Raw genomic sequence first — 144179 nt, 5'->3', positions numbered from 1 at the left:
CAGACCGCAAGTGCTTCGTCCATAAACTTAAAACTCATGGACAACGTCGTGTCAGCGAGCATTTAAAGCTTCAAGTTACCTTCCATACAGCTATACGCATGTATTACACGAATGCGTGCCTTTGATATTGTTTCTAATTTAACAGAATACGCGAAAAAAACAGGCGATCGGCCGCGAACGAAGCGAGAATACTTACACGTGAAAAGTGATCCCAGGCGTCTTCTTGATGCGATTTACGCAACCATAAGCGACGCACGACGTCACCATGGCCTTGTAAAGTCTTTAACTGCTTTACAAAATCATGTCACAGTCTCCAAAGGCCACTGCGAGGGCGGAGCTACGAAGCGCACTTTGTCGTCTGCTTCGAGTCTTTCCTTTTCCAATATGGCGGTGACCGGCGTCACTTATCGGGGCGCACCTCCACTCCAGAAGACATAGTACAGAACCTCCTTGTACTTTTCTAATACACTGAACAAGTTAGATGACCAGCCACTGTCAGAAGAAAGTATACTCTGCCATCGTCATGACTCATCATCACAGAAGGCCGTGCAAGCGCTATCTGGGCTTCTTGCAAACTACTGGCCTGTCGGAACACCTCTAAGTGGACGTATTTTGTGTGTGCATGTGTGTCCGTGTTTTCCTCTTATTTATTTTTTAACTCTCTCTTTGAGCCTCCTATTTCCCAACCCCAGTGTAGGGTAGCATACCGGATATTGGCATCTGGTTAACCTCCCTGCTTTCCTTTCCCCTATACTTTCCTTGGCATTATTGTCTGATAGATCTTCATAATATTGTGTTGATCGCGGAAAAAAGAGCCCTTAAGTATTATCTTCTGTCCATATATATTTATTTTTATTTATTTGATAGTGTCCACCCCATGCCTGGGGTCATTACAGGGAGGGTGTCACAAAGTACGTAACGTTCGCACAAAAAAGAAAAATTCAAAGGCACATATAAATACGAAATATTTAATTACAACAGAAAAGTAGGAAACAAACAACAATGACTATACACATAAAAATCAGCAAATAAATGCTCACAACAGAATTTAGCACGCATCACTACAAAGAAAACTGTCTAATGCATTTTGAAAATATACTGATGTTGTTTGTTGTACAACCGCATTGGGTAAACTATTCCGAATATCTATTGTGTCTGGGAAAAAGGAGTGGCGGAAAGCATTCGTGCGTGTGAAATAAGGCTGAATTGCTCTACTATTATTAAGACGATCACATTGCCTTTCAGTGGCTGAAGATATAGATCCTTATTTATTTTTGTTTGCCTGCTTACCATCTTAAAAAGAAATTTGAGGTGATGTTTGCGCCTGCGATATTCCAAAGACTCAAGCTCACAGGATTTTAAGAAAGCTGTGACTGAGTGTGTGCGTCGGTATCTACCGCATTTGAAACGGACTGCTAATTTTTGTATTCTTTCAATTTTTGTCCACAACACCTTCTGGTGAGGTGACCACACAATACTAGCGTACTCTAAGACTGGACGTAAGAATGTTTTGTAAGCTGTTAGTTTTACATCCGGTGTGGCGTGTTCCAATTTTTTCTTTAAGAAATACAGTTTTTTTGTTTGCCTTAGAACACACGTTACCGATATGCGAGTGCCATTTCAATGTGTGCATAATACTAACTCCTAGGTATTTGAAACAAGCGGCATTATTTAAAGGGTGACTTCCAATGTGATACATGAATGACGATTCCCGCCCACTAGAGTGAATATGCGTAAATGCCGTCTCGCTATAGTTTATTTTCATGTCCCATATTATACACGGCTGACCTTATGCCTGTAAGCACCTGTTCAGATTAATTTAGTCACCTTCGCAAGCAACTAGGGAATAAATCAAGCAGTCATCTGCAAAAAGTTTCATTTTAATAGGAGCCTCATCTATTGAACATAGATTATTAACAAACATAAGAAAAAGAATTGGTCCTAAATCAGATCCTTGGGGAACGCTCGAGTACACAGTCAGTGGTCTTGAAGTGTAATTTTCAATTTTTACAGCCTGTTGACGAGCGGATAAATAGGCCTCTATCCATTTTAATACTTCCTCGCTTATTACTAATCTTTCAAGCTTGAAAATTAAGTAGTTTACGATGGGAGACCTTATCAAAGGCTTTCCTAAAATCGACTCAAGTTACATCAGTCTGCAGAAGGGCATCGCTCTTTGTATTGAAATCATGAAGTGTTTCAGCTAATTGTATCACAGTAGAAAGACCATGCCGAAGCCCATGTTGGCTTGCGCAAAGTAACTGGTTACAATCAAGAAAACTAAAAATATGTTTGGCTATTATATGTTCCAGAACTTTACAGCAAACCAACGTCAAGGATACGGGCCGGTAATGATTTACTAACGAACGGTTAGCGTTCTGAAAATTCGGAATTACAACTGCATTGCGCCAGTCTTGTGGAAGTGATCGCATCTCAACCGATTTCACAAATATTATTTCTAAATAAAACGAGACCCACTCTGCGTATCTCTTGAGAAACTCTGTTGGTAGGTTAGCCAGACCACTTCCTTTCTTCGCATCTAGGTCAAGCAGTAACTGAAAAACACCTTCGCGTTTGATAATAACAGATTCCGTTGCGGTTGTTGCATTGTTACTGATGAATGCCCCTATCTTATCGCCCTGGTCTTTCGAAAAAACGGACTGAAAGAAGCGATTAAAAGTATCGGCTAAGTCTTCAACTTTTTTAAGGATACAACTCTCGTGTTTGATCTGCTCAATTCTTTTCTTTCTGTCACTGAAGTAACGCCAGAATTTGGATCGTGAACTTCTAAGGAAGTTCACAAGCGTTTGGCCAAATAACTTCTGTTTTTTTTGAAGGGGGGGGGGGGGATTCACAAGCTCTTTTTTCAACTTGATTTTTATAGCTGCAACTTCCGTCGCTCTTTTTTTCTTTACTTTTTCTTAATCTCTTAATTCGCCATTTCATATCTGCGTGTTATCTAAGGATTTCGTTTACGTGTTTTCTTAATACGAGTAGGGACAAAACGATCAATGCAAGTTACTACGTTGGCCCTAAATCTCTTCCACAATTGCTCCACAGATTCAAAATGTGATGCTTGCTCGAAATCATTAAAGTGGGGCTCGAGAAATTTGTGATGGAAGTGTTATCTGCCTTTTTAAAGTCCTTTACATTTACCGGAAGGAACGATTTCTCTAAACGGCATGCACTAGTTTTAACGACTAAAGACAACATTTTGTGGTCGGATATGCCATCTAAAATATTTGAAACATAGTCTGTTATGTTTTGGGACAAGAACACGAGATCTAATAATGACTTCGACGAACCTGTAACCTTCGTTGGTTCATGCGCAATTTGTTCAGGCCATGGCAGAATTGAGTTTCCAAAAGTTTTTCGAAGCTAATTGTTTCAGTCTCACCAGGCAGTCTCACCGGGCAAAACATTTTGCCAGTCAATGTGTGGCAAGTTGAAGTCTCCGGCCATTATCAAATTCGTATTCCTGTTAACATGGTCACACAAAAAATCACTTAACAAATCCAGAAACTGAGGCTCACACGCAGGTGGTCTGTATACTGAGCCAATAATGTACACTTATTGTCGTATGTAATCTTACACCATATAGTTTCGTGAACATCACATTGTATCATGCAAGTTGGGATGGAACTTGTAACGATGATAGCAGCACCGTCACCTCGTGAATCTTTGCCCCATCTGAAAAGCTTGTACCCTGGAGGAACAATGCAATCATTGGGTATTTCATCGCGTAGCCATGTTTCTGTTAATAATACAACACCGCACTGGGGACTATGCGCCGATAAAATATATTCTAATTCTGTAACATTATTTACAATGCTACGAGCATTTCGGACAAGAATTCGTAGCTATGATTGGGATTGATTTTTTAAACTACCAGCAGAGCTGTCCGGGTCAAAAGATTCATGTCGGTCATGCGCACTCAATACTGGCGTCGATTTAACTCTGCTATCGTTCTTATCACTCCGGTATTGAAAAAGACGGCGTTCATTTTTTTGATCATCCCAGACAACCATGCGCCCGTTTATCTTCAGTTTATCATGCACCATTGAGACCATCGCTCGCTTAGCTTGGTCTGGCGCTGAACTTTTCCATAGTCTTTTGCTTAGTTCGACTGTTTTTTTTTTTGAGTAATCAATACTTATATTAAAATAAGTACCCTTTAGTTTCTTACAATTACGCATCACCTTCTCCTTCTCACGGTAATCCATGAATTTCATAATTACTGGTCTTGCTTTGCCCAATCGTCTTCGTTTACCTAATCGATGAATTCTTTCTACCGATTTACCGTCTACCCCTAGCTTGCTTCAGAAAATGTTATCAACAACAGCATCGCGCAAATCTGCCTCGGAATCATTTATGGCCTCGAGAAGCCCGAAAACGAGTAGTTCTTCGACTTCTGTTTTCATAATCCACTAGTCGTTCTGCTTGTTGTGGGACTATATTTTCTAACCTTTCGCTTTTCTTTTCCATATCCTGCATGACATTAAGATGGGCGTTCTTCTTTGTGACTTTTCATTACGTTCGGCAACTTCTTTTCTAATCGCGTTGATCTTCTCATCAGATTCTTTCTAGTTATCTAAAATTTGTTGCAACAATTCAGCAGTCTTAGGACCCAAATTTTATTCCACATCCCCCGAAGCTAATAAAAGTAGTAATGTCAACCAACACTCCACCGCAATGGACCAACATTGCTGAGGGCACGGCACAACAATCATGAATCTATTGTCACTTTTGCAACAAGCTGCACAAGGCTGTACACCAACCAACCTGCAAAGGTAGCAGCGGCTGTTTAGCCACCCTGCCCGCTTGGCATGTGCCGAGCCCTCTGATGCAGCCGACGTTGTGTCCGTTCTTAAGTACGGCAGCGATCGCTGACGTCACAGTTGTCGACCAAAGATTGTCCAATACTTAGGTAGCAGCAGCGGTGTAGCCATCCTGCCCGCTTGACATGTGCCATGCCCTCTCCTATGTATGTATATATATATATATTGTGGAGATAGGTTTGCACTAGGCTTACCTAGTAAGCGCAACCGTGTAGGGATGCGACGTCCTCCACTGCCGCTGCGTGCGATGACGCTGCGGCCGGGTTCGTCGTTTTCTCCGACATAGTGCAGAAACCACGCACGAGGCAGGAAAACAAGAACAACGGGATTAATAACCCAAGATGCAGCACAGTGCGACACTCACGGGTTCGCAGGCCCTATAGGGAACTCCGCAAGACCGAGCAAGTACGCTTGCCTAGGGCGCGACGACTCCCGTACAAGGGCCGAAGTCGAACGCACGAACGAGAAGCCGCCTGCTGAGCAACGCGTCAACCTCTCGTGGAGGCCTGAGAGCATGTGCCGCGACGTGTGAATCATCGGGCGCAACATAGCTCATAGGAGAGGAGGATGTCACGCGCACCCAAAGGGAAATGGCGCTGCATTGTGATGTGCAGCGTAGCGTGCCCGGACATGCCAGCGCGGGACAGAGCCGAAGCTTGACTCGCCCAGACCAAGAGGCGCCCTGGCAGCCATCTTGGCGAATGCCGGTGATTATACGCGCCCGGGCTACGTGGTCGGCGCGCGCGCGGCAGCTAGGGAACGAGGCGCCTGGTAGGGGGGGCGCTCTCGATTCTCACATCCCCCCCTCCTTAGACCGAGGCCGCCCTAAGACGCCGTAATAAAAGCATCCATTGACACCGAAAAAACAGGTCCAGCTCAGTGCCGTCCCCGAGATCGTCGGGCGCCCCGGTGTCTTCGTTTGGCGGCATCTCAGCAGGAACCTGGGGCCCCGGGAGGGTGGTGGACACCGTAGCAGCGATGTCCGACTTGAATTAAGAGTCCGTGACGAGCTTCGGCACGACCGCTTGATCGGAGTCGGTTGACTGGGCGGGTCGAAGGCCCGGGCCAGGCGGCACCGCCGGAGTGGACAGGACCACAGGGGCACCGCCGGACTTCTCTCGGTGAACCCGCGAACGGAGGTGGGTAGCCTCATGCACCAGCAGGACACCGCAAGCGTCACAGTAGGAGGCCTCAGGAACAGGCGGTATCCAGGCACCTCCGGAAGCGTCGAGCAGGTCCGAAAGGGTGCGTCCGCGGAAAGGACGCGGGATGGACTCGGGGTCTAACACCCCCCAGACTTTGCGTTGTTTGGACCAGCGACGAGTCGACCCAAAGGCGACTGGGGCCTCAGTGCCTTGTTGGAATGTCTACGTAGCGACTTTACGATGAGGCGGTGTCTTGTTGGCCGGGGCCGGGGGAGCATTCGACAAAGGAGGCATGGACGCGGCCGGTGCCTGCGGAACGACCGAGCGCGTGGCTGGTCTCCCGGGCTTTTTCTTGTAGGAACCGGCCACCGAGAAGGACATCACGATTGCTGGGGGGTCGGTAAAAGCCGAAACGCAACTGAAAGTGTGGCCCGGAGGCGCGACAGGCTAGCCCAATAAAGAGAGCCTACTCCGTCGGATTGAACGTTGCGCGAGCCAATAGGGCGCACGCTTCCTTTCTCCCGCCGACTACGCGGAAGATACCCAGTGAGAGAGTGAGCCACTGGAGAAAGGGCTTTTTTCTCTCGAGCAGCCGGGAGCGCTGGGAACCAGGTGGATATTCCGCGCGCAGCGCGTGTAGTGGTGTTCCCAGGAAGAAAGCTCACCAGGTAGCCGTTACTGTTGCTGCTGGTGGGTTCTCGCACAGCAGCTATAATCTCCGCTCCCTTACATGGAGGAGATAACGTCCCGCTACATGCCTGGGGCGAAAATCTGCCTAAGTGCGTTTTCGCAGGTTGTACCGGTGGCGTGGTTTGGAACCAGCCTTATCCCGGTTTCCCTGCGGTTCGGTGACCGCCTCCCCCTCCCCGAAGTCGTTGCTGCAGGCAACGAAAGCTTTGAGGTCGGAGACGTTAACTGGACCACCGACTGGTCTTCCTTGGGAGTCAGCCAGCTTGTATACCAGGGGCGACACCTTGGTCTGCACTCAGTATGGGCCCAACCACTTGGCCGAAAGGGAGGCCGAGATGCCTTTGGCGGCGTCACTCAAGACGTGATTGCGCCTGACGAGATCGCCGACATCGTAACGGACATCCCGATGCGACCGGTCGTATTGAGCCTTCTGACTAGCTCGCGCTTTTGCCAGGTTGGAACGCGCCAAGTCGAGGGCCACGTCCATCTGTGAGCGCAGTTCCGCCGCGTAGCCAGACGGGCTGACCTTCGCGGCACTTGCCCCGCCGCCACCCCGTAGGACGCGGTCCATGGGGTTAGGCAGCTCTCTCCCAAAGTTGAGGAAGGCGGGCGTGTACCCTGTCGAGCGATTGACCTTAGACCGCAAGGAGAAGCCGATCTCGTTAAGACAGGCATTCCAATCCCTGTGTTGCTGCGCAAAGGCTGTCAGCAAGGGCTTGAGGTTCCGGTTGATTCGCTCGGTCGGGTTGGCCTGTGGGTGATACGTAGTTGTTTTATGGTGCTTAATGCCAAAGGCAGCACACGCATCCACAAACACCTTGGCCGTGAAATAGGACGCATTGTCCGTGATCAACTCCGCCGGAAAGCCAAAGCAGGTAAAGACCTTGGTCAAGTTGTCCCAGATTGCGCGTGCCGTTAGCTTACGAAGGGGAAACAGTTCGACCTACTTTGTGAAGTGATCTGTGACAGCAAGGAGAAAAACATGGCCTCTCCGGCTTCTTGAAAAAGGTCCCATAATGTCATAGGCCGAGACTTGCCAAGGTTGTTGGCTGTCGATCGGCTGCATGAGCCCGGGAGGCTTGCCCCCGTGAGGCTTCACGCAATGGCACACGCGGCATGAGCGGGCGTAGTGAAGGGCGTCACGCTTCATGCCAAGCCAGGTAGCGGCACAACTTTTGAAAAGTCTTAAGGCCACTCACGTGTCCGGCCAACCGCGAGTCGTGGAAATAACCTAGGGTGGCTTTCCTTAAGTTGCGGGGTATCACCACCTTGAAAGACTCCTGGGGAGATTCTTCAGATGGGACATAGCGCAGGAGAACGCCGTCGGCATCAAGAAGGCACGAGTCCAACGTGCCCGCAGCAATACCAGCTTGCGTACGGCACTCGGCGCCGACAGCAATATCAGCTGTCTGTTCGTGCCCGGCGGCTAGACCGCCACGCTCTGCTTGGGGGCTCAGCTCTTGGAGCTCGTCAGCGATGTGTTGACAAAACGGATCGTCCTGCTGTGCCTTAAGCAGCTCCTCTCTGCTAAAGACGATACCAGCGGACGTGACAGGGTCTACCAGGTATGCGTCCTCACCCGAGGCTGTCGACTAGAAAGTGACTTCGCTATCGGGGTTCACGCCTTTCGAACCTTTGGAGCCAGAGGGCCCGGGGTCTACTTGATGCGACTGCTCTCGGGAGCGAGGGACACAAAAGCCGGACGCCAAAATGGGGGCACGCGACAAGGCGTCAGCCACGACGTTCAAACTCCCTTTTCGCTAGCGCACAACAAAGTTGTACCGCTGCAAGGTCAACGCCCAGCACGCAAGGCAGCCCGAGGGCTCGCGCAAGCGCTTAATTAAGCCAGGTGAGTGCCATGTGGTCCGTCTCCACCAAGAATGGCACGCCGTCGACATAGCAGTTGGACTTCCGGAGAGAAAAAACTATAGCGAGACATTCCCTTTCTGTGACGCTATAGTTACGCTCGGCGGCGTTAGGTGACCGGCTCGCAAAGGCGACTGGCCGGAGGACGCCGCCGTGCTCCTGAAGCAGTACCGCGCAGAGACCCAGGTTGCTCGCGTCCGCTTGGACAACGAACTCCCTGTTCAGGTCGGGTAGCTTTCACTCAGCTGTGGCCACTAGAGCTTCGGGGAGTCACCGGCATAGCCGAGACCTCGTTCACCGCGGCAGCATTATGCTCGAGAGAAAGCTGTACGCACGGACCATTTTCCGCCGCGCCGGCCAAAGGACCAGCCTTGGCGTCGGAGGGGGAGACGCGGGCCGCGGGGGCAACACTTGATCTCCTTTCCTCCTTCTTCCTCGTGGCGACCGGCGACTTACTGGCAGCCGAGTCCACGGGAGGTGCAGCGAAAGGCCATAGAGCGCCGGAAGGGCCATCCCTGTAGCCTCCGCTTGCGTCGTCAATCACGATATCTGTGCGCGCGAGCAAGTCGCGACCGAGAATCACAGGCACGGAAAGACCGGGAGATGCACAAAGCGCTGTCGGCGTGCGCGATTCTCCCAACGCACAACCAACCGCGCAGCGCCGCACGAGGTGGCGGTACCACTGGCGAGGTGGAAGACAGTGTCGCAAGCTCGAATGCGGACAGAGCGGTTGCGCAAATGAGCCCTAACCTTTTCGCCGAACAGCGAGATCGAAGCCCCGCTATCCAGCAACGCCGCAAACTCTCGACCAGCGATCGTAAGGGCGATGAACGGTGCCGGCGTGGCTGGAATGTCATGTCCAGTGCGACACGCCATCGGTGCCAGAGGTTGTGTTACCCTCCCGTGCTCTCTTACTGCTGCAGCCGCGGGCAAGGGATAGCTCACCGACGGCTCACCCCGTTTCCATACGGGCGAGCAGGCCGTTGTGTCGGTTGGGGCGCGTAGCACTCACGCGCGGTGTGACCACGCTCACGGCAACGAAAGCAGACAACGCCTTTTCCTCCAACAGGGGGGAGGGGATTTTGGCGATCCTTCAGAGCTACGAGGTTGATTGATTTGTGGGGTTTAACGTCCCAAAACCACGATATGATTATGAGAGACGCCGTAGTGGAGGGCTCCGGAAATTTTGACCACCTGGGGTTCTTTAACGTGCACCCAAATCTGAGCACACGGGCCTACAACATTTCCGCCTCCATCGAAAATGCAGCCGCCGCAGCCGGGATTCGAACCCGCGCCCTGCGGGTCATCAGCCGAGTACCTTAGCCACTAGACCACCGCGGCGGGGCTCAGAGCTACGAGGTGTCCGTTCACTAGCCGCAGTGGGGTCTCCACGATCGGATATCCCCTCGTGCACTGAAGCACGGGGTTTCCGTTCTTGTTCACGCTGCCGGGCAACTGTGGCCGCCCCGGTGTACGAGTACGGCTGCAGAGCGCGGTCTGACACGTCGAGCGCGTCTCGGTCTCTCGCGGCAGAGGCCGCCTCATGGTTCTGGAAACCCCAGTGTGACGAGTCACGACCAGCCCACGCGCAACGAGGCTCGAGAGACGCGGATGGTGGTGGCGGCGGGCGATAGGCTCGCGCCGCCAGAATGTCACCCTGCATACGCTTCGCGTCGGATGCCAGCTTGTTTAGGTCACGATCACGGGCGCTCTGAAGGTAAGCGGTGAAGGTTGGATGAGCCTGACGTATGGCTCGCTCCACCTTCTCGGCGTCTGATGCCGTAGGATTGGCAAGAAGGTAGAGCTCCTGCAAAGCCCGAACGTACTCGAGAAGAGATTCGTCGGGATGCGGTGTGCGAAGCTCTTACTCGCGACGCATGCGGCGCTCGTATTCAGGAGGAAGGAATTCGCTACGAAAGAGCGCCCTAAATTTCTCCATCGAGCGAGCTTGGTGGCCGACGAGCTGGTACCACCTTGCCGCTTGGGCTGTCAGCGACACGGGCAAAACAGAGCCTAGCATAACGCTGTCGCTCAGCCACATAGCCTGCTGATAGCGGTGCAGCGCCTCGAGGTACTCTGTGGCACTGATGCGATACGTATACCGCTGTACTCATGCAAAGGTACCTTTAAGCTACTCGGAACGCTTGGCTGAGGGAACTCGGGGTCTCCCTTTAAAGCACAAGGCTGCGAACGCACCACTTCCAACAGAACGTTTAGGAGCTACGCCGCAGTTGCGTGCAGCGTTGATTCCTCCGAGGTGGGTGTGGCCATAACAGGTGCACGCACCTGTTCCCCAACATGCGCGTCCGACCAAAAAGGACCAGTACACGGCATGGAGGAGGTAGGGTTTGCGCCTCGACTGGTGCTTGAGGCCTCACGCGACTGGCAAACGGGTCGACAGCGGAGCACGGTGGCCAGCGTCCGTCGAAAGCGTCGTCTACGCGAGTCTCAGGCCAGCGAGCGTCGGTGAACGCGGCGACGTTGTCGGTTAAGCGAGCGGGCTCGCGAACGACATCGTCAAACCTTTGCGCTCGCGACCACGACGGGTCAGTAAGCACGTTCCCGCCAACACCTGAGTGCCCCCGGTAGGAAGGACTGGGTGCGGCGATTTGAGCTGTCAACCGTGCTGCTGATGGGGACAGGCCAGCGAGCGGAGACTGCGCCGGGGACGGGCGCGTAAGTGCGTGAGTCTCGAACAGCTGATACACCCCGTTACTGGCTTGGCTAGGACTCTGGTCCTCGTTCAAGCGACTCGCATCACTGTAGAAGGCTCCGAAAAAGGGATCTCTCCCGGTGAACGAAAGCAGAGGGTCGCCGAGAGGGCCGTACCCTGTTCTGTTGCAGCCATCCGCCTCGAACAAGATCAAGTCCGTCGTCACAGGATCGAACAGGAACGAGCGCTTCGAAGGGATCTGCTCTGAAGCCATGCCGAAACCACGTTGGGCGCCAGTTATGTGGAGATAGGTTTGCACTAGGCTTACCTACTAAGCGCAACCGTGTAGGGATGCGACGTCCTCCACTGCCGCTGCGTGCGACGACGCTGCGGCCGGGTTCGTCGTTTTCTCCGACACAGCGCAGAAAGCACGCACGAGGCAGGAAAACAAGAACAACGGGTTTATTAACCCAAGATGCAGCACAGTGCGACACTCACGGGCTTGCAGGCCGTATAGGAAACTCCGCAAGAACGAGCAAGTACGCTTGCCTAGGGCGCGACGGCTCCCGCACAAGGGCCGAAGTCGAACACACGAACGAGAAGCCGCCTGCTGAGCAGCGCGTCAACCCCTCGTGGAGGTCTAAGAGCATCTGCCGCCACAGAACACCTGTCTGCCGCGACTAGCGAATCTTCGGGCGCAACATAGCTTGAATTGAAGGGGCAGGGGCAAGTGGTGCGCTGGCCCCTCCCACTGAGAATAGTGAGGTCATTGTCGGCTGCACTCTGAGCAACGAACTGAGGGAAAATTTTCATTCACGGGAGCAGTCACGTAATTATATATAATGAGATTTCGTAACATATCTTTCGTAGTTTTTTGGTGAGAAAGCTTTTTTTTTTCGTGTGTCGTGACCATGCACTGTAGGCTTTCTGCATTGCGGGCCATTTATGCAACGCGTTCGCGCCTTGCACTCGGACACTGAAGAGCAAGCTTCCACTCTGCAGGTGCTCTAGACCATAACAGCACTCTGCCATGCTTAAGCACTCTGTCATGCATGTTTGCTTGACCTGAAATTTACACCACAGCTGACGCAGGTGCAGGCGGGAACCAAATAAGAAACACCTCATGGAACGATCGCGTGCTGTTCCCGCCTTAAAAAGCCATTGTTTTTCTTTTGTTTTTGTCTGCCCATGGTGCGCTCGCAGGTTTAGCTTCAGATATACCAAATTTGGTATTACTTGGCATGTATGGATGACGAAAGTAGATGACACGTCCAAACATGGTAATCATGGCATGCGTGTGATGTAGGAACATGACTATATGCCACGCTCGTGATGCACTTGCGGTTGTTTCGCTGGCTTCACATATACCAAATTTGATATTACTTGGCGTGTATGGATGACGAAGGCGGATGACACGTCCAAACATGGTAATCATGACATGCATGGTGTGTAAAAACTCGACTAAATGCCACGCTTATGACATGCTCGCGGTCGTGTCACTAGCTCCACATATACCAAATTTGGTATTACGTTGCACGTATGGATGACGAAGGTAGATGACACGTCCAAACATGGTAATCATGACATGCATGTTACTTAAGAGAATGACAACATGCTACGCTCATGATGCGTTCGCGGTCGTTTCGCTAGCTTCACATAAACCAAATCTGGTAATACGTGTCGTGAAGGGATGACGAAGGTGAATGAGACGTCACAACATGATAATCATGACATGCGTGTCATCTAAGAACATGTCTACATGCGACGCTTATGCTGCGATCACGGTCATTTAGCTAGCTTCACATAAATCAAATTTTGTAATACGTGACGCCAATGAATGACGAAGGTGAATAACACGTCAAATCATGATAATAATGACACGCATGCTATATAAGAACATGGCTCAAGCCACGCTCATGATGCACTCGGGGTTGTTTCGCTGGCTTCACATGTACCAAATTTGATATTACTTGGCGTGTATGGTTGACGAAGGTGATTGATTGATTGATTTATGGGGTTTAACGTCCCAAAGCCACCATATGATTATGAGAGACGCCGTAGTGGAGGGCTCCGGAAATTTTGACCACCTGGGGTTTTTTAACGTGCACCCAAATCTGAGCACACGGACCTACGACATTTCCGCCTCCATCGGAAATGCAGCCGCCGCAGCCGGGATTTGAACCCGCGACCTGCGGGTCAGCAGCCGAGTACCTTAGCCACTAGACCACCGCGGCGGGGCTTGACGAAGATGAATGGCATGTCCAAACATGGTAATCATGATATGCATGGTATGCAAACTCGACTACATGCCACGCTCATGATGCGCTTGTGGTCGTTTCGCTAGCTTCACATATACCAAACTTGGTAAAACGAGACGTGAATGGATGACGAAGGTGAATGACATGTCCAAACATGATAATCATGACATGAATGTTATGTAAGAACATGGCTACATGCCACGCTCATGATACACTCGCAGTCGTTTCGCCAGCTTCACATATATCAAATCTGGTATTACGTGACGTGAATGGATGACGAAGGTATAGGACTAGTGCAAACATAATAATCATGATATACGTTTCATATAAGAACATGAGTACATACCACGATCATGCCGTGATGCTCCGTACTACGCCACAGAACTCCCATTCAGAGACATGAACATTCTCTAATTTGAGGATTTTCCTCTGCAAACGTCGATGAAATTGCCAGAATATTTTCCGACACAACAGTACTAATTTCCACTCCATTCACGCACACACATACTATAATTACACGTGTCTCACGTAGTGGCGACTTTTGAACTCATAACTGGCCCCTCCACTGCCACACAAGAGAAGCATGACTTTATTATTCATATAGTGTTACTTTACTGTACATTGTGGGCTTCAAGTCTAACACCAATGGTGAACTATAAATCACTGCGCGTGAATATCAGGCACAAATCTTAAAGGCTACGCTTCCGTGGTGAATGCGCCAGAACCGATTACAGCAGGTGAAGGCGCACTGTGACCACTAATTATCGGTCGTTATAGGAGAATTTAACCATTCCTGAAATTTCCTGCATTATCTCGATAGTGATGAGCAACCTTTATTTTATTAGCAGAAGGATCCTCCCACCATTTTAGGCGACGGAGGGGAAGGACCAAACCTAGACGACGGCCATGATCCCAAGGGCCTTGGCGTCATCTTCGGCCCGCCGTATTAGGCGGGCTTATAATTTAGAGTCAGAGCTGAGGAGCGCGGTATTCCATCCACTCCCGTCTGGGAATTCGCCTCTTATGGGGGCCTGCAGGCATTCCCATAAAATGTGGCTCAAGTCCGCCCTGTTGTTGCAAAATTTACTCTTATCCGAATGAAGTTCCGCCACGCAGTGGTTCATTTTTACCGGACTAGGGAACGTATTGGTCCGAAGTAGGCGTCAGCCACCGCCTGTCCTTTGTACAATGATGAGTGTGCGGGAGGATAAGTTTTTCTGCATAGTCTGTAACAGTGCGTAATATATCTGGAAGTAGTAAATGGAATGAAAAAAAAACTTTATATCAAACCTACAGGACGCGCTCAGCTCGTAGCGGGCGTCTCCCACGTAGGGACCGACAAGGAGTACCTGGCGGCCACTTCGTCTGCTGGACAGCCCATTGCTGGTCGGCGAGAAGTGAGCTCCTGAGGGACCTCTACCACTTGTTTGAGGTAGAGTCGGGAGGAGTTTTTCCACACTCCCAGAGCATGTGTGCGAGTGTCGCCATGTGTTCACATGATGGGCATGTGTCACTGGGGTATGCATCAGGATAATAAACGTGAAGCGTGGCAAGGTTTGGGTACTTGTGTGTCTGTAATAGGCATAGGGTTAATGCCTGCGGTCTGTTAAGTTTCAGATGTGGGTGTAGAAAAATGCGGCGTTGAAGGTGAAAGTGCTTTGTTATGTCATTGTACGTAATGGGTGCATCCCGATTGGTCTCTTAACTCAATAAGATGGGGTTGCCCTGTGGCGGTGTGGTCGGTAAGTGCGCGCGCTGCATCATGAGCGATCTCGTTGAGGTTCATCCGCTCAAATCACGCACCATCCACCTCGCTCGACCAGGGCAATCCAGAGGCTCGATCTGTGAGTCCTCGAGCTATCTGGTGTGCAGCCTGTTTGCCGGGTAAGGAGCAGTGAGGGGGTCCCAGACTATATCTATTGTTCGTTGGTCTGCATACACGCGACGATATATCTATGCATGATAGGACAAGAGCTAAATCCTGTCTGCAACTTGTGTAACACGCCAGAAACTATTAATCACATCCTGTGTGTGTGCCCTTTATACGCAGTTGAAAGGCAATTTCTCAAGTGCCTCACAGATGGCCTAGACTGCGGACCCCTTTAAGAGGAGAAACTTGTGGGTACTTGGGAACGTGTGGATCACGCTCAACGCAGTTTAATGAGCCTGCTCGCATTTCTAACCAAGACATGTTTAGAATCCCGTTTTTAGAGAATCTGATAATGTAGAAACTTTTGTGCGTGTACTACACCAAACGAGACATTGTGTGCAGTGACTCATTGTGCTGTACCACAATCACCCCTCATCACACCCTCCATTTTCTTTTTTTTCTTCGTTGGTATTTGTGTCCAGCAAATATTCTTAAAGCTATTTTGGATATTCGCCCTCATGCAAGGTTTCGCACAGCCGTCTGGGAGTCGCTAACAATAAGTGAAGTCGAGGTGGATGCCATGGCTATTGCAATAGCTGCTTCCTCTGCCTTTTCTGCAAAGCTCGTTCTCACCGTACCGCTGACCTTATAATTTCCTTTGCATTCTACTACTGCTATAGTGACGCTGTCATTTCCTTTGTATTTGGCCGCGTCTACGTATGTTGTTTCCGGTAAATCTTTTACGTTGTTACGTATAGTTTTCGCTCTTTCAGCTCTCCTTGCCTTATGATGGACGGGTCATGTTTTTTTTTGGTATCGGTAAGATTGCTAGACATTTCCTGATCTCATACAGGATATCCTTTTTGGCACCATATTGACTTGCGTAGTTCATATCCAGTTTTTCTAGGGTGGCTCTACCTGTTTTACTATGCACTAGCCATTCATATTGTGGAATTCTTTGAGCTTCTGTGAGCTATTTCGATGTGTTGTGAAGCCCTAATTGAAGTAATTTCTCATTAGAGGTCGTTATTGGAAGTCCGATGTGCTGTTTGAAAACTCGTCTGATGATTCAGTCAATCCTTCTTCTCTCGCCCACTTGCAGTCTAAGGTACGGAATCACATATAAAATACGACTTATGACAAAAGCCTGTACTAGTCTAATCATTTTCTTTTCCTTCATATCAGTGTCGGTTTGCGATTCGTTTGAGTAGGCACATAGTTTGCTGCGCACTGGTTTCAAGTAATCTAATCGCCTTTCCGTTATGCCCGCTCGAGCTAATTTGGAGTCCCAGAATTCTTATGCTTTCGACCGTAGGTATTTGCGTTTTTCCAACAAAGACTTTAATGTTAGGTTTTCCTCGATACTTTTCCGACCCTTACATGTAGGGGTTGTAGAAAAGGAGTTCAGTTTTTTTCTGGTGAGCATTGTAATCTTGTATGGGTGGCATATTTTTCTGCATTATTCACAGCGGTTTGCAAAGCTTCCTCTATGTATCTGTCACTACCCTCGTCTACCCATAAGGTAATGTAATCTGCTATGGTTGAGTCCTGGAATTTCCTTCAGTAGACTTGTCATGGCCACGTTAAAAAGAAAGGGGGATAAGACTGAGCCTCGCGGCGTTCTTCTGCTGCCAAGACTAAACTCTTGAGATTCTGCTTCACCTAATATTAGTCTTGCAGTCCGGCCAGTTAAAAAGTCTTTTATATAATCATATACTCTTTTTCCTACCTCTAACGCTTGAAGAGTAGCAAGTATAGCTTTATGCGATGTATTATCGAAGGCCTTTTTAAGATCTAAGCCAACTATGACCTTTTTATCGTGTTTATTGAGACCCGAATAAACTATTTGATGTTTAATCTTAAGCATAATGTCTTGTGTGGACAGTTTTGCCCTGAAGCCTACCATCGTATTAGGAAAAAGCTCATTGTCTTCAATATAGTTCGATTGGCGAGTGAGGAGAACATGTTCAAATAACTTTCCTATACAGGATGTCAGGGAAATAGGCCTATGGTTATCAAAATCCAATTTCTCGCCTGGCTTGGGAATCATTATGATCGTTGCCGTTTTTCATTGTTTGGGTCTCCTACCTTTTTCCCAACACTTGTTCACATATTCAGTGAGGGCTGTGATAGATTTGTCGTCTAAATTCCTGAGCGTCTTATTCGTGGTGCCATCGAGGCCCGGAGTGGATGTTGTGTTCAGTTTCATTAGTTCCTATCGTACCTCGGCCTCTAATATGAGTCGGTAGAGGGAATCATTTGCCTCTGTATGAGCTTAATTGCTCTTTGGTCGTATCCCCATTGTATCTCTGATTTCTTCAAGCCGTTCTTCCTCCGTATCTTTGTATTTATATACAAGTCTAATAAAGTTTTGTCATGTGCTGTCTTCCTCGCTTCCGAGTCTATCAGACATCTCGTCAGGTCCCATTTTCTGGAGAAACTTATTTGTTTTTTCATCGCATCCCATTTTCCCTCCCATTGTTGTCTGCAGAGTTGCTCCACGTACTTGTCAATATCTTTACTGAGGGTGGCTATTTTTCTTAAGGCGTTTGTTGTGTTTTTACGTTTTCCACCACTTTTCTAAGCTTTCTTTTCTGCCTCCCACATATGTAGGATCTTACTGTGTGAACTTAGTTGCCATTTAAATATTTTGCTAAATGTTTCCTAGACATTCATTTAAGTCTTCGATGACATCACATGCTTCCTTCTCTCTGATTTTTCTAAAAGTATGCCATTCTATCATCTTTAATTTTCTGCCTCCTCGTTTACATGGACCCGCTTTAAAGGTGGTCTCAATTATGTAGTCATCACTGCTGTCACAAACGAGCGCTCCGAAAAAGCGCGCGCCGCCGAATTCTAGCAACAGTAGCGATACCAAGTGCAGAGAGGCGCCTCAAGGTCAACGATAAAGAAAACAAACATCCAAAGGCTCCCCGGGCGTGCAGTCTCTCCCCCTTCGGAAGCGTGGTTTCGCCGACCATCGTCCTTACATGGGTGGCTGAGCAAGCCCTGGAAGGTTCTTCGAGGGACAGGGGCGAGGTGATGCAGAGTTGCTTCACGAGTCGCGGACGGCCCTCGAAACGTCTCAGGCTTTCCCCAGCCTTGGCTGTCCATCGCGCTGACGAAACGATGAGAATTTTCGGGAATATAGCCCGAAAGGTATTTAAGTGAGCAGCGGAGAAAAGAGATCAGGAGAAAAAGGAATGTTGCGCTAGTGTGCGTAGGTTTTTTCCGCCGTGTGGGCGAAGCCTTTTGTCCCCAGTGACAAAGGAGGTAATGAAGAGGATTTTCACCTGAGGGGTGAAGACTCGTGCTACAAGCAGAAGAATGTGAGACTACCAACAGAGAGCGAAGACGCGTGCTGCGATCGCAACGCGTGGGAAGCCGACGTGTTACCGGCGAAGTATGGTGCTTGGAGGGCGGCCAATTGAAGACGCGAGGTTTCCTGGAAGAGAAACTTTGGGGGCAGCGGAACGACAACAATGCTGGACTTTGAGTGAGTGATTCTCGGAAGAGTCTCATTCAGACTTTTGTTCCAAGGACTTTGGACTGAATAAGTTGTCTAACTCTTTAGTCTTTAAGTGTCTTGGTTGTTCGATGCATGCGACTGCATTGTAGTGCATATTGTTGTTTGTGTCCATTGTTTCGAGTGTGGCTGATTGTACTGTGTAGTACGTTGTTTGATTGGTGGCATATCATATTCAACTATTGTCGAGTGTGCATATTTTTGTATTGATTTGATCTGCCATAATTGGGAATATAATTTTGTTTTGCTTATCAAATCTCGGCTCTGACTTGTTCTTTGGGCCACAGCCGGCGTCCGCTGGCGCGCCAAATAGGACCATTTCTAATTTGTCCACGCTTTCGTGGTGCAGTTCGGGGGGCTGATACTTCGGCCCTTGGAATTATCCCGGCGATCGCCTCCCTAATTAACGGGACCTGTGACAACTGCCCATATTTTATTGTGCGTTGAGTCGAAAAGCTTCAATTCTTAGTAAACGTGAGGTCAGGAGACGTGTCTTTGGATACGCTGTTTCTAATCCTAGTTGGGAAAAGGGGGTCGGCTATTAACGTAAGGCCGTCCTGTTGGGCGTCAATCCAGAGATTTCTACCTTTGATATTTTCTTTGTCATAACCCCACGCCGCATGCGATGCATTGAAATCTTCTACAATAACAAGTGCTCGGTTGTTTGCAATGCTGATCGTTTTCCTTAAAAGCGACCTAAATTTGGTCTTTTGTCTAGCGCTGCTGTAGACGTTTAATATGAATAGACTGTCACCACTCTCCTGCGATGGAACTAACTCAACAAGAACATGATCAACATCGCAGATTTTTGTGTCTTGTTCTCTCACTGCGAGATTTCTTCACACAAGGGTTGTTACGGACGTTTTTTTTTCGTCAGGGGTACCATAAGATTTGTAGTTTGATAATTTAGCAATTCCTCCAGTTTCCTGTAAGGCGATGACGTCTGGCGCTTCCTTTTTGTTGAGGAACTGTTACGAGTTTCCCAGCTTCCGGCGATACCCACGACAGTTCCACTGCCAAATTTTATACTGATTACGTCGTGTCATGTTTAGGAACGGTCGCTTCCCCCGCGACCTTGATTACGTTGGTCGTAGTCAGCCGGTTGTATAGGGTTTATTAGTAGTTTTAACCAGACCTGCTCCTATAGACCTCAAGTCTGTTTGCATTTTCTCCACCACAGTTAGTCAATTTTTCTATGCTATCGACTCTTCGTTTCATTTCTCCGAGCTGCAATTGCAATGCTGTGAATTGTTGTTGCATTACCTTAGTTCTGCGAGCATACTCTCGACTTTCTTTTCTAGGGGTTTTGTGGGGTCTTCATTTTCTAAAGTAGATATTTCCTCTCCTCTTCATTTTGCTGCATGCGCTACTGACTTTTGTGCAGGAACAGGAGTTAAAATTCGACTAGACGATGCTATGGGGCTAGTTGACTCACGCAGCTGATTTTGCCTGAGCTTAGCGTTCTCTTCCTTAATTTGTTTGATTTCGTACTTTTGTATCGCATTCTCGCGGGTGAGTTGCTCTAGCATTTTTCTTAATATGGTTTAGCTTTTGACCTAGGGCAGAACCTTCTGCCACTGCCTCAGGCGAACTCCCAGACGGGAAGGACTCCCCGGATACCTTGCCCGCCCAGCTCACCATTTGTCGGCTGCTCCGACCACCGTCAGGACCCTCGTGGGACTCTCCTCGAAGCGACGTCGTTGCCTTTGTCTTGGATTTGGCCAATGGTTTGGATCTGTGCTGACGTGTGGACCTTGATCTGGATGTACATCGGGGTTTGTGTTGGGTCCTTTTTCTTTCCTTTTCGGCGATTCGCGGGAAGGAGCTGGAACGACCTCTGCGTCGTCTTCCTCTGTCCTGGGTGGCGTTGGCATTTTCCTCCGTTTGATTTCCAGATGTGTGCTGTTCACATCATGTCTGTGTTGCACTAATATTCGACAAAGACTTCATTTCTTGTTGTTCATCGCCTTGTCATTGTTGTTTCTTCCACCATATTTTCTTCAAAAGATATGGGGTCCTAAACCGTTCTTTGCATTTTTTTGTCTCTTGTAAGATTACCTATCCCGCAAAGACTACACCTTGGGTCGCACTGGTGGTTTTCAGTTGGACGGAGCACCCCACAACCACGAAATTTCTTGCTGTCAGGCTGTGGGCAAACATCCGCCCGATGTCCAATTCGTCCACAAGTAGTGCACGTTTCATATTGCTTCTTGTAGAGGTAGCACCTATATTCGGAACCGCGGCAGTACACAAAGTACGGCACAAAAGACCTTTCGAAAACAATGACCAGCGAGTCTGTAAGTCCCATACGTCATGCATGTAGAATCGTCGGGTTCCATTGATTGACCAAGATTTTCTCTATGTCTTCTTGATTATCACACGTCGGTATTCTGTGGATAACCCCTTTGGAGGTATTTGCTGGTGCTGTTATATAGGTGGCCGTAGCATAGCTCTTATTATGGATCTGAATTTCCTTAATGTTGCTGTAGTCCTTCGCATTCGCCAGACTAGGTGTGCTCATGATCATGGTATTTTGTCGCATGTTGATTCTGAGAGTATCTTCCCCAGCAATGTCAGGCTGTACTTTTGCCGCCCGTAGAACACCGTCTTTAATGAGCGCTGGACTCTGTCGCGTCAAGTCTAGACAGCCTCCTGGGCGTATTCCTATACCCTGTAATCCTCTTCCGGACGTTGCGGTTTTCCCGGCACTGGCCGGCGGTGCAGAAAATCTTTCAGTCTCCGAGACGCCTCCTTGGATGCACCTCCCGCGTTCGTGGCTGGTACCACGTTTGTCTTGTCTGTTGCCTTTCTTCGTAGTTCATAGACCACAACCCATCATTGAGTGTCGTTGTACTCTTCGGGAGACAGCGTTTCTCCCTCAATTATCACATCAGCCATTTTGTAGGCTTCGAACAAGCCGGGGGCATGGCTTGTCACCTAGTTGCCAGCGCGTCGACGACCCTGCGATGGCGTACCTATAGGGCGACGCCGTAGTTGTGGAAACTTGAAAGAAGTGTCGCTGCCCGAGAAAGTATGCCCACCTGGTGTATTCTGGCGTCTGATGAGTCGGCCGACCATGTGGCAACAGCTGTGATGGTCTTGAATCCCGTGCTTGTCCTTATTCAGCCGCAAAAATTAAAAACTGTCAGAGCCCATACGAGAGGTGTCCGAGTGGCTCGGCCCCCTAGCGGCTCCCCGCATTATCTCGAAGATTTCCTTTTTTCCTTAGGCTCAAAATGACAGGCGGTATTACCCGAAAAAGGAAAAAAAATCCTTGAACGGGAACATCACTGCGCTCATTGTGCGCTCGTGGCCGTTTCGTCATCTCCACATATACGCAATTTCATACTACGTGACGTGATTGGATGACGAAGGTATATGACTGGTGCAAACATGACATTCATCATAGACGTGTCATGTCGGAATATGACTACATGCCACGCTCATGATTCGCTCGCACTCGTTTTGCTGGCTTCAAATATATCAAATTTGGTATTGCGTGACGCGAACGGACGACGAAAGTAAATGACATGTCCTGCCCCGCCGCGGTGGTCTAGTGGCTAAGGTACTCGGCTGCTGACCCGCAGGGCGCGGGTTCGAATCCCGGCTGCGGCGGCTGCATTTCCGATGGAGGCGGAAATGTTGTAGGCCCGTGTGCTCAGATTTGGGTGCACGTTAAAGAACCCCAGGTGGTCTAAACTTCCGGAGCCCTCCACTACGGCGTCTCTCATAATCATAGAGTGGTTTGGGACGTTAAACCCCACATATCAATCAAATGACGTGTCCAAAGATGAAAATCATGACATGCGTGTCATGTAAAACATGGCTACATATGCTACGCTGATAGCGCACTTGCGGCCGTTTCGCTAGCTTCACTTATACAAGATTTAGAATTACGTGACGTTAATGAACGATGAGCACAAATGGCAGGCGGAACCATGATAATTTGGGCACTGGAAACCATGTACGGCATACATTACGGTCGTCTTGTAGAGTTGTGCTGACTTCAATGTGGCAATTGAACCTTCCTAATTTGTGCATCGCATATTATCAATTCCCACAGTATTTGGGATCTACCAATTTTTTCAAGTTTTCTTCAAGCGACGCTCGTATAGCATCATGAGTATCTTTAGCATTAAATATTGACCATGGCAAATCCGGTGGCCGCGAGCACAATAAAATGAAGTTCTTCAAGGTGGGCTGGTCACATGCGTATTGTTTTTTGATAATTGATGCTCTTTTCATCATGGGCTTGTGATTTTTCATAAGGCGATCCGATCTTTCTTCGAGGTTATCGAGGTGAGGTCGTTTCACGTTGGCGCATTTCATAGTTGCCCGGACGTTAACACAGAACCAACCCTGTTGTCTATATCAACTGAAGTGCGGCGTTGCTAAGCATGCGCATGAGGGTCTCATTCCCGGCGTGGAGGAAGGAAAGCTGCTGGAATTATTGTAATGTAATACAAAAAAAGAAAGAAGGAGGAGTAGTACGTTAGTGTGGCACACTTCAAGATTTGTTTCCTCCTATTTTCCCGATAAGAAAAAGGCTTCTCAAGCTTTTAAGGGCCACTCACCACCCTCGTTTGAAGACAAAACGGGTGATTTTCTCCTCTCGTTTATACAACGATGCATCCTCCTCGCCTCTTAGTTCTTGAATTGACGTGAACAATATCAACACTAAGCACTAGAGCCTATCAGGATTTCGCGCTCCTCGGCTGCACGCTGTTATCGCCGCTTGCGCAGTTGTATACACAAAAAAGAATTTTGATCGGTTGATTGTGGACAATATTCATGCGAGAAAAACAACAACGCATGGGCGGCTACATGGCAAAGCAGTGCAGGAGACAATTCACATGTGATATTTCACGTATATCAACGAATCAAGGGCATGTACGCCCTAGACGTCACAGTAGTGTGCGAAGAAGGACGAAAAACATCGGGAAAGAATATTGCGCTATTTTTTGTATTTTTAAAGCCTGGTAAGTGGCCCTTTTATGTGCAGCGTACTTCGCTTGTAGAGATTTCTGCAAGTTCACAGTGTTTCTTGCATGCTTCTTTATGTGTGTGTACTTATCGACCGGTTGCAAAAAAGTACGTTATACCTAGTCTCGTAATGACACTTCCACCCATCTACTGTCGAACGTCCAATTTTCATTGGCCTCTGGCACCTCTCAGGGACAATTTCAGCTGAAAAAAAAGAAAAATCAAGATTGTAATTTTATTACCATGCAAGACATACTATGTGCATGTGGCTTAATGATACAAATATTGAAAGCTTGCAAGAAAGACTGTACAACCTCATTGTGTCAGTCTCACGGTAAGTCTGCAAATACCCGTCATAGAGTGTCAGTAATAGGATATTATCGGCAGAAGACGTGTTGGCGCTAGATGTAGTGTCATTGAAATATTTCATGTATAAGCATCGCGCCAAATGCCATTCATCGCAGCGATATAGTTACCAATATAACGATGCGTACTTCTTGGAGGGTGAATTCGACTGTTCCACTAATTATAGAAAAAAGGCGGCAACTGATACACCATTCAAAATAAATTTGGGCGTGCTACATTGTTGAAATAGAATTGCTCACATAGCATGGTATCAAGAATTTCACTGTAACATATGCTGATGCATGCTATGAAACACTATATACGTCATCACGAAACACACTGCTCAGGCTCATTGAAAGTTTTAGTTTTGGAAAAAGTTGTCTTGGAGGTCCCGTTGTTATATGATACTGAGGGGAAAACGGCGCCGAAACGGCATGAAGTAAGCGCCTGTGTTGTGCAGCCATTCTTATTTCGTTTCGTCCCGTTTTTGCCCTGTTTCCCTTTCAGAAGACTTTCGAAAGGCTTCCAGCAGGTATTGCAGGGGCGTAACCAGAATTTTTTTTGGAGGAGAGGCTTGAGGCGTGTATATATACACCAGTGAATTTAAAAATTGCGGAAGCGTCTGAATTCCACCTTCGTCCCCCTTGGCCACGCCCCTGATGTACCACGCATAAAGAGCCTGTTTAAATGCACGCATTTACAAAAAAATCACTGAGAGGATTGCTTTGCTTCTCTAAAAGGACATTGCGAAGGATATTGTGTTTCACGCTTCTGGCACACATTATTTATTCTAGCCAAGCAAGAGCTGCCACGTCCCCCCTTACTCCTGACAACATGCACGCACGCCTATCATGATGCTTGAAATTTGTCGTTAGATTTAAGCGCCCTCGTTGACCAGACCACATATAGAGAGCCGAGTCCGCGCCACTGATCATTAATAGTGACACATTTTTTTGCATTGCTTCGACACATTTACAAACTCATTTCATGCGTAAGGCAATTCAAAACCATGACCCATGGTTTGGGAACTGTGCTATGGGCTCAATTGGTCAAGTGCAAGGCGACGTTTTTTGACGCTGTAGCTGCTACTGATGATGATGATCATTATGATAAGTTATGGGTGAGACCTTTGTAATGAATCTGCACTTTTAAGGCACCCACAGGTCATACAATTCACTCAACGTGATACCAGATAAAATATAATGATTCGGCTGTGGAAGTACGCAACTATGTTTATACAAACATGACTGTTCGTGCTAAAGTTCTGTTGTTGATGCAAATGTTTCTGCAGCCGCTGACGAATAAATATCTATGGTACTTGCCACGCGAGGGCAAACTTCCTGTAATCCTGGGAAACATCGGTGAACCTACATGTGAATAGTATAATGGAAGTACCATGAGTTTAGTTACGGCTTAGACGCCGAACTGAAGCCCGCATGAATGAACGAACAGGAAAGTACTCGGAAAAGGAAGGGCAAACAGGACGAGCCCTGCCGCTCCTTGAATTTCTCTGAAAGTGTCAATATGAGGTTGAGGTTTCTAGCAGCTATGTAAATTCAATCTTTGGTTAGTAAATTATGTTGATATACCATCAGAATGCGGCACTGTATGCAACCTCATGTTTATATCTATATATAAGCACGTTCTTGTTTGCCGAAAAATGATACTTTTTTTTCGTTCTCAGTCTGTTGGGGTTGACTGAAGTTCCTAAAATATCGGTTCTTACTATGCTATGTGCTCCGTGCAAGCCTTCTTTTGTTTTGTTTCGGTTTGGATTGACAGCTCTCTGAAAGCTAGCTATAGTTTCGATTTTCCCCCCCAGATGGATGTGGCTGGTGCGAGCTTTCGAAATACATCAATTCAAATATATAACCAATAAACTCAGAATTCATATTTCGCCTACTTTCCGTGAATAAGGCTCACGTTTTAGGAAAACAATTTTTACTATAGTACGATTGCAAAATGTGAACCAGTCGGTCATGAAAAAGAAATATAATATTCACAACAAGCAACAGCGAGTTCGAAATTTGAGCTGTGTCAATTAGTCAAAGGTGTGATTCTAATATGGTCATGGTTTTAATCCTGTATTTGCTCATTAGGAGGACATCCTCTTTGCTGACAACGGTGGTCGTTTGTGCGTACAGGGGTTTGTCAAGTGTTCTGTATGTGTTCACCGTTTATCATCACGCAAGATCATGCCTTTCCGCACCAATTATTCATAAAAAGCCCTACACCTACTCATAAGTGTCGGCAGAATTTCGTATTGTGGCTACAAAGCGGGTTGAATCTCATCTTGGTGAGGGGGGTTTTCAGTGCTAGTTTAGTTTGGCTGGGGGACAGTGCTAGTGTCGCTTCAGGAGAGCCAATACCTCTTTTGCACGTCCCTGCTGATGCCCATGCACCAGCACTCGTTCCCCAGCTCCTTACTCGTTCTTCCCTGGATTTAACGCCTAATTAGCGATTTCCTAACCTGTTATATATGTGCTTACGTAGGATACTTCCAGTAAGCCGTATAATTGAGAAAGTGAGAAAGAGAATAAGAAAGGGGATTTGAAGCCAGCACGCTGGCCACCATGCACCTAATTGCTCTTTTGGTAAACAGGTTCTTGCCGCTCTTCGAGTAGCGTTGGAATTCGCACCATCGGCGAAGGCGCAGTGATCCCTTCGTTTCCAAAGGCACTTGCGCAGACGCCATTGTGTCATTTGGCTGCAAGGACCACCTCAGCGAACCACGAAGCATCTTCAATGGCAAGAACGCCAGTGATAGCACCCGTCTCAAAACTAATACGACAAAGACTTTCTAGCATCAAGGACCACGTGACCATGTGCATCCATACTTAAGCACATGTCTACATGCATTTGTGGTATGTGGAGCCGGCACGCTGGCCGACATGCAGCTCATTCCTCTGTTGGTATTACAGGTTAGAGAACACTGCCCTTTTCATGTACGTAGAAAATTGTATGTGTTGCCGGCTCCTCCCACGACGACTTGCTCTGGCTGTTGTAGAAAACGCGTGAAAGAACAAGCTCGCCATAAGAAGCTTCGTTTATTTGCTAATCGGTTACTGTATTTGATCCTACTATTGCTTCTCTCCGGTGATTTGGAGATCAATCCTGGCCCCCATAATGAATGTGAACTAGAATTACTCAAGAATTTGCAGTAAGGTTAAAATAGCATGATGAAGAAGCTGGATGCTCTCCAGGAAAAACTAACAAGACATGAAGCAATGCTGTCTGAAATAAACAATAAATTGGGTAAAGCTCAAGGTCAGATTGAAATCCATAACGAGACAGTAGAACGACATGAAACTGCGGTCGGACAGCTAGAAAGGAAAGCTCAGGAGTGGCGAACGAAAAATACCGACCTGGAAGATAGAAGTCGAAGGGCCAACCTGATCTTTTACGGGATTAAAGACGATAAGGCAGAAACGTGGGCTTAGTCTGAAGAAATGATTAAGAATATCTGTTTAACTCGTGTTGTAGTTCAGGTGACGTCAGTGCAAAGAGCGCACCTCATTGGTCAATTTAACAAAAAGTACAACCAGCCAATTATTGTTGATTTTGCCTCGTAAAAACGCTAAAAAATTTAAAGAGTCTGATTACAAGGTAGATCAGGACTATGCACCAAAACACGAGAGATTCGAAAACTACTGTGGAACTGTGCTAAAACAGAACTAGCCGACTACAGCAGCAGTAAGGTTAAGCTAGGTTTTGACAACCTTATTGTGGATGGTAAGATATTTATGTACGACAAAATCAGATGAAAGGTAGTTCCAGCTCAGAAGACGTGACACCGTCCTTGTAAGACTGTCTCATCTTCACGTAACCTAACAGGTGTTGTTGTAAATTGTAGAAGTCTTGTGAATGAAATAGGGGAATTCGCTGGTCTCATTGAATCGACGAAGACGGATATATTGTTTGAGACAGAGTCGTGGCTAATACTGTCAATCAGCGATTGTGAGGTGTTTCCTGGCCACTTCAACGTTTACCGAAATGATAGGGCAAGAATAGGCGGAGGGTGTTACTGTTGGTTCACTCTTCTTTACGTTCATCTGAACTTGATATCGGGCATGATGAAGTAAAATCTGTCTGGTGCATGGTGACCCTTGCCGGCAATACAAAAGTTTATTGCCGGAACATTTTATCGACCACCGAATTCTGATGCAGCCGTGTGGCAGCATTTGTACAACACAACTTCGAAGACATCATCTCAGCTTATTCTTGCCGGTGATTTTATTCTACCCAATTTGACATTGTCTACTGGAACATGTATTACCTTGACAACCTCCCTGCCTTTCCTTGCATCTTTATCTCCTCTCTCTTGACTGGTTGTAGCGAAAACATGCAAAACATTGTTGACACGTTCGGCATTACTCAATAGGTTAGCACGGCCACAAGAAACAACAAAATTTTGGATTTGCTTTCTTTTGCAATTCGCCAAACATAGTAGAGTCTGTTACATGCATTCCCGGTATTAGCGATCATCTCAATGTTGTAGCAACAATCAAACATAAGATCAAAAGACCAAAGTCTCGCCAATTTAGAAAGGTTTATTTCTATGACAAGGGTGGTTACTCTGCTATTTCACAGGAATTATTTGCTAATTTGTCTGTTTATATTTGTCATTGTGAGAACATCAATGTTTTACAGCTTTGGTCTCTTTTTAAAGCAAAAACTACGGAACTAACGGAGAAGTATGTACCAATGCGGCTAAATTCAAAAAAGTGCAAATAGCCACGGGTGTCACTAGCTATTTTTTGGAATAATAAGGAGAAGACGAGGAGTACACTAGACATTTAAAAGAACCGAAAGTATTTATCAGTACAATAGGTTAGGGACGTAACTAATGCGTATAAATATAAAGAACGTATTGCAAAGGATCAGTTGTTCAGTCGGCTGAATAAAAGCATAAAAACTAACCCCGAGCTTTTTTGGAGATACGTAACGAAGTGTGGTGCTGACCAAACTGGAGTGACAATATGATCTTGTCCAGTAACATTGATAAAGCAGCATGTCTCAATGATTTCTTTCATTCCGTATTTTAACCTGTAAAGGATACCGTGAAACTATTCGCGCTGGTTGAGCCCCCTTCAGCAACTAAATCATGAATGCTACCTGTTGAATTTTGTGTCAGTGGTATCAAATCCCAGTTAAAAAACATAGATGAAACTAAGGCACCTGACCCAGATGGTGTTTTTCCCCGCGTATCGAAGCGATGTGCCTGGCCGATTGCATCTGGCGGAGCTAACACGGGAAAGATCCAGCCCTGACAGCGTTCAGTTTTCGAACTGATTTTTTTTTATTATCGCGCTGCACCCGCCGCGCGGCCCAAATGCCAACTTCTTCTTCCTTGACGAGCAGCGCATCAAGGCGCTACACATCTTATCTTTATCTGTTTTAGAAAAAAATATCTCGTTACTGTAATTCTGCATGAAGACTGCAAAATGGCCCATGTGGTTCCTACTCACAAAGGTGGTTCCAAGAAAAAGGCAAACAACTATAGCCCCATTCCTTTAACATCTATTCCCTGCAAGATATTGGAGCATATACTGTATAAAGACAATGAAACCCCTACCCCAACACAAATTCTAAGTGGATGTTCAGCATGGTTTCCGCAAGGGCCTGTCTTGCACAACGCAATCGATCAAATTTTACCACGATTTAATGACTGAGATGGACGATAATAGACGAAAAGACCGCATTTTTTTAGATTTCAGAAAAGCATTTGATACCATGCCCCACCCCTTGTTTCTTCACAAACTTGAAATGGCTCATATTGCCAAAAAATGTGCTAAAGTGAATTGCCAGTTATCTGTCACAGCGTCGACAATGCGTTGTTATGATTGGTATAACTTCGTCCTTGGTAGAAGTAACATCGGGTGTCCCTCAGGGGTCTGTTTCAGGACCGCTAATGTTTTTATTTTACATTATGATATTCCTCACGGGATGTTCTGAAGTACGTTTATTTGCCGACGACTGTGTCGTATACAGAAAAATTTAAAAAAATGAACAGGACCACTTTGTATTGCAGGCTGTCTTTGCCAGAAATATGAAATGATGCGAGAAGTGGGAAATGCAACTTGACGTTAAAAAATGTGTTCATGTGTATTTTACTAAAAAAAGAAAACAAATGAAACGCGTTATTTTCTGAACGGTGACGTCATTCATCAGCAACCAACGTGTGAATACATATGAGTGTAACCTTTGCGAGTGACTGTTCTTGAAATGCGCATGTGCATGCTGTGGTTGCGAAAGCCACCAAAGCACTAAATTTCATTCAGCGTAACCTGAGACCCTAACCTGCTGCTTTAAAAACACGGCCTATATTTCGTTCGTCCACCCGATTTCGGAATAGGAGTGTTGTGTGTGGGATCCAAAACAAAAGTTTTTGATTGGTATCATTGAGAGAATACAGAACCGAGCGGCAAGGTTCGTTCTATGGTGGTACAAACGAGACCACAGCTGTACTGAAATGAAAGACGTGCTGGGATGAGAAGCACTGAACTCTCGCAGGACAAAATTGCGCGTCCAAATGTTATTTCAGATGTACCACAAAAAGACTGGCATTAAGAAAGACAAGTACCTCAAGCCTCCGCATCACGTGTCCAAAAGATGCGATCATTGATTTAAAATTTACGAATACTAGTGTAGAACGAACCTATATACTAATTCTTTTTTTTTGTTCACACTGTAGTAGAGTGGAATCGTTCGTTTTGTGACCAAGTGTGCTGCAAAAACGCAGTTTTTTTTTGCAAACTGTAACCTCTCTGCTTACACGCCTTTTGGTACAGCAGGCTATTTCTGAATAAATAAATAAATAAATAAATAAATAAATAAACAAGCAAACTCACTTGTGTTGCACATGAAGAGGCAGTAACGCAGTGCGGGAAAATAGTTATCACCTTTGGAGACAATGCCCATTCTGCATTCTTTTCTCTTACTGTCATAGTAAAAGCGTGTGATTTTGGCGTCGTTCTTTGAAGCTTCATAAGGGGTTGTACAGTTGAAACGTGCAAGATTTCTTTCCTTCAAGCGCTGCAAGTCTGAAAATGTTGTATAAAAAATGTCTCGTATTAGCTAAGAAGGCCACTCTAGCTATATCAATCAATACGTAACACTCATTGAAAAACACTTGCCGTTTTCACACTGGTGCGCAGGGTCAGTGAAGTATACCCAGGCCACGCCGCCACAAAAATATAGGGATTCTAAGGGGAACTTTCGACTGACGCTGTGCATTACCTCTGCTACTATTCACAACGGTAGAAAGTGTAAGTAAACTTTCTTGCTGTGCCCCTGTGGCGCACTCAACTGTATACTTCATAAGGTTGGTTGATATGACGTATCTATCACAGACCTTTCGAATATTCTAGCCTACAAGGGAACTGGTGAAATGATTCTTACTTCTACGCTGCGGGTATTATAAAACATGTAAAAAAAAGAATGCAATCTAGAATTCGCCTCAGTTTAGAGGGCACGTCTGTTCTCCGTCATTGTCATATATACTGCGTATCATATATACTGAGTATCAAGCAAGACTGCAGCATGTGTTTTTTTTTCATGTTTAACAAAACTTTTACATAACGTTCGTGTCCCGCCCCGCGCAACGACCAGATTCAATGAATGGATATACGGGTCCCCCGAAATGCATGACGAAAACATAAACGACCTAGAGTAGATGGCATCGTTTTCCAGCGAACAGCAGTTGTGATCCAAATTATCAAAAGACCAATTCAGGGCCAGTGAACAGAACACGAAGGATGTTGTTGGCTGAAGCAATTAGACACATTGCATTTGAATGCGCACTTCGCTGAATAGAGCACACGTATTATCACAGCGGTTAGTAAAATTTGCCTGCGGCTCAGCTCGGCTACGCCCGGTCACAGCCGCGGCTCGGTTATGCAAACCAATAGTAGTAACCTTAGGTCGTGCTAGTTTACTTTTGTAGCCGAAGCACAGTTTGCTAACCGATAAGGCTAGTCGAACATGTGGTAGTGAAAATACTCAGTAGATTTCTATATGGCAAATTCCATTGAGACAGCAGAAGCACTTAAAAGCACGCTGAAAGGGCTCTCTTCAGAGCCGGCATGTTTCAGTGGTCGAACATGTGCAGGAGCACTGTCATTCATTGGTAGAGCGAGAGTGCTTTTGCTGTTCCGAGAGCAGCCAGGAGCAGTTTGTAAGGATCTCGCCTCAAAAGTGGAGTAGGCGGAGTACCACTAGTCACGTGGACCTTGAACGTCACAGTTTCCGAATTTTTTTTTTCAGCCGGCAAGCGCAGTGGCAATGATAGCAACCATGTGTAGTTTGACACCACTGTTAATGTAGCCACCATACCGCTATTTAGTACGGATGGCTACGATGACAGTTGGACGTCTGCCGAATGGGTCATTGCACAAACATACTAGGTATTAGGATAATGAAGAACACGTGGTTCACCGATCCCATGCGTATTTTGCTGCTGCCCCACAAAAAATATGCCGGGGCTTGGAATGTTTCAGTCACATGGTCTCGTCATCTTCTCACCTGCCCTGCGGGAGCGCGGTGCATTCCAGTGGCAGGTTGAGTGGCTCTGCTCTCAGTGCTTTGTCCCCCACTCCCCATGCCCTGCCCCTATACTCCTGTTATCTCAATGGAATTCACCATTAGTTGAGCGTCGCTTACGCTGAGCTCCTCACAGATGCAGCATTCCCAGAGACTTGTGAAAACAGCACATATTTCGCATTTTGACAACTTCGTATTGCCGACACCTGGTCAGGTTGGGTGCTTAAGGACAGCGAAAAAAATTTTAACGCCCTTCACCCGTCACGCTTCACTCAGTTGACTTCATCACACACCAGAGCGAAGAGTCTACTACAGAAATAGTTACTGACTCGCAAGAAGCGTGTCGATGGTACCGCAGTGGACGCATATCCAGTGCTGCCATCCGCATACTCAAGGGAAGAAAAATCAACTTCTCGAGCTGCTCCATTACGTGGACACCAGGCCATAAAACTGTGACTGGGAAGCAGCGTGCCGACGCCATTGCCCCAGAATACGCCGTCCGGGTGCGCACAACGACGAGGAACCAGCCACAGTTACTAGATGCTATGGAGCAAGTTTAGAACACCAGAGAGCCCTGAGGAGGATATACCACCCTCCCCACAAAGACCTCAGCAGAGAGCAGTCGGTTGCCTAGAGACAGCTGCAGACTAATACGTACCCCAATCTCAGTATTCTGAGTAAAATCTATCCGGGAATATACGCCAACAAATGCCCGCTATGCAGAGAATACCCCACATTCTACCACAAGACATGGGCCTGCCAACACACCCAGGAAGTGCCAAGAAACTGTACACTAACACCGAAGCAGTGGGAGGCTGCGCTGTCCTGCTCTAAGCCTGAAAAACAGCTCAAGCTGATCGACAGAGCTTGCAGGTTGGCAAAGGCCACAGGGGCCCTGGACTGAGGGCTCCACCTTCACCTGAAAAAAATATTTGTAATAAAGTTTTCCATCCATTCATTCATTCATTCATTCATTCATTCATTCATTCATTCATTCATTCATTCATTCATTTATTGGACTTCATAAGCATAGCGAGTGTCCAGCTGCTCGCACAAGCATTCTATGCATGCGCACCACAGTTTTTTCTTTACGTTCGTGTGTTAATCGATTACGCAAATATGACCAAACACATTGTAAACACTCAGGTAAAAGTGTCGTTTCTTCTGTTTCCGAAGCCGAAGACGAACGCGAGGTGTCCATTACCACCCCCAAAGCTCGTCTCTGTCGTCTTTCTGCATGCTTCTCGTGACGTTCAGCTCGCCGAAGCTCCTGTTCATCACTCGTTTCAGCTTGTCATTTTGAGCACTGGTTTCTATTTTAGCTCACCAGCAAGCCGAGCAACATACGCAAGATGGTCCGACGCATTTTGCCAGAAACATTGCAGGCAGTGGCTTGTTGTCTTTAAGTGCACCATATTATTGTAGCGTAAACTGAAATGAATTTAAGTAGGCAAAAACAATTGCCTGCCTGTTGGTCGTTGCCATCCGAACTCACATAATGCGGATAAGTTTAAATCCCAACCACAACAAATATATATATATATATATTGTTGCGGTTAAAGTCGAAGGGTGTTTATTAGCAGGGCGAGGTTGATGGTTCGGTAGTACTGGCATCGGTCTCTGCGCCAGTTCACGTCTTCCTCTTCTTGTCCTCTGTCGGCTCATACCCGTTGCATTTCCCGGCTCCCACACGAAGCGCGCTGGGTGGGTATGAATCATTCTGAATGTTGAGGGTGAAACCGTTTAAGGCGGGCGACATGTACCAGCTGGGTCCGGTTTGACCGACGGCCAGCTGATGTCAGCTGTGCTACCAGGTATGTGAAATCGCTCAAGCAATCAGCAATGACGAATGAGCCACTGTACTGAGGTAAAAACTTTTCGCATGGGCCCCGTTTACGTAGTGGCATCCACAACCACACAAAGTCTCCTTTGCAGTATGCTACAGACTGATGGCGGCTGTCATAGCTTTCCTTTCATCGGTATTGCGAAGCCACAGTACAAAGACGAGCAATACGCCGGGCTTCTTCGGCTAGGCAGAGTGTCTTGGAGACAGAGTATAGTCGCTATGGAAGTCAAACGGTAAAATAGTATCGATGCAGCTTAACGGTGAACGTGCGTAAAGGAGGTAAAAAGGACTGTAATTGGTTGTTTCATATTTGGCCGTATTATACGCATAAGTGAAGGGGAGAACGTCATCCGAGTCCTTGTGGTCAGACGATACGTACGTGGCCAACATGTTAGTCAGAGTTCTGTTCGTACGTTCTACCACGGCCGCTGGATCAAAGCGCACACCCTGTGCGCTTTGATCCAGCGGCCGTGGTTCTACTAGCCCATTCGTCTGAGGGTGATACTGGGATGAATGGCGGAACTGCGAATTGCACAGACGAACCACATCTTCGACGGCGTCCGCAACAAACTGATGACCTCGATCACTAATGATCACTCAAGGAAGGCCATGCCGAAGAATGATGAATCTAAGCGAAAACATGGCCACGCACGCCGCTGTCGAGGATGATATAGCTGCAGTTTCTGCGTAACGAGTCAGATGGTCGACGCACACTATCACCCGTTGATTGTTGATAGACGAGCGTGGAAATGAGCCCAAAAGGTTGATACCAACTTGATCAAATGGTAGATGAGGAGGTGGCAGCGAATGGAGAAGACCTGGCGGAGGAGTCGTAGGCCGCTTGTAGCGTTGGCATTGTTCGCAACTTGTGACATAGTGCTTGACTGCGTCCCGCATTCTGAGCCAGTAAAAGCTCTCTTGTGTACTATTCAAACTTCTGATGAACCCCAAATGACCAGCTGTCGCATCGTCATGCATGGCCTTCAGTATGTGAAATGTTAGACTCTGTGGCACGATTAGAATGAAGCGTGTGCCTTTAGCCGAATAATTTCTCTTGTATAGAAGGCCGTCACGGACACAAAAGCGGCCGTTGGCTTGAGGACGCGATGCCACGGCAAGTAATGGGCTCCAAGATAATATTAGCCTCTTGTTCTTGAAAGTATTTAAGTCTGAGAATGTGGAAGAAATTGAGGCAAAACAGCCATCAAAACTGTCTTCTTGACACTCAGTCGTCTTCAGGCGAAGGCGAGAGAGACAGAGAGGGGTGTTGGGCACTTTAAATTTACCTAAAAGAACAGAAAGTGTTAAGCCCTGCCTGCTGCACCGAAGTATCGAGGGCTGCCAAATTTAAAATTAAAAAAAATATAGAAAGTTTTTAATAAAATGAAAGAACAGAATAAAAGAAAGGGATGACTACCACCAGGAAAACGACAGCCAAGGCAGCGGACCGGGAAATCAGGGAATTTATTTTGTAGTTACCATAAACTAATTTACATTCTATGTGTAATCTTCGTCTTGACTGACAATGATTCTTCTTTTGTCTCCAGGTGTAAACTAATTTACATACTATTTTTGTCTTGTTTGATCTTGACCAACAATTATTCTTCTGTTGTCTTCTTGTTATATAGGCTTCTTGTACCACTTTGTAGTCTTTGCTTGATGTCTTTGGCGAGAGAGACAGTCGGCATCTGCGTGGCGGCGTCCAGACTTGAACGAGATGACGACGTCGTACTCCTGAAGTCGAAGAGCCCAACGTGCCAGTCCACCAGTCGGGTCACGAAGATTCACCAGCCAGCATAAAGCGTGATGGTCGGTAACAATAGTGAACGGACGTCCATAGTGTAAGGTCGAAATTTGTGTACTGCGAAAACAGCTGCCAAGTATTCTTGTTCTGTTACGGTATAGTTTCGTTCAGCTTTAATAAAAGAGCGACTGGCATAAGCCACTACGTGCTCAGCTCCATGGTGACGCTGCACAAGTACAGCACTGATGCCGATGCTACTAGCATCAGCATGCACTTCCGTAGGCAAGGACGCATCGAAGTGACGCAGTATGGGCCTCGACTTTAGCTGGCGGAACGCATCGTCACATTATATATATATATATATATATATATATATATATATATATATATATATATATATATGTATATGTATATATATATATATATATATATATATATATATATATATACATATATATATATATATATATATATATATATATATATATATATATATATATATATATATATATATATATATATATATATATATATATAATAAATAAATAAATATATATATATATATATATATATATATATATATATATATGCAATGCGTATATATATATATATATATATATATATATACGCATTGTGTTGCATTGGGATAGAGCAGACAAGTAGGATATAAAAGAGAAAATGGAGATGATGTGGCCGATGGTAGAAAAACGTATCACCAGTTATGGCTAGGTAATGCGTTCGTGCGACCACCTGGCACACGTAATATTCAGTCAGAAAATAGGTCGAAGTACTTACATATGTGATCGTAACTTGTCATGTTTCTCCTGAAAAATAAAAGAATAAACAGAGAGGCAGTGTTCCAGTTAGCTTTCTGAGCAGCGAAATACGGCGAATGTAAACAAATCTCGATGCTGCAAAAAATTACTGCACATTCATGAATTAAATACTGACGATGGAGCGAAGCTAAGTTTTAAGGCCTGTAATGTGTGCGTTGAAGTCACTTGCTAGTATAAAGGACAGAAAGATGGGCGGACGAAGAGATGCATGGGGAAAGTAAGGTGTATTTATGTGTGAAACACTTCAGGGTCAAGATTTGTCTGTTTTCCGTTGTTCGGTACAGCACATGCAAGGTACCCACTATAAGGCCACCATAACTTTCATGATGTAGGTATGCCCCCACTATGTCATTATGCCACTCGCCGTCGTTCTGCTAACAAGCGAGGTACCCGCTGCACACCTGTAAGACATAATGTGCACATTACATGTGCTGTGGATTATCACAGTGAAAAATAGGTGCGTTCTAGACCACACGTTCTCTTTTTGCCATGGTTGCAAACAAACGTGAACATGCTTGCCCGCGATAGGCAAAGCTGGCGCAGACAACAAGCTACACTAGAGACGAGAACTCAGAAAGCAGCGATTGATCGCTCCGCAGCTCCAGTTCAAGAGCATCAGGCGTTTAACGCACAGCAATTGGCAATACAGATTCAAAGGCTAAGGGCTGAACGTCCGGACAGATGTACAGAAAGCGGCGCAATACCTTCCTATATATAAAAACACCTGACAACGCAGTCATCAACGTGCACATAAAGCGAAACCTGAAAAGCAAGCCCTCGTACAAGCACGGCCTAGTCAAGAAAGAAAACATTAACGCGTGGTTGAAGGTCCTAGAATGCTCACCACTCTACAAATTCCTAAATATAAACAAAACATACATAGAGTTCGTCTTTGCCAACTTCAAGCTAGATCTCATCGAAGAACCCATCGAAGCCTTCGAATGGCGGCATGCGAACGCGTGTCTATTTCTTATTTTCTGTGAGTTTTGGTTGTTCTAAATAAACAATCAGATGGATTTAGGACAAAGATAAATGCTCTATTTTGGGGTTATTTGCGGCGACGTAAAACATAGGCTCAATATTTTATCGATTTGAGCAACAATAAAAATTGTGTAAGTCAATGTGTAAGTCATCAATGTGTAAGTCATCGGATGGATGTCTGCTCAAACCCCAAAGGCCGTGTGCGTAGAGGCTATGGAGCTTCGAATCCAAACCACAATCACAAATGCACGCTGACGTGTCGCCTCTATGGGGGAGCACATCCCACTGCGCACAAGGCCTGCAAGGCTTGATTCAAGACACCATGTCAAAAAGCAATGCGGTGACCGACGAAGGGCCCCAGCGCAGTCTGCCCTCGAGCTGCAGCAGCACAACTACGGCGAATAGTCCGCACCGCATTCCCGTTCCAGCTCCCGCTCTCGAAGCCGTGCGTGGTTAATGGGCCCTGGATTGGGCCAGCAAAGCCAGTCTCAGATCCAGTCACGGAACAGAACTCCCGGACTGAGCCATGGCCGTTCCAGGTAACGGCGTTTGATGCAATCCAGTCACCCGGACCCGAATCTACCTGACAAGGTGAGCTTCGGTGATGTGGATAAGAGCACGCGGAGACGCAAAGCTCAAAGATCTACTTTCTTAGAAGCTAACCATAAGAGGAACCCTAAAGATGCGACATTACAAGCAGTACAGTGCAAAAACGCGAACTTATGCACGCTAGTGCAGCAGTAAACACAAGGAATTCGCCTAATTAAGCAGTCGATGGCGCAGTCACCTGTACTTCTGTTCCGAACGTCAACGATGGTGAAGCGCCGCCCGCAAAGAGACGAGCGGCAACCGATTCCGAATGTGAATGGCAGGACAAGCTCGAATCCACAGCAAGACATTGGCGCATAGAAAAAGCCACAGTATGTGAAGGGGGGAATGGCGGAAAGAACAAGAAGAAATGAGGATATGGGTAAACTGCTGACTGACATTAAAAGTTTGATCGGCAACATCGACGTTGTGGTCAATAACCTCACAGCCCGCACAGACAAGGTAGAATCTCACATTGACAGAATCGAGACTCACATAAGCCTTCGCCACGTCAATGATGCCTGCTATGGACGCTACCGTCACTCACAATAGCCCCATATCTGACAGCGCACAAGCACAGCACCATGGTGGCCAGCCCCAATAACGAGCTGGTGTTGTGGCAGTGGAACTATCGGGGCTTCACTAAGATGCAACCACTGCTGCAACACGTACAAGACGCGCAACCCAATCCTCACGTAATGATGATACAGGAAAGAGTAGGAACCACACGAAAGCTTCCAGCTTTTAATGCATACGCCTCACCGATTGATCGTGGAATCAAAGTTTTAACGTGGAAAGACACCGTAATTCAAGAACACACCTCACGTGGTACATATGCTCGTAGAGATACTGCCAAACAGGACACGCAAGCACAGTGTATATCTTCTTAACGTATACACCAACTCCGACTCACTCATGGAGCCGTTTCCCTTTCTTGTTTTGGGGGCTTATAACCTTGGCGGGTGCACACTCGTTTATGGGAGGGGGGATTTTAACGCCCCAAACGAAGCCTGCGGTTATGGCTACATTGCAGACAAAGGCGGACGCCTTTGGCAGGACTTGCATGATACAGAGCTAACGCTTATTAGGCACCTTTAGATGACCGTATTTCGCCTCCTGCTCCGCTCAGTCTTGCGGTGGTTGTGCCACTGCGCATGCGCTAGACGGTCAGGTGCTGAGCGTGTGAGTGGACTGTATTAGCGAATGAAGGATCACGCGACGTGAGGAGAAACGACCAAAACGGCAGCCTCTTTTGCCGAAATTCCGCACTGCTCGGGAAACGCAGTGGTTGTTCGGCAAACACGCAGGCACTGATGACACTCCAGGACATACCAGCATTTGTACCTCCTCCGAGAAGTCGTCACCACCAATCCCTTCGAGAATCCATGCATGTGCGGTGAAGTTCCACGAAACAATCTAGAGGTGACACTTCTGACCATAATGGAGCGTGTCGAGATGCTTCTTTGGTACTTCCGTCGAAGGGACTTCGTGAATCTTCGACAGTAAGCGATTTTATGTAACAATAGTTACAATTTAGTTTTACAGTAACCATTCTTCCACCTATTCGGAAAAACTCTTTAGTTTTGTTTGCCACAAGGCAACGCGGTGGACGCGCAGCCTCAGGGCAGGGCGTTTGAAACGCGTTTCGACTGCCTTAAAGGCTTCAATTGTAGCAGTTCCAAGTAAAGGTGACAAAAATAATAAAAAAAACATGCTCATGTGTCAAACAGTAAATGAATTCACACTCTTTGAAAACAGAATATTTTTATCTAGCTGCAAGATAAAAGCAAATTTTATTTTCTTTACAATAACTTTCATGCACTGGTGGCGTCGCTATGGCGTTGACCAAACGACGCTTGGATAAAACTAAAAACGCGCGTTGCGCTTTGGAAACGTTGAGCGTTTGAGCGAAACGGGGAATGAAGCGCAAAATCGGTCAGCTAAATGTCCCTATTACCGAACTACGGTGCTCACCTGCACGGGCACGTGAACAGTACGGGATACAACGCTGGAACTGACGGTGGTCCGCAACGTCCCTCAAGCAAAGTGACGGAATGCTTTTGAAAATCTCGGTAGTGACCATCTGATTAAAAAATACAAATTCCTCAGGCGGGTACCCCTCATTCTCAAAAGCTACTCTAATGGACGGACTGGGACAAATTCCGGAAGCAGCGAGCCGAACGTGGAGATGAGAAGGTCATCGATGGCATCGAGGCATCTATAGAAACCTTCAATTGCGACGTGAACAGAGTGACACAGACGCTCGCACCTGAAGTCCAGGTTCAGAAGATTTAAAGCCGACCAGCCCACCTTGGAAAGCCAAGACAAGGTGTCTTTCACCTGCTAGGTGAAAGATGCAACAGCACCATCGAAGTCTTTGTCAGAAGATCGCACAGCTCAATCGTCAGCCTGAAGAGCATTGCCTGAGTTGAAGCCTGCCGCAGTGGTATGGCATCTGTAATGCAGTCGACAGGCAGCTGCACAATGGAAGAACGTGGCGTCTCCTCCGTCTCCTCTTGGGGGAAACGCAGAGCAAGTCGGCCCAGCATGCCAACTTGCAGTGGCTTCTGCACAGAGAACGGATTACTGTGACTGATCAGCAGACGGTAACACGCCTGCCAGACAAGTTTGTTCTTCGACGACCCAAGGTTCAACACGGCGATTACTCTGGCGAGTTAAATGCGACGCTCTATGAAAATTTCAATGTATCAGATATCTGCGCTGCGCTCTACCATGAAACCTAACGAAAAATCGGCATCTGGTCCCGACAAGGTTACAAGCAAGGCTTTACGAAACCTTGACGATGTCTAGATCACCGCTCTTGCAACATACACCAACACATGCTGACAAGAGGGTCCCATTCCAGAGGCGTGAAAACGCTCTGAGGCAGTTCTTCCAGGAAAGCCGTCTAGTCTCGATCACCTGAGACCAACTTAACTCACATGTTGCGTTGGCAAAATGATGGAGCACGCGTTTCTTACTCGTATCAACAACAACCAAGAGGACACGGCAGCCGACCCGCCCACTACGGTAGGCTTTCCACACCTCTCCACACAAGATATCTTGCTCCAGCTCTACCACCAAATTATCAGAGACCCAACTGGTGGCACCTGGGCTATCCTCGGCCTGGATCAAGAAAAATCGTTTGGCAATGTAGAACATGCAGCAATCCTGAGCCGAATTAACAAGGTCAACGTGGACGAGTGAAGCTACAACTATATCAGAGACTTCGTGTTGTGCTACACAGTCACCCTCACAGTCGACAGCATAATATCAGACAAATGTGCTTCCTACAGTATACTGTAGAAAGCAGCGGCGCTCCCAAAAGGTCGATAATATCCGCGCTTTTTTTCAACTTAGAGGATGGGTCTCCCGATCTGCCTTGGCGAGATTGAAGGCCTCCACCACCCCTAGTATGCAGACGACATCAACATATGAGTGGACAAGGGAAGCGACGGGAACATATAATGTACCTTACAAGCAGCACTATCTGCAATAAAGACCTTTCTCTGAGACACGTGCCTCCAAACACAAAATACTTCTTTAATGAAGGAATGATGACAACAAAAGGGAACAGCAAGCATCATCGCAGAGTAGGGCACCACGAGATCGGCGCTCGAGCTCCTCCATCTTCCTCGTCCTGTCGCTATCTCCAATCTCCCACCTGCCCGTTTGGTTCGGCCAATAAACCTCTTTACATTTGGTGGATCGTGCTGGGTAACCACATCGCCTACAACCTGGAACTCCGATCCAGCACCCTGCCGTCGACCATGCAAGTTGACACTGCCCAACAAAATATACCTCTCGCGGCCGCTACTTGCCCCGGCCCGGTTCATCAGCGAGACCCCCCGATCTTTGCCGGCACCGAAGACCAGGACGTCGAGGACTGGCTGTCGTCATACGAGAAAGTCAGTGGACCCAACAGGTGGGATGACGCTGCTAAGTTAGGCACTGTCAATTTTTATCTCACCGACGTGGCCAAGCTGTGGTATACGAACCACGAAACCGAGTTCGCGAATTGGTCCGCCTTCAAGGAGGCAATATGTGCCGTTTTTGTTGGTCGTCCTGCCTTACGAAAGCTACGCGCCGAACAACGTCTGCGCTCACAGGCACAGAAGTCAGGTGATACTTTCACATCATATATAGAAGATGTGATCGATCTCTGCCAGCGCGTCGATGCTTCCATGAGCGAGAGTGCGAAGATACAGCACATTATGAAGGGCGTCGACGATGACGTTTTCCAGATGCTTCTCGCGAAGTCTCCTAGCACTGTGGCAGAAGTAGTGACTTTGTGCCAAAGCTATGATGAATTGCGGAGGCAACGATCTCAGACGCGACGCTCATTCCAGACAATCCGACCAGTGACCGCACTGGACGCTATGACTGACCAGACAAACCTTCTCGCACAAATGAAAGACTTCGTGCGAGAGGAAGTGGCTCGGCAGCTTTTTCTGCTGCCTTTTGCTCAACGCCAGGAGCTCTCGCACTAACAGCCACTGCGACACCCACCACCATTGGCTCCCATGCTCCGACATGTGGTCCAGGAGCAGATTTCCGAGGCTATGCCGGTGCCCTTGCAGCAGCCCCCCGTCACCGCGCCTCTTACTTACGCTGAGGCACTAAAGCGGCAGCAGCGACACCACCCACTGCCGTTCCAGGGACTGCCGTATACCTCAGCCCCGACTCAGCCGTCCACCGCCTGGTTTCCTCCCATTGCCACCACAGCCTCGACTCACCCGTCTGCCGCAGGGACTGGTCCCCTCGTCGCCAATACTTGGAGAACGCGCGATAACCGGCCCATCTGTTTTGCGTGCGGCGGCCCTGGCCATATCGCCCGTTACTGCCGTCGTCGCGTGCCGGGATACACAGACTCCCGGACACAGAACAGCTTCATGGACCTTTCTCCATCCCGTCTGGAAAATTCTGACCCTCAGTCAAGCTCGTCTTCACGGGAATGTCCGCGTACTATGTCTGGTCGCTCACCTTCACCCCGTCGTCACTCCCTGTCACCCATGCGTCGTCGGCCAGCTCCTGAACACGAGGGAAACTAACCGCCGCAGTTCAGGAGGCAAGAACTGCGCTGTCGAAATGCTCAAGTCCTCGGACATTGCCGTCGAATATTGTCGAAGTTTTGTAGAAGGTACTCGAGCATATGCTCTAGTGAATACTGGTGCTGCCGTTTCCGTGATAGACGCTAAACTTTGCCGCAAGCTCCGAAAAGTGACGACGCCTCTTAATATGATGTCCTTGCAAACAGCGAATGGGGACCCGGTTCAGCCTGTAGCCGCCTGTACTGTCCGACTGATGATCGCGAAGGACCACTACACTGTTGAGTTTATTGTCCTTTCGTCATGCTCACACGACATCATACTTGGATGGGATTTTTTATCGCGTAACCATGCCGTTATTGATTGTGCAAGATCGGAGCTTGAACTTTTCCCGTTTTACGACCAACCAACCAGCCGCATTCAGCCCGCCGTACACAAACTCGTCGTCAGAGAAGGCATTGAAATTCCTCCGACAGCAGCTGTGTTGCTCCCCGTGTTCTGTGACGGCGTTAGGAACGAAGCTGCATTCTTTGAGCCATCAAGCCTCTTCCTTAGTCGAAGATCGCTTCTTCTGCCTTATTCAACCCTCTCTATTTCTGAAGGAAACAGTGCTCTTTGCCTCATCAATCCCCTTCCGTATCCCGTCGAACTGTTTCAAGGTGAATCTCTTGGACACGTGCATGCCATTGATAAAGAACAAATTTTTACCATGCTGCCAGATTGTTCCGGTGACTACGACGCCATCAGTGCCCTCAACCCTTCCAATATACCACCTTGCGAGCTTTTCGATTCATCGATTGCTGACGGACTATCGCCATCTGAACGCTCTGAGCTCCTTCAGCTGCTCTACCAGTTTCGTGAATCCTTTGACGTTGCTCAACCTACCCTTGGCCGAACTTCCAGTTTTTTCCACCGCATCGACACAGGTTCCAACGCGCCAGTACGACAGCGACCATACCGTGTTTCCGCCACGGAACGTCAGGTTATCACCGAACACGTTGACGATATGCTCAAGCGCGACGTTATCCGACCTTCCCAAAGTTCATGGGCATCACCTGTCGTTCTTGTTAAGAAGAAGGATGGTACAATTCGCTTCTGCGTTGATTACAGGTGCTTAAATAAGATCACTCGCAAAGACGTATACCCTTTGCCCAGGATTGATGACGCCCTTGATTGCTTACAAGGTGCCGAGTTTTTTTCGTCGTTATATTTGCGTTCGGGGTATTGGCAGGTGCCCTTAGCAGATGATGATCGTCCAAAAAGAGCATTCGTGACACCGGACGGACTATATGAGTTCAATGTCATGCCCTTCGGCCTCTGCAATGCGCCGGCCACATTCGAGCGCATGATGGACTCGGTTCTGCGGGGTTTGAAATGGAACATATGCCTCTGCTACCTCGACGATATCGTCGTCTTTGCACCCGATTTCGCAACACACCTTGTACGCCTGAAACATGTCCTCACGTGTCTGAAGAATGCGCAGCTCCGACTGAATCTCAAGAAATGCCACTTCGCTGCTCGGACGCCCACCATTCTCGGTCACGTCGTATCAAAGGATGGTGTTCTTCCCGACCCGGCTAAACTGCGCGCTGTTGCTGAATTCCCCAAACCAACAACTGTAAAACAGTTACGCAGCTTCGTAGCATTGTGCTCCTACTTTCGTCGGTTTGTGCGCAACTTTGCCTCCATAATTGCCCCTTTGACCCAACTTTTAAGCAGTGCCGACGACATCTCATCATGGTCTTCCGAATGTGATCACGCATTTACCACTCTTCGCCGTCTCCTGACATCACCGCCTATATTGCGCCACTATGATCCCACGGCTGCAACTGAAATCCATACAGACGCCAGCGGTGTTGGTCTCGGTGCAGTTCTCGCTCAACGCAAGCCTGGATCCCCTGAGTATGTCGTCGCCTACGCCAGCAGAACGCTCAACAAAGCTGAGGTAAACTACAGTGTTACCGAAAAAGAGTGCTTAGCCATACCTTGGGCAATTGTGAAATTTCGCCCATACTTATATGGCCGCACCTTTGCTGTAGTTACCGACCATCATGCCTTATGTTGGTTGTCGTCGCTGAAGGATCCATCAGGTCGCCTTGCTCGTTGGGCTCTGCGACTTCAAGAGTATGACATCCGCGTCGTGTACCGCTCCGGCCGCCAACATGCCGATGCTGATGCGCTCTCGCGATCGCCACTGTCGACTGAGGCTGCCTCTATATCTTCTATGGAACACGCGCTGTCCGCTCTTGACATCGACACAGTGACCTCTGCACAGCGCGACGATCCATGGATAACTTCGCTTCTGGACGTCTTATCTGGGGTACCGACACTTCCCATCACTCGAGCAATGCGACGCCAGGCTTCGCACTTCACCATTCGAGGTGGCCTCTTGTACCGGCGCAATTACTCACCAGACGGCAGGAAGTGGCTGCTCGTTATTCCCCGAAAGCTGCGCTCTACAATCTGTGCATCATTTCACTCCGACCCGCAATGCGCTCACGCCGGTGTCTTCAAGAGCAACGAGCGTTTAAGGAAGCGGTACTACTGGCGTGGGATGTTTACTTTTGTTCGACAGTTTATTCGCAGCTGCCACGAGCGTCAGCGACGAAAACAGCCACCGAATGCAGGAGCAGCTCCACTACAGCCGCTTGCGTGCCCTGACCGCCCATTCGATCGTGTCGGAATCGACCTTTATGGACCACTGCCATTGACCACAGCAGGTAACCGGTGGGCTATCGTAGCTGTAGATCACCTGACACGGTACGCCGAAACCACTGCTCTTCCTACGGCGACCACTCAGGACGTCGCATCTTTCATCCTCCATCGGTTTGTGTTGCGTCACGGCCCTCCTCGCGAGCTCTTCAGTGACCGGGGCCGTGTATTTCTATCCGACGTAATCCAAGCACTTCTCCGTCAGTGCCATATTGTACACCGGATGAGTACTGCTTACCACCCTCAGACGAATGGCCTGACTGAGCGGTTTAATCGGACCCTGGGTGACATGCTCGCGACGCATGTGGCATCTGACCAAACGAACTGGGACCTGGTTCTTCCGTTTGCGACCTACGCGTACAACACCGCTACCCAAGTCACCACCGGCTTTTCTCTATTCTACCTTCTATACGGACGTCAACCATCGCACACAATTGACAGTTTGCTGCCATACGCACCAGATGTATCTGAGTGCACGACCGTGTCTGAAGCCGCCCGTCACGCCGAAGAATGCCGCCAACTAGCGAAGCAGTTTACTACGGCTGACCAGCAACGCCAGAAAAAGGCCCGCGATGACGACCACCCTCCTGCCGCCAAGTTCGCCCCTGGAACCCTTGTATGGCTGTTTGTACCACCCTGTGCACCTGGTTTGTCTACCAAGCTACTTTCAAATTACCATGGCCCATACCGCGTGGTAGAGCACACATCGCCCGTCAATTACGCCATTGAACCGCTGACGCCACCCGGTGACCGTCGTCGGCGTGGACACGATAATGTTCACGTGGACCGCTTGAAGCCGTACTTCGACCCGCTCGTTCCCACTTGTTAGATCGCCAGGATGGCTTGATCTTTCTCGACGGGGGCAATTATAATGAAGGAATGATGACAACAAAAGGGAACAGCAAGCATCATCGCAGAGTAAGGCACCACGAGATCGGCGCTCGAGCTCCTCCATCTTCCTCGTCCTGTCGCTATCTCCAATCTCCCACCTGCCCGTTTGGTTCGCCCAATAAACCTATTTACACTTCTAACACCATGCCTCCCAATCTCTGCGTTCAAATCAGAGCTTCTAATGTACCACCCACACAGCAGGTGCAAGCCAATCGGTGAACCACACCATTGTGAAAACATGCAGTATACACAAGACGGCTCCTACATTCTGCGAGTTGCACGTTAAAGAAACCCAGGTAGTCGAAATTTCCGGAGCCCTCCCCTACGGCGTCTCTCATAACCATATGGTGGTTTTAGGACGTTAAACCCCACATATCAATCGATCAATACATTTTTCGAGTTTCAAACATACGCATCATCGATGTGCACATAGCTTCCAACTGATCAAATTACAAAATTATCCGAAAGACCGGAGGCAAGGTTACAGCAGCTATACCTGCCTTTTTGTAACGAATTTCAAACAAGCACACGTGAATAGAGAAGGACAGCGTCATGTGCCTTATACACTCGTTTGCAATCAGTCACATAAGTTATGCGGCTGCCTTCCAAAGCTGTGCTGTCACTGAAAGGGAGAATTTCAACACCTTTACGCAAGACCTACAAGATCACTCTTGGCCTTCCGGAATCCGGCAGCACCACTCGTCTGCTACACTGGGGGTGTAAAATACCCTTGAATAAACAGTGGATTCGCAAAGAGTACTGCAACTCGAACGTATGTCCCTGACAGCCACGGGTCGGTACATCCTGCGGAAACTCGACCTGAATTATCACATCAAACACGGTCAGAAAAAGGACATTTAACTCGACAATGGTGCTACGCTGATAGTGTCCTCTATCTTAAATATATGCATCCCGAACATAACGGGGGCCGACGCCAGGCTTATGCTAAGGCACTGCTGCGCTCCTTCGGTGGGGAGAGGATTGTGCGTTTTGTGAACGCGGCAGAATACACACAGAAACACCGGTTCATGGCGGTAGTCGCAGTTTTCATCTACCGGCTTACCCACGCGTGTAGTGTTAGTACAAAGTATCGAGGCCTCGCGGAAGAGGCTGCGATTGCGCTTACCAACCCCATCTGCCTGGCAGTTCTTAGCACCTCACAATACGCATTTCGTAAGTATACGCACGGGAATGCATTTCTTCCGAAGCTCTACAGATTCTGAGGAAGGATGGTCAGAAGCAGCTCAATAGCACCGCGATTCCGTGGTTCCCAGCACATGTCACCACCCCGCCGACGAAGGTCCCCTTAATTGCAACGAGGGGGCAGAAATGACCCGCCGCGCAGAGTCTGAGGTCGCCTCGTCGAGTTTGAACCTCTTGGTTCAAAAAGTGGGATGCATACCCTGAGTTCACACTGAAGCATCCGTTTTCTACAGCCAGCGAAATTTTCCTGCCGTTGAAAGGTAGTGTTGTTCGCTCTGGACACGCCCCGCGCCGCCGCATTTGCCATCTACCACGGAGCTAACGCGGGATGGATGCACTGTCACCCGGTTGCTGTCACGGCTCGCAAGCGCCATTGCACTATTCGGTAGTCCAGACTTGAATAATTCTCTTACGCATGAAGGAAGAAAAAGTAGTACTGTTTACTTTGCTGGTAAGTCACGGTCTTGTAATGTATGAAGAGCAGAAAAAACTGCCGACGCAAGTGGTGTTGATGGTTCGTCTTGCTCTGTGAGACCGCAGGAAGCTTGGTCATGCGAACGACAAGCTCGGTCGCTTCTTCTATGAAGAGACGTGAAGTAGGCACACAGTGGATAAAACTCCCGTGGGTTACAACGTTCTGTTACGTGCACTGCGACATGACAAGTGAGTACGGCTTGGCCGCCATTTTTCAAAATTTCTTGACTAGTGCTCGTATCGGTATGCGGTGACCAATTCAGCAGCAGACGCTGCAAAAATTGGTCCGAGAGTGATTGGTGTAGAGAGGGCCCTTTCGGCGCAACTCCCCGCCGACGAATCGGATTCGGCGCACTTTCGGCGGCTAGAATGGTCAGTGGGAACGCGTCCTTAGAGAGCTATAACGGCATTACCAAGCACTACCAGTTTAGGCCGGTGGATATCGCTCCCACCTCACCCTAAGCTGAAACGATGCCGGGCAGTCGTCTGACGACAGCTGCAGACAGACATCTTCTTCAGTCCGGTGCGATTGGGTACATTTTCCCCACGCAATACCCAGGTGCTACTTGCAAATTATGTCAAGCAACTCGAGAAACACTCTCGCGTATGTTGTGGGAGCGCTCTGTTACAGCAGCTCAAATGGCAGTAGCTCGGGATGCTCTTGCGTCGAAGTGGGCAGCCGCCCTGCGGAGCTCTGTCTGTCTGTCTGTCTGTCTGTCTGTCGATCCCCTCCTTTAACCATCAACTAAAAGAGCACCCTACCCCCATCTAGTGAACACAATTTTACCTATACACACACAACGTCATATATTGAGCGATTCATAAACTAGAACGGGTACATACTATGTACTATTCACGGAAGAGAGAACAACCCACACTCTAAGGAGAGCCTAGCAGACCTCGGTGCTAGCAGACGATAAAAAGCAAGTGGCCCTGGTTGCGGCCCGCCAGAGCTGCTCCCCGCGCTGCTATCGAAGACGCACGAAGGCAAACTGTTATAGGCCTCACCTTTCGCGCGCCACTCCTCCTCGCCCCCAGCGTGGCCTCGCCTTGGTTACGCATGAATGAACGCTATTAGCGACCCCTTTATGACGGGGTGATGACATGTGTGCCACCAGGCTCGCAAAAAAGTAAAGAATTTTTTTATATTGGCCTACAGCCTTATCTACTTCTATTAAATCAATATCAATATACCAAAGAAGCATCATTTATTGTGTACCTTTATATAATTTTTCCTTATTATTTCTTTTGTGTGACCTCATTGTGTACCTTTCTTATGTACGAAAGCGATGATGCATACCTGGCGAATTACTGTGCTCATGTGTTTACGAAATATTCCTTTTTGTTTGTATACCTTGGCCTGTCATTTACTTTGTCTTCTGCTTGAATGGTTTCCTGCTCCATAATATTTGTTTTTCTTTTTCATTCTTATTGTATTTAGTTTTCACCCTGTCATTGCTGACGTAGGGTGGACGGTGCTTAGTCAAGCTGCAATGACTGCAGCTTTTTTGCCGTCTCCCCACTTTTCTCCATTGTATTTGTTTTGGTGAAAAGAAAAACTTCGGAAAAAAGAAGAAGAAAGAAGAATCCAAACTTATGTTCCATCTCTCCCCCTCTTCAGGCAGAATGACCCTATTTTCTCACTAATTCTGTCCTTTATTTCTACTTTTCTGCTACCAATTATCTAAGCATTTCTTACTTGCCTCTATCGCGGGCGTGTTCAGCTTTCCATGTTCATCCCTAAAACCCAAACCCTCAAGTAAGCTGGTACCCACACGTATAACTAGATGGATATCACCGCAGCATTCAATCATAACATGTTCCATCATTTTCTTAGCTCCCTCACAGCATGTACAATGTTCCTCTTATTTATTGAATCTCGTTTTACGACTACGCGTTCTAAGGCAACCCGACTTCGCTTTGCACAGTAACGTGCTTCCCCTTGAATTATCATAAAACCTCTCACACCTAATTTCGTTCTTGCCTCTTCAGTATTTACTGAAAGCCGGCTTCTTTTACATCGCTGTCATCCAATGAATCCTCTCCGCCTCACTGACTTTTCGCTTAATGCTCCTTGTTACCATATCGCCCACATGGTCAACCTTATAATAAATTCATTGGTGAGCCTCCTAGTTCTTCTCCACTTTGTGTCCACGCTCTTTCTATGCAAATACCTGAACACTTTCTCAGCCCATATACTCTCCTTAATTTTCCTAAGACTCTTTTCAAATATAATTTTGCTCTGGGCTTCCTTTTTTTCCAAGCCTGTTCATCCCATATTCCCCTTTACAGCCATATTCGTCGTCTTCTCGTGAGCACCCAAGGCAAGGCGCCCCACAGCCCTTTGATTTACATCCTTTCTTGATTGCACTTAGGACTTCATGTACACCACTGAGTTCCCAAATGCAAGCCCTAAAACCATTACGGCTTTTCACAAACCTCGAAGCACTTTGTACCTAATTGTATCCCCATAACGCCTTCGCTCCATTATTGCAGCAGTCCTCTTTCTCTTTGCTGCCGATGTTTTTTTCGTGTACCTCCATACACCTATCTCTCTCATTTACCTATACCCCGAGGTACTTGTACTCTCCTACCCTCGGTATTTCTTGGCCCTGTATTGAGACCACCTGGCCTTCGTGATCATCGAATACGATCAATCTACATTTTGTTGCATTAAATCCTAGTCCTAGAGCCTCACCTTCCCTTCCACATAAATCTACCAGCCACCATTTATCGTCTTGACTGTCTGGAAATAGCACAATATCGTCTGCATAAAATAGACCTGGAAGCCTCTCTAGACAGCGCCATCTATGAATACCATTGCCCCGTGACCTTTGAGTATCTTCTCTGTGCTTGCCCAGCGCTAGTGCAGGACATTCAAAGCTCACCACTGCCTACAGGCAACAATTTTCCAGCTTCGACAGCAAACAAACTGCTGTTCACAGCGCGTGTCAACCTTTGGTCTTCTCCAGCCACTTGGATTTCGTGGAAGTGACCGGGATCACCGTCTACCACTGAGAACCCGCAGCTCGGTGGTCTCCCTTCATTATCGGCCAACCCCCGATATGGGCAAGATTGACTGTATCCCCTTCTCGTGTAGCCCTATTTTCTTTAGTTCCTATTTCTCTTTACCCGAACGCTGCACTGTACTCCCGATTGGGCTGCAAAAATCAGCGTTATTTTTTCAGCTAATCGCTACAGCTACTACTTCGCCTGTGACCAAGCCCCGGCCGAGAAAATTTTGGTGTTCAAGTACAGCAGCTGTTTCAATATACTTACTTGCAGCGGCTTGTGCAGTCCTCTAACGACGGAAAATTGTTCCCATTTCCCCCACAGCCCTTGTATTCGAATTGTTCGCATTTATCTTCTCTAGCATTGTAATAGAAGCTCTTTTCGTAACAGGTGCCATCATTGTAACAATTCCACAGGACACGCTGGTTCCTCGTTTTATTCGGACAAGTTGGCTCTAGTTTAGTTCCTGTGGAAAATAAAACAAAAGGACATAAAGAATAGCAGTTGTAAGTCTAGTTTAAATGGTAGAAGACGTTCACTTACTGTAAAAAGCATGGTGATTTTTTGTGTGTGCAAGATGCTGAGATGCTAAATTTAGAATGGCTATTTTGACTCTCTCCCTCCCTCCCTCTCTCTCTCTCTCTCTCTCTCTCTCTCTCTCTCTCTCTCTCTATATATATATATATATATATATATATATATATATATATATATATATATATATATATATATATATATATATATATATATATATATATACGGGCTCGTAACGTGGACTAATGGAGCACACTGTGAGTCGAATAAAAAATTGTTGATTTGGGCGAACCTGTGCCCAGTAAACGGAAAGTCGGACTACAGTAGCAGTCTTGGACTGATAGCTGCGAACGGAGCGTCGGCCGTGGATCAACAACTAACAAGCGGCGAAGTGCGTCGGCATTTATACTCTTGTCATCGAATGTTCTAGCGTTATCGCTGGCGGTGACGAGTGTTCCAGAATAATCTAAACAGTTCGCGGAGTGGGCGTCCTATCGAAATGATTTTTATTCTCTATTCTTTATTCAATGATTACTCCGCTTAGCCCGAAGGCGCTGCAGCAAAGGGGTTACAATGCCGAAAAAAACACATCTTCATTAATACAGCACACTTGTTCATTTGATAAGTGATTCCATTCTCTAATGGAACGAACAAAAAACGAATTAGCATACAAATTAGATCTGGTACGGTACTCTAAAATCTTGAAACAATGATCATTTCGCGAAGAGATATAATGAGGACTGTGAAGGTACTTTTATTTTCGAATGCCGATTTTACCATGAAATATTTGGTACAGGAGCTTTAGCCGCAGTTTCTTTCGACGCGATGAGAGTAATTGCCACCCTAGTTCATTTTTCATATTGGTTCAACTGTCATTTCTTCAGTACCAGCTTAGGACAAACCTTGAAGCTATATTTTATATTTTTTCAAGTTTGTAACTTAAAGTACTTTGCCAGGGGTCCCACACTGCACAGGCGTATTCAAGCATAGGGCGAATGTATGTTGAATACGCCGTTGATTTCAAACATGCCGGTGCTTGTGTCAGGCTGCGCTGTATAAAATTTAGTGACTTGGCGGCCTTCGCAACAACTGAATCAACGTGTGCATTCCATGAACAGTCGGCTGAAAAAGTTACACCTAAATATTTTTAATGCGGTTTTTGTGTTACTATACTGTTACAGATTACATACTCTGAAGCTAACTTAATTGGTTTTCTTTTTACGCGGGAAAGTAACACGAATGCCTTTATTGGCTTTAATGTAATTTTCCACCTTGAACACCATTCTTGGATGCGCGATAAGTCGCTTCAGAGCAGGGCAACATCACTCTCATTTCTAATTTTTCTGTACAAGACACAGTCATCTGCAAACAACCGTATATTAGAATCAATTCCTGAACAAATGTCGTTTATATATATTAAAAATAAAAGTGGCCCTAGAACTGAGCCCTGTGGCACCCCTGAAGTGATGTTTACGAAACTTGATTTTTCGCCATTTAATACTACACACTGTTGGCGGCCTGAAAGGTAATTTTCTATCCACACCAGAACTTCGCGGTCAATGTTTAGCGCTGCAAGCTTACTTGAAAGAAAAAAGTGCGACACAGTGTCGAAAGCTTTTTGGAAGTCCAAGAAAAGGCAATCGATTTGTCAGCTATTGTCTATTTCAGATACTAAATCATGGTTAAATTCAAATAATTGTGTTGTACAAGATAAGCCCTTACGAAAACCATGTTGTTGAGACGCCAGCAAGTTGTTTGTTGATAAATGTGCCATTATTTCTCTATACAGACGATGCTCTAATAACTTGCAGGGTATGGACGTAAGTGAAATAGGTCTATAGTTGGTTACGTCTTTCTTGGACCCACGTTTATGAATAGGAACTGTATGTGCAATTTTCCAGTCGTCTGGGAGGGCACCGGAGGACAAAGACTTTGTGTAGATTACGTGCAGGTAAAGAGAAATTGACTCAGCACACTGCTTTAAGACTCGAGGTGAAATTCCGTCCGGTCCAATTGCCTTATTACCGGTAAGTTTGTTTAGTAATGCCCTAATTCCATTCACACCTAACTCTACTGATTGCATTTTCGGCACGGAACTTGTGCATTGCGAAGCACTAGAGCTATATTTCGGCATGTATACGGAAAAGAAGTAGTTGTTTAAACAGGTAGCTTTCTCAGTGTCGTCTAATAACTTCTCACTATTGAAGCCAATTTTGGTGATTCCCGAGGGGTCTGCTCCATAGCCTTTCATGTATTGCCAGAACGCCTTTGAATTAGTTTTTATTTTGTTTCTAAGTTTTTCAAAATAGTGCCGATTAGCCACCTTTATATTGAGCTTAAACTCTCGAGTCACATCATTCAAGCTTTCAAAGTGCCGATGGCGTTTAGTCCTTTTATATTTTAAATATATGCGCCTTCTTTTCCTTACTATTCTTAAGATACGAGCAGTCGTCCAAGGTTTGTTTCGCTTTCTAAGTCTACCGCTTTTGACACTGGGTATGTAGGTTTCAGTAAGCTCTTTGATTTTTTGTTTAAACTTAACCCATAATTCTTGTACGTCACAGTCATCTGAGAGACATTCAAAAAGCGGCAGATGATCGAGAAGCTTCCTTGATATGCTAGCGTAATCACCTTCGTCATAGAGGTACACCGTTCTCCTCTCCTGTTTCGTTTGTTTTTCATTTTTCGTTTGGGAAATGGCGACGACAGCATGGTGGTCACTTATTCCTGGTACGACATTTACTGAATTCACCATATTTGGCGAGTTGCAAAAAAAGGTCCAATGTACTATTGCCTCGTGTTGGAGCATCAACACATTGGATTAACCCACAAGAATCTACAATGTGCTTCATCTCAAGGTTTAAGGTTCCCCCCGCTGTCATCTCACAAGTTCCGTCACGCCAAGATAAATCAGGCAAGTTAAATTCTCCCGCCAAAATGAACATGTGACAAGAAGCTTCCAAAACAATTTCATGCAAAAGCTTTAACGCGATTACGGACGAGTTCGGAGACTGATAGAAAGTACCTGCTACAAACGAGGATTGTCTCGCATAGTAATTTTGCACCACACGGATTCTACTTCTTGATGACCTATATCTAATTCAGATGAATTTAAAGAGCGACAAACTAAAATAAAAACGCCCCTACCCGTGCGGGATCTATCTTTTCGATAAGCAGCAAAATCGCTGGGAAACACCTCGCTATTTCTAATAGAAGGGTCCAGCCATGATTCAGTTCCGAATACTAGATCAGCTTTTACAGAATCGATAAGAGCCGCGAGTTCATCAGCTTTATTGAAAACGCTTCTGCAGTTCACTGTCAGTGTTATCAGATGTTGTATTTGACGCCCCCTTTTTTCTGGCAAGGGTCATTTTTTTACAATTTGAACGACTTCTTCCTTTTCTTTGTCCCACCTATATGTTTCAACATCCACAATTAACTTATCAAAGTACAACCTAGCGCGATGTTTTTCGTTCATGTTGTTGGTTTTAACGTATTCCCAAAGTCTTTTCCGAATATATCTTGTTTCAGGTGCATAATCTTGCTGGACACTGTACGTCGTTCCCTTGAATTTCTTAGCTTCGGAAAGAACATGGGACTTTTCTTTGTAGGAGGCAAAGTTGACGATAATAGGCCTGTTTTTTGATACATTATAACTACCTATACGATGAACTCTTTCCATTGGCTGCAATTCTAAATTCAAGTTTTCTTTGCAGATGTTTTTGAGCAGCAGTTCAGACTGTTCCCACGTTTCTGATTCAGAATCGCTGACCCCAAAAAAGACCAGGTTGTTTCTCCGGCTTCTATTTTCCGAGTCGACGCCCTTGTCATGCAGCTGCTTCACTTCTTTTGCTATTGTCCTAATGGCGTTTTCTTGGTCGCTTAATTGTTCTTTGAGCGTAGTAATTTGACCGTCAGTCGCACGTAATTTACCATTAATTTCTGCCATCATTTCTTCATGTTTTGCCAATCTGGTGTCGATGGCCTCTAACTTACTCAAAATTGTAGCCTGACCAGTTTGTCTACTACAGTCCCGAAGCTTCTCGAAAACCGCAGGCGTGGTTTGCACTGAGAATTGTGTAGTGTATTGGGACGATAACAAAGCTTGAAGAATGGAACGTGGCATTGCACTCCTCTGAAAAAAGGCATCGTCCCGATGCTTTAACTAAACATGAAGGTGCAACAATTATGCAAGAAAGTACAATGAATAAATTACAATACAGCAATAATACAGAAAACGTTTCAGTTTGTTAACGCGCATGAAACGGCTTGAGGCGCGCGACATGGACGACTTCAGGTCACGATCGGTGTCGTTGAGAGTTCGTGATGCCGTCGGGGACAACCTCGTAATCAAGTGGGCCGAGACTTCGAACCACCCTGCACGGTTTGAAGTACCGTCGCAGAAGCTTTTCACTGAGTTCACATCGGCGTATCGGCATCCACACCCAAACACGTTCACAGGGCTGGTATTCCACGAAGCGTCGTCGAAGATTGTAATGGCGGCTGTCGGTCGTCTGTTGTTTTTTGATACGGAGACGCGTGAGTTGTCGGGCTTCTTCGGCGCGTTGAAGGTACTCACTCACATCGAGGTTTTCTTCGTCGGTGACGTTGGGTAACATGGCATCGAACGTCGTTGCCGGGCTCCTTCCGTAGACCAATTTGTATAGAGATATCGGCGTCGTCTCCTGCACAGCCGTGTTGTATGCGAAGATCACGTACGGAAAAATGGCGTCCCACGTCTTGTGTTCGACATCGACGTACATTGCCAGCATGTCGGCGATCGTCTTGTTTAGCCGCTCGGTGAGGCCGTTGGTCTGTGAGTGGTACGCTGTCGTCCGGTGGTGGTTTGTCTGGCTGTATGCCAAGATCGCTCGAGTTAGGTCAACAGTAAATGCCGTTCCTCTGTCGGTGATAAGGACCACTGGGGCGCCGTGACGTAGGACGATATTTTCAACGAAGAACTTAGCTACCTTGGATGCACTCACTGCCTTTGGGCAGGGCTTTTGTATCGGCGTAGCGGGTGAGGTAGTCGGTAGCTACCACGATCCACTTGTTTCCGAAAGCCGACGTCGGGAATGGCCCCAGTAGGTCCATACCAATCTGCTGGAATGGTCGGCGAGGTGGTTCAATTGGCAGCAGAAGTCCCGCTGGCCTTGTCGGCGGTGTCTTGCGTCGCTGACAGTCCCGGCATGTCCTCACATAACGAGTGACGTCGGTGGTAAGACGTGGCCAGTAGTACCTTTCTTGTATCCTCGCGAGCGTGCGAGAAACACCGAGGTGCCCTGCCGTCGGATCGTCGTGCAGGGCCTGCAAGAGTTCTGGTCGCAGAGCTGAAGGCACCACAAGGAGGTACTTGGCTCGAAGCGGTAAAAAGTTTTTCTTTTGGAGAAGACCGTTTCGCAGGAAGAACGACGCATGTGCGCGCTTGAATACCTTCGGGACTTTGGCGGTCCTGCCTTCGAGGTATTCTATTAGGGCCTTAAGTTCCGGGTCGGCCCGCTGTCGTTCAGCGAAGTCGTCGGTAGTTATTGTTTCCAAGAAGTAATCGTCACCCGGGTTGTCGGGCGGTGATTGGTCGACAGGCACACGAGAGAGACAGTTGGTGTCGGAGGGTTTCGTGCCAGACTTGTAAACGATGGTAATATCATATTCTTGAAGTCTCAGGCTCCATCGTGTGAGGCGACCTGAAGGGTTCTTCAAGGTGGCTAGCCAGCACAAGGCGTGGTGGTCGCTCACAACTTTGAAGGGACTGCCGTAGAGGTAGGGGCGAAATTTTGAAGTAGCCCAGATGATGGCGAGGCACTCCTTTTCTGTTGTGGAATAACTGTCTTCTGTTTTGGATAGCGATCAGCTGGCGTAACTCATAACCCATTCAAGTCCGTCAGCCCTCTGCACAAGAACGGCGCCAAGACCTACGCTGCTTGTGCCAGTGTGTATTTTTGTCTCGGTGAATTCGCCGAAATGGGCAAGCAACGCAGGTGTCTGGAGGCGATGTTTAAGCTCCTGGAAAGCGTGTTCCTGCGGCGTTTCCCGCTTGAACTCCACGTCAGCCTTGGTAAGCTTAGCGAGCGTATCGGCGATGCGGGCGAAGTTTTTCACGAATTGCCTATAATAGGCGCACAGGCCCAGAAATCGGTGCACCGCCTTCTTGTCAGTGGGCGGCAGGAAGTCGGCGATGGCGGCTGTTTTCCGTGGATCGGGACGAACTACAGACTTGCTAATCAGGTGCCCGAGAAACAAGAGATCCTCGTACGCAAATCTGCACTTTTCTGGTTTCAGTAAATGGCTTGAAGTAAATGGCTTGAAGTAAAGCTTCAAGGCGCCGAAGATACTCGTCGAAACTCGAGTAAAACACGACGACGTCGTCCAAGTACACAAGGCAAGTCTGCCACTTCAATCCTGCCAGTACTGTATCCATAACGCGTTGAAAAGTTGCAGGCGCTGAGCGAAGACCAAAGGGCATCACCTTAAACTCCAAGAGGCCGTCCGGTGTTATAAACGCCGTCTTCTCTCGGTCTCTTTCGTCGATTTCAATTTGCTAATAGCCAGTCTTGAGGTCCATTGACGAAAAGTACTTGGCGTTATGGAACCGACCCAGTGCGTCATATACTCGTGGGAGAGGATACACGTCCTTTTTTGTGATTTCGTTCAGGTGACGATAATCGACGCAGAAACGTAGGGTCCCATCCTTTTTCTTCACTAACACCACGGGGGACGCCGATGGACTCTTGGACGGCTGGTGATGTCGTCCCGTAGAATTTCATCAACTTGTGTGTTTACGGCCTCGCGTTCTCGCCCCGAAACCCTGTACGGACCCTGACGGAGTGGTCTGGCATTTTCCTCGGTTATGATGTGATGTTTCGCGATTGGCGTCGGCCGAATTTTTGACGACGATGAAAAGCAATCTTCATTTTGTAACATCAGGGTCTTGAGCTGTTCTTGCTTATGGTTCGGAAGGCTGGGATTGAGGTCGAAAGCTGAGGGAGGGGCTCGGTTTCTCTGAGCAGGTTCCGCAGAATCGGCGAGGGCGAAAGAACTCGTGGCTTCCACGGTTTCTTCGATGTATGTGACCGTCGTTCCTTTGTTCACATGTTTGTATTCATTGCTGAAATTTGTGAGCATAACCGTTGCTTTGCCTCCTTGCAACTCTGCAATTCCTCTTGCGACGCAAATATTGCGGGTGACCAACAGATGCTGACTGCCTTCAACGACACCTTCCAAGTGAGGTGATTTAGGGGCGCCGACTGAAATAATGACGCTGGAGTGAGGAGGAATGGTAACTTGTTCTTCCAGCACATTCAAGGCATGGTTTCCTGACGGCGTGCGCGGCGGTAGTGCTTCTTCTGTGGATAACGTTATCGACTTTGTTCTTAGGTTGATGACAGCACCATGGAGGCATAAGAAGTCCATGCCAAGGATGACATCTCTCGAGCAACGCTGTAGGACTACGAAGTCTGCAGGATAAATACGGCCGTTAATGGGGACTCTCGTTGTGCAGATTCCTGCACGTGTTACGAGATGACCTCCGGATGTGCGGATTTCGGGGCCTTCCCAAGCTGTCCTAACTTTCTTCAACTTCGCGGCGAACGGCCCACTGATGACGGAATAGTTGGCTCCAATATCGACGAGAGCGGTCACACTGTGGCCGTCGAAAAGAACGTCGAGGTCGCTAGTTCGCCGTCTCGCGTTACAGTTAGGGCGGGGTGTCGAATCACAGCTGCGTCGGCTTATTACGCTGCTTTCATGTTGCGTCGTCAGGTTACCTTCGGTAAGTGAGGTTTCGCCGTCAGGACTTTGCTTGGTTGGCGTCGTGTTCGGAAAGCTCCGTCGCGGCGTCGTCATCGTCGGAGGATCTTCGGTAGTTCATCGCACAGCAACCGCACCTCCATCGGTTGCTGCCCTTAGTTTCCCGAATACGGGCTAGGAGACCGACTCCGCGTTGTGCCAGAGCACTGCCAGAGGGGCGGTGACGTGCGGAGGCTGGGCGATGGCGAACGGGGAGGACTTCGTGGTGTCCACTGAGTTCCTGTTAGGTAGTCGGCGATGTCACGTGGCTGCGGACGTGTTGCATCGACGGCGAAGCCACGCAGTCCCATCTGTCGGTACTGGCAACGGTGGCAAGTATGCCCGGCCTCGCCACAGAGGTAGCACAGTAAGCGGTGATCAGGGGTGCGCCAAACGTCGATTATCCTCGGCGCACTGCGCTGGCCCACTGGCGAACGGTAGGTCGTCGGTGGGTTTGGTGGCGGTGGTGGCGTCTGGCGACGAAAGTGCGATGGGGCGGCATTTCGGCATGCGCGTGAAGGAGGGGTGTATCAATGTATTGTATCAGCAAGTGCGCCTGCCTACACTACTTTGTCGATCTCGCAGTTTGACAGTACAAGCATTTTTAAAATATATAGCTAACCAACAAGACGGTCGCAATATGCTTTTATCTTAGACCCAGACGCCTTTTTTCATGCTCATTGGCGACATTTTTGCACACCCCAGATAATATTTGCACAAAAAAAAACTACGAAATTTAAATATTAACGTTAAAAATGTAATTCCGTATAATGACTCGAATTGTAATTTTATAATTGAATATGGTAATGTTTCCCCCCAAAATCCTACTTGAATTCTCTCAAATTTTTAAATAACATATTAATAGATTACCTGGAGCATGCAGAAACAAATAATATAATAGCCACGGATGCTTCAGTGAATAATCACAAAGCAGGTGTAGGCATTGCCTCGGATTTACTTGACTGGTCCTTTTCGGTGGGACTACCTGATTTTAATTTAGTTTTTGAAGCTGAGCTCGTGGCGCTTAACTTAGCACTTTGAAAAGTTCTGTCAAATCAAAACAGTGCCTTCGTAATGATGGATTTCCTTTCAGTGTGTGCAGCACTGACAGCTTCTGAGAACTCTCGAGATCTAAGGATATTTAGAACATTAGTACCGCCGCAGGTGAGACACCTGAGGTTACTGTCGGTTTCAGGACACTGCGGATTGAGATAAAATGAACTGGCCGATTCTTAAGCAAGGGCCGCGTTTGATGGCCCAATATTAGCCGTACTGCTAGAGGTTGAATATATTACCAGAGTAAAATATAGAAAATGAGCAATCTGCACAGATATGATAGAAACAATAACTACATGGACAGAATATAGCCACCTCAAGTATGGCGACCCCAGTGGAGTTAGTCGAGAAAGGCCGAAGTTTTGTTTTCTAAATTTCGATGGCATGTTCGTCCTAAAAACTGCATTTACACAAAGCTGGTCCGGTGATATCACTCTTCTGTGCATCCTGTTGAGGAATGGAATCAACTGAGCATTATTTTTTATCATGTCGCTGATACTATACTGTTACGGGGAGTATGGCAGAAAAGGGCGTAATATTTACAGTCCACAGGAGTGATGGCAAAAGCAACCAAGATGGCGAGAGCAGGCACCACCTTGTCCTCTTCTTCTTCGTGATCTAGGTTAGTGGCACATAACATTTCCCTCCTGCGGCAAAAGCACCGCTTCGCTGCAGCCGGAGAAAGACGGTAGTGAAGGTGGTCACTATACATGTGTGTTGGGGGACTCCGGTGTAAGGTAAGGCTTCAGACGGACAACGTGAACTAAGTCTGTGGGGGTGCCGTGGACGAAGACGAAGACAATTGTTTGATTTTATACGTGACGTCAGTCACTTGGTGGCGCACACGGTATGGTCCGGGGTAGGAGAGCAGTAGCTTCTCAGAAAGTCTAATACGGCGTGCTGGAGACCACAGGAGGACAAGAGATCCTGGGGGAAAGTAGGTGTTTTGGTGACGGCAGTCATAACGAGATTTTTGGCCCGCTTGCGAGTCAGTTAGCCGAACACGCTCAAGTTTCCGTGCCTGGTCGGCACGTGCTATAGCTTCTTGGGTGTATTCAGTGGGTGAGTATGTCGAAGGAGGCATCATCGTGTTCATAAGCAAAGTTGGATTTCGGCCAAATAAAAGAAAGAAAGGCGAATAGCCCGCCATCTTGCACCGCGGCGTATTGTAGGTGAATGTGACAAAAGGCAACGCTGCATCCCAATCTTGGTGGTCGGCAGACACGTACATTGCCAGCATGTCCGTAATGGTTCGGTTCATTCGCTCCGTCAAACCATTTTTCTGTGGATGGTAGGCCGTGGTTAGCTTATGTTTGGTCGAGCAAGACGTTAATATATCACTGATGACCCGAGATAGAAACTGCCTTTCACGGTCCGTCAGAAGCTGCTGTGGTGCTCCGTGATGAAGGATGACGTTGTGTAGCAAGTCCGCTACGCCCGTCGCGAAGCTGGTGGGAACTGCGCAAGTAATTGTGAACCGTGTGGCATAGTCCGTGGCAACGGCGATCCATCGATTCCTCGAGACAGACGTAGGGATCGGACCAAGCAAGTCGAGGCTGGCACGATGAAATGGTTCTTATGGAACGTCGAGTGATTGAACACAGCCGGCAGGTGGGAGCGTTGGCTTCTTCCGGCACTGACAAAGATCGCGCGAGGTCACGTAATGACGTACTGACCTGTACATTCCTGGCCAGTAGAACACCGTCGTGCACGATCATAGGTGCGGGAAACGCCGAGGTGCCCCGCTATCGGCACGTCGTGAAGCTCGGCCAGAACAGTCGAATGAAGGTGTGCTGGAATCACAAGCAAGAGGTCAGGACCATCGGGTATCACACTACGACGTAGCAAGATTCCATTGCGTAGAACGAAGAGAGGAAGGGATGAATAGGGAGCTGCAGAGTTGAGGCAGTCGATATTATGGCGAAGAGTCGGGTCACGTCGTTGCTCAGCAGAAATGTTCAACACGTCAGTTATAGCAAGCACAGACGGAATGGTATCGTTCGCCTAAAAGTCTGGTGGGTCGACGGGATAACGGAACAGGCAGTCGGCGTCTTCACTTTATGGCAAAAAGGGTGTTAAAAGGCTGTGTGGTTCGTCCTTTTGGGGACTAATGGGGCTGCCACAACAATTATATTCCTTTTAGGACTAACGGCACCAGGTCTAACAGTTAGTCCCCACAAATAAGCTCAAGGGACTAACATTTAGTCCTCACATTTACACCTTAAGGAATAAACGTTAGTCCCGCAATTTGCCTCAACGAACTAACATTCAGTCCTCACTTTTGCACCTTGTAGAGCAACTGTTAATCTCTAGAATTACACCTTACCGGGCAACCGTTAGTCCTCACAGTTGCACCTTGCCGGACGAATGGTTGATCCAATAAAATACTCCAATCAGATGAACTTTTTGTCCTCAGTTTAAACATTGTTTTTTGTTTATTTTTCGCCAGGCCCACTACTTTTTTCGCCTGTTTTTCTGCGCAGTGAGCAACAAATTGCGCAGAAAAGAACACGCGAAAAAGTAGTTAGCCACCTATGTGTAACTGCTTTCGCAGTCACGGCAACAACGAAAGACAAAAGTGAGACATCGAAATCTTTTATTTTTCTACCTACATATGAAGTTTCTCCATTCTGCTAAGTGAATTCATGGTGAAGTTTACAAGTTCAGTCTCGTTGTAACATCTTGTTCCTTGTGGAGCTCCTCTGACGGAAGCGATTGATCACAGGCATTGCAGACGCCAGCGCACGCAGCCCCCTGCCTGTTGTGTTCCCACGGCCGCACGTACAATAATATAGTAAAAATAGTTAGACACACGTGAGAGAAGATGAAGATGCACGCATATGACAAGTACGTGCACGTTAATATAAAAAGAAGCGTTAAAATATGACAAACAAACAACTTTACCTTCACATCTTGCACAGTCCTTCTGAAGCTGCTCTGACAAAAGAGATGGATGACAGGCATCGCAGACGCCAGCGCACACAGTCTTCAGCACGGTGTGTGCCCACGGCTGCACAATAAGTATGTAAAATAGGGAATCACACGTGACAGAGGATGAATACAAATGCATATGAGAAATACGTGCAAGGTGAAATGAAAACATACGTGAGATATTACATGCTAATTATTTCACCGTGATGTCACACATCGTCAAAGACTCATTTCGATCCCCGTAGCGCAATAGCTTAGGAGTGGCGGCCGCAGCCACGACTCCGCGAACCACCGTGCCGCTAACAAGTCGGCGAGTCCTAAGCGAGTGACGTCGTTCATCTCGAGCAAGCGAAGGCGATACAAAACACGGCGCTGCACGCGGAGTGTCTGCCGCCAGCGACCTTCTAACAGGAGAGCGAGCGTACGCTTGGCCGCCACCACGAACAGCGCCGAGCTGGTTTGGAGCTAGCGCCGAAGAAATCGATGGTAATGCGACCCTTTTCCACAAACTCGAGCGAGTGCAGGGCGCAAACGCGAGTCCGCCGCCGCGACCAACGGACGGCGCCGAGCTGCTTGCGACCGACTGACGGGAAAGCCAACTGTAATGGTGACCCATTTTCAGTGAGTTCCGACGCTAGCGAAAGCCCCGCCAGCCCGTGCTGGTGCACTTACAGCACGCGACATACTACAACCAAGCTCTTTACGAGAGCCCGCAACGTGTTTTCGACGACTCCCAACACAGCGACGAGGTCTCAGCCCATTATCGTCAGCCCGGAGCTCATCGCGGCGGCGAAGACAGGTGAGCACTCGATGAGCGAGCGTACAGGAGGCCGACGGCATTGGCGGCCAATTTCAAGGTGGTCGCAAAGCACAGGCGTACTGCAGACGCCGAAGCTGACCTTCGCGATGCATTTCATGCGTGCGATATACAACACGACTGAGCCCGTTGCCAGCAAGCGTGATCCGTATCACACACGCGACAAGTACAGTAGAATAAAGAATGATAACCTACTTGCCTTAGACTCCAACGCTGTTTTCTGCCCTGAGTCCGACTGAAGTATATATCCAATAGGCCTGTTGTCTTCTCGTCCGTCATATTGGCCTTCCCAACTGTAGCTGTCGTGTGTTGGTCGTGACTATCTTGAAGTCAGAGATATACAGCGCGGCATGGTGACGTGCCGACACTTTCTCCAGACTTCACGGGTGCAGCGAAACGCAAAAACAGCCGCCCACACTCATCCAAACGTACACACAAGCACCCAAGCACCACGTCATAGTTCTTAGATCGTCGAATCCAGGCGGCCATGGTGGAGCACTCCGAGTGCGACGCAACGCGAACCGTAGCCGGCGAAATATGGGGAAAGACTGAGCCACCAGAGGAGGAGAAAGAGGGCTGGTCACCTTGGCAACGATTTTCGCGCTGCCTGCAATACCCAGGTGGTTCATCCATTTGGAGCGTGTTTGGAGAGTAAGTGGTTTCGCGCGGCACGCTTCCCTCTGTGGTTGCTCCTCAATGGTCTATTCGTTCATCGCGCGCGCCTGTTGGGCTCTGTTACTCCTTTTTCGGCTAATTTTGCTTAGAGTGTTGATGCAAGAGGCCCAGTGATGCAACAGTGAACGTGTACTCCTAACGACCAATTTGACCAGCCGGATCCTTGAGTGAAGACAGCCAGCATTAGGCGTGGCGATCACTTACCACGGTGATGAGTATGCCGTAAAGATAAGGATGAAATTTCCGGCGAGTCCAAACAAGAGCAAGGCACTCTTACTCGGTTATAGAATAGCTCCGCTCAGCTGCAGAGAGGAGGCGGCTGGCGTAAGCAATTATGCAGTCGTGATCACGTTGATTTTGGCAAAGGACAGCGCTGAGACCATGACCATTAGCATCGGTGCGTACTTCGGTAGGCGCAGAGTTGTCGAAATGGGCCAACACAGGGGGTGACGGAAGTCGGTCGACGAGATGGGAAAAAGCCGACGCCTGGTAAGGTCCCCATGAGAAAGGGACGTATTTTTTTTCAGAAGACATGTGAGGGGCTGCGCAATGACTGATAAATTCCTAACAAAGCGGCGAAAATATGAGCACAGGCTGAAAAACGAGCGAACGTCTTTCTAAGAACGTGGAATGGGGAAGTTGGTGGCAGCAAGTATTTTTGTTGAATCAGGTCGTAAACCAGCAGCGTCAACTAGATGGCCGAGCACGGTGATCTCTCGGTGGCCAAAGCGGCATTTTAAAGATTTGAGTTGAAGACCAGCGGTGCGAAAGACTTGCAAAATAGCCGACAAGTGTTGCAGGTGACTGGTGAAAGCCGGGGCGAAAACGACATCGTGCAAGTAACAGAGGCATATGGACCATTTGAAAACCCTCAGTAGGAAGTCCATCATGCGCTCAAATGTTTCTGGCACGTTGCACAACCAAAATGGCATGACCTTAAACAAATATAGACCATCGGGTGTAATGAAGGCGGTCTTCTTCCAATCATTTTATTCGACAGCTATTTGTCAATAGCCCGATAAAAGGTCGATAAAAGAAAAGTACCGTGCGCCATGAAGGGAATCAAGCGCGTCGTCTATTCGCGGCAAAGGGTAGACGTCTTTCTTGGTGATTTTGTTGAGGTGCTGGTAGTCGAAGCAGAACCGCCAGGTGTTATCTTTTTTTACAAGTACCACGGGCAACGCCTAAGGACTCGAAGATGGCTCGATGATATCCTTAGCGAGCATCTTGTCAACTTCCGTTTGAATGACGCTGTGCTTGGTCGCCGAGATACGGTCATGGCGTTGATGAATAGGTCTTTCGTCCGCGGTGTCAGTTTGGTGGGTCACCAGAGATGTTTGTTCAAGTTTTGGTGAAAAACATCGCGGTATGACCGTCCAACAAAAGGCGTAGTTCCAGGCTTTGAGAAGGGTCTAGGTTCGGGGCAATCATGTTGTAGAAATAGTCATGAGGTGTTGGACTAGCAGCAGGGCTGCGTGGAAGTGGCTGTGGCATATCATTGGCCAGGGCCATTGATGTCCCACATCAACAGGGTCGTTAGCTTCTAAAGGTGATGTCGTGCCCAGCGTGATACCTTCAGGAAACAGTTGTGCGCAGCGTCCAAAGTTCATGACAAGTATGCAAGCGTTGTTTGCAGACACAGTCACAAGAGAGTAAGGCAGAGCTACTTGTAGCGTCAAAACCACGTCCAAAGAGGGGGTAATCAAGTAGTCGCCATCACGTACCGGTGGGCCTGCGTTAAATGCGACGTAAGTCGCGGTACCTGGGCGCAAGCGAACAAACTGAATGACACATAAACGTGGTGGCGACGCGATAGTGATGTCAGGTACAGCAGGAAGCTCTAGTTGTGACAAACCTGATAAACAGTCAATCAGGGATGAATGCGTGCTCAAAAAGTTGTGGCCAAGAGTTAGGTCATGAAGGCACTCGTCCAGAACAGCAAAGAGGACCGAGGTCTTGTGATCATCGAAGCTCACACGCGCAGAACACATTCCAAGAATGGTGCGTGTACGGCCATCGGCTACGCGAACAACAGGTGATGAGGCGGGTGTAATAATTTTACGAAGACGGCGAGAAAGGTGAGCGTTCAACGCTGATAATTGGGCACCTGTGTCGATGAGCGTTGAAACAGGCACGCCATCTACTTCAACGTCCAAAAGATTTTGCCGAGTTACCAGAGTTAACAGAGGATTTCCGGGTCAATAGGTCAATGCAGCATCACCTCCGGGAGCTCAACTTGTCAGTTTTACGAGGAGAGACGGCGTGAGAAAGGTGAAGGGGAGCGACGGTGCATAGGTGACCGAGAACGTCGCTGGGTCTGGGGGAATGGCAAACGGTCGTAACGTGAATTCGACGTTCGGGCATTAGGGTTTGGTGGGTCCTCGCGGCTGTGAAAAGGGGAGAATCTGTTGTCTGGACGGTATGATGAACAAGGGTATGGTGGCTGATGATAGCGACAACAGCGGGAAATGTGGCTGACGCCATTGCAGTTGAAACATATCGGCCTGTCATCACGCGTGCGCCATTGGTAGGGATCACGGTACCGGAAAATGTCTGTTGTGACCGGTATTGTGAAGCAGGGCTGACCGCGGGACGACTTAGGGCACATACTGGCTGGATGCCTGCATTCGCCAGTTCTTCACGCACAGCGGCCTGAATTAGTGACACTGTCGGGCTGGTTTCCTCGTGAGAACGAGCCTGGGGAGTAGATGGAGAGGCTGCCTCGATCTCTCGGCGAACAAGATGCAGGATGCTTTTGGTACTGGGCGACGGCTGAATCTCGACGTCTTCGCACGACGACGTGGCAGCAGTGTAGGGAGCCAAACAAATTGCTGCGTGACTCGTCAGCTGTTTGCTTCTTGGAACCGTCGGCACTCCTTGATAATGTCGTCAATGGTGGAGCATTCTTTATACACAAGCAAGTGAGAGGCGTCGTCAGTGATGCCTTTGAGAATGTGGCTGACTTTGTCGGCTTCCGGCATTTCAACTTGCCGGCACAAGGCTAATACATCTTGTATGTACACCATGTACGGCTCCATTGAGGTTTGGGCACGAGAGTTCCTTCTGGGCGGTTCGTTCGAGTGCAATGGGCTTTCCGAAAAGTTCTTTCATTTTTCGTTTGCATACCTCCCAGCTGGTCAGCTTCTCCTCGTGCGTGTTGAACCACACACTGGCCTTGCCCCTGAGGTAGTAGCTGACATTTGCGAGCATCAAAGTGGGATCCCAGCGGGTGGTCTTGCTGGCGCGCTCGTAGTCGGCCAGCCACTTCTACACGTGCACGTTATCAGTCCCGCAGAAGAGGCCAGGGTCACGGGGGTGGGCCAGAGCAACGTTGCTCGGTGAATTCGGAATAGCGGGGGCTGGATTGACGGCATCGTTCGTCGACATAATGGTGTGTTCAAGAAGACGCCCGCTGCGAAGTTCCATCTTGCGTGAAGTGGGTACCTCGCACCTTCCACCAATGATGTTACGGGGAGGATGACAGAACAGGGCGTAATATTTGCAGTCCACAGTAGTGATGGCAAAAACAACCGAGATGGCGAGAGCAAGCACCACCTAGTTATCTTCCTTTTCGTCATCCACGTGAGCAGCACATAACAATATACCTAGAAAAAGACTTCTAGTTATTCCCTTTCTGAAATTAGGCGTTGCATTAATGGCGGAAGATGTACTGAACTTTGGTGCCTCAGTTTAGGATCATTGCCACAGGGACGCTTTAAATGCCGTTTGCAATTTTATTTAGGCATTCAAACGTATCCAATTGTAATTCTTAATGAAATATTTTTATTTTGTATCATCAAGAAGTGTTCATTCTGGGTGGTTAGGTGAAATAGATGCAGCTGTGTGGTCATCTCAACATCCGAAATTTCATTATCTCTAAAATTAACTTTTATATTTTCCCCCATTTTCCCCTTTTTTTGCGGTTTTCCTTAACTTAGTTATATGATAATACAAATTCATTCTTACACATAGTTCTAATGCTTACAGAAAAAGTGCACTACGCTTTCTTGGCCCATCCCCCCTGTGTAGGTATGAGCCATAATTCCAAACAAACAAACAAACAAACAAACAAACAAACAAACAAACAAACAAACAAACAAACAAACAAACAAACAAACAAACAAACAAACTTGGTGGCTGGTCAACCAGTCACGCTGCTGCTGCTGGTTTGAAATAAATTTCATCCACAGCTTTGTCGATACGGCGTCCTTTCTCTTCTGTAACGTAATTGGTGGAGGTGAGGGGTACTTTCCTTCAATTGACCTACGTTCTGATTATTGTCAGATTGCGGTAGACGAGAAAGAATAAGAAAAACTGCGTTTGTAACTCCCGACGGCCTATACCAATCCAAGGTGATGCCCTTTTGTCTATGCAACACCGCACGTACGTTAGAGCATATGATGGACTCACTATTAGAAGAGTTGAAGTGGGCAATATGCCTGTGCCTACCTGCACGACGTCCTTGTATATTCGCCTACATTTGAAACACATCTCTAGTGTTTGTCAGTGGTTTTCGACATCCTTCGCGCTGCTGGCCTTGAACAAAACTAGTCGAAATGTCACTTCGGCCGCCAGCAGATTACGGTGTTGGCCCACCTTGTCGACGCCTCAGGTGTGCAGCTCGACGTGGAGAAAATTCGTGCCGTCACGAGCTTTCCTGTACCATAGTCTGTCAAGGACGTGTGGATTTTTGTGGGACTTTGTTTCTATACGAGAAGCTTCGTGAACGATTTTGCAACAATCGCTCGACCACTCACTGACCTTTTCAAAAAAAAAAGGCGTGTCTTTACGGGGGGTCCCGCTCAAACTGCCGCTTTTTCTCACCTCATCACAATCCTGGTGACTCCACCTGTAATGGCTGACTTTGACCCACCCGCTCCGACAGAAGTCTGATCAGATGCGAAGGGGCCCGGGGTTGGAGCCATCCTAGCCCAACGCCAGTGGGGACACGACCGAGTTATCGCCTACGCTAGCCGCCTTCTCAAAGCTGCCTAGCACAAATAGTCGATTACAGAGCATGAATGTCTTGTTCTTGTTTGGGCAGTCACGAAGTTACGCCTATAATTCTATGTGACGAATTGCTCTGTAATAACGAACCATGTACCGTGCGCTACGTTGGCTTTCGTCACTGAAGCTTGAGTGCTGGGCTCTGCGACTGCGAAAATATACCTATACAGTCACGTACAAGTCGGGAGCCTACATCAGGACGCAGGCTGCCTGTTCCGCTTCCCGGTCAATGAATTGAGCACCATTCCTGACACCGACACTGATACTTGCGTAGTTTCCGTTTCGCAACTGACCAGCATTAGTGACGGGCAACGCCGTGATGCATCCTTCCGCGATATAATGGAACATTTCCAATCACCATTTTCCAACAGGTCCTATCACTAATCCATCCTCTATGACGGTGTTCTACACTACCAGAACTTCTACCCAGATAGACCAGCCTAGCGGCTCGTCCTTCCGACACATCTTCGCTCAGCAGTTCTCCATGAACTTCTTGACCTTCTAACTGCCCATAACCTTGGTGTGTCATGCCCTTACAATTGGATTCGCTGGCGCCTCTTTTGGCCAGGGCTTTCAAGCTCAGTAAGAAGATATATTACGGCTTGTGATGAATGTCAGCGCCACAAAACACCATCGACGCTTCCCGCCGGACACTTCAGCCACTTGACAATTTATCAGAACCTTTCTTTCGCGTTGGCTTAGACCTCCTGGGCCCTTTTCCCTTGTCTTCCTCTGACAACACGTGGATAGCTGTGGCGACAGACTACGTCACGCACTACGCCACCACATGAGCACTTCCAACAAGGTGCGCCACAGATGTCGCTGACTTCTTCCTACACGACGTGATTTTGCAACATGCAGCTCCCCGCCTGCTGCTTACCGACCGTGGCCGCACCTTGCTATCGAAGGTTATAGCTGATATCCTACAGTCATGTGAAATGAGGCACAATCTTACTACTTCCTACCGAACACAGGCAAATGGACTCAGGGAGCATCTGAATTGGGAACTTCAAAGTATGTTTCTTCCACTCACACTGATTGGGACTTTGCTTTGCCATACGTGACATTTTCATACAGTTTTTCTCGCCATGTCATTGCCGCGTACTCTCGATTTTTTCTGTTGTTTGGCTGAGCACCTACATTACTTCTAGGTACTGTCATTCCGTCTACCGCGACACCGACGAGCCGCTTTAATGTCCTTGACGCTGTCATTCAGACTGCCCATGCACGCGAAAACACCCGCACTCACCTTTGGCCTCTCAAGAGAAAAAGCGGCGTTCGTATGAAGAAAGGCCCCGCGACATGCACTTTTTACCCGGTTCATTGGTCCTGCTGTGGTCCCCGACCTGTGAAGTTGGCTTTTCGGAAAAACTTCGTTACGCAGGTCCATACCGAGTCCTTCGTGAGGTTACTCCAGTGACATATGAAACTGCCCCTGCTGATTGATTGATTGATTGATATGTGGGGTTTAACGTCCCAAAACCCCCCTATGATTATGAGAGACGCCGTAGTGGAGGGCTGCAGAAATTTCGACCACCTGGGGTTCTTTAACGTGCACCCAAATCTGAGCACACGGGCCTACAACATTTCCGCCTCCATTGGAAATGCAGCCGCCGGAGCCGGGATTTGAACCCGCGACCTGCGGGTCAGCAGCCGAGTACCTTAGCCACTAGACCACCGCGGCGGGGCAGAAAAAAAACTGCCCCTGCTGCCTCATAGCCTTCAACTACCCCACAGACCATCGATATTGAACATCTCACTGACGTTGACATCTCGATGCGCCGAGACGGCGCTCCTGCCACCGGAGATCATGCTACATTCATGTTGACATTTCGTGGGACAATAGGCGTGTCACGTGTGTGCCTGACGAAGAGGACGAAGGGTTGTCTCCAGCAGCAGTTTCCCTTGAGTGAGCCCACCATCCCAGTTTTGCCAGATACGGCTTACTTGACAGCGCTAAGGTTCCAAAATGCCTGTCTGCAATGGAGAATAGTTAATTTGGATAAATTTAAAGGTTTCAAGCGTTTGAGGTATTGCTTGAATAAACAGTGGTGTGTATCTCGCTAGTTAGAGGTCACTTATACCAGATTGTGCTGTGCAGTTCCACAACTAAATTATTACCTTAACAAAGCTCGACTCAAGGCGTCACCGCTGTGCATTTTTTTTGCAACGAAATTTAAACAATTGAACATTTCTTTTTATTCTGTCATCATTACTCTTATTAGAGAAAAAGATTTTTAGAGCCCCATTGCAAAAGCTAGGAATACAAGTAAATCTACCAGCACTATAATCACTTGGCGGCCCTTTATTTGGTTACTGCCACAGGCATATATGCTTCACTGTTAATGATTACATCAATGCAGCTAAAAAATTACCATGCTAGTGAACCCTGACTTTTTCAGATCTTTATAATTCGTAGCGATGTTTGTCAAATACAAGAGATGGTTTGACCGCTTGCTCAGCAAAAATTTTTTGTTTAGCTGTCTTATTATCTCTAAACTAATTTTCCAGATTGACTTTAATTTCATTTTAGTTTCACTTAAGTATCCTGCCGCCCGGTTCTTGGCCCATCTCCCTCTTTTGGTGAGCGCCATCCATCTGAGGTCATCAGCATCAGCATCAGCATCAGCGCTCGGTGGCTGGTTAACCGGTCACGCCGTTGCTGCTGGTTTGAAATATATGAGCGTCGTTTACTGCAGAGCGTCGCTCACAGTTTATGCGCAAAGAAAGAGTAACAAACATGTTGCGCACGGGCCGAATACGGCCCGCGGACGATTCACTGATGGCCCACAGCCTCTTCAAGAATAAAATGTTTGACACGTTGCTAAAAAGCGATCGCGTTGTTTACGCGGCCATTGTGACTGATAACGCGTTTTTCGGGTAAACAACAGAGACGGACCTGATCTCAAGCCATTTTTTTTCGTGAGGCAGTCCATGCAGTCCCCATGCATCGAATGTTAACAGTGGAACGAAATCTAGTATATTGTGAAATCTGCGCTCCAGATCTGTCACTACGAAGATCTGTAACGGTATGTTCTCAAATGCTGACAACAAGTTCTCTTCAGGAATGTTCCTTATATGAATTATGGCAAATGCGTTTGTTTTTTACAAATGATATTGTTAGGTTTCGTTTTGTTTCAACGTATTCTTCACTGTCCAGACCCTTGCAGGATGAAGTAATTTCGCGACTTCGGGCTACTAGTTGAGGTGAGTTTGAGACCTCTGGCCTGTTTCTGTTTTCACTCATACAATTTTCGTTGTTTTTGTGTGCTTTCTTAAATATTACGACATTGCTTCGTTATAATGAATTTAAAATCCAAAAGCCGCTGAACATATATGAGAAATGTTATTGAAGATGTCTCTCGATAATTTCGACTAATGCCCTTCATATGCTGTAGCATATACAGTAACACGAATTTCTATCACCCATGCTTATCATCAACCTACGACACCATTATTTAAATTTCACACAATATAGTACAATGTTGATGAAGTAAATATAGCATTATACATAAATAAAATCCCTGTATGGTGAGGGGACCACAGCCAAATAAAATACGACGAGTAAAAAGACGCTTCGTGGTCTAAGCGCTCAAACACAAAGCGACCATTGTTATTCGTGCTTATCGAGGCACATAGCATAGTAAACAATTGGAGCTTCGTCAAAGCATCGCTAGCAGTAGCCGAAATGTCCAACTCATGATAGCATCAACCGCAATATCTTTGGAGGCGTCTTGCGAATTTTTCAGAAGAGGTTACGAAATTTTAGGATAATGTGCAAAGTAGACGTGCAGCCCTGCCCGTTCAGCCTATCAGGGAATGAATTCTCCTTACTTCTTACGGTGTCTATAAGCGGATGTGATGGACGGCTGGATGCTGTATGAGTCGTCTGGATTTAACTACACATGCAAAGTTGCCGAACATCGGTGACTTTTCTGAGCACGATGTTTAACGAGGCAATTTGTTTATGGATGGTAAGAAGAATTCAAGAACGGCTAATACGAACCGAGGAGCCGTTCGTGGGGTGAAGGGGTGTTGACTGCAAAGTGTCATTGTTAGCGTAACTTCATTTCCGGGAAGTATGACTTGGAGCAGGAAAAAAAAACTAGCTCCAAACAATAAACCTGCAAGGCTCTGCGAACGGGGAGTTAGGCATAATCATGCAACATACTGACAAGGCAATCGTCATGCTTGCGTGAAGCCCGTTTCTTAGAAGGCTATACCTGAAAAAGCTGGACTATTCGTGATATGCTCGTATAGAGAGTGTTGCGCCTGTGTTGCGCGACCGAAACTAAACCAGTTTGGCTGAACGTGCATGGACATGACAGTCAAGTAGGCCCGTGAGCTGCCTGATGTCAGTTCATGCTACAAAATGCAAACTTGGTCAAAATTATCCGCAGTCGCCTTGTACAACGCCTCCTATATACGCAAAGCCGCTCTGAGGTATTCATTTTTATAAACCGAAATACCACGAAGCAATTTTGCAAGATGCAATTCATTAACAAGGGTTATGGCACTGAGAGGAGGAGCCACTTCCCCAGTTCGCGAAAAACTGCATAACAATGCAGTAAGTGAAGTGCGCTTTCCTGCAACGTCCTTGCGGTGCACTGAATTACTAAAGACATGCTGATACATAGGCGTTCTTGACCTCAAAGCTAGCATGGCGCGTGAGCGTGTCACAGAAGCTCACGCTGTGCCTGTGCGCCTGCGCCGATACGCTTCGATGCGCGGCCGCACCGTGTACACTGGCGCCCTGCGGCCACGCTGCGTCGTGTTTGTACCAAGAGTGGACGGCACTATACCTCGCACACACCCGGCCCTTGCAGATAAAATACTGCTGTTGATTAGGTATCACAGTCTGCCACAAGTCACAGTCTGCCACACAAACAGAACACTCCTCCAACATTCTAGACCTATTGCTTACGTCTCACCCTGATAATTTTAGTACAGTGTCATATTTATCTGCCATTAGCGATCCCTCTGTTTTTCAGACAACCTTTCAGTGCTACTTACCTAATCCCAAGAAAATTAAGAAAACAATCACATTATACGATAAGGGCAACTACAAAGCTATAAACGATGAACTAACAGCTTTCTCTGAATCCTTTCTAACCATTTTTTTATGCGCACTGTCGAAACGAACTGGCACCTATTTAAAACCAAACTACAGCACCTGATAAAAGTTCACGTTCCCACCGTCACCTTAACCATACGGTCAACATCCCCATGGTTCAACGCCTCACTAAAACGTCTTAAAAATAAAAAGAAGCGCCAGTTCCACTCCGCTAAGCATTCAGACACCCAGTACGCGTGGGACAAATACAAGGCAACCGAAAAGCTTTTTGATTCTCTCGCAGCTAAAGCTAAGCGTTCCTTCTATTCTTCTACCTTACCTGATATGCTCCGAAAAAATCCTAAGCAATTTTGGAAAACAATTAACTCATCATCTATTACCCCTTCATGGAACATTACACTACGCGATGAACAAAATGTTTCAATTCCTGAACACTACACTTTGCATGTAATAAATGAAACCTTCTGCTCTGTATTCACCATAGAACCTGACGGTGACCTTCCCCATGCCCTTCCTGTATGCCACCCGATCATGTCGAAAGTCGTATTTCATGCCAATGGTATTTCCAAGATAATCGACTCGTTAAAGCTTACTTCATCAATGGGTATAGATGGCATTAACACAAAAATATTGAAGAACACTAAAATTGTAATAAGTGTGATTTAATCTAACATTTTTCAGCAATCACTCTCATCTGGAGTGGTGCCCCAAGACTGGAAGGTAGGCAAGGTCATTCCAATCCCAAAGAATGGTAATTCGTATTCACCCAAAAACTATCGTCCCATTTCGCTCACAAGTGTATGCTCTAAAATAATGGAACACGTAATCTATTTCCACATAGTCAACTTTCTTGCACCTCTTCATTTCTTCCATAAAAATCAACATGGCTTCCAGAAAGGTGTTTCGTGTGACACTCAACTAGCTCTGTTTACTAATGACATTAGCTCTTGCATTGATGTAAATATACCAGTAGACGCGCTCTTTTTAGACTTCGAAAAAGCTTTTGACAAATTTCCTCATAAACGCTTGTTCTTAAAACTTTCTTGTCTCAACCTTGACCCCTTAGTTTTCAATTGGATTTGCGACTTTTTAACTAACCGCCAGCAGTTCGTTTACGCAAATAATCTTTCTTCGTCTTTACGCCCTGTCATTTCAGGCGTGCCTCAAGGCACGGTTCTAGGACCTTTGCTTTTTCTCATATGTATTAACGACTTGCCGAATAATATTTCTTCTAACATCAGACTTTTCGCCGATGACTGTGTCATTTATCGCCCAATTAACAACACATCAGATGTTCATGAACTTCAATCTGACCTTCATAAAATTGAAATCTGGTGTACAACGTGGTTAATGTCCCTTAACGCAAACAAAACGTCACTAGTCTCTTTCCATCACCGACAGTGCTACCCATCTCCAGCATACTTCATTAACAACACTCAAATTTCATGCGTAACTACATACAAGTATCCAGGTGTCCATTTTTCTTCTGAGTTAACATGGTCCCTTCACATAACGCACATTACTAACGAAGCAAACCGTGCTCTTGGCTGTCTGCGCCGAAACCTTCATCTAGCTCCTACCCCTGTCAAACTACTCGCTTATCAGACACTAATCAGACCAAAACTTCAATACGCATGCGCTGTTTGGGACCCTCATCAGAGTAACAATACTAAAACAGTTGAAACAGTGCAAAGCCGGGCAGCAAGATTCATCTTTTCAGATTATTCATATCAGTCAAGCGTAACCGAACTTAAATCTCGTGCTAACCTCGCTACCCTTTCGTCACGCCGCTGTATAGCTCGTCTGTGCCTGTTTCTCAATTTTTATCATGGATCGCCTCATACTCCCACCATCAAGCCAGCCCATCGTCATTCAGACCGCATCAATCACAGGAAAGCTGTTTACCTGCCAAGAGCTCACACCACTGCGCACCTTTCATCCTTCTTTGTCAAGACCGCACAAGATTGGAATGGCCTTCCTCCTCACGTTGCGCACCCCTCCAGTATCATCAACTTCAAAGCAGCGATCGAGCATCTACTCCTTTAACCGATTGTAATAGCCCACCCCTCATGTAAAACCCCTTCATTGGGGCCTTTGAGGTACTGTAAATAAATAAATAAATAAATAAATAAGTTAAGCGCGGGTACACCAAGCAGCACATGACAGTGCGCCCTCTGTAGCCACGCGCGAAATAATACATTTCCATTCGCTTGTGTACGTTTGTGTAATATTTAAAATCAAGAAAAAGCAAAATCAGATAATAAAAAGTGGTACTGGTATTTCATGAACGCCTGTGCTACAACTAGCGCCGAATATCAAGCTGCTATTTGCTTCATATATGTCACGCATCATAAGAACAGCCACGTGGTGGGAGGGTAAATAGTGTGCGGTAGAGAGCCGCCCTTTATTTTTTTAACAGCACTATCAGAATATGAAGTTTGTGGCTGTTCATCAAGTGCTCGCATGTTGGTGGTGATAATGCTCATCATAGTACATTTATTTTTGCTCTTCTGCTTTGAATGCTTTCAAGCACTTTCAGCACCTTTGATTTTTAATTTGTTGTACTTCACTGCTCTGATATTCTTTTTAAAGTTCAACCAATACAGAAATTAAAATGTACACATGTAAATGCACAAAGAACGTTATCCAAAAGCACATGACACAAGCCCGTTAGAAAATCACACGGTAACAGCTACAGGTGAATGACCGCAAACCTACTCGCACATGTTTAGAACGACAGAAGTAAAACGAACACATATCAGTATTAGCTCTGACAACGGGCAACAGGCAAAAAAATCGAAAAGGGCACAAATAAAAAATTATAAGAATACTAATTGCTTCAGAGAGTTGAATATACTGAACAAGCTCTATCTTTAAACGCACTTATTGATAATTGTTGAGCAATAAGCCATGTGGTGTTTCAAAACTGAATGGCTGCGATTGTGACTGTGTGGTTGCTATAATTCGGACACACATGTTGTAGTAAAATGTTTCCTTTAGTGCGAAACCAACTGAGCTATGAAATACAAAAAAGTCACAGAATATCCACGGAGTGAATAATGATGAGTGGGCGAAGCTCCGCAGGTGCAACGCTATACTGTGAATCCCACTCCAGAATTCCGAGGAACCTGTCCTAGTGTACTTCCCTGGCCGAAGCGTGAAGAACGCGTGCAGTTCGCCCAGCTGGCGAATCATGGCAAAGAGCTCCTTGCGGTGTTTTTACCAGTATTGCACTGTGTTGGGTATGCCCCGCATGAAGGCCAGGTCTTGGTTGAACACTTCGTCCATGAACTAGCTCCTGCCACTCTGGAGTTGCTGCCGCGTGAACAAGCTGGTGTTGGATAAATGGATGGATTGATATGGCTGTACCCTTTATATCGGGCGGTGGCTAACGCCACCAAGCCGTGATACTTTGCTTTGCTTTGGTTTTGGTTTGCTTTATTCAAGGCAAAATTGAACAAGATTGTCTTGGGGGACACGACTAAAGGCTAAGTAAGTGCCTGACTTGGTCGTGCCACCCTGGCAACAAAGCAGAAACATACCACAAGTACAGTACGCAGAAAAGTACAACATCACGTGTTATCTTACACGGGTACCATAGTAGAACAGGAACTGCCAGAAGTGTGAATAAAAGAATAGAAATATAAACAGTCCTTATCCGAGTGGTGGCAAATACAAACAAATGCATGTTTTCTATCAAATAAATTAACAAGAGACATCTTGACTAGGAAATCGAGTTGCTTCACAAGACAAATTAGAGTATAATAAACTACAGGCAAAAGGACAATAATGAACAAGGTGCAACGTATACAAAAACATCATTAACTACAAATTTCAGAAATAAAAAAAAGCATCGCTTTCATCCTCTATAAACTCTTTCGTTATTTTTTAGATGATCTATCTGAATTTCCGTCTTCCAGTAAATGTAGTATAGTTGGGTGTTCGTTTAGAATGCTTGAAATTGGTGACGCTAATCGCTGGTCACCGTAGTTCGTGCGTGATCTATATTTGTATATTAGGCTCTTTCTCAGCTCTTATGGTGTTTGTTTCACATAATATGTGTCCAAGAATAGTGATGTATTTAGTTTATACTGGTGTAATATCTCTAGACATAGCTTATGTCTGTATAACAGTTTTATAGGCATTACTTTGTACATTTTAAATATATGGTCGAGCACTTTCGTAAAAGGGAGTGTTAGATATAGCACGTATAGCACGCTTTTGTAATATCAACAGAGAATACTTAGTGAAACAAAAGCTACATTTATTTTTTTCCCTTTAAATAGTGAGTTTGAGGACTCGTACTTTGCAGTGAAGGGTTTAATTTTCACTAGTTCCTTGACTATAGTCACCAATCAGATAACCTCAATTTAGTTCATTACCCGCTTAAAGTCTATTTCGCCCTCCCTGTCCCTAAACCCCAGTTCTTTGAAAAACACTGCGCCATCATCCTGAACTATAGGGTGTAGCCTTTTACAGAACATTATCAAGTGTTAGGCAGTTTCCTCTTCCTCTCCACACGAACTGCGTACCGTGTTTACCACCTCGTATTTGGCCCGATATGTCTTGGTTCGCAGTACTCCCGTCCCGGCCTCAAACAGTAGAGAACTGCTCCGAGTATTATCATAGATCGTTTTCTTGGCAATTTCCTGCTTAAAAGTTCGATAGATCTCTAGTGCGGACTTCTTAATCATGCCAATTCTCCACATATCGGTTTCAGCTTCCTTCACCTTCTTCTTAACCGATAATCCTTTTTGGTTTGGCTCCCTGATGTTGACTAAGTGTTTACCAGTCAATTTTATGGTTCGCTTCCTCCATTTTGTATCGTCATTCTTCATGTACAAATAGCTGAATACCTTCCTAGCCCAACGCTCCTCCCCCATTTCTCTCAATCGCTTCTCAAATTTTATCTTGCTGCTAGCTTCACTGCCCTCAAATGATGTCCATCCCATATCACCTTGTACTCCCTGATTTGGTGTATTCCCGTGAGCTCCTAAGGCAAGCCTACCTATTCCACGTTGCTTAATTTCTAATCTTGCTTGAACTTCTGATGTACAAGACCGCATTGCTGAACGTCAGACCAGGAACCATGACCCCTTTTCATATTCCTCTCACAACATCATACCTATTGTAATTCCACATTCCCCTTTTGTTCATCACCGCTGCATTCCTGTGACCTTTAGTTGTCACGTATATTTCGTGTTCCCTTAGGAACTCGGCCCCATTGTTTATCCATACGCCCAGATATTTGTATTTATCTGTTATCTCTAGCGTCACCTCCTGTATTCTGAACTCACTACCTTCATTATCACTAAAAATCATGACTGCTGATTTTTCCTTACTAAATCTGAAATCTAACCTATCTCCCTCATTACCGCAAATGTCCTTCAATATCTGCAAATCTTCGTTGTTGTTGGCCATTAGTACATCATCTGCGTACATCAATGTGGGTTAGTGCCTGTTCAATGAGTTTTCCTTGTTTGACGAAAGAGAGGTTAAGGCCCAGTCCACTTCCTTCTAATTTGGCCTCTAATCCTTGTAGGTACATCATGAATAACAAAGATGACAGAGAACACCCCTGCCTAAGTCCTATTTTACCTCTGCAGGCTTGGATGCCTGTTTTTCCCACTTTATAACGGCCTTGTTACCTTTATAGATAGCCTTTAAGAGATGAGAGTGATCGCTGCAGTGCCATCTAGTGAGCACTCAAAGTAGTAGGGCTGGCTGCGACGGACAACGTTGGACAAGCCCAAATCCTAAAGAGCTTCGCCCTTAAAATTATACATTAACCCGACAGCGTTCAAGAACTCGGTATTCACAAATACCGGCGTAGGCATGGCTGTCGGCGTCAGCGTGTGCGTCGTTAAGGCGCGTTTACATTTTGGTTTGCCGACCATCTTCGGAGGTGGCTTTTGTCTTGTCGCGACCTATTTACGCTGCAACGACGCCAACAGTCCACCGATAGTCTGTGAAAGACTCGGTCTGCGCCTTGTCGTGCTCACAACCTATCATCAGCCAATTCTCTTGTCACACCGGAGGCACGGGTGGCGACGCCTAATGAACTTTCACGAAGAAATTGAAACAGAGTACCGCCTACTCCTCATTTTCAGCCGAGCTTCCTGTTCTGCCACTGTTCTTCTAAGGCTACGTAGCGTACCCCCCACCACCCTCCACGGCGTCGAAGAACGAGGGTGGGCACAGGCAAAGGGAAAGTGAAGAAACGACTTCCCAGGGCTGCGTAGGATGACCACCAATGCTCGTGTGAAACCTCGTTATTTGCCCCCAAGATCTTCCCCTTCGTCCTTAGAAGCAACGACACCGGCACATTTTTGCTCGGTCACTGGGGCTCTTCGATTTTCCCCTTCTGGCTACCCACGGGCTGCCAGAGCCAGCCAAAGCGCTCTCGTTTTTCTCGGGCTGCTCCATACGTTTGCAGCGCACTTCCGGTTGGCGCTCGTTTTTGTCAGGTTGGACGGTTCTGGTGACCCGTGGGGAACCCGAGGGTCGCCAGACGCTTCCAGGACAATTTAGTAATGGAAACGTTTTGGAAGGTTTTGGGCAGGTTTCGGGCTAGCAGACGACGAAAAGGTACGATGCGCATTCGACGCCTTCTTTGTGCAGACTCGATGGATTGCAATGTGGGCGCTTGAGGACTGCGCCTTCGCTTGTCATTACGCGTGGCGTTATCTTATAAAGCCTGTTCCGCCTTGCGAGATGAGGCGATTAGGATTGGCGGCGAGTGTGTGAAGCTGCTGTTCATCACTTTTGTTATGTCTCCCGTGAAGCTTCTTCCAGAGGACAACGTGGTTAACTGTTGCCTGCTGACAGCGTCGCGCACATGCCTCACAAGTTATGTACTACACGTTCGTACGCATGCACCAACGTTTTTAGATGTACGCACGGAGACAACTTCGGAGTTTACTTTTTTTCGTAGTGGTCGTTTGCGGAACCATGCCTGAATTTTGTGCACTTATCGAAGACGATTGTGATCGAACTAGCTCGCTCCGTCGTATGTTTGCGTGCGTGAACCTCTAAGAACCTCTGTCCGGACTACTCGATTGATCTTCGATGGTATTGATATGTGGGGTTTAACGTCCCAAAACCACCATATGATTATGAGAGACGCCGTAGTGGAGGGCGCCGGAAATTTTGACCATCTGGGGTTCTTTAACGTGCGCCCAAATCTGAGCACACGGGCCTACAACGTTTCCGCCTCCATCGGAAACGCAGCCGCCGCAGCCGGGAATCGAGCCCGCGCCCTGCGGGTCAGCAGCCGAGTACTTTAGCCACTAGACCACCGCGGCGGGGCGATCTTCGATGGTAATAGAAGACCCTAGATCGCGGCTGTTGGTGTTGCTCGCTGATCGCGAATGGCGTGCAAACCCACTTAGATCTATAGGCCAGCATATGGGGTATGATATTATACAATACGACGCGAGAAGAAAAAAACGAAGAATAATAGATTCAGAAATGTATACACCCTTTAGTTGCCCCTTTCATCGTTGGCTTTGTCTTTTTTCACCTCTTCATAATAATGCCGCGCAGTATGTACTATAACCTAGTTGGCCAAATCAAAGCTGATATACATGACATTTGTTAAGTGCCACTTAGGACTGGAAAACAGGCCAAGGCAAGTTCTAAAATGAGTCGAAAAGCTGTCATGCGAATGTTTATTTTATATACGACGCGCACTCGTGGTACCGATACCTGCGCACGTCTAAACTTTAGACGAAAACGTAAGTTGGTCAACGTGTGTTTGCGACGTATAATACGCGATAGCTGAGCAGGTGTATATCCTTAAGCTTTTTTTGGGGACACGATCACTTTCACGTGATTTCGCATCGTGTTGTGCAGTGACTGATACATGTGCTAAAGAAACGTGAGCTTGTTAAGCCGTCAGCGCCACGCCAGCTCACTTTGCATCGTTCTCCAGGCAGCGTGCGCCAGCTGGCTGTTTCGTTCGCGGACGTGGCGAGTGATCGTGCGAGCGTACGAAGTCGTACCCCAAATGCGTGCGCTCGAGGATACTATTTCAGCTTTTTGGCGAGCTTAGCTACGCATTTCCAAGCGGACAATGCAAGAAAAAATAAACACACATGCGGCGCATTGTTTCGTTTGCTGCCACGACGGTAGAGTTTGTTTACGTTTACGATGACTGTCGCAGCGTTCGATTTTGCAATCTCCGGGCAGCTTCGGGTTGTATCGGGTTCCTCACACACGTGACCACGACGCTGTTTCCTGTCCAGACCGGAACTAGCTGACTGACCTCTGGCTAGCTCTGGCTGCTAGAGAGCTGCCAGAGGCCTGAAAATCGAAGAACCCCACTGATATTCCGACGACATGCCAACAAGTCTGTCAATGCATTTTGCTGGTGCTTCCAGCCTGTCACCACGTTACACTACGACGACGTGCTGCCTTTCGATACGTAATCGTCGTTGTCAGCCTAGTGTTACCAAATGGTCTGGTGACATCATCGGCGGAAGACTCGTCAACCTCGTGTCAGCGTCAGTGTCATGCCACTCTAGTGTAAACGTGCCTTTAGTTGTGAGGGAAAATCGTTATCTTTGGCGTGACCAAAAATCACGAAAGTTCCAAATATAGTGATTAAAAATTCTGTTCGTAGTGATAAACGAGCCCGCGTCATTTTCGTGGTGAGCAGGTGTTCTATCACAGATACATGTCTTTGGGTGAAACTGTTGAAAAAAAAATGTTATAATAATGTCGTGTAGTGAAAAGAGTATCCTTAAGTACATACTATTCCGTGGCGGTATCCGGAAATTACGACAGGCGTCAAATATGTGAGTTGCACAACGAGTGCATGGTTTGAAGCAGTGCCCCCCAACAAAGTGTGGAGCTACGCATGTGCCCGCCCCATCTGGATGACCTGTAGTGGGTACTCTACCAATGAGCCAAAGAAACTATTATTGTGGCGTGGTCATTCCCTGAATAGCCTAACCTATATATATATATATATATATATATATAATAGATAGAGCGCTGACTGACACTCTCACGTTTACATTCACATGGGTAGCGGTCATGGTATCTCAGTGGTAGAGCATCGAACGCGTCGTTCGAAGGTCGCACGTTTGGATTCTGCCCACGGCAAGTTATCTTTTCACCCACTTTTCTTCATATTTACATTACAATTTGGTCTAATATCTTCCCCTATACTTTCCTTGGCATTATTGTCTGTTAGATCTGATTAATAATGTGTAAAAATACGGAAAAACGAGCCCTTAGGTATACACACACACACACACACACACACACACACACACATATATATATATATATATATATATGGGATATGGCATTTCGGGAGCGTTGTCAACAAGGATAAATATATTTATTTCCCAACAATTTCGGGAGAGGTCCTCCCTTCATCAGGCGATAAGTTATACATAACTCATCCCCTGATGAAGGGAGGACCCCTCCCGAAACTGTTGGGAAATAAATATATTTATCCTTGTTGACAACGATACCGTTGTGCCATATCCCATACCTATATATATATATATATATATATATATATATATATATATATATATACATATATATATATATATATATATATATCTGAGACTAGACGAATGAATGGTTGGATCTGAATGGCCTAATTTTGGAAACATTGAAGTCGATGAATGTGAGCTGTACAAACATTTCTCACGACATCCTACAATGTGAAATATACGTGTGGATGAAGGCGTTTCTGGCACGAGGCAGCAAGAACACCCGCACAAATATATTAGGAAGAAATCTCAGTTGCCTTTATTTATTGTGGTCCGCGGAACGAATCGAGCCCAACTCCAGCCAGGGCCGGACACTGTCAATGGCGCTAACAAGGAAGCTAGCAATTTGTGGTGTGAGGGTGAAATATTTGCCCACTAGAAGCACACGGTCATCAATTATTGCAAATCATTTAGGCAGAATTCAGCAAATCGGTAGAATTATTAAGAAAAAAACTGACAACTATGCAGCTGCGGGACGAAGCTGCACTGGACTTTTGTGGGATCACGCTGCTACGATTTGCAATATGTCGTGTCCATGCGCTTCGAAATGTCGATTGATTCGCCCGAGCAAAGCAACTTCCGAACTTCATGGTTAGCTCAATGTGACCTCCGGACTAGGATGTTTTTTTCTGATACTAAGAAGCTTTATAGTTTTCCAATCCGTACGTATTTTCCGATGGCTTCATGCTACAAAGAAATGTTTGTTGATTTCCCTTTCTCGACTATTCCACCACTTAGTGTAGCGGAATTCCGCACAATCAATTTGCGATTTTAAGGATTGAAGTATGTAAAAACTTTATCTATCTATCTATCTATCTATCTATCTATCTATCTATCTATCTATCTATCTATCTATCTATCTATCTATCTATCTATCTATCTATCTATCTATCTATCTATCTATCTATCTATCTATCTATCTATCTATCTATCTATCTATCTATCTATCTATCTATCTATCTATCTATCTATCTATCTATCTATCTATCTATCTTGTAACGGAGAGCACATGACTTAAGCCATCGCTCAAACATTCTGCTCATAGAAAACCTAATTTTTATTGGTTCAAAGGTGAGTATTAGAGCTCGCCTAATTTCATTAGAACATACCCGTGAGGATTTGCAAACGAGAATGCCACCCCCAACGCAGGCTTAACGACGGCGTTAATAAGCTACAGTGTTAAAGGTATTGGACATGCAGTGGTTTTCCTACCTTTTGAAGAGAGCACAAACGAGAAGAAAACAAGTTCAGTGAAAATCATGGTGCTGTTCCGAATAAGATGGACAGTCCGCAAAATAAACTGCTAATGGACTGAAGTATGCTTTTCATACTTTTATATACCCAGAGAAAAGAAATGGTGGTAAGCGAGCAACACTTAGTTTCACTGCCCTTAAAAAAACTACAGGCTTATTGCGTTTTCATAAGTTGAAATCAAGTCAATGACTCTTCACAGTTTTGTTTCACAAATATGAAGCTGCAGAACGCGAAAACGGCAACTTAAGTTGTGCATTTAAACTATATCCTACACATCAAGTTTACAAAAGAAGGCAGGCTAGCCTAATGTCATTTTACTTGAAATGTTAATGAGATGAGCTTGAAGAGTCTGACCATTGCTCGGAGGCTTTGTTCTGCGAAGGCTAACTGAAAGTGTAAGGAGCAGAAGGTTAAGTGTGACCTTCTAAATCACGGCTACCCACCGAGTGCATGATATTCTAAGTCAGCGCGACCTTCTAAATCACGGCTATCCAGGGAGTGCATAAGTGGGGAGGAGCATCCGTCAATCCATCTGTGCTTCCGTCCGTCCATGTGTGCGACTGTGTGACCGTCTGTGCATCCGTTCGTACGTCCGTCAGTCTGTGCGTCCATCCGTCTGTCCATGCGTCCATCCGTGCATCTGTCCATACGTCCGTCCGCCCATGGGTCCGCGCGTGCGTTCCTACATCCGTTTGTGCGTCCGTCCGTCCATGCGTCTGTCTGCCTCTCCGTCCGTGTGTGTGTCCATCCATCCGTCCATCTAGTGAACACTCCAAGTACCACCATCTCGCCTCTTTTCATCGTATATTCATCATTAGAGTTCCTGCGAATATACAGTAACTTTATTGATGAATATATGATAAATATATGCTACCTTTTGGTAGTAGAGTAGCGTAGCGCCGAGGTACGCCATCTTGGGTTCAAATGCCTTGCGGAAAAGCCACCCACCACTTACATAGGAGCAGCGTTCATGCTTCAGGGTACTGGCGTTGCTTTGATTTTTTTCGCTTTCTTTGTGTTTTTCTGAAGATTCGAGCAAAACTCTGTTGCTTTAGTTACTCTTAGCCTTGATTCATTGTTTACGTTGTTGGTATGTATTAATGAAACAAAATGCGCCGGATCGTTGAACCAGTGAGATGTATATTTTTAGTTGGCCACAGATTAGCCTCGTTTTCTTTTCCGCTGTTTTTCCCATTCACAGGTATGAAACTACTTTTGCACTTTTGATAGTGATCGAGCCAGTCAGGAATATAATTTCTTCGCAGCATTAGGCTTATTCTTTAGCTGTGTGAGAAAGCTAGCTAAAATGTTTGTAGCCTTCCGCTGAATCGAGCTGGATAGTGATCGAGAGTGGTCGTGTGACGCCTGCGTTACGCGCGGCTCTCGCATGACGCCCGTATTACAATCACGGTTGACTACAGTTTATGTGTATAGGTGTTTAGCAGCCCTGTCGCGTCCAGCACTTTTTTCGCCTGAAGTTTGAAAGGTGCAGTAAATGCCCGTGCTACCTGAAACACCTTGCCGCCGCGAAAACGTTAATTTACTTATCCCTTTATTTTTGAAGATACACCTGTCAGACCAATTTGGACGTGTGAATGTGACGCACGTTAACCAGCTCTGCTTGTTTAACGTATTCTCTGCACCTGTGGGTAATGCAACTACAACAAGTTTTGAATGATGTATAGATAAAAAAGAAGCCAAATGCATGGGTGTCAGCAGGTGGGTGTAAGAGGAACACCTGCCTCCCTGAAGCCACAAAAGCACTTGCCCTCATGCAATCTAGACCAGTGCTTTACCTCTCCCTGAGCCGCGATGCAACAATGGTTTGCACTCCCCAAGAGAAAATCCTGGCGACGACCATGAGCAAGCGTTTATTCCTTCCTCACTGAACACTAATTCTTCTATAAAAACACCAGCAGCACCTGCGTCTAATCTTTATAACATCCCACCTTTCATGTAAAACCCCAAGCTAGGGTATTTGAGGTATTAATAAATAAAAGTATATGGACTGTACGTAGTACACTTCAACACAGAATGCACTTATTACCACATTTCTCGCGACCAACAGGCAACATGCCTACAGTTGCTGAAGAAACGCCGCGAGAATTACGACAACAGCCGATGTCAACGACGCTTGATCCGCCCGCAATGTGCGAAAGATCGGCGTCGTCTGCATCATCGCCCTTTAGTGCAAATGAACCACCTATAACCACATGATTGCGCTCGGCGAATAGAGCGCTGAACTCGTGCGGGCGGGGCGATCGGTACCTGAGTGGGCATGGGATGGCAGCAGCGACGATGGTCGCTAAAAACCACTTCCTGTCTTTTCACTCAGTTGGCCCTCGTCATTGGAACGTGCATCCCTGTCTGCGTGGATTGTGCCGCGCATGTACCCTAGTCTGGCACGTGCCCTCTTCTGGAGGCTTGCAGCGAGATCGGCGCTGATTTCCTGGGACCCCCTCAACCACTGTGTGATGCGACACCGTAGCGTTTGAGGATGGCCTCAACGACATCGACAGCGACAACGGTGGACTACATAAACTCGTCCTCGAAGCATCACCCGTTCAGTGGGCATGAGATGGCAGCAGAGACGATGGTCGCTAAAAACCACTTCTGTCTTTTCACCCAGTGGGCCCTCGTCATCGGAACGTGCATCCCTGTCTGCGTGGATTGTGCCGCGCATGTACCCTAGTCTGGCACGTGCCCTCTTCTGGAGGCTTGCAGCGAGATCGGCGCTGATTTCCTGGGACCCCCTCAACCACTGTGTGATGCGACACCGTAGCGTTTGAGGATGGCCTCAACGACATCGACAGCGACAACGGTGGACTACATAAACTCGTCCTCGAAGCATCACCCGTTCAGTGGGCATGAGATGGCAGCAGAGACGATGGTCGCTAAAAACCACTTCTGTCTTTTCACCCAGTGGGCCCTCGTCATCGGAACGTGCATCCCTGTCTGCGTGAATTGTGCCGCGCACGTACCCAAGTCTGGCACGTGCCCTCTTCCGGAGGCTTGCAGTGATATCAGCGCTGATTTCCTGGGACCCCCTCACCCACTGTGTGATGCGACACCGGATCGTTTGAGGAAGGCCGCAAGGACATCGACAGCGACAACGGTGGACTACACAAACTGGTCTTCGAAGCATCACCCGTTCAGTGGGCATGAGATGGCAGCAGAGACGATGGTCGCTAAAAACCACTTCTGTCTTTTCACCCAGTGGGCCCTCGTCATCGGAACGTGCATCCCTGTCTGCGTGGATTGTGCCGCGCATGTACCCTAGTCTGGCACGTGCCCTCTTCTGGAGGCTTGCAGCGAGATCGGCGCTGATTTCCTGGGACCCCCTCAACCACTGTGTGATGCGACACCGTAGCGTTTGAGGATGGCCTCAACGACATCGACAGCGACAACGGTGGACTACATAAACTCGTCCTCGAAGCATCACCCGTTCAGTGGGCATGAGATGGCAGCAGAGACGATGGTCGCTAAAAACCACTTCTGTCTTTTCACCCAGTGGGCCCTCGTCATCGGAACGTGCATCCCTGTCTGCGTGAATTGTGCCGCGCACGTACCCAAGTCTGGCACGTGCCCTCTTCCGGAGGCTTGCAGTGATATCGGCGCTGATTTTCTGAGACCCCCTCACCCACTGTGTGATGCGACACCGGAGCGTTTGAGGAAGGCCGCAAGGACATCGACAGTGACAACGGTGGACTACATAAACTCGTCCTCGAAGCATCACCCGTTCAGTGGGCATGGCATGGCAGCAGCGACGATGGTCGCTAAAAACCACTTCTGTCTTTCTTTTCACCCAGGTTGGTTGTTATTATATTCACTGTAAAAGATATAATAACGTATCATCATCATCATCATCATCATCATCATTAGCCTGACTACGTCCACTGCAGGACAAAGGCCTCTCCCATGTTCCGCCAGTTAACCCGGTCCTGTGCTTGCTGCTGCCAATTTATACCCGCAAACTTCTTAATATACGCCGAGTTAATTTTTAATCTCCGTCTTTTTAAAACGAAATCTGCGGCGCGTGTCCGCTGCGTCGTCATTTTCTTTTTTCTTTATTTCTTTCTTTTTCTTTCTCTTATGTCTAGAGCACGTGATCTCATCTGGAGCCTTTAGTTCTTGTTACCTGTTGGTGCGGCGATAGCGTAGTGGTTGGAGCATCCGCCTCACATGCAAGAGGTCCGTGGCTCAAATCCCGGTGCCACGCAGTTCCCAACCGGATTTTAAAAAAATCCGCGTGTTCATGGAACTGCATTAAGAGGCCTGGGGTGCGGCCTCACCGGTAACCACCGCCGGGAACGCACTCCCTCACCAGACAAGGATTGGCCACCCTGGTGCAGTATCTGGCCACTACCTCCCACATGCATACGTCAAATAACGTATGCTTGCTGCTATTCCCATGCCCACACGTTTTAATGGTTACTGCTGTGCTCATGTTGTGAAATTGCTTTTGTTAGGAGGTGACGTTGAACTGAATCCTGGTCCCCCAAAGCCAGACCCCAAAGTACAGGATAATGCAGTCCTATTAGCTATAGGCCGCCTAACGGAGCACCTCGATGAGTGGCAGGACAATCTTCTAGCATCCATTGAAGTAGTCAAAAATAACCAAAAGGCTCTTGATAAAAGTGTCCGACCTTACAACACGTTTAGCAAACCTTGAAGAAAAGTTGAACGCTTTGGAAAACGTATCCGAGGGATCGCGTTCGGATTGTTCAGTTTGGATTGCGTCAGCGGCTCGTAGTGAGAATGCTGCTCTTCGCGCATGACTTGACGACTACGAAGACCGATCGCGACGAGACAACCTAATCTTCCACGGAATTACTGATGCTGCAGCCGAAACATGGTCAGACACAGAAGCAAAGGTTAGGGCAATTCTTTCAAGTTCTTTCGAGATGCAGCTTTCAGATGACGTGATATCTCGAGCTCACAGACTAGGAGCATTTTTACCAAACAAGTGCCGCCCTTTTGTCATACGGTTTGCGTCCTTCAAAGTTAGAGATAACATTTTTTCCCAAAAAACAAAGTTGCGCGGTACGAACATTAACACTAACGAATATTTCTGTAAAGCCACACGGACAGCCAGGAAAAAAACTAACTGATTTCGGTAAAGCCAGCGGTCAAAAGTGTTCAGTAAAATACAACAAGGTTGTTATTAACAAGAAAAGTTACGTGTACTGCCCAGTCACTGATTGTGTCTTGTCTGTTGTTCCAGTTGACGATAACAACAAAAACGACACTAACCTAAGTCCTCCTAGCTCGTCGGTCCAAGCGTCTTCGTAGCAAAAAACAAATCCACGACGTGGTACTGTCAAACACAATTGTTCCTTTCTGCTTAGTAATGTGAGAAGTGTAATGGCCAAGTGAGACACCCTGTCATCTCTGATTGACACCTGTCTTGCAGACGTCATCGTATTGACAGAGACGTGGATTTCCGCGGAAATAGACAGCTCCGAAATTCTAAATTGCGAAAAAAAAATACAAGTTTTATCGATGCGATCGTGGATCGCGTTCCGGAGGCGGTGTCCTCATAGCTGTTGCAGACAATCTGGTTTCATCGCACGTAGCTCTCGTTTGCCCTCTAGAATTAGTGTGCGTTAGTGTTCGCTTACACAATAAAGACGCTCTCGTTTGTGCGTGCTGTCGGCCTCCTAATGTACCTGCTGGTTTTTCTTCAGATTTGTACGATGCACTCAACATGCTTCATGTTCGGTTTCTCACCCCGCATATAATTCTTTTAGGCGATTTTAATTCCCCCGACATCGATTGGAATTGGCCTTGTACCTTACCTGGCTCCAGTAATTTCGAATGCACCTCTTTTATGAATACAGGCTTAGAGTTTAACCTTAGCCAGTTGGTTAATACTCCAACCTGTATCACGTCTACTAGTTCTACCATATTAGACTTAGTGTTCACAAATAACTCTGATCTCATCCAGTTTCTGTCAGTAGTGCCAGGTCTCAGCGATCACTCTGCCATTCACTTTCTAGTACCGAACACGCCGTCAAAAATTAGGACAACTATAAAAATAATCAGAGATTACGGGAGAGCTGACTACACGTTAACTAATGCTGAACTGGAGACATTATCACGCGAATTTTTTTTCTAGCTTTTCTCAACACTCGCTAAACGAAAACTGACTACGTTTTAGAGATAAAATCGAAGAACTTACCGACCGCTTCATACAGCGCCGTAAAATAACCGATAACAATCGGTCTGCTTGGTTCACGCCTACTTTAAGGTGGCTACTTAATAAAAAGAAGCGCAGCTTTCGAAGTGCAAAGCTTACGGGCAACATCAAAAGATGGGATGATTATCGTAGTGTAGCCGATGAGTACGCACGCACACTCTCACTTGCCAAGCACTCATAATTTGAACAAACGTTGCCTTCTTTGTTAGTAACTAATCCTCGTAGATTTTGGCAGGTAATCGGTGGAAATAACAAAAAACAAATCGACCTAGTTGCAGGGAGCGAATCATTTATTCCAAGAGAAAATTGTTGCCTAGCTCTTAACAGTGTTCTCGCATCATTTGTAAACGTGGCGCCTACCAATGTTCCTAACTTGTCTACTCACAACTACGATCTAATGGAGCCAGTACACCTCGATTGGGAAAGCATAAGGAAATTAATTGAAAATCTCAAGCCTTCTTCTTCTCTCGGAGAGGACGGAATTAACGCCAAGTTTCTCAAAAACACCGCATTGTTTTCGTCCTTAATACTGTCCATAATTTTTTCAGTCTTTGGAATCGAGTACCCTGCCAAACGACTGGAAAGTGGGGAAGGTGGTTCCTCTTCACAAGTCAGGCAACACCAACGATCCCCACAAATATAGACCCATCTCACTAACTAGTATGCCATGTAAGCTATTAGATTATGTCATTTACTGCAACTTAGTAAACTTTCCTGAGAATAATTCTTTTTTTACTAACTTTCAACATGGCTTTAGAATAAGTTACTCGTGTGAAACTCAGCTCTTATGCTTTACTAATGATTTGTTCTCTGCTATTGATCGTGGTACTTTTATTGATTGTGTATTTATCAACTTTTCTAAGGCATTTGACACAGTTTGTCACGAATTACTACTTTAAAGTTAAGTAAACTACATCTTGACCCACACATCTTAAAATGGATCGAGTGCTTCTTTCATAACCGCGAGCAATTTGTGACTGCTAATGAATGTAACTCTCTTCCTAGTGCCGTAACCTCAGGTGTGCCTCAAGGCTCTGTTTTGGGTCTTTTACTTTTTTTAATATATATCAATGATTTGCCTCATAACATTTCCTCCTCCATTAGGTTATTTGCGGACGATTGTGTTAATTACCGTGAAATTTTGACCTCTAACGACACTGACACCCTGCGATCTGACCTGGACAATATTTCTTCGTTGTGTAATAATTGGGTAATGGAACTTAACACAAATAAATGCAAATGAATGAGGATAGCTCGTAACCCTTCAAAAGTTGCGTCCCCGTCGTACCTACTTAATAACACTCCCCTAAACAACGTTTCTTCTTACAAGTACCTTGGTGTTAACATTTCTAACAACCTGTCATGGTAGGCTAACGTTGACTACATAACATGCAACGGTAATCGAACTCTTGGCTATTTACGTTGAAATTTTTCTCTTGCTCCAATTAACCTAAAGCTTCTCCTGTATAAATCATTAGTGCGGCCAAAGCTTGAATATGCGTCGTCTGTCTGGGATCCTCATATTCACATGCTCGTAGACAACATTGAATCCATTCAGAATCGCTCAGCACGTTTCATGTTGTCCAATTACTCTCGAACTGCAAGTGTCACATTAATGAAGGCTCAACTAAATTTGTAAAACCTCTCTTTCATAAGATCTATCACACTAACAGAACCCTCTCTGATTCACTGTTTCTTCCACCGGCCTAGATATCAGCACGCAATGACCATCAATACAAGGTTGGGGTTCCCTTCTGCCATACGAACCAGCACTTCAGCTCTTTCATCCCTAGAACATGTACTGACTGGAACCACCTTCCCGCATCGATCGCTTCAATCACAGACGCCAACGCGTTCAAATCAATCATGTTTGAAAGTGCATTATAATTTATTTTAATCCTGCTGTTTTGTTTTACTTCTTATTGATATTTGTTGTCCCACTCCTCTTTGTAATGCCCAGTGCCTTGAGAGCAAATAAATGAAATGAAATGAAAAACAGTGGCGCAACTCTGCCACCTAAAGGCAACATATACAGCAACGGTATTCGTCATACAAAGTACCAACATCCAGAGGACATTCCAAGGACTAATCGAGAGATGGCACGGCCGAACTAGAGGAGCGGCACGCGCGCAGTATACGGCCCGCACTTCGAGTCTAGTTCCCACCTGTCACCACCGCCGATTCATTACCAGCAAGATGGCGCAATAGCACACGTCACCACATCGCGCGGTGGCGCGCACTCTAATCTCCCGCGCGTACTTTGCTCTGCTTACAGGAAGGAAGCGGCGCTCCCTCGCGTGTTCTTATCACGCGGTGGGAAGGAGGGGAAGATCGTACGGCTTGGCTGGCTTCGGGCTTTACCTGGAACGATTATGTTGAAATTGCCGGGTGTGCAAAGGTCACTGCAATCATTGGAATTTCCATTTGCAAAAAGGACGCGCTTTTCAGACACAGCGAAGTCACAACTGAGACGCTTATTCGCATGAATATGTACCTGTGAATGTGTTTCGTGCGTCATTTGTGCGTGAGAAGCACGGGGAAAGCTTCGATCTGCTTTCCATTCTGCACGTGCCCTTCAAAATTGTTGCTATCGTGTTCATTGCTTCGCTTTGCAGCAGAGCAGTGTTTTTTTTTTACAACTATACTACAAGTAAACTTCCATGGAATCCGCGACGCCATAAGTTAAAATAATTTTTGCGAACTAGGGAAGCACCCCCGGTTTAATCATTTGTCATTATTGGTGAAATGAGGCATGTACTGCGCATCTGTAAAGCTGTTTGTGCACTTTCATGATACAAGTATTGGTGACAGTCAAGAATAATGGCTCAGCTTTTTCTATCGACTTGAAAGCTTTCAATCTTCCTCTAGTGACGTAATTCTCAATGCGTCAAGCCCAGTCATTATTTTACCCTTTTGATAAGCTACACTACATACGTCGACGCGATTATTTCGCCCCTTATGCTAGTAGACTTGTGAAATACCCACCACGTCATAATTCATAAATTTTCTTCAGTGATGAAGCGTTCACTATGCCATTATTTTTCTTCGGAAAAACTTGGTACCCGCTACACACCTGCAAGACATTGGGTGCTCTTTGTTGAAGCCGTAGATACTGACAATAGATAATTATGGTTGAGCCTCTTGTGATAGTTAGGAGGCATTTAGTGACCCACTCGTTACAAAATTGGCATTGTGCGACACCGTCTTTGTTAGGGGCGAAGCTCCGTAAGACGTGGGTCGTGCGTCCTCGATGTTTGTAGCAGGTAGCCAGCTCTCGTTTAGCTCTTGGAATACCCGCTAGATGACACTACTTGTATATCAGAAAAGATGCGAGATGGTGGTACTTGGAGCGTTGACTAGATGGACGCATGGACGGGTGAACGGCCATATAGACAGATGAATGAATAGACAGATAGACAGACGGACGGACGGATGGACAGATAGACAAACAGAGAGATGGACAAACAGACAGATGGACAGACGCACGCGGCCACTGAACGGACGGACGATTCATGGTTTTCCTCTAAAACCCCCCGAAGCTTCGCCCCACTCATCATTCACTCCGCGGATATGTCGTGATTTCTTTGGTTTTGTTTTTCTGAGATGCCGTATTACATATTTTAACGCGTTTGTATGACCGACACGAAGCCTGCATAAGGTCTCTTTGTAGAATAGTTTCAAGCGCCAGTGTGGCTTTGTGTAAGACAACTTCACAACTACTCAGAGGACCTTGGTTGGTTCAAAACGCATTCTATTGTGGATTGTTTAGAAATGCACATCATTTCTTTGCGTACTGAAGTAATCTTGGCATCTATCTATCTATCTATCTATCTATCTATCTATCTATCTATCTATCTATCTATCTATCTATCTATCTATCTATCTATCTATCTATCTATCTATCTATCTATCTATCTATCTATCTATCTATCTATCTATCTATCTATCTATCTATCTATCTATCTATCTATCTATCTATCTATCTATCTATCTATCTATCTATCTATCTATCTATCTATCTATCTATCTATCTATCTATCTATCTATCTATCTATCTATCTATCTATCTGTCTATCTGTCTGTCTGTCTATCTGTCTGTCTGTCTGTCTGTCTGTCTGTCTGTCTGTCTGTCTGTCTGTCTGTCTATCTATCTATCTATCTATCTATCTATCTATCTATCTATCTATCTATCTATCTATCTATCTATCTATCTATCTATCTATCTATCTATCTATCTATCTATCTATCTATCTATCTATTTGCTTACGTCTGGGTGCTCACGTGATCACCCCCTTAGCTTGGCGGGAACCAAAATTAGTGTGGAAGGGTAAAACGATTTGAAGGATGTGATGCGCTGGTCAAGACGCACATAATAGATAGTTATAGCTTACCGTTAGCGTGTTACATGACACGCATGTCATGATTTTCATGTTAGAGTCTGTCGCTTGTGTTCGCCATGCAATGATGCCCTACCATACCAGGTTAGCAACATGCCATGTGAATGAAACCATCGACAGAGCTGCAAGACTATGAAGTGTAAATCATAGCATTCATGATATACGTGACATGATATTCATGTTATGACTAGTCGAATATGTTCTTTATACAGTCGTGTTATGCCATACCAAGTTTGGTATTGATACCATTATCGAAACGGCCAGGAGGGCTAAAAGTCGTAGGCGGCTAGATAGATAGATAGATAGATAGATAGATAGATAGATAGATAGATAGATAGATAGATAGATATTTTCTTAATCGTAATCACGTGTAGCATCTCAAGACTGTTGAGCAAGATTGCCACCCTCACTTTCATTGTAAACCAACTTCTTTCTTTCCTGGATGTCCTTCTATCCTCCAAGTTTTCTCAATAAATTTCACTTGATAGTTTGAGATTAGTGTGTCCTCCACCTCATTTCATGTCTCCTCCCTAAGTTCATCATTCGCATCAACTGCAGCGCAATTTTTCAATCACGAAAATTAAATTAGCCATGTACAATTATTTACTGAACCCAAACTAACACGCCTCATATTCCGGCTCGAAAATTCAAGACTGAGCAGTGGGAGATCTTGGTTGCCGGTGAGGAGGAGGACCAAGTGTGCTCCTCGACCAGGTGCGGCGGGCTGCGGAGGCCAGGGGAGTCCTGGACTAGAGGTCCCACCCACCAGCTTCTAATCCATGTTTTTTTTTCTTTTCGCTGTAGTAAACGTTTTTTCATTCCACTCTAGCTGGTAGTCTGTACACCAAAGCATTCTCACATTTGGCGTAAATTTTTGCTTACTAAGGCATGTGCGATGGCGTGCCCCTATTTCTTGTTTTTGCGCGGAAAGTACACGGCCGAGAGGTAACTTTCGATTTGAGTGGACCTCCACATGGAGGCACGATTCACGACAACACTTCGCCCTAGTTTTCAGAGCAGTATCAAGTGGACGAAGGCAGACGGTGCTTTGACCGTTCGTGTGGCCTTTCATGACGGTATCCATCAGCACTTTTGCCGCAATAACGTTGCTGTTTACAACTACTGTGTTTTGTGCAGCCTTCGACATTTACCAGAGTTATTACCGGACGAACATTTAGAACGAATATGTTTCAATAAGTGGAACTTCACCACCATATATTTTTGTTTCCTTACCCAAGCTTTCACTACTCGCGCTTCTTCGCGCCCGGTGTAGTTAGTTTCAGTTACTCTGCGAGTCTCAGGCATCAGTATTTCACGTACCAGCAGCTCAGCCTATCATAACAGGAGGAGAGACGTCCGGATATGCGACGGAAAAGATCAGCGTCAGACAAAATATTTGTCACCACCCTTCCGTACATCTACAGCTAGCGACAGCTGGAAAACGGCCACCAGCCTGGCGTGAATAAATGTTGCAATTTCATTATATGTACATTCCAGAAAAACTTCAGGTCACACTCACTGAAGATTTCAGCCCCAAAGCAGTGCACAGAATCGTTTTTGCGAGAGTACTTGCCCTCACACGCGATAATGAATGCTCGGTTGCTTCCCCGTTCTTGCTTTATCGAACTTACATCCCGCTGCTTCTTGATTTTGGAGTATGCATGGACATTCAAAGCAGTGCGAGAAATAGAGACCGCATCATGCGTGGCTTTAGCCATGCAAGGGACGAGAAGATCGGTTGCTGCGATGCCAAGCTTCGCGAATCCTTCTTTCCAGCCTGCCGGAAACAAAGGCCATGAATACCTTTGCGTGAACTACACTTTCGTGCTTAGCGAACATTTTAGCTTCAATTCCGGACGCAATATTCTTGTGAATGCACGAACGCTAGAAATAAAGAAAAAAATCTGGTTGCCGAGTGAGCTGCACGCCAGAGTATGAACGCTGAGTTGTTTCACAAATTTCAGTTTTATTAGTCAAATATATAGTCAAGTATATCACTGCTACGATGTTTTGGAAGGGTCATTTTCACGTTAGGCTCACTCAAATGCGTCCTGAACTGTGCTTCGAGTGGTATACAAAACGGTAGGCTAAAAAATGAACTGCCTCGCGGTTGAAAGCAAGTACGCCGCACTGACGATGGCATAGGTGAATCACTTAATTTAGTTTACCATACGTGACAATGACAGCTATTCCAGCCTCTCCAGAGGTCGCCCTTGAGACCAATAAAGTTGTCTTACCCGCGAACAGAATCGCTGTGTCACAGCGTGGAGCAACGTGGGTAATTCACGAGTTTGCGTTATGTTGAATTCACGAAATCTTTGTGAAACAGAGTGAAAAAATAACACAATATTTTTTTTTGCGCTTTTGTGGCGCAAAAACTTGTTGACTCACGTCTGCTTACCATCTGGCAGCTACGCAAACAGCGTCCCAGCTGTTGTCGAGTAGGTTCGTTTGCACTTGGGCGAAATTAATGATCGAACGAGAATCTTCCTCCTGTCACGAGAAATGCATGATCGGAGAAAAAAAGCTCATTTCGAGACATTTCAAATAATGCTATACCTTATCAAGTGAACCTGTGTTCGCTATCCCTCAAAGTTTGGAAGGCATCCCTTGAAAGATGTTGTCGGCCATTTTGCATATTTTAGTATCCTTACTTCTGATGGCAACCTTAGGAAACGAATGTGAGGTGGACCCAAAAGAGGGTGAGATATTTTTATACGCGAAGCGTTTCTTTGTGAACAATAAGCAATTTTGGTGCCTATCTGCGTAGTCGCTTACATCTGGGTGCTCTCGTGATCATCCCCTTTACTTGGCGTGAACCAAAAATAATATAGGAGTGAAAGATGGTACGACTAACTTTACGCACTGGTCAACAGATGAATATTATCCCAATCCGGTCGTGTACATCGTCAAACACTTCCCGCCAGACAGTGGGGTATACTGGCGGAGGGGGGGGGGGAGGGAGGAGTATGTGCCACTGGTATGCGAGTATGGGCCGCAGGTGATTAAATCTTAGTATTTACCCAGAAACGACGAGAACACGCATGCAAATAATTATTGTTGGCGTCCCAGCAAGAATAGAAACCAAACATTCTGCGTGGCAATTAAGTATTCTGTACCACAAAGCCACGTCAGGCCTTGGACCTGCTTTTGAAATAGACCCTAATGTTCACGAAACGTCGGTTTTGGTGGCAGTGCAGGCTATCTGATTGTATGTATTTCTCACATGTACTCTTTTGATACAGCCTTATTGTCGGGTTAATATCAGGTGTAGTTGGGTGCCGTGCGCTGGAGTTGATTTATGTAGGGCTACCATCCAGGGCTACCATTTTTGCGAGTACTAACGCTTCATATCGGCTTATTGCTTTTGGTGTTGCTAATACTAATGATGCTGTTTGAATTGCTGCTCAAGTGCAACCTGATTAAATAAACATCTACAATTCGTCAAGATATGTCTGTGCGTGCAACTTTAAATATATATTTAGCGTCATTTCATTACGCGTCGTTCGCTAAAAATGATAACACGGTCACCATCCGTCCGAATTCTTCGCATAACGTCGATTCCCAAGGTACGTGAGATCTGCCGAATATTTTTCTGATCCTTCTGAAGCGATGCTCGTTATGACATAAACGTCGACATTTTCGAGCAGGTGCGGTGATCCGGCACTACAGGAACTAGTTTGCTCATTTAGTAGCTAGAATATATTATTCTCTTTTACACGAGTTCATAGGTTTCATTCGCTGCTGCGTTGGGCATGCTCGGATTCAAATTATACGTAATAATATCCACAGAATGAAAGGTGTAGACTAAATGACTACAAGAGGGGTGAGATGGAATGAATGTTTATGGACAGAAAGGCTGGCCACTTAATGAGGGCTCCTATTGCAGCAGTTCCCTCACCTGGCCCTACAAGCGAAGATGGACCACGAGTTGGCAGTAGTCGATCAGGTCCGCATTAGAGATATCTGCATCCCAAGATAGGGGTAGGGGACAAGGGCTGCGTCTGTTCCTGCTGCATGGTCGTGGTGAAGTGATGCTTGCTTTGTACTACCATGGGAGACGTTCCAGGCATTGGTCATCGGCAGAGAGGGAGGGGTGCAAAAGGGGCACTTGCCTCCCGCCCAAGCCAGGCCAGTGCTCTCCGCCTTCTTCAGCCACGATACAACACCGGTGTGCACTCACCAAGAAAAAAATCCTGCTGACACACATGGTGCCCGATGCGGCGCTTCGCAGTGTGCACAAGTTTATCACAAATAACATTGTTACAGATGGACTGTCCAGGATTGCGATATCTAGTAAATAAAAAATTATCATTTTCATGACCCGGTACGGCAAAGTTTGGGCAGTTTCTGTGGCAAATGCGCGCTATGGGAACCAAATTACCAGATTCATCTATATTGTGTCGATTTGGCTACGTTTTCAGGCCAATGGCTGCAAGAAAGAAAGGCCTTGGCTACTTGCTTATGTTTTTTTTATTTTCTTATTCCTTCTCGCAGCCGCTGTCATTAGAGAACACGATGTAAACATTGACTACCAACACACACACACACACACACACACACACACACACACACACACACACACACACACACACACACACACACACACACACACACACACACACACACACACACACACACCTACAACAACACATTCACTACCAACACTATCAGCACATTGACTACCAAACATTGACTACCCTCAAGCTAACGTACTTAGCACAAGCCACAACCAACGAGGATTAAAAATGGCAGCATATCCACGGGGTGAATGATGGAGAGGGAGGGGAAGCATCCGTCCTTTCATTCATTCTTGCTTCCGTCTGTCCATGCTTCCATCTGTGTGACCGTCCATGCGTCCATCCACCCGCCCGCCCGTGCGTGCATCTGTTCGTGCGTCCACACGTCCATCCATGCGTACATCCCTGCGTTCGTCCATGCATCCGCCCCTGCGTCCGTCCATGCGTCCATCCGTCCGTGCCGCCATCCATGCGTCAGTCCACGCATCTGTCTGTGTGTCCGTTCATCCATCTAGTCAACACTCCTAGTACCACCATCTCGCATCTTTTCGTTATATATTCGGCATATAGAAACACCGCCATCCAGCGGACATTCCAAGGACTAAACGAGAGGTGGCACACGCACACGTTTTTTACGGCTTGCGCTTAGGGTATACTTCCCACCTTTAACCATTTCGAGTTCATGGTATATACTAGTTCACTGTATTCACGGCACTGCGGCTAAACACTCGCAAAACCTTTCTAAAATCAAGGAGGTTAGGCCCAGCGAGTATAACATAGCAACCCTTTCTTGTCAGATAGTGCTCAATGTACATGCCAATGGCTGCTAATGGGGAACGAGAGACAAAAGAATTCGGCTTTTATTTAACGCGCACGCTGCGAATGTTTTATTGTTCAACAACGCGCAGGAGAAATCTTCCACCGGCACCCCCTTGCAGGTCAAAGCGTAAGACATGTTACGCACTACTACGAGGGACAAACGGGTGCCGCTTTAAGGAGCTTCGCCCCTAAAATTGCTGGAGTGGAAGCTTTCGCAATGCTTGTCAGCAGAAGCGAAGCCGGCTTTTGCCACTGCCAAGATGGTGGAAAGATGCTCTTTTCTGATAGTGCTTACTTCACTTGGAGATCAAGTGGCTTTGATATGTTAGTGTAAATGCTACGTTAGTTCTACATCAAAAGATAGTTGTTCCCGACGCAATAACACAAAGAAACGAGTATGGGTGACTAAACTTCCCAAGAACTTTGCCTCCAGTAAGAGGCTCACTAAGGAAAACTAGTAACACTAAGACGAACTCGAAGCACTGTGTGACCCGAAAAAGTTTCCACATTGCACTCGTTGGGCTTGCGAGGGATACGCTCTGTTCTCAATCACTTAACAGTTATACTTTACCATGCCCTTAGTAAGATGGCCGCTGCAGCCGCCATATTTGCAGAGGCACGGCTTCATTTATAGGCAATGATTTCCACTCTAGCAATTTTTTAAATCCTCATTGGTCACAACCGAACACCGACGAAAACGCTTTCAGTGTACATTTGTGAAATTCACAATTGAAACATTGCCTTTGTGTTCATCACTTTCACCTACAACTTGTTCCGTCACGACACTCACTACCTTTCAATATCTTGCTTATATCTAGCCCACCATGTACCACTTCATGCACTCAAGATGCCGTCCTATGATCGCCCTTATAGGGACGCTTATTTTCCTCAGGGCTCTCCCGTTCCGCTGTGGCTCCCATGTGGTCGCGTTAGCCTCTTCAAGAAGCTCTTATTGTGAGACGTGGAGCCCTATCAAGCCTTCAGCCAGGTGACACCTATCAATAATAAAATTTCTCCGACAACTAACTGATCCATTGCTATCCATTGCTATTCATAAGCTTGTGTTTTATACCCAGAACCGACATCTTTCATGTCCCTCCCCAAAAGCCCTACAGTGCATGGTGGCATACTTGAAACCATAGCAGGTACCGAAATGATGGTTTACCGGTCATGGCAGTGTCAAAATTATAGAAACGTCACTCCCGCACGGGCGCTAAACTAACACTCATTTGAGGACGAACAACGTTAACAGTTAAAAGGGCCATGCCCCGTTGGCCCGCAATCCTGTAGGCTCTGCGCAGCGTTAGGTCACAGATCTCAATAAAGCATTGCTGTTGTGATATATTACTTCATACCTTGACGCATACCATGAACCTCATAACAAGAATATAGGAATATGTGCACGTAGCGCCGTCTCTCATATACCGCTGCGGTGACTGCATGGGAAATAGGCGAAAAAAGTCATATCGCACAAAAAAACCTAGCCACGAGAAAAAAAAAAAACTTCTAGTTTTATACAGCAGATGCTCACTTGAACAATCTAGAAAAGTTGCAGTGTCGTACCGCAAACTGCGTGGCTTCCCACAGCAAATGAGATTCCATGTTTCTATGGGTGGTGTTCAATTGTCCTGGGAAGCCACAGGCTTTGTGCTGCGATGGTGCGATTTCACCATAATTTACCAGGGTATCTCTGCTACATATAACCGGGAGTCGTTGTTGACATCTATCATTTACCAGAAATACGATTTTTCACACTTATTTTCAATTCAGTTATGGCAGGCCGCTGTTCTTGCCGCCGAGAGTTGGCGCCACGTTCAGATGTCCCCAATTCCTGAGAATGGGCCCCCTTGCATACTTAAGCTGTTTCCACTGAAGAGCTTGTCTTGTCGCCTGCCGTGGGTGGACAATCACGTCACATTAATTGCGCTGTCTCATCGTATATACTCGATGACTACGTGACCCAGCAGAATCTTCTTCAATACGGCTATTAAATGTCAAAAAACTGCGACGCTGAGTGAGATGCAAGTAGCGTCATGGTGAAAAAAGGGTCATAGGATGACAGAAACAATAATTACAGAAAATTGGCTGAAGTAAACAAGGCTGTTCCATTAGATTACATCAAATCACAGGTCCCATTATATCACAGAGTTCAATAGAGCATTGCTCCATTCAGCTCTGTAACCTAACAAAAAAGTGAAACACTAGTTTCAGCAAAAGAGGGCTAAACAGTAATAGAACAAAACAACGCTGATTATTTTTTCATGGGAACACCAAAGAAAACAAAAGGAAATCTAAGAGCTGCAGAATGTAACAGCAGAGAAACGGGGGGGAAGGGTGAATAAGAAATTAGAGTAGTGTTGAGAGGAACTCAATTTATTTCAAACCTCTTGCTTGAAGAAGTCGTGCAGTGTCACTTGGTGCATTTTTTCCCGCCCGATCAGTTCAGGGCGTCTCTGAAGCACATGCTGTGTCATATGCCTCTCGACATCGTAAATACGCGCAAACCTCCGAAGCAAATCCACAACTGTTGCGGCGATGAAGCCGTTGGCTTTGGCAGCTGCTCCAGCACCTGCTACAACACTCGCTACTCTTCTTAGACTTCGCGGTCACTTACGCACGCATCGGCACACTTTGCCACGACATTGCCAACGGACAGAATTACGAAGTAGACCACAACATCGTCAACGAATGTATAATTATCTAAAATTAATGTAGAAGTTTGTACTTTTGTTGAATGCAGAAAAATAAACGTTGAGCACCCACACGTCATAGACACCTTCTTTCGATGAACAATACTGATCTGGGAGGTCGTGTGTACTGTATCGGCACATCAAAATGCGCAACATATGTCACCCTCACCACTTCTGGTGGATACTTCAATCGTGAAGCCACCAAGCGGGTCAAGAAACGCCACGAGAAAAGCCAGCTGGCCGTCTGGGCCTTCTCGGAAGGCTTGTTCGCAACGTGAAATGCGGGAATCATCCTAAAGGTGGAACGTAACAGCGGAGTTTCTATGCGAGATATGTCTTGGTCGGTCGAAAACGAAGTTACAACCAGGAGAACGCAGCACCCGGAAAGGCAACATTGGAACACTAATGTAATAACTGCTTGGAATTCTTTGTGCGAAAAAATAAACGATAGTGTTGATCCACCACAGTGGTTGTACCATTGACACCCTTTTAGTTTTACAGTCGTCGTGTGTGGCCGAGGAAGTGGCCATTGCCTTGGACCTTCTGGACGACAAACATGAACATATATTTAAAGACTCCAGGGCTTTCATCCACACCTTCATTGTTGGTGCCGTGTGTAAGAAAGCCCTTCGCATACAGAAGGACAAAATGATTACCAGTCACCTGAACCGGTGACTGTCATTGTGATTGCCTATGTGATGGTCATTGACAATCCTAATGTCTTAATGCGCTTGGCAAGTGTTCATGGGGATCAATAAGCGTCGGGTTGAAGAGCACAGGGCACAGTACGCAACCCTGGGGAACATCACCGTGGCTGTAGTAGAGTGTCACCTTCCTCGGTTCTCACAAAAAGAGACCGCTCTGAGAGGTAGCGGCTTTTGCGACGCCGGTTCCCACGGGTCTCAATCTGGTAGCGGGCCCCCGTCCTTGGACCCATCGTCCAACAAGTCAGCTGAGGTGCTCATAACAACAACAGTTTATTTACATGGTTTTTAACTGAGAATTCAAAAGGAGGTGATGAAGTGATCAAGTAGAACTAGAGAAGTCTGACTGAAAATATACAAAGATCTTCCGCTTATCTAGCTCTGCGTTGCCAACACTGGACGCATTGTCCGTGGCTTCAGCCAATACGGCGCTCGATGGTCTAGGTGCTCCACACACGAAGGCGAGAAAAAACACCACACTATGCACGAGGAGAGGGCACAGTATCATCATCATCATCATCGTCAGCCTGACTACGTCCACTACAGGACAAAGGCCTCTCCCATGTTCCGCCAGTTAACCCGGTCCTGTGCTTGCTGCTGCCAATTTATACCCGCAAACTTCTTAATCTCATCTGCCCACCTGACCTCCTCCCTTCATAGCATCGGCTAAATGGAGTGGCAGGTTTGACGATAAACTGTCAGGCCTCTACATTGTCCTACCCGAACGCAGTCAGGCAAGCTCGGAACGCGTACCGGGAGCTGGTCTTTCGAACCTCATCCTGGTCAAAAGGATAACCTAAATACAAGGTGGCAAAAGGTGGCAAAAGGATAACCTAAATACAATCGTACAAGTTCCTTGATATTGACACAAGATAATTTATTTATTTATTTATAATACCTCAAAGGCCCCAGTCAAGGGGTGTTACATGAGGGGGTAGACAGTTCACAAACAGATGATTTGTTCGATGGCTTCTTTGAAATTGGCGAGGCTGGAGTGGTGCACGATGTCAGCAGGAAGATCGTTCCATTCTGTTGATGTTTGCATAAAAATAAAGAGTGATGGGCAGTGGTATGCGCACGGGGTGGATAAACTGCCTTCGAATGGCTGATACGGCATGAAAGACGATGGGCTGGAACGATAACATGGTTTAGGTGCAATGCATGATAAAATGTGTGAAACGAACACAGTCTTGAAATTTTGTGGCGTGAAGGTAAGTTAACCATGTTAGCTTGAGATTTTAGTTCGGTGACGCTGCTAAGATAGGAATAGTCAGAATAAATGAATCTGGCTGCACGATTTTGGATAGTTTCAAGCGTTTTAATAAGAGTTATTTGATGGGGATCCCAGATGGCACATGCGTATTCTAGCTTCGGGCGGACTAGTGTTAGATAGGGTAAAAGTTTAACAAAAGTGGGGCTAGACATAAATTTCTTCGGAGATAGCCAAGCACGCGGTTGGCGTCATTAGTGATGTTCATAACGTGGGATGACCAGGCCAGATCTGAAGTTAGAGTGATACCGAGGTATTTACATGAATTAGCTGCTGTTATTTCAGAATAAAATAGGAAGTATTTATTGGAGGAATAGGATTGACGGTGATGGAAGGAAATGACACAAGTTTTCTTTATGTGAAGGGACATCAGCCATTTTTCGCACCATGATTGAATCAAAGATCAGACTGTAGGATGACAGGGTCGTTAGGATTGTGAATAGGACGATAAATGACACAGTCGTCTGCGAACAGACGAATGTTAGACGCTAAGTTATTGGGGAGGTCGTTAATATAGATTAGGAATAGTAGAGGACCAAGGACCGTGCCTTGAGGTACGCCGGAGGTTACAGCGGATAGGGAGGAGCGATAGTTATTAGCACAAACGAACTGCTTACGGTTAGTCAAGAAGTCACATATCTAATTAAAAACAAGACAATTAAGGTTAAGACGTGAAAGCTTCAAAAATAATCTGTTATGAGAAACTTTGTCAAAGGCTTTTTCGAAATCAAGGAAAATGGCGTCTACAGGTATGTTATTATCCAGGCTAGAACTCAAGTCGTTAACGAACAGGGCGAGTTGAGTGTCACATGAAAGTCCTTTTTGAAAACCGTGTTGATTAGGGTGAAAGTATTGTACTGAACGTAGAAAAATTACTATGTGGGAATAAATTATGTGTTCCATTAATTTAGAGCATACACTTGTGATGGATATGGGGCGATAATTACTCGGTGAAGATGAAAGACTTTTTTTCGGGACAGGAACGATCTTACCAAGCTTCCAGTCTTCCGGAGCCACTCCGCATGAAATGGACTGCTGAAATATGTGCGAAAGAATAATGCTTGTTATAGGCTTAGTGTTTTTAAGAATTTTGTAATTGATGCCATCCATTCCCGCGGATGACGTTAGTTTCAATTCGTCAATTAGTTTTGCAATACCGTATGAATCGAATGTAATGCCTGGCATGACAGGATGATCAAGAAATGGGGAGTCTCGAAGCGGGCTGAAGAGTCAGGGGTAAATACGGAAGAGAAGGCACTATTTAGTACTTGAGGGGTAACATGTTCTGGAATAGGATCACCGTGTTCATCAAGCAAGGATAACGTTTTTGTGGCGTTGGGGTTAATGACTCTCCAAAATTTTTTAGGGTTATTTCGTAGCATATTAGGTAATGTAGAAGAGAAAAAAGAACGCTTAGCCTTTGCAGCGAGTGATTCGAATTACTTGGCCGTTCCGCGGTACTTGTTCCAAGCGCTCGCGCTGTTAGAGAGTTTAGCCGAGCGATATAATCGCTTTTTCTTATTGTTAAGACGCTTAAGAGATATGTTGAACCAAGGTGAAGACGCCCGTTCCGTAATTGTAATTGTGGGTATAAATCTATTGATCAAATCATGGATTTTGCACTTGAACAAAGACCAGTTAGGTTCAAGGGGGCGTTGGAAGAAGTCGTTTAAATACCATTCACAAAATATGGATAGTTCGTTGTTAATGGCGGCATAGTTACCCTTATCGTAGAGTGTGAGGGTTTTCTTGGAATGGCTTTTGCCTGGTAGTTGATTAGAAAACGAAGCGTGAAGCACAGCGTCATCACTAATCTCTGGGAGAGGAACTAGGGATGCAAGATTGTCGGGGTGTGACGTGAAAATGAGGTCGAGAATATCTGAAGAGTGCTCAGTAGCTTGCGTTGGGAATGAAACAAGTTGGGATAAATCAAATGTTAGGCACGTGTTAACAAAGTCGCTTTCCATAGTGTGTTTAGATATCGTGAGCGCGAGGTTAGACCAGATTATTCCTGGGAAGTTAAAGTCACCGATTAAAATAACCGGTATGTTAGGATAAGAGGCATTCAGGAAGTTAAGAGCATTGTGGAAATTAGCGATAAATGAAGCATCAGCGTCAGGGGGGCGGTAACAGACTCCGATGATAACCGGAGGATATGAATTTCTGCAGCAGACAAACAGTAATTCAAGGCTGGAAGGGATGACCACTGGGGAGCAATTTAATCGACTGTGAGCAGCTATCAGGACGCCACTACCACGCTTACCATCACGATCTCGCCGAAATATATTAAAGCCAGGAAAGCATGGTGCTAATTCGAAATCGCTTATTGAAGGGTTTAGCCACGTTTAAGTTAAGAGAACAAAGTTGCATTCTGTCGTGCAGATAAGATTAAAGAGCGAGTCGCGTTTCGGCAAGAGGCTTCTAATGTTGGTGTGTACAATTGACAAAAGTTCAGGGTTTAATTTAGGATTCGCTGAGGTGGGAGGTGGTAGCTATGGGTGAAGGGGGATTACTTTTTCAGAAGAGCGATCGAAAACGTAAGTGGTGCCATCAATGGTTAGTTTGTTGTACCGAAGTTTATAGGCCTTGCGAGATGCTTTACCAAATTCAATGAGGTGCTTACGGGCCTTGCGTGTGTTGGGGAAAAAATCTTCGCTAATGCTGTAATTGGTGTCTTTTAGTTTTTTGGCGTTGGACAGCACTAGTTCTCGATCCTTGAAATGGCAGAACCGGACAATGATGGGTCTATTTTTACTTGGTTGAAAATGCCCTATGCGGTGAGCGCGTTCAATATCTCTAGGTTGATAGAGACGTCTCGTGTAGTTCTCATGTACTATACGTAAAAAAAGTAGTTGAGAGGCATCTGTCATCAATTGAAGTTCCTCGCTGGAAAGAGATGGGGAATGTCCTTAGCCGCTATGTTGCGATTATACAGGTTTCTTTTTCTTCTTCTTAGATTCCTTCAGTACAGCTTTCCTGCGTTGACCAACGCAAGTAAAATAAGTCTACAGACGATTCAAAGCGTTCAGCCTCAAACACACTGGGTTTGTCTCAACTTGTCTCAAAGTGCATAAACAGTGAAATTTGTTTGTCATCGCAAGGGACCACCTCATCGAGACTCAAATTGATGTTGAAGCGCTGGGGACACATATACGACACCTTGCTTGAACTCCACCATCATCTAGCTTCCCTACCTGCGCACCGACCACGCACATCTTACTGCCAAACAGTGACCGTGCATGGTGAATCGATACCAATTTCTTTCACTCCTGCCGCTAGACCTCTGACTCCTCCATGGTACCTCGCTCTACCAAATAGCAACATGTACATACTTGGCGTCCAGAGAAAAAAGCCGATCTGTCATCACCAGCACTTAAGCAGCTCTCGCTATTCCTCTTGTATGAAAAGTACACAGACTTCATTCAAATCTACACTAATGAATCCGTTGTGCCGAGCAGCTCATTCAGCGCAGTCATGATACCAAGATTGATCACGACGATTACATTCAAGACGACCCACACAACAACATCAACGATAGCAGTATAGGGAGCTCTTCGCAGTGCATTTGCGATTCGTCATTACTTAACCAACACGCAAGTGGACTATTTTGTTCAACTTGAAAGTGGCGCTGCAGTGTCTACTGTCAGTCTTACGCCACGGACTACACAAGTAGCAGGTACTAGAGACAGCACAGCTTAAACACCACCTGAGAAATGGCACCAGAATACATTTCAGTGGTTACCCAGTCACTGCGTTATATCGACAATGAACGGGCCAATCAAGCTGCCCACTCAGCCCCCGCAGAAGACAATGAGGTACTACTTCCGCTGTCTAGGACTGGTGCTGCACGGAAGCTCCACTGGTTTGGTCGTCAGCGCACCACGTCACAGTGGAATCAGCCGCACTTCAAGATTGCCCGACTGCCCTCGTTTGACCATACGCTAAGTATTGATGTACCGTCGAAGCTTCGCCGAGCGGACGCGACCCTTGTGTGTAGGCCATGGTTGGGCGTTGCGTTTACCAATACCTACGCTTTCTGCACTGGAATGACCGATACCACCTCCTGTGATCACCGTGGCAACGAAAAACTTATTCAACATATCTTTTGTGACTGCCGGCAGAATAGTGCACAGCGACTGCACCTTTCAACGAGCTCAACATGTTAGATAACAAACCTCTGTCAGTGGACAGATTGTTACACCATCGGCAGGATGCAACGTCACAAAAGAAGGTCTCGCAAGTGCTATATACTGCACTTTTTGTGGTTAATCAACCTCTCTGGACGATTGTAGCCAAAACGCCCTTCCTGTGGGTGTGGTTGTGTCTCCTCTCTCTCTCTTTCTCTCTCTCCCTCCGTGTGTGTGTGTGTGCATGCGTGTGTGTGTATTGTTTTCTCTTGCATGCACATGCATTTTAAAATGCGAAACATGTCTTAGCGAACTTTGGCGACTTTGAGCGTATCTATCTATCTATCTATCTATCTATCTATCTATCTATCTATCTATCTATCTATCTATCTATCTATCTATCTATCTATCTATCTATCTATCTATCTATCTATCTATCTATCTATCTATCTATCTATCTATCTATCTATCTATCTATCTATCTATCTATCTATCTATCTATCTATCTATCTATCTATCTATCTATCTATCTATCTATCTATCTATCTATCTATCTATCTATCTATCTATCTATCTATCTATCTATCTATCTAGCCGCCTACGTCTTTTAGCTCTTCTGGCCGTTTGGATAATGGTATCGATACCGTACTTAGTATGGCATAACATGACTGTATGAGGAACATATTTGACTAGTCGTAACATGAAAATCATGACATGTATGTCATGAATGTCATGGTTTACATTTCATGGTCTTGCAGCTTTTGCGGTGGTTTCATTCACATGGCATGTTGTAAAACTGGTATGGTATGGCATGATTGCATGACGAACACAAGCGACAGACCCTAACATAAAAATCATGACATGCATGTCATGTAACAACATGACTACATGCCACACTCATGATGCTCTCGCGGCCGTTCCGCTAGCGTCGCATATACCAAATTTGGTATTACGGGACGTGAATGAATGACGAAGGTATGATACTGGTGCAAACATGATAAACATGAGATGCGTTGTCATGTAACAACATGACTACATGCTACGCTCATGATGTTCTCGCAGCCGTTTCGCTAGCTTCACATGTACAAAACTCACTATTACGTGACGCGAACGGACGACATAGGTAAATGACACATCCAAATATGATAATCACGATATGCGTATCATGTAACAACATGACCACATGCCACACTGATGATGCGCTTGCGGCCGTTTCGCTAGCTTCGCATATGCAAAATTTGGTATTACGTGCCGCCAATGGATGACGAAGGTATGCGACTGGTTCAAACATGATACTCATGAGAATCGTGTCATGTGAGAACATGCTTACATGCCACAGTGAAGGCGCTAATTTATTTCAACGTGATGCGGTGCTTATGCGGTGCTCACCGGTGCTTATTTCGTCGCGTCATGCCGACGTTGCCACGCCAGGCGCCGGTCCTGCTATATACTCGCAGGCGCGCGCCGCGCTGCGTTGCTTTGACGCATGTGCGTTTCAGCTCATCCGCCATCTCTCCGTCACGAAAAGAGGGAGACGCAATGTTGTCAGGATAGCACATCGGCGCGAAATGAACCATTTCGCATTTACTATACTAAATATACTAACTTTGGTATCACGTGACGTTGATGGATGGCGAAGGTAAATGGCACATCCAAACATGATAATCATGATAATCATGACACGGTAGTCATGCACGGCATCATTTACCTCCACCTCGTAACGTTGTGCTGATTTTAAAGTGGCTTATAAACCTTTCTTATTCGTGCTTCGCATATCATTGATTCTCTCTGTACGTGGATTCTGCCATTTTTTTTGTCTCTCTTTTTCTGCCCCCTCTTTCTTGCCCCTATTCCCAACTCCCAGTGCTGGGTAGAAAAGCAGATGCTAATATGTGGGTAACCTCTCAGCCTTCCTTTTCGTCTGTCTCTCTGTCGTTGAAATTTTGAAACGGGAAGAGCAAGTTTTAGCTAAAAATCTTCAATTTGCGCTTGTAAATGCTGGGTAAAGCGGATGAACACAAGACAGAATGAACACTGATACAAAGAACAAGCACTTGCCCTGTATGTTGGTATTATTCCTCTATAGAATATTGAATCCATACTATCGAGTATTTTAAAGTATATACATATGGCCCAGAAGCATATTTTGATTTTATTTGCGGGGAAAAAAGCTAAACAAAGAAGCGTTAAACATGTTTTTCATTTGAAATTGAAGGTCTGGGCTTGATGGCCCCGTCGTCACCTCAGCAATTTCAAGCTTTAGGATAGAGCCAGCAGATAGATTCAGTACCTGTTGTGAGCAACGAGTCTTTTACTAAACGTAGTTCATCGATATTTAAGCCTACAAATTGAAATACTAAGCGTAGAGCTACCATGTTGCGAAGTTTGCAATGTAAGTCAAATACGGGATAAAACTGACAAAACATGTCACTTATTCGTGATGCACATAGTTTGTTCACGTTGTTGCTCATTTTTTCCCAGCGCTCTTCTCTGCAGCAAAAATAGGTCGAGCGACACATCATTTCTTTCGAAACTGCAGCCGTGACATCCAGAAGCTGAAGCCAAATCCAAGCCCTGAACTTACTAACAAGGTAATCCGTTTGTGCGACATCACACATGGACGAATTCCAACGCGCAGGTTGTCGTTTGCCATGGTACGAAGAAGTTAAAGAGTGGCTCAGTTGAAGAAGAATATGCACGCCAAATTAAAGGCGGGTTAGTGGAATGAACGACAAAAGAGTCTGATATGCTGTAAGAAAACTAGGAAGAGCTTGCGAAACGCGAGTAGAGAGAGAGAGAGAGAAATGAAAAAAAAGGCAGGGAAGTTAACAAAGCTCGGTGTAGAAAATAAGGCAAGCGTCGTCCTGAACCAAAGAAGGGAACTAACGGCGCCAAAACTTAGCAAATGACGGTGATAAAAGCAATCACGGATGATTCAAAATAATGATCCCACAAATGCTGCAGCATGAAAGCCTAATTTTGGTAGTTAAAGCAGCGAACACAAACTTACCGACGATTACAACAATGCCTAATGCAAAGATTGAGTGCAGTATTGTGTGGGGCTTGGACAACCGCGCTTGAACTTTTGGATTTGCGCAAAGTATCGGCCGAAGAGGTATCGACTACGCCATAAATCTTGATTTTTGTGAAGTATGACAGCACCCACTATGAATTTGTAGTGACGTGACAGCGATTGACGTAGACGTGCCATCGTCGCTGGTTCAATGAAAAGAACGAGATGTACAGGAAGCGAGGTGCCGAAGTCGAGCAGCGACCATGGCGTCCAGACATCCAGAAGCAAATGGACATTCTAGGCTCCGCGCGCCACAAGCCACTGGCACCCGTCAATTTTTCCCCTAGCCGAATGGCTGCCTCTAGCGCTACGCTACAACTTTATTCGTTTTTCTAATGCTAAGTGAGGTATCAGATAGACTCTTGTCAAATATTTTGTGCACTTCCTTCATATTGCATGCGGCTCAAGACAATAACAAATTACGGCCGAACACCTTGAAGTAGGTGGAAAGTATTGAACTACAAACTCGTGACTCGAGAAGAATTGTGTGATGACTTGTTATTTTGCTCTTCTGCCAAGCTACATAGGTTAGTGCGATTCCTTGTCCACCGTGACGCCTGTATAGAGTGTTTACGCAAATTAGCTTCAGACACCAGCGTCCTTCTGTGGTAGAATACTTGACCGCCACGCAGGGGGCCCGGGTTAAATCCTAGGCATTTTGTCTTGTTTTATTTTTTCTTGTCTATCAGTTACCTCAGCGATGGCAGTAGCAATGGTAGCACCGTTCAACGCGGGAACCGGTGCCTTAAGAGCTTTGCCCTAAAAAAAAATCTGACAAAACGAGTACCAAGGGAGCACGTAGGGCTCGCGTTCTTGGCGCTTGCTGCTTCTGCGACCTCACTGAAGGTATTTTAATTAATGTAGTGAAGAAATATTTGTCTCTTATAGCTCATAGGTTTCAGATAAACAAGACAAAAGCACATATGGTGCAAAACATTCTAATCATATTTGGTCTATTGAGCTGTATGTGCCAAATATTGTATTTTTTCACCGACGTTCGCTAGATGTTACGTGCTACATGGCCAAGATAAGCCCTGATGTTACGGAGGTTCCCTCTAACTCACGGGGTCTAGCCAATATTTCACTGCCAGGTTCGGAGGAGACATCTAGCTGTCAAATGATATCGACGTGCCACGTGCTTTATACTAATGAAGTGCTTCGTCGGCTTACTTCAGAAAGAGTGAAGAAGGAGCTTTTGAGGAGATTCAGCATCAAAATATCGCATTTTACTGACAATTCCAGCATAAACCATAATAAACTTTATGATAAAAATGCTTGAAAATCAGGTGTATATGGTGGGAAGCTGTGGGGTCTCGAACTGTGGGGTCTCGAAGCAAACGAACACAGCAAACGACGTCAGACCCAAGCAGAAAAACACATATTGTGAACTACTTTTTCATCGACGATATGGCCAGCCGAATGAGTACATCGCTAGTGATCGCTGAAAAAACCTTACACAATATTTCAATACACTCATCCGAACATAAGAACAAACACAAAGTAGCACGAAAGCGGCATCGCCAACGCTCGACCCGCCACGAGGGCCAACGGCAGACGACCCGCGGTGTCGTCCCCATGGACACACCGCGGAACGCAACCGTTCGCACCAGCCGCCGCGCGCCGAGATACTCGCCAAGCTTTTCGGTCCACCCACCTAACTTCGCCGACAGGCGTCACGGCTGGCGCTACCACGCTAACCATAATAATTATGATGGTGGAGATCGCGTGCGAGTGCTGCGCCACCCACCGCTCGATAGCTGTTATCCCTAAATGTGGCTTAAGCACGGTACACGTGTACGCCACGAGACGCAAACGACTTTACAGGGGTGATACACTCCCTCTAAGTGTGGTGTACAGCCACCTTGTTTTAGCCTAAACACAAAAAAGTTAGAGTGCACAAGAAAATACAGTTTGCTTGCTTTAGCACATCATACAGTACACGGATACTTTCGAATTTCTATTCGTAATTTTCAGCGAGGCTGCTTTAATGCAGGTAAAATAGACCCAGTACCATGATGCGGCAAACCGCAACCTGTCGGAATTAACGTATTCGGGTGAATCTGTGTTGGAGGTTTCTGCAGAATGACCGCAGAAAATTTGGACAAAAAACTCTATGACGCTGTTTGGCGTATAAGACACATGTTCTACAGAGTTTCCAACCATACATTAAGCCTGTGTACTACGATTGTACAGACTACTACAGTCTTCGTCATGTGTGTTGATGATCTCCTTTAGCATACGAAAAATTGAGCTTATCAATGCCTCGCTAAAGAAGCAGCCGCTACCACTGATTTTGGGGCCTGTCCTACGACGAAAGGGACATGATATGAAGACTATCATACGCGATGGACGATATGCGTGTGAATGATAATTTGGCGCAATGACATGTGATCATTCACTTGAGATTTTTTCAACGTAGGCGTAATGCCCCGCCGCGGTGGTCTAGTGGCTAAGGTACTCGGCTGCTGACCCGCAGGTCGCGGGTTCAAACCCGGCTGCGGCGGCTGCATTTCCGATGGAGGCGGAAATGTTGGAGGCCCGTGTGCTCAGATTTGGGTGCACGTTAAAGAATTCCAGGTGGTCTAAATTTCCGGAGCCCTCCACTACGGCGTCTCTCATAATCATATAGTGGTTTTGGGACGTTAAACCCCACGTATCAATCAATCAACGTAGGCGTAACGACAACTCCAACGCGTGTTGTTTTTTATTCGTTGCGATTAGGAATGGTCTCCTGCTCGTATTTGCAGGCTAATACATTGCAGTTCCCGATTATACATGGACGGACGATCCCACTGTATCGTAAGATTAATCGTGTAAGTATATACAAATGTAAGTCCCACCTTTTCTAAACGTGACTATCCAGGCATACAAGTATAATGACAATAGAAAGATCATCCCTAGAGAAGAAAGCCCATCCTATCTGCAGTTTATTAAGAAGTATTATTACATCGGTAAATATTACTGTCTTTCAGTTCATTCGGAGCCTTTGCGACCTGACGGATGTATGCCAGGGGAGGTTTCCAAACCTACCATTTAATGTAAGTACCACGTTGTTTCACGTAAACACCACGACTGCGAGACAAGCAGTCGGCGTCACAGTGCTTTCGTCCAGACTTGTAAATGACGGTGATGTCAAACCCCTGAAGCCTTAGACTCCATTTTGCAAGACGACCTAAAGGGCTCTTCATGTTATCTACCTAACATAAAGTGTGGTAGTCACTCACAACTTTGAAGGGCCTCTCATAGAGGTAGAGGCAAAACATTGACGTAGTCCAGATAATGGCGAGGCATTATTTTCTGTTTTGGAATATTTGGCCTTCGTCTAGTATAGTGACCGGCTAGGATAACTGATAACCCTTTACAGTCCGTTCATCCTCTCCATAAGGACGACGACGACAACTACGATGCTTACGTCTGTGTGTACCGTGCTCGTCGAAATGTGCAAAGTAACGAAGGCGTTTGCAGGCATCATTTTAGTTCTTGAAATGCTTCCTCCTGCCGTATTTCCCGCTTGAACTCGGCGTCGGTATAGGTAAGGTTAGTGAGTTGCTCGAAAATTGGTGCAAAATATTTGACGAAACGCCTGGAGTAGGCACAAAGGCTGAGAACTCAACGCACGGCCATCTTGTCTGCGGGTGGTGTCATTGTAGCGATGGCGGCTGCCTTCTGCGAATCAAGGCGTACTCCTGACTTGCTTATCACGTAGCCCAAGAACAGGAGTTCCTCGTGGGCAAAGCGGCACATTTCTGGATTCAGGGTAAGTCCGTAGGTCTTGATTGCTTGAAGTACAACGGCAAAGTGCCGAAGATGGTCGTTGAAGCTCGAGAAAAACATGACGACACCATTCGAGTACACGAGGCAAGTCTCCAACTTCAGTCTAGCTAGCACAGGGTCCCTAACACACTGGAACGTCGCAGGCGCCCAACAAAGACCAAAGGACATGACCTTGAACTCGAAGAAGCTGTCTGGTGCTGTAAAGGCAGTCTTTTCTGTGTCTACATGGATTTGCCTGCAGCCTGTATTTAGGTCAATTGATGAAAAGTATTTCGCGTTGTGGAGTCGATCAAGGGCGCCATCTATCTGGAAGAGAAGCTACACGCCCTTCTTCGTGATCTTTTTCCGCCGGCAATAGCCGACGCCGAAGCATAGTGTTCCGTCTATCATTTTGATTAATACCACGGGAGACACCCACAGACCCTTGGATTTATTTATTTATATATATGTATATAATATTCATTTATCTATTTATATATTTATTGTACCCTCAAGACCTGAGGGCATTACAAAGGCGATGAGTGAATGGGAAACTATACAAAATTGGGTAGTGAATAACACAGCAAGAACATAAAACGACCATGCAATAAAATAATAGACCAGAAATAGCAGTACGTACAATGTAGTAAGGAAAAGCTTTGCAATTACTAATATGAACAAACAAGGTAACATGACATTAATTCCTGTTTATACAGCTTTACGACAACAACAAGAAGATGTCATTAATTTCAAGTTAATCAATGTTAGTTACAGCTTCGCGAAAAATTTTGTTATCAATTTTGTTGTTGCGATAACGAAAAACGTGTTTTGCAGTGGTGCATTGTAATCTTTTGTACATATATATATATATATATATATATATATATATATATATATATATATATATATATATATATATATATATATATATATATATATATATATATATATATTGTTTTTCATGCGTAGTACGTGGTTTTTATAATTTTTTTCCTCGTCTTCTCGTGTATGGGAAGAGCATCAATGTAGTATTGTTGTACGCGCTATTGTAAGTGTTTCGCTGTTGTGCGTATCGTCCCTCAAAATATTGTATTTTCTGAACGTTGTATCTAATTGGTTACCTGTGATGATGTATGCCCTCTTCTTGTACGGGTCTGCAGAAGACCTAAAGTATTGTTAAATAAAAATAAATAAATAATGGCGACTATTTCACCGGGTAGGTGGTTCAATTGCCGAGATGATGTAGGCAAAAAGAAATGACTAAAGGGGCAGGTATTTATTGCTTGAATTCCGACTTTGAGACGATGGTCTACACGGTGCGATAAGTAATGTGGCTGTGAAATGAAGTCATTTTGAAGAAACAAATGATGACATATCTTATGAAACAGAGTTAAGCGAGCTATTCTTCCTCGTTATGCTAGTCATGGAAGTCATGGGTTCGCCCTAATTTACGATATGCTGGGAGTCTAGTTTTAATTAGAATAAATGAATCGAACAGAATAATTTTGAACAGGCTCTAGAGAGAAGAGGAAGTTTTCCTTGTGTGGGTCCCACACTGATACAGCGTACTCTAATTTGGGGAGCACTAATAGCTGCTAAAGTGGTAATTTCATGGACCATGGGGTGTTAGAAAATATGGGACGTGAATAGCCAAGCGTAATGTAAGCTCTACTGACTATGTAATCAATATGAAGAGACCAGGTTAGGTCTGAAGTTACACGAATGCCTAAGTATTTATAGGAATTCACAGGATCTAAGGGTATAGTATTCATATGGTAGAATAGACGGGTGGTAGAATTTCTGTGAACACGTAAAACTTTACATTTGTTGATATTTCGTAGCATTCGACAGGTATTACACCAATCACATGAATGGCTTATATTTGATTTAAGAGCTTCATAATTGTCAGAACTGATTAGTTCATGGTAAATTAGACAATCGTCAGCAAATAGGTGAACGTGAGATGTCAACGTTGATGGCAATTTGTTAGTATAGATTAGAAAAAGAAGTGGTCTTGGTACTGACACTTGAGGAACGCCGGAATGAACCTTAGTTAAATGTGAGTTATGATTATTAGGAATAACAAAGTGATGGTGGTTACAAAAGAGTATTCAATTCATTTCAATTAGCTGCAATCGATATTTAAAAGACTTAGTTTGAAAAGAAGTAGTTGATGGCAAACTTTGTCAAATGCTTTACTGAAATTTAAAAACACACGGTCAGCAGATGAGGTGCCATCTAAAATACAATGTAGTGCATGAGTGAATAATATTACTTGTGTTTCGCTTGAGTGTGTTTTGCGGAAACCATGCTGAGCTGCGATGGAAAATGAGTTGGAGTTCAGGAAGTTGACCAGTTTGGTTAAAATTGCGTGTTCCAGAAGTTTGCAACAGGTGCTGGTCAGTGGGATCGGGTGGTAATTCATGGTTGTTCTTACTGCCGGAGTTGTGCAGAGGAACAACCTTCCCTATTTTTTTCGCAAAGGAAGAGTAGATGATTTTATGGATTGCTGAAAGATTTTTGGTCAATATGGTGGAGCTGAAGACGTTAGTGCTTTTTAAAAATTTGACGTTGATGCCGTCAAAGCCCGGAGCTGATTTAGAGGGCAATTTATCAATAAGTTTAGCAATACCAGATGAATGAGCTGTTACAGGATCCATTATAAGATAGTTCATTACGTCAGTATCCGGTAGGTGAATGTTGCTTGAAACAGAAAAAAATTACAGCATAACCACGGAATGACTGCTGATGAGTGGGGCAAAGCGTTCGTCAATCCGTCCGTGCGTGAGCCCTTTCATGCGTTCGTTCGTGTGTCCGTCCATGCGTCCATCCATCCATGCGTCAGTTCATCCGTATGTGTGCCCGTTCGTGCGTCCGTTCGTGCGTGCGCCCATCTGTGCGTGCGTACATGCGTTCATTCGTCCGTCCGTGTGTCTGTCTGTCTGTCTGCTTGTCTGTCTGTCCATCCGTGCGTCCGTCATCCAGTGAACACTTCAAGTATATAGCGCAATCTCGCTTCTTTTTATCATATATTCATCATATACAAGTACCACCATCCAGCGGACAATCCAAGGACTAACGAGAGTATGTACCACATTTCTGCCGTAAGCACTTTGTTAACACCGTGAGCGCGATAACGACGCCGTGATACGTTCTTCGTAACATGTGGACATACGCACTCTAAGCCGCAAAGGAGCAAAAAAGGAGCGAAATTGGAGTAACTGCTACATTTGGTCTCTGAAACCAACGGTTAGTCTGTAGGGAGATTAACTGCAAGATGAGAGTGCCGTGTGAAAATAGAGGCAGGAACTGTTAGACAATGTATAACAACGCTTACTACCGCGAAACATGCTGGCGCAGAGGTGGTCCCGAAGGAATGCTCAGCATGCGCTTAAGCAAATAGTTACCTGAAGCAATGAGCTGTTAACTGTTTGAGCTAGTGTAAATGGTCATGAGAACTACGGCAACTACGTCAGGAGCAAAGTAGGATTGTTTATATAGCATAAACATAAGCAAATGTGTAAAAACCCCCGTCCTCAAAAAAAAAAAGAGAGGTGCTCGCGCACAAGTTGTATCAATGCGCGGCGTGTCGTTCTCGTCAAGGCAACCCTCTTCGGTGTAGCGGTGTGTTGTGGATGTGTTATACCGTTATGTGGTTGCGATTGCTGTCTGTTGTGGTGCACTGAATCATCCCTGGGCTAGAATACTGGAATGCAGTGCAACGCTATCAAATTGCTGCGCGCCGACTGGAATATCGCCTGAGAGGTGAGTGTAAACAAGGCGGCCATCACTCCGTGAGATTTACATCTATGCTGCTGATATATAACGAGCATTGTTTGTTTAACACTCACGTTCTTCGCGAAGAAAACCCGCATAATTAGTGAGCTCGCGCTACACAGCGTTGCGAGAGCTGGCCTGTCTGCTTTAGAATTACAAATGTGCGTGAGCCATCGAAACGTGGTAGCCATTAGCTGTAGCAAGTACAGCTGTTCATAAATTGCTTTGCTTTCAGTGCAGCACAAATAAGCAGTGTTCATCAGAGATATCTGCACTTTTTAAGAAAATTGACCTAAACTCCGCACAATGTCATTTTTTACAAGGCAACCAACTAGTTAAGGAAGGTAAGCTTTTAACATTGCATGCCTATAGCTTGGCTTGACACCGCTAACACAGGCAGTCGGTGACCACGTCGGCGATTTCGCTCATTTGTAGCGATGCTGGGTATGTTTTAGTTTTAAATCTCTAAAATGAAGCGCAAGCTTCATTGATAAGTAAGTAAGCCCACACGCGTATCGCAGTGAAAGCTCGAAGCGTAAAACTCGAGAACGGGCTTTTTGAGTAGCTTCATACCACGTTTTGAACTGTTCCATTGCATTATGACGGGTTCTGTGAAAATGCAGTTTTCGCCTAATTTTTACGCAATTGGACGTAACTACAAGTGCACGAACAGTTCTGTCTGAAATAATGAATGCTTCTGCAATTGCTTTTTCAGGAAATCGATGAATGAAAGCGTTGCGCCTTCCGAGGAAAGTCAATATCTTGCAGCTATGAACACGATCTCTGCAATTGTCTATAGAGTGGTTGCACTTCGTGAAGTCAGCTGGACAGCATCCATTCGAATGAAGCGTTGTTTTTTATTGTTTCTTCTAGAGTGTATATTTTTTTAACTAATAAAAGGAGCTGAATTAATGTGTGCGCACGACTGTGCAAAATTGACACGAGTCGCTCAATAAACTGTTTCTTTAAACGTCCTTATTTTTTATCATTAAACAGACATTTTTGCTGAACGACACTACCAACCACGCTCTGTACTCTATGAAGCGAACAAGCTTGACACAGCGACAGCAACATATACTTAAACATTTATATATACGTGTACGCTCATCAAGCACACAAATGAGCCCGAACCACGCACACAGAAATACCTATTCAACGCATTTCACATTTTCATTAACGTTATCACCGACAAGAGTGGCGATATGAGCTTGCTGGTGAAACATTTGAAAGAAATTTATGTAGCGCGAGGCGAAAAAACGAACACAGAAAAGAATAGACTGAGAAGACAAAATTTCTTCAAATGTTTCACCAACAAGCCCATATCGCCACTCTTGTCGACTACATTTCTCGTACAACGGGCCACTTTTTATTTGTTCCTCAAGACCCAAGCTGTATTGTAGGCTTCATCGTCAACGCGACGTGCAGGGCGCGTACGCTCAGTTTCTGCATCCGCAAAGGTATTATTCCGGATGAAGTCCTCGTGCTTTGCGGGGGCTTTTCGCCTTCCTTTGGTCATACAAGAAGGATTCTCAAGATTTTACGCGCTGAATTGTATTGCCACGTTCACTTGCACAGGATTCGTCTTCTTGCACATCTTCATACTTCCTTTGATTCATCTGTCGCTGGATCTCTGCTTAAAAGGTACCTGCAATTGGCTGGGCAAGCTACCGAAGCTCTTTGGATGCCTCAGCTGCACTATCTTCGTGAGCGAGTCACCAGTGTTCGACGGATGGCCAAGGGAAATGTTCATGTTCATGAAGGCCTCCAGCTTCCTGATGACGTCATTCAAGTCCTAGAGTTGGGGCCGAAGTTCGGGCTTCAAAGTGAGAGGACAAATCCTGAACTCCTGTCTGTCGTTCGTCAGGTGGCACGTCGTGCGACTGAAGGTGAGGAGGAAAGGATTACCTGTGAAGGAGTACACGCTATTTCGCGTTGTAAACCTGTGTGTTCTCACATTCTTGTTAAGCGTGTTTTGTCGTACCTGGACAATAATTCGCTGTGTGTTTTGCAGGGAGATAAGGAAGGTGGCTTCGCAGTGTTTTCGCGTTCACGATTCTTGGAAAAAGCTAATGATGCTATTTCTAAGGTGTTCCCAGTAAAAGATGGCGTATCGTTGAACAAATAAAAGCAAAGGCTATCCAATTGTGCAAAAACATGGACGTAGTTGGAACTCTAAAAAGTATTCAAAAAAGTAAGAAGAATAGCCTCGATGTATTTTTTAATGCAAAAACTCACAAAGTTAACACTCCTTTTGGAGTAATAGTCTCGGAAATATGTACTTGGCAGAAAGAACTCGCTGCTTTTTGTTAGGCAAACTCAATCTTCTCGAAGTCCGAGATCCGTTTTTGGTCAAGAGTTCTGATAGTATTTTAAGGTTCATGGAAGCTCATGAAAATGAAGGGCTAAGAGCCTTCTCAATTGACGTGACAGTCCTGTACTATTCCCTCCCCCATCCACAAATGCTAAAATGTGTTGGAAGTAGCATTGATGAATTTGGTGCTGTTAAATTTTCTTCTGAGTCTGATAAATCCGCTGATAATTTCCTTACCTTGTTGGAATTTTATCTTACTTCGACGTTCATTAAATAGAACAATGATATTCCTTTGCAAAAGCAGGGTTCGTCTTCGTGCACATGTATCGGCTCTTGCATCGTGCCTGTCTTGAGCAATCTGTTTCTGGCAGAACTTGATAGAATTGTGGCATATCGTCTCGCAGATACGACGGCTAAAAAAGAGTTCAGATATGTAGATGATTTTATTATTTTCATTGACAGCTCGGGGAAAAATTTCCAAAGTGAGAGTACTAGTGTGTTGAATGTGTTTCGTGATTGTCTTAAGCCCCTTGAAGTGACAGTAGAATGGCCTAGCCACAGACGAATAAGGTTTTTAGATTTAGGTGTTCAGTGTTCTGACAACCAGCTATGCTGGTGCTATGATCCGCGTGCTCAGAAAGCTTTACTCCCATTTCATTCCGGTCATTCCAAACTAACCAAAAGAGCCATCGCGACGACTTGCCTCAAAAACGCATTGAACAAGTCATGTGCACACCTTATGAAGCAGAGTTTCCATAATCCGATCACACGTTTGCAAGGATTGGGCTATCCGGATCATGTTTTAGTTTCAGTTGCGGAAAAAGAGTTGAAAAGGATTCGTGCAAGGTCAAGCCAATGTAATGTTCATGTCGATTCACCGGCAAAATCAAGATGCACGGCCATAATTCCATATGTTCACCAGCTGTCACATAACCTTAAGAAAGTGGCACTTCGGGACAGTATTGGGGTGCTATTTTCAGTACGTGATAAACTTGGGAAATTGTGTGCGCTGACGGATCCGTCACGTGGGGAAAGGGTGTTGTGCACAAAAATACATACACACGAATTTGTGGAGTGCATTTCGTTCGTCATTAATCTTATTCTGTTCACATGTGGGAAAAATATGTCGGCCAAACCAGTAGGTGTGTGAATGAGTGATTGAGAGAACACAATTACAAGGCGGGTAAAGTGCCGCCAGAAGGTTTTCTCGCTCTTCACATTCACGCGTGTGGCTGTCGGCCTTTGTTCCACAGTACAATCAGTGTTGGTCGGCATAAGGATGAGATGACTCGGTTGATCATAGAAGCCGAACTTATTGATGCTCTTGCAGATGTATGTATTAGCAAGCCTTCAATTGCCTTGTCACCCAAGGAACTGGCGTTCCTGCGTACGCAGTGATAAGTGATTTTATCTGTGAGGTTTTTTTGTGGTCCTATTTATCGTTTTTTCTTGTAGGTAGATTGCATTGTCGTGCATGTATCTGAATTACACGTGCTTATCTGCTTGCTCGCCTGACGATTATGGCTTAAAAGCGGCTTGGAGGTCAAAATAAACATGTTGTTGCTAGTAGCGCTCTGTCTTCTCAGTCTATTCTTTCCTGTGTCCATTTTTTCGCCTCGCGCTACATAAATTTCTTTCAAATGTTATCACCGAATTATTGCTTGCCTAATACTGAAAGCTTAAGACCAATAAGGAATCTTTTATAGCTTGAGAAGCATTGCAGAACGCGCAGCGGTCAGACGGTGCCTACATATTCCCCGTTAATTTTCGCTCAGTTGTGAACTGGGGTGTGGCATAATGGTTCGCGTACGCAACTGCTGATCCAATGGTCACGAGTTCAAAACCTGTGGGTTTGTCGTAAATTTCTCGTAGTTTAGTTCAGAATCCACTTCTTGTGTATTGATTGTACATGTCATAAAATGCCATGCATCAACCTTCAAGTTCTGGGTAATTAAGCCAAGAATTGTAATAAATTGATTTTCTTTTCGAGAAGGAGCAACTGGTGGGTATAACAGTTCGTCCCTACGCAGTCTGTTTCTCTCATACAGGGGTAACTTTTACTCCTCCACATTTCTTTCCTCAAAACTACTGAGGACTAAACAGTTCTTCCTTTGACAGTTACTCCCGAAAATACGAATTGTTCATCCTTTGGTTAGTAATGGTTGTGGCAATGCAGTTACCCCATAAAAAGGACGAACCACAGACCTCTTTTCGTCCTTTGCCGCTTAGATGAATATGTGACCCAGGGCCGGTATGAGCCACTGGTATGCGGGAATGTTCCACAGGTTTCGCACTACGACAATGGGGGACGTACAAGCCACGCCATAAGGAGCTTCACCCCTAAACGTATTAGAAAACGTTTCGTTAAGAGTGATCGCGCAAGCGTTACTTGGGATCATGTTGCCTTCTGTGTCTTTTAAGATGATAGTGCTATCGCAAAGGAAGTTGATGACGCACCAGAACTTGCCAATGTCTGTTTTTATCATGTCTGGTAGGGTTTGGGTTAACTAATAATCTTTAGCTCCCTTATTGCAGATAAGTATATGCGATTAGCAGTTTTGTAAGATTCCCGACGTGATTGATTAAAGAGGATTTAACTGAGCGATAGAGCCTTTTTTTTGAGAGACGCTTGATGTATAATTTTAACCAAGGGACATCTGTGTTGGAAATGATTGTATGATTAGGAGTGATTTTTTTGTCAACAGGCGTACCTGATCTGCACAAATACTCCAATTATTTTCAACTGAACGAGTATGAAAGTTTATCATTAACTGTCGAGAAATGAGCCCAATGCATTGTTAATTGCCTCAAAATTAGCCTTCTTATGATCACGAAAAAGCCCCGCCGCGGTGGTCTAGTGGCTAAGGTACTCGGCTGCTGACCCGCAGGTCGCGGGTTATATTCCCGGCTGCGGCGGCTGCATTTCCGATGGAGCCGGAAATGTTGTAGGCCCGTGTACTCAGATTTGGGTGCACGTTAAAGAACCCCAGGTGGTCGAAATTTCCGGGGCCCTCCACTACGGCGTCTCTCATAATCAAATGGTGATTTTGGGACGTTAAACCCCACAAATCAATCAGTTATGATCACGAAAAAGTTTCTTAATCTTAGTTGTTTCAGGAGCGCGAGCGCCAATGGTAAAGCTCATTAAAGAATCATCGCTAATATTCGGTGGAAAAGTTATAGGGGAAGCTTGATCTGGATGACTAGTTAAGACCGAGTCAAGTGTGCTCGCAGTGGTGGAAGTAATTCTGGTTGGCTCGGTAACGAGTCGATAAAGAAAAAACATGGAACAGAGTTCGCAAAATTCTTTCACCTGAGTTGAAAAGGACGTTATACCGGGTGCATGTGTGTTCCACAAGAGGTTGGGTAAGTTAAAACCACTCAATAAAAACAAAGGTGATGAGGGAAACCGAGAAGAAACGAGGTTAATATATCATCATGTAGATTGTCGATGAAGGTGGCAGATGATGAAAGCAAGCGATAGGATACGCCAAGGATTATCTTTGTATGACTGAGTTTTAGGCAAGCCCATGCGCATTCAAGATCAGTTTTAATGTTTATATGAAAAAAAAAAACGGAAAATCTTTTGAATTGGCGAGAACGACGCCCCCTTCTCGGTGCTCAATGTGGTTACACCAGCAGACAGTTAAAATAAAGGAGCCAATAAATATATCACAGTTAGGCACATGTGCAGAAAGTGAATATTCCGTAAGGGTGACAATTTTCGCGTCGCACGTGTCGTTTTCTGTGAAAAGGAAAAGAATTTGTTGAGAAGACTTCTTGTATTTGTAAAAAGAATGGTTAGGAAAAATGTGCCTGCATGAGGCGATGGGCCACTTCCCTCATCATTTTCCTACTGCGCCGGACGTCGTGCATTCACGAGGTTTAATCCAGCACCTGTTCCATTCTGAATGAGTTCATGAACAGAATCCCATGTAGCGTCGTACGCGTAGCATTTGCTTTTCAAAAATAATTTATTGTAACGAAGCTTGAGGTCGGAATAGCCATACTGGGCGGTACTGATTTTAAAGCCTGAGTTTGGTTGATTGATGCAGTCACTTATCATTCCGTCAACTCGTTTTTTTTTACAGCCTCGTGCTTTCGCTTTGAAATTCTGTATCGGCTTTAACGAAGTGGTCCCACACTTTTTTCTGTTATGATGCCATGTTTGGCGACCGGGCACTGCGGAATTCTTGACGATGATGAAAAACAGTAGTTCAATATCAGAAGCAGGGCTTTGAGCTCATCTTGCTTGCACTTCGGAGGGGCTGGGTTTACGTCAAAATTGGTTTAGGAGTGTGATCTGTTAGATTAAGATCGGTAGCATCACAGAGGGCAAAAGCATTTCTGGTGTCCACGAGTTTCTCGAAGTAGGCGACCGTTGTAGTGATGCTAAAAAAGGTGCCTATACTCGTGGCTGAAGTTTGTCAGCCGTACCTTTACTTTGCCTTCACTCGACTCGGCGATGCCTCTTGAGAAGCCAATCCGACGGTTAAGAAGCAGGTACTAAGGCACTCGGTTGCCGACCTGCATGCAGGTCGCGGAATGGAATCCTGGCCGTGGCGGCCTCATTTTCGATGGAGGCAAAAATGCTTCAGACCTGCGCGTTTACATTTATGCGCATATTAAAGAGCCCCAGGTGGTCGAAATTTGCAGAGCCCTCTACCACGGCGTCCCTCATATCTCTGTGGTGGTTTTGAAACGTTAAACCCCGACAATTATTATTGAAGCTCATTTGTCTAGCAATGTCCAGGGCCGCCATCTTCGCTGGCACAAGCATTACACATCATCTTACAGCTTCTGGTGTTGCTACAACCCATGTTGTTTTTTGCATCGTTACGCAACAGTAAACATACGACTGTTTAACATACGCCTGCACGTACAACATTCGTACATATCTTAATCGCCAGTCGTAACGTTTCGCTCAATCAAGAATTACAACACACTTACCTTCGATCCGCATGCTTCGCGTAACTTCGATTCCAAGGTGCGTGGGATCTGCCGAATTTTTCAGGTCAGTCAGTGTATTTATTCACCCCACCACCTATTGAAAGGATTCCACACCTCACCCATAGTTTCACACTGCCTCGGTGATATACCCACAATTCACCAAGCGATGATGTCACATGATGCTGCCTCCATGTGACGTCACAATATGAGACTTTGGGATGACGTGACAACTTTAAGCAATCTGTTTCGTCATCACGACGTTATAATGTGATGCCGATTTTTTTTCACCGCTCTCATTGACGATCCCGACGCGGGACACATTAGCGTAATTTTTGCATTTTATGAAGCATATAACACTTTCACCTTAGTTTTTAGCGATGCTGCTGGTCACACGGAGAAATCTAATGCCTTGCAGCCATTGACTCGGCTGCAGAACTTTCGAAATATGCTACAGTGTTCACCTAGCATTGATACCTTTTCTTTTCACTCATTATGTTATTTTGCGCAGGAAACTGTTCCTTGCATTCAAGAAGCCGCTTGGACTCAGTGGGTAAGTTTGTGGCGTTATAATGTAAATCTGGATGTATCTTTCCGGACGAAATTTCTTTACATGTATACTACTCAACAAAATTACTTATTTATTCGCAATACATAGCGGCACATTAGAGGACATTGTGTATAATAATAATAATAATAATAATAATAATAATAATAATAATAATAATAATAATAATAATAATAATAATAATAATAATAATAATAATAATTGTTAGAGTTTTACGTCCTAATGAAAGATTGGTCCATGTCACACGACGTACAGTGGAGGGCACCTTATATCTAAAGTGACTGGGGTTCGTTGGTGTGCACTAAAATAGAAGCGAACAGACATATCGCACCTCTCCCATTTCTAAATGGCCCGCCGCGGTGGTCTATTGGCTAAGGTACTCGGCTGCTGACCCGCAGGTCGCGGGATCAATTCCGGCTGCGGCGGCTGCATTTCCTATGGAGGCGGAAATGTTGTAGGCCCGTGTGCTCAGATTTGGGTGCACTTTAAAGAACCCCAGGTGGTCGAAGTTTCCGGAGCCCTCCACTACGGCGTCTCTCATAATCAAATGGTGGTTCTGGGGCGTTAAACCCCACATATCAATCAATCAATCAATCAATCAATCAATCAATCAATCAATCAATCAATCCCATTTCAATATGTATACGCCACGGGCGAGATTACATCTCGCGACATCCGGGCGAGCAGTGAATCGCCACGGCCACTATACCACTTTGGCGGGTAGCCATCCTGCAAGAATGGTAAAAAAAGTTAGCAGAAAATAAACAGTTAAAAAAACAGAGGTTGCGACTTATTGCAGCATAACAAAATTAGACAATGTTCCTGTGTTCTATATGCGTCGGGACTTACGCCGGTGCGCATGATTCAACTGGCGGTGAAATTTATTGAGATACAGGGTATTTCAGGTAACTTGATACAAGGATTAAATAAGTGTAGGCGTTATGCGTCTCGAATAGGGTTCTGACGCATATAGAGCACATCAACATATACAGTTGATGAAGCACTTCATGGAATTTTTAACGGTAAATAGCGAAACTTCTTGATCAAAAATTTGTAGCTCTTGCTTGTAAGAACCAATTTTCTTTCTTGTTTCTGCTCGTATATCTCCCCTTTAATATTTACCCGCCTTTCCTTAGGGCGTGCGAATTTCCCAAAATAACACGTTGTTTCGGCATAACGTGCGGCGAACTTTCTGCCTTCACCTGTAAGTCGAAGAACCTATGAAATGCTGATCCAGGCCCAGAGGGTAATTGACCATGCTCCCGCCAGATTTTGGGGTCCTTCACACGAGAGTGCACTGAAAGTTGGTGGCTCCCTTGGCTGCTGTATGTTGACAGCTGTCGGTTGTAACACAGCTGCCATCACTGTCACTGCAGCCTTCAGGCAAACCCTGACGTGTTCGCAGCGTCGCACTTGTTCGCAAACTCTGGCGAAGACCGGCCCACCGGTCGAAACCATTGGAAAGAAAATTAAGACAACAGCTAAGCTGTGTCTCTTCTCCCCCCCCCCTCTCTGGATTCGCAGCTGCTCAAGCTACGAACCTTATCCCGCGTCACTGAAGCGTAGTATGCGAGAGCGTTGGCATAAGTTTAAGGAGTGCGCACCATGCTGTGTCTCTCCATAACTGAAGACATTTCAAGACGCGCATAACGAGTGGCAGTCCTTAGTGAGGGCTTGTTGATGTTATATTTGTGCGCGTTTAACGATACGCTGTGTTCAGGGATATGTTAATGACTTCAGTTACAACAATGGTTAAATGATGATCATGGGTGGCATTAACCACGGTGGAGACGTGCTACTAAGCGTCAACGTGGATGTGTCCATAGAGTTTCCTAACTATGCACTAGAGGAAACGCTGGTGCAATGGCAGTTGCAACGCATGACGTTTCAGCGAGCTTGAGAATCATGGGTATGGATTGGTCTAGTCTGCGTACTTTACGTTTCTTCTAGATTCGCTTGGCTTAAAGCTGCTTTGTCACAAAACGACAATCAGCAAAAAGTTCGGCAGTTACGTCGCACAACCTTCAACTTTCAGGATAACCATTTCACATCGGGTCACGATGTTCAAAAGGACGCGTTCTTTTTTTTCGAAAAACAAACAAACAAACTACAGCAATAAACGAAGCCACAAATGCGATTAGCCGCCTGCAAGCACGAAGACTAGGCAAATCTATGTCATACCCACAATTACCTTCGAGTACACTGTACCACAATTTCCATGGTTGCTTAACGATCACAGCGCCAGAGTTCCCTCTAGCTAATTTTAGGAAACTATATGGATGGCTTCTCGTCAAACGGTGCTATAGCTGCGAAACACCAATAGAAATCTTGCGAGCTCTGATGTATCACTACACAATGAGCACTATACTTAAGTTAAGATTTTCATGTTACGCTGATTCCTATGACGGAAAAATCAGCCGTGTTTTTTTTGTTAGTTTGCTGTGTGAGTGTGATTTAAAGTGCATGGTTTCAAAGTGCATGGATTCAAAGTGCATGCGGATAAAATGTGAGTACTTCCACACTCTCTGGAGGCCTTACAGGCGCGTCTTTACATCAAAAATTTTCCTCTAGCAGTGCTCTCGTTCGGCGGGTGTTGTCAGTTTCTAGAATAGGTAGAGAGAAGTGATGCATCCATGAAAATAGCTCACGTGGTTATTAAATGTCACGTGTCATTCGCTACGAGTTCGCTTCATTCGGCATGTTTCCAGTATGTGAAGGGAATATTTGGTGACGCACCGCGAGGTGGCGGCCTCAGCCGAAGCGTTGGCCACGCTCGTAGCATCCATCCCTATTGAAATGGCCCAGGAACACGCGGCAAAACTTACGTGGCGTAATAGCCGAGAAAAATCGCGGCTGGGCCAAATGGGATACAGGACGTGCGTTGCACTTCTCTCTCGTCCTACCTTAGTTGAAGTTCTGCGTCGAATCAGCAATGCTCCTCTCTGATTGCGCTCCCACCTTTGCCTACTAAAACTACCAGAAAAGTGTTTATTCACTGATCATGGACGTGAGACGACGAAATGCAGATGTATCACTAAGCGCCAACGTGCATGGGATCATCCACGCTGAACGATGAAGAATAGACATTGTGCAAGCTCTGTTCAATGTACAGCAAACATTCAAGTTCTTCTTCGAAGCTGTATTCACACGATGAACGTGATCGCGTTCCGATCAATCAGGTGACACGTGACGTGATTAAAAACCCTGCGCAGCCAGCATTCACACAACAAGAGTAGTAGTAGTAGTAGTAGTGGTAGTAGTAGTAGTAATAGATTTTTATTCAGCCAAATTTACAGGCCGAGCATTTCGACCGCCTGTGCGATCAGTCGACGCTGTTATTCTTCCCCTTCGGTGCCGATCCAGTCGAGCCAGGAGATGATGGAAAGAGATGGGGGAGGGTAATAGCTGGATTGCTGAGCAGTTGGGCAGTAAAACAGGCAGTGTGACAGGTTAGCGTATAGGGAGGGACAATTAAGACAGCAGGGGTTAGACCTATATTTATAAAGAAAAAGGCAAGAGGGGGTTATCAGGCAGTTCATTTGGATGTGCCGTAGAGTTCGAGCCTCGAGCGCAGTGAGTGATGGATGAGGGGGAGGGTAAAGACGCTTGTCGAGCCGGAGCTGGAGATATACCTCCTTGATAGTGTGACGCAAGGAGATCTGCCCACCGTTATTCGTGGAGCTCTCACTGTCTTCCGAAGGTGTGGGCCAGGGAATGAACGGTGCCCGGTGCAATATATCGCGGGCAAGCTGATGAGCTAGCTCATTGCCGTTAATACCCGAATGCCCAGGAACCCAGCGGAGGAAGACAGTGGAGGGTTGAAGAGCAGAGGCCGCTCGCTCGACCTCCTGTTGAAGAGCAGGGGGCAACGCGTTGTTCTGTATGTGACGGATGGCGGCGTGAGAGTCGAAGTAAATCGTGTACTCGGGGAGAGAAGGGAGAGAGGAAAATGACTGCATGGCGTGGACCATGGAAAGGACCTCGAGCGAAAGTACATTTGGCGGGTGTAAGTATGGTCCGCTGGTATGCGTGTCAGGTGCCGAAAGGTGTGAATGGTAGATAACTTAGCCACATGAGCCCCGAGGAGCCATGTATGAGGCATCCATGTAGGCAACTCCCTGTGTAGAGAGAGGAGGAGAATGATGCTGTGCTACCACATGACGCCGGACGGCGTGAAGAACGGGAGACATATTGGATGGGAGGGGAAGGATGCGAAGGTTAGAAGCAGCGGTGCTAGCGGCAGAAGGCAAGGTGGGAACGGAAACGAGAATGTGAGGGATACCGGCTTGGGCTAATAGCCATTGGCCTTGACGAGTGAGAGAAAGACGCGCAATCTGAGAGTCATGGTGCAGAGAAATAAGAGAACGTAATGGATGGAAGAGGCCTGTGGCAAAGAGCTTAGTGGTAGAGGTAGTGACAGGGAGGTTTAGAGCTGCCTTGTAGAGGCCTAATAGAGCTCTTTCGAGTGTGTTGAGTTGCGTTTGAGTGAAATGAACATATGGTACAAAGTACAAGAACTTGTTAAGGGCAAGCGCATGTGCAACCCGGCACGCATGAGCCTCGTGGAGCCCCGACTGCCGAGTGACAACACGTCGCAGGGGGGGGTCACTGAGTGGCAAGTCCTCACAGCGTGATGTAGGGCCTGCGCGTTCTTTGTCGCGTGCAAAGGGAAGCAAAGAACTTTGCATTGCTGAACAGTGGAGATGAGAGAGCTAGAAAGATATAGGAAGATGAGGGTATTGTGGGAGCGCTGGTACGCAGACCGGTTTAGCAAAAGTACTTCACATTTCTCCGGTGCAGGGGAGAGGTCAGCAGTAGCGAGAAAGGAAGCGACAAGGTCCAGGCCACGTTGCAAAGTATCCTGCACGTGGACGGGACATCCAGACGTACACCAGAGAGTGATGTCGTCTGCATAAAAATATGGCGGAGGTCAGATATTTGGGACAGTTTGGAGGCAAGGGGGGCCATAGCCATATTAAATAGAGTAGGAGATAGTACGGCACCTTGAGGAGTGCCGCGGGTGAGGGAGTGTGGGTTAGACAAATGAGTAACGACTCTAAAGCGAGCAACTCGATTGGAAAGAAATGACCGGATGTAAGAATACATGCGGGAGCCACATGACAGGGAGGAGAGCTGAGCGAGTATGTGGTCATGACTCACGCCATCGAATGCCTTCCGTACATCGACGGTTACAAGCGCATGGATCTGACTACGAGAAGGTGAAAGAAAAGTATGCTGAAGAACAAGGAACATGTCCTGCGCACAAACGTGGCGTCGGAAGACAATAAGAGAAGGAGGGAAAAACACTTTCGCCTCAATAAAATCAGACAGTCGAATCAAGGCCATTCGCTCAAGAGTCTTGCCAACGCATGACGTTAAAGAGATAGGGTGAAGGTTAGAGAGAGATGGAGGTTTTCCTGGCTTCGGAATCATGCAAATTAGAGATGATGTCCAAGAGCTTGGAAGACAGCCGCTGTTCCATGCTTCGTTGAATGTGTGTAAGAGAAATTCCTTCGCGTTGTCGGGGAGATTACGTAATGTAGTATATGTTATCTCATCCTCACCGGGTGCTGAGCGGGTAGATTGAGTGGCTAAGGCAGATTCCAGCTCCTTGAGCGTGAATGGGCGGTTCAGGACTGGGTTAGCTTCGCCACAGTAATCTGGGTAAGAAGGTGTGTGTGTGTGTGTGGGGGGGGAGATACAGAGATTTTAAGTTTTCAAACACATCAGATGGAGTCCCTTGAGCGAGAACTTTGGCTAGGGTGGGAGAAACGGCAGGCTTGGTACCTAAGAGAGACCTAAACAGAGACCATGTAGAGCGCGAGTGCAGTGCGGAGTCAAGGCTGTCACACAGCTTGTTCCAACGAGAGTGCTCGAGAGAAGCGCCGTAAGCGATAATTTCAGCCCGCAGAGCATCAATTTGGAAGGAAAGTTGGACGTTGTGTGGCTGGGAGCGGAGAGCGCGTTTCAAACGTTCATGACGTCGCCATAAGCGGAGGAAGTGAGGATCAGGGTCAGGAATGGGGAGATGAAAACGAGCGCGGCGACTACAGGATGTCATTGTCGCGGAGATCCGCGGCGTCCAGTCGTCGTAAGTTTTAAATGAGTCAGACAAAAGGATATTACGGAATGCTTCCCAGTCAGTGTGAGCGACTCGTTGTTTCCGCCTACTGTGGGAAAGAGGGGTGGTGATGTGTATGAGAAAGTGATCACTGAAAAGATTTTCAGCGGACACCTGCCAGTGAAAAGGAAGGGAACTCCGAGAGAACGTGAGATCGGGTGTAGTGGAACGCTGTGAAACAGTGCCCGCTCGAGTAGGGGTGTCAGGAGTATTAAGAAGGATGAGATGGCGTTCCTGGGCGAGGCAGTGTAGCAGGCGACCTGGTTTGAGTGTTTGGGGGTAACCACAAGAGAGAATTCACTACAAGCTAAGATTTTGGCATTGCTCCTCGAGGATCCCAACAGTGATTTGGGCTTCCATCGTTTCACAAATTGCTCTGCGCGGACCAAAGTGGGAACGTGGAAACGGGTGAGGTATGATGGCGTAGTACGTAGTCCCAGGGGTCGAATCACGATTTCGTCCGTCGTGTGAATGCACCTTAAAGATACGTTCTACTTTCGTGTTATACCGATTCCTATGGAGGAAAGATCAACAATATTTCCAAATGCCCCGAAGGAACCTTGCTACGAGGTCTACATGAAGAGGGGAAAACCAGCATTCGTTATTTATTGCTATGCATCGTGCTAACAAACTCATTCACAGAATAATATAAAGAAAAAAACAGGAAGTCAATATAAAACGTTACGATAATTTTATGAGCTAGAAAAGTGCAGTTTTTGGCACACTGCCATATAGGAAGTTCCAAACCATCGTTTTTTTTTTCTCCGCCAGGGCCAGTTTGATTTGCCTCTGGAGCAAAAACAAGTTGTCGAGAAAATGATGGTGAGTTTATGGCGACGTATATTTCCGTGTACGCGAACATTTCTGCAGATGTTTGCGTATAAATTCCATGCACACAGCGCATGTATAAACTATCGATACTTGAAGCATGCTGCTTTGTTTCAAATATTTATTCTTTCAAAACTTCTGCCTCGAGTAACGCTTCTCGCAGAGTGCGCTGCAACCCATGTTTTCCTTTGGATTCCCCTATCAGGGTCGCATGTGTTGCCCTGCCACTTCTGTGCACCACAAATTTCGCTAGGTTTGTTGTTTATTTCTTCATTGCTCCTTACTTTACGACCTTTTGTTCCGGGCATTTTTTGGTAGCACCTTTTTTTTTCTCGTCTCTGTTTTCCCTAACACGGCAACTCACATCGGCTGCCGGCTGCGTCAACTCTTTATGGCTGATTTTTCACGTTGGTGTGTATGACTTTATCATTCATTCATTCATTCATTCATTCATTCATTCATTCATTCATTCATTCATTCATTCATTCATTTTATCAAATCGCCTTACGGCTCTTCTACATTGGACCTTTCCCGGTGGGAGGATTACATAAGTATAGGGGGTAATAATACCGGAACATGATAACTTCATTATGCAATGCTTTTCGAGTGTTGACACGGACCACTATAAAGCAGTGAAACAAAGACATTTCTATACAATAGGTATATATCAAGTCTATTAGAAAACATGGCACTTTTGTACAAAAGTTTGATGCATTTCAAATAATGACGATGTGCTCCGGAAGAACACTGAAGTAAATTATGGCCTGCAGCAGAACGGATGAATTGCATGTGATGGTTCTACCTGAAATGCGGTGGAAGCTTGGTGGCTTATTCGAATGACGTGAGGTGAGAAAGGTTCCCACCCTATCTAGAGCATGCAGTTGCACAGCGGCACCATTCTAGTCAAATCGAGGGCCCAACATCATTTACGTACTGCGTGTCACTTGGTATTTCCCCTTCGGTGCTACGCTTATATGTACATGTGAGTCTGAGCGAACATTTCGACCAGTCCAGCAAGTCAGTGGTGGTACAGTCCTTGTGCCACATACGTGGTTGTCCACTTTGCGAAACAAGCTATAGACAGAACTAGGCAGTTCTCATGAATAAGGTGCCAGGGAAAGCTGCAGTAGCATAAGTAAAATAATCACATACTTTACAATGCGCGGAATACTTGAAGCAACCAGTGGCCAGCGCAAGAGTTTGGTGTAAACATTGATACTGTAAAAGGACATTGTGCCGACGTTATTGAAGTCATCGGGGATAAAATTAGCAGAAATGTCTGAAGCGAACATCTGCGCAGAAAACATACACACTGAATGACATTTCGTAACATCAAGCACGTGAAAATGGCTGTTTCTCTGCTCTCGCCTTAGAGTTTCGCTGCATTGTAATACAGGTGAGAGGGCAAGATAACGTGCGAAATATTCTGCATTAAAATAAGCATAATCTTGACTGCAGCAAAAAGGGAGAGTTGGGCTAGTTGCCTTGTGTTCATACGGGAGCAGCGAAGAGAAAAATCGTGAATGATTTGAAAGATAGTTGTTCAGTCTTCTTTCGTGATTCGCTTCTGCCCTTTTCCAATATGAACATAACTTCGACTTCGGTAATTCATGAGTAGGACAACGGAGGTTGTAGACGTTGGAATTATATAGAGTGAAATGACCACTGACGCAATTTCGGTGTATTCGACAACAACAAAACAGTGGGTCCGACAATGATGTACGCAGTTTAGAGCAACAAGAGCTGTCCTTTCAAGCTTGGGGGCTTCCTTAGAGATTGACCATGAAGCTTTATTCCTGTAGTACTCAAGAACAGCAAAAAATACCGCAAAGATGTTAAATAAAAGAAAAACAATTTATGTCTCGCGACAAAATCCCTTAAAAGAGAGTCTTGGATTTTTGTGTTGCTAGAAAGGGAGACAATCATGACTTCATATTTTGATAGCAGAAGTTATCGAAAGAAAATATGCGTGGTTTTCAAGCAATAAAAAACACGTAAGAATACACTCGTACACACTTAAACTTATTCTTAAGCTTCACTTAGGGTAGGATAGAGTAAAATGAGACACGGGGCAAAACGCGACATATTTATTTTTCTGACCTCTGCAGCTAATACGAAAAGTACTTTTCTTTGTTTGCCTATTCATTGGTAGATGCTGGTAGTTGTCTACTTTTTATGTGTAAAACGTTTATCATTGCTCAGAGTGTCAGCGTGGAAAAATTGCGTGGCTGGTGTAGGTGTGTTCGTCAACCGTCAAAAAGGGGCGAAATTGGGCTCAGCCATAATTTTGGATCCATGCATGAAGCTGCACGACATCAGTACAAACTTAAGTATTTATTTTGTTACTTTGTACTACTATCTACACACTACGAAAACTTTCGTTCAGTTCGTTCTTGAAGCCACACCGAATTTTGTTTTGCATTTGGGCAAGCGGGATAGGTGAAAAGCGACCAAAAAGCATCGAAATGTTTTAGATAATGCTTTATTAGGAGAGCCAATTACCCACACCAAATATATATTGCTTTTTGTTTAAGAGGTAAAAAGGTGCAATAAGACGTTGTCAAAACTTGTAGAGCTCACCCATAGACTCACTCATAAACATATCTTGTGCTTCGAACTCACTCGAACACACGCTTGCCAAAAATTTCGTGAAACGGATTCACACTCACGGAACTTTTCTTCAAACGAATGCACTCGGACTCAAACTTACCTCAACATTACTCACCCAGACTCACTCAGACTCAGACTCACAACTTGGTCTGAGTGTGAGTGAGTCCGAATGAGTCGACTCTTGAGTCCGTTAGTCTTGAATTATCTCTTTCAAACACGGTGTCCATGCTTCTTAAACCAATATGGCACGTACCGGTACTCTTCTTGGCACTGATTTATCAAGTATTTTTAAAAACGAGTGAGTTATGAGTAAAGTAATTTTTCTTGGAAGGGATGACAACTGAGGATATATGATAAGCTTCTCCGGAATAGCTGGCGAGGTGCTGATGAAGACACCCATCTACCTAGTTCGCGCCTCTGATCAATAAATAATAATATGGTGTATGAAGAACACCGCTTTGGAATATGAGGGAATAGTCACGAGTACAAGAAAGGCTGATGGCGATGCTTAAGGGTAAACAGATAAGACCATAAGTTGGCAAAAGAAACTGAAACTCAATGAAGAAGTATATCTTGCGCTTTGGACTGACTCTGACTCAGACTCACCAAAGTTTTACTGTGCCTAAACCTCTCAGACTAACACTGACCAAAATTTTCTTCAGTCGGACTAACTCGGACTCAGACTCACCAAGCTTTTTATTGCCTGGACTCACTCAGACTCACACTCACGGCTCTATCTGAGCCTGAGTGAGTTCGAGTGAGTCGACCGATGAGTGAGGTCACCGAACTATGCGTACAAGAGATTATAACATAGACCTTAATAGGTGGAAAATGACATAAAAATAACTGACTGCTGCTGAAGACAACACTCCCTGTTTCGCCGCTATATCGAGGCTGTTCAGCGTTCCCCGGAATGCTCCGAATAGGCCCATGAAAAAATTGAAGGAATCTCTAAGTCAAGCCATTCACAAACACGTCTTAAAATCGAGCTTTAAACATTTTTTTTTCATACCAAAATTTAGAAAACAGAAACTCATAAAAAGCCGACATTTATCGCCTCACAAAGCTCGAATGACGAAGTCAAAAACCATGGAATGTCGTGCAGCAAACGCCAAAAAGAGGCGAAGTAGGTGCGTCCGCATCCAATAATTTATTAATATAATAAAGTGCATGCGCCCAACAAGAAACAATATTAGCAAAAGGAAATGCTAGGGGTGCTTGACGTGCTAGGAATTTGGCAGCAATGCAGCGCCGACATCTGTTTGGATCCTTTGCGTTGAATGCCAGGAGTGGGCTCATGAACTCTGAGTGGGGGCCCACGGAGAGGATTTCACGTGCTTCTACTGAAAAATATGAAGAGATAAATCGTTTTTCACACTGCCTCGTTCTGCCCCACCCTGCCTCATTTCGCCCCGCAGGCTGGGGCAAAATGTGACATGTAGTACATTTTCTATTTGTTTTTGAAACACCCCTTTGAACTGTGGCAACATGGTTATATTTATGCAGCACATACTCTGTGGCCAAAGGAGAGTTTCGGCATTGGGAAAGAGTGAAACAAAAATACAATTTACTACTTTCAATTTTTTTTTCGCATTTAGACCACCTTACCCTACGCTTCTATTGTTTATGAGTGGTAAACCACTTCTAGAAAACATGTCATGCGTATTACAGCGCCTCGATTTGAAACTCAATACTCCATACTGCGTGCCCTGGCATAACATATTGAAGGGAAGTTCAGGGCAAACATTGAGTATTAGTAAAGTTATATAGAGGGGTCAGTGCTTTGAGATGCGCGTCTTGCACTGTATTGCAACCAACTTACTCTAACACACATATTAGATACCGAATGTGTACACACAGAATTATATATTCTTCAACGTTTCTGGATCAAGTAGAAATATGCGCTCAAATCACTCGTCTTACTAACAGAACTTATTTGCGCTGAACTAACTTCATGCCTTTATTTGCAGCTCTGTGCCAGTGCGGTGTTGCCATCGAAAGCAGTTGCAAAACATTTACTCGCTTATATGTTGAAAATTAGTGGCTGACGGATTCCTGGTCAAAGTCATCTCCCGATACCTCCTCTTTTCCTGTAATTGGAGAGTCCTTGCTACTGTCATCGAAAAATAAATAAACACAGTTCTTTTGTGACACGCCACTGTGATTTGCAATTTATTTCTCTTATTGTATTTGATGGACGTAAAAATGGTGCATTCCCGTGATTCTTACTTGTTTCGGCAAATGGAAATATTGGTTTTAAGAGAAATGTTAGCCGATGAACAAATGACGTGAGTGACTTCCTGTACGACTTATGCTTGTGGATGACGATGACAGTTGCTTCAACTCTTATAAACAACAGAGCTGTTTAAGCCAGCCATAATGCCGACCTTACCGCAAAGTTGTCACCATCATTATGATCACCAAGAACGGGTATGTGCCACAGAATTGTACCGGACCCATCTATCTTCATTGCCAGATTATATATATATATATATATATATATATATATATATATATATAGTATGGCGATAGAGCAAAACGAAGTACAAAAAAAGAATGAAAAAGCTGTACAAAATGAAGTCACAGCGTTGCCGCAAAGGCGAAGCAATGAACGCGATAGCAATGCATTGAAAGGTCACACGAAGTTGGCAAGGAGATGGAAACGTGCCCCGTGTTTCTCACGCACAACTGACGCACTAAAGCTACTCACAAGTACAGATGAGCGCGAATAATCATTTTAGTTGTTACTTCACTGTGTCTGAAAAGCGCGAACTTTTCAGAAACGGAGACTGTGCTACGAATGCAGTGACCATTGTGGGCCCATTAACTACAACATAATCATTTCGGTGAAAGCCCAAGGCGTACGATTGTCCCCACCGCGAGATAAGTGAGCGCACGCGAGAGCGTCCGCTCTCCGTGGGGAAAAGTACGCGCTGGAGAGGAGAGCGCGCACCACCGTGTCGTGACAATCATGGCGACGCGCGCTCATTGCGCCATCTAGCTGGTAATGCTGAAAATACGAGAGTAGTTTACCCGAGATTCCCATCGTCCACGGGAGGTGGTAGATATAATAGCTTGCTGGTTTAACGTTGAAGGAGGTGCTTCTTTGTGGCTCAGTGGCTAACGTTTTGCACTCAAAATTCAGAGGTTGTACTCCGCGCCCCGGGGTCTTTTTTTGAAATATTTATCTGTCTTGCGTTTTCATATATATAGATACGTATACATATACGGCGAATGACGGCGACGCGGACGCCGGCGGCAAAATTCAGCCGAGAGTGTCTATATAATTGCTATCGCAATAAAAAAGATAATGAACGACAATGAGAGAGACAAGCGAGACATCAAATGGCAAGAACTTCATTTTAGACCTGAGAAAATTAGATCGAGAAAGGCGGGTTCACCGAGATAAGTAGGTGGCTCCGCCCACGATGGCGCCGGAAGTCGAAGTACAGCCGCCATGTCGCGGGCGTGTATTGAAAGCGTATCCCTTAGCAAGGCTGGGTCGCATGCTGCACCGCTATTGGCTGGAGGCGGTCAAGTGATCTGCGCGTGCTTCCGCTACTTCTGCTTGTTCTTGCTCGTTTTTAAGTAAGAAGGTGGCGCCCATGTGCAGTTTGTTTTGCGATGCTCTGTGCTATCACGCTGAAGCCTTGCGCCGTAGAAATGGCACTGAAATCGTTGGCCTTTTTCGCTAAGAAATGTATGTGCGGCTTAGCGAATTGTTTTACGATGCATGCAGCGTTGATCAGCATTGAGGGGCTGGCAGTGTATACACTTTGGCATGTTTTAAAGTGATATTATTCAGTGCTGCTGCGTAACGTGAATAATGGTCTCAGTATGCATTCCTAAACCAAGTTTAGATTCTTCTTAAGTTAAAATTGCGCATAGTTGTGTGATCTAGTGTCTATGGAAGATCAAGATACTTTTATGTTCAGAGGAATTGAACCTCGTTGCTTTGTAATCGCCTTTTCATGTAGCTTCAATTTGCAGTGTACATTTACAAATGACCATTTTACTGAAGGCACCATCTTGTCCTACGAGTCTTTCGACCTGCCGCTTACAGCGAACCACGTCAAAAGTATTGTTTTCCTCTGCTCAAACTGAACGCAATTTTCGATCTGTGTTTGATTTCTGATTTAATTCAAGTGCGAAAAAATACACTTCGGAAAGAAAGTACTACAGGCATTCACGCCTGACGAGCTCCTCCCACCAGAAACAACAACAGTTGGCACATAAGCAACGGCAACAAAAACGGAAGAAACTGAGAAAAACTAACATAAATGTACTATTTTACTTACAACTTTGAATACATACAGAAAGGTGTACTAAGATATTTTAGGTAAATATATAATCAAACGTATCATTTTTGACACCGAAAACACTGAACGCCAATGGCAGGCAATATTCACTGAATGAAACGAAATAAAAAGCTATGAAAAAAGTAGTCTGACGTTACGTCTGACTTGTGATTTCTTATCATCTCTTCTATACCTTTGTTGTTGTTGAGGAGCGTTGTACTGTTGAACGAACAGTCGAAAATGAATTCGCATCAGATTTGCACTTTTGCATACGATTCTGTTTTGCAGAAAATGAAACATGAAATACTTCACAATGAATGTATGTTCAATTAGAACCTAATTGATGTTGATTACTACAAGTTAACGGATTATAACAATAATTTGCTGCAATAATACGTCAATTGTTAGTAAGTAACGTGAAATACGGACGCATTTAAACATACTTTTTAACAGGTGCCCGGACGGGCTACAA

At 46.0% G+C, this 144179-nt stretch overlaps 2 protein-coding genes across 2 annotated transcripts; one reads left to right on the top strand and one right to left on the bottom strand.

The window, feature by feature from the left end:
• Positions 1-23790: 23790 nt before the first annotated feature.
• Positions 23791-86778, bottom strand: LOC119159889 (anticoagulant protein rhipilin-2). The gene is made up of 5 exons (XM_075883761.1): positions 86654-86778; positions 52318-52516; positions 37101-37129; positions 31026-31217; positions 23791-24033 (listed from the first exon to the last, which is right to left on the bottom strand). Exons 1-5 carry the CDS (start codon positions 86700-86702, stop codon positions 23903-23905), a joined length of 600 nt encoding a protein of 199 aa, XP_075739876.1. The 5' UTR covers positions 86703-86778; the 3' UTR covers positions 23791-23902.
• A 13079-nt stretch (positions 86779-99857) lies between these two features.
• On the top strand, positions 99858-131815 carry LOC142785395 (uncharacterized). The gene is made up of 5 exons (XM_075883876.1): positions 99858-99993; positions 113903-114012; positions 117467-117532; positions 129794-129835; positions 131801-131815. Exons 1-5 carry the CDS (start codon positions 99909-99911, stop codon positions 131813-131815), a joined length of 318 nt encoding a protein of 105 aa, XP_075739991.1. The 5' UTR covers positions 99858-99908.
• Positions 131816-144179: the final 12364 nt, after the last annotated feature.

Source organism: Rhipicephalus microplus, unplaced genomic scaffold (assembly GCF_043290135.1).
Source record: "Rhipicephalus microplus isolate Deutch F79 unplaced genomic scaffold, USDA_Rmic scaffold_21, whole genome shotgun sequence".
Taxonomy (NCBI): domain Eukaryota; kingdom Metazoa; phylum Arthropoda; class Arachnida; order Ixodida; family Ixodidae; genus Rhipicephalus; species Rhipicephalus microplus.
Note: the sequence above shows the minus strand (reverse complement) of the source record. Positions and strands in the feature narration are given on the sequence as shown.

What these genes read in the sequence shown, in the direction of transcription:
- LOC119159889 (XM_075883761.1), bottom strand. Translation starts at nt 86,702, where the DNA reads ATGATTTTCACTGAACTTGTTTTCTTCTCGTTTGTGCTCTCTTCAAAA. An exon ending in GTTTGTGCTCTCTTCAAAAG is followed by an intron (nt 52,517 to 86,653) that starts GTAGGAAAACCA and finishes TATTTTCCACAG; the next exon opens with GAACTAAACTAGAGCCAACT. An exon ending in GACTGCACAAGCCGCTGCAA is followed by an intron (nt 37,130 to 52,317) that starts GTAAGTATATTG and finishes TTTATTTTTCAG; the next exon opens with GAGAAACATGACAAGTTACG.
- LOC142785395 (XM_075883876.1), top strand. Translation starts at nt 99,909, where the DNA reads ATGTTGTCGGCCATTTTGCATATTTTAGTATCCTTACTTCTGATGGCA. An exon ending in TGAGGTGGACCCAAAAGAGG is followed by an intron (nt 99,994 to 113,902) that starts GTGAGATATTTT and finishes ATTTTTTCCCAG; the next exon opens with CGCTCTTCTCTGCAGCAAAA. An exon ending in GCCCTGAACTTACTAACAAG is followed by an intron (nt 114,013 to 117,466) that starts GTAATCCGTTTG and finishes ACTGTCTTTCAG; the next exon opens with TTCATTCGGAGCCTTTGCGA.